Below are 144,179 nucleotides of genomic sequence, written 5' to 3' on the forward strand. Positions count from 1 at the left end.
AATTGAAGAAGTGTCATATTTTACATTCAAATGTAAATAATGTTATTTATTTACAAAATATGTAAACAATATTAACTATTGCTAAACTACTGGGAGCACGATTTCAGCAAACTATGACCCATGAGCTAATTCTGGTCAAGTATCTATTTTTGTCCAGATCTAAGAATGGATTTTACCTTTTTCAATGATTGAAATAAATAGAAAGAAGAATAATATTTTCTGGCATGTGAACATTATATGAATTCAAATTTCAATGATCATAACAAAATGTTATTAAAAAGCAGCCACACTTGCTCATTTACATATTTATGGGTGATTTTGTACTATAATAATAGAGCTGGGTGGTTGAGATAGAGACTGTATGGATCACAAAGCCTGAAATTTTTTACAAACACATTAAAAGTAAAGAAATTGAATTCAGAGGACATAGGTTAAGCGACTTGCCCACCAACCTCCTAGTCACAGAAGTGAGCCTAACCATATGTATAGTAATAGAGGTGAGCCTAACCACATGGATCCTTGACTCCTGGCTACTTTTATCCTCATGTTCCTGCTCCTGATGAAACCATTTTTAAAATAAGGGTTTTTCTCAATTGATATATTCTAAAACAATGGCAATCAGTGGTTAAAAAAACATTTCTTCAGTGTTCCAAAAACCTTTTCCATAGGTATTGCTCCATATCTATATTATGTGAAAAGTATAAATTCACAAAAATGTGTGATAGTGAATATCTCTGGAGCAGAAAGGAAGAATTTGTCCTGGGAAGAAACAAACAAAGAGAGGTGGATTGCAATATATCTGTAAAGGAATTTTTGTTGAATTTGAATGAATCATGTCAAAATGTTAACAGTTGTTCATCATGGGTGGCAAGTATATTACCCTATTCTGTTTATCTTTCTGTAATGTTTAATTAAAACAAAGGAAGATCTTGATACTGCTACATAGGTGGTCTTCTTCCTAGAGCACTCCCTGTGGGAGTGAGCACTGCTCTCCTTGCCCCATTTCTGTTCTGAAAGACAAAGGCTCTCTCACTTTTACTGGCCCAGAGCACTCCATCTTCTCTTGATGTTTTGCCAAATCTCTGCTTACACTTTTAATAATTAGTCCTTTCGTTAAATGCTCTCCTAAAATCACTCAATTTTGAGACAGAGGTACAGCAAGAATGTGTAATTTCACCACTATTGTTTATTACTTTTTCTGAATGTTCTAGTCAAAACAATTTCATAAGAGGAATAAATGATGTGAAAATATTGGAATGTAAGTGGCAAAATTATCATTATTTACAAATGATATGATTACATACTTATAGAGTTAAAGAGAAATCAGTTACAACAAAAAAAGAAATAAAACCCTTTACTAAGTGGGTTTATTAGAAAATTATATATAGGAGTGCCTGGGTAGCTCAGTTGATTAAACATGGAACTCTTGATTTTTTCTCAGGTCATGATTTCAGGGTTATGAGATTGAGCCCCATGTTGAGCTCTGCACTGAGCCTGGAGCCTCCTAAAGATTCTCTCTCTCCCTTTTCCTCTTTCCCTCTCTCCACCTCCTGCTCTCCCTTGCCATCTCTCTCTCAAAAAAATAAAAGAAAGAAGGAAGGAAGGAAGGAAGGAAGGAAGAAAGAAAGAAAGAAAGAAAGAAAGAAAGAAAGAAAGAAGAAAGAAAGAAGAAAGAAAGAAAAAAAGAAAGAAAGAAAGAAAGAGAAAGAAAGAAAGAAAGAAAGAAAGAAAGAAAGAAAGAAAGAAAAAGAAAGAAAGAAAGAAAGAAAGAAAAAAGAAAATTATATACAAAATTAATAATTATATACAAAGACTACCATTAAAAGTTAATAGAAAACAAGAAGGAGGAATGGACAGTCAGAGCACAAAAGATTTTTAGGTCATTGAAACTACTCTGGAAAAAAAAAAAACCTACTCTGTATGATACTAATGGTGGACACATGTCATTATATAATCGTGCAAACCCATAGAGTATACAACACTGAGAGTGAACACTAATATAAAGTATAGAGTCTGGATGATAATGATGTGTCAGTTTAGGTTTATCAATTGTAATGAATATACCACATGTTGAGGATGTTCATGGTGGAGGAAGCTATGTATATGGTGGGGAGGGAGTATATGGGAAATTTATACCTTTTTTTCAGTTTTCCTTTGAACCTAAAACTGCTCTAAAAAGTGAGGTCTGTTAAAACATTATTTTTATAAAAAATACTTGGTTGGGGGCAGGGCAAGATGGCAGAGGAGAAGGATCCACAAGTCACCTGTCCCCACCAACTTACCTAGATAACTTTCAAATCATCCTGAAAACCTATGAATTCGACCTGAGATTTAAAGAGAAAACAGGGCAGCCTGGGTGGCTCAACAGTTTAGCGCTGCCTTTGGCCCAGAGGGTGACCCTGGAGACGCAGAATCATGTCCCACATCGGGCTCCCTGCATGGAGCCTGCTTCTCCCTCTGCCTGTGTCTCTGCCTCTCTTACTCTCTGTATCTCCCATGAATAAATAAATAAAATCTTTTTAAAAATAAATAAATAAAATAAAGAGAAAACGGCTGGAAGGCTACAGAAAGAAGAGTTTGTGCTTATAACAAGGTAGGAAGGTAGAAAAAAATAAAAAAGAATCAAGTGGGGGAGGGGCCCCTGTGAGGAGCCAGACTAAGGCCTGGGCAAAAGTCTCCCAGGGACACGAAAGCCCAGCGCCAGAGAAGCAGGAACTTGAAAAATCCATACCAGATTCTTCCCAGAAAGGCGCTCAGCAGGGAACTCGGGGAGAACCGCAGGAGGGGCAGTGTAGCCTCCAGGTTCCTGGAGTCAGTAATAAGAGGCAGTGTGCCTGGGGGGGAGCGCCCCACACCCCGCGGAGCTCGAGAAAGGGCTGGAGCGAGCCCTGCGGGGCCTCAGGAGAAGCTCAGGTGGTGGCTCAGGCAGAGGGAGCTGCACCCTGCTGCCTTCAGAAGCCACAGCCTGGGAGCATGATTCCAGCAGCACAGGCCCCAGATCCCAGAGCGCCGGGGGACACAGCCCAAGCTCCTGCATTTCCCAGGGACAGGCAGAGGTGGGGAGAGTACTGGGTGCCCCCAAGCTGTGCAGATCAGCGCCCTCTACCCCCAGAGCATCCAGGCCAGTGTGGACTGGGACACTGTGGTAGTTACTGCGGGAGCTGACTCCAGAGCCTGAGACTTGGCCCCCGCCAGTGTTGTTGTTCCTCCTGGTGTCACTCTGTGCCTGGGATGGAGCGGGGCTGCCAAGGAACAGGGGCCTCATGGGGTAAACAGCTCCCACTGAGCCTGGCACCCAGTGGGGGGCCAGGCACCTCCCCCAGGTGCACACACCTGAGATCCAGACAGTAGGCCCCAAACCCCAGAAGACCAGCTCCAAGAACAGGGAAAAAGCAAGTTCTTCAACAAACAGCACTGGAAAGTTCCAGAGGAAGTTGAGAGATTTACAGTATATAGAACCAGTGGGTACCCCTTCTTTTTTTTTTTCTTCCTTTTTCCAATACAACTCGTTTTTATATCACATTGTAAATTTCCAATTTTTTTCTCTTTTCCCACCTTAACTACAATATTTTACCACGTCTTCATTTTTAAGATTCTTCCTTTTTGACTTTCATATTTCTACAATTACAGGTCCTAGATATATTTTCCACTACCAGACTCCCTTCAAAATACCTAACTTAATTTGGGGAGATATACAAGATATGTTTCCTTGGTTTTGGGTTTTTTTGTATTCTCTGCTTCATTTTGTTCTACAATGGCAGAAGTTAATACCTTGTAAAACATGAACAGCATGCACCCATAACCAACTGATATACTATGCTGGTTCATTCTGTGACATTCCTCATTCCTATTCTGCCACCCTCTTTTATCTCATTTATGCTTTGGTGGTCAATGTTGAGGCCCTCACAAGTATTATTGGTTTATATAAATTTGGACCTGAGCATCTTCTAATATACAGAACTTAATATACTCATAAAAAAGAAGATCATCCTCTAGAACCCTCAGGTAGACTACATTTTCCCTCCACTACAACTTCTTCACCATGACCATCTCCCAGTCCCCCCTGCCTTTTTATTCTCTTTTTTCTTTTTTTCCTCTTCTTCTTTAGGATTACTAGCCTTTTATTTTTTACTACTTTGTTTTAAAATTTGTTTTTCACTTCAGTGTTCCTTTTGTTTTATTTTGTTCTGATCTTTGTTTTCCATTTCTGGTCTCTGAACTCAGGAGAAATATCTAGGGTGAAATTTGCTTAAGTCCTGGTTGATATTCTTGATGCAGCCTGCTCATACAGCCACTCTGCAATGAGCAAAATAACGAGAAAGAAGAAGTCACCACAAAAGAAAGAATCAGAAACAGTCCTCTCTCCCACAGAGTTACAGAATTTGGATCATAATTCAATGTCAGAAAGCCAATTCAGAAGTACAATCATAAAGCTACTAGTGGCTCTGGAAAAAGGCATAAAGGATTCAAGAGACTTCATGATTGCAGAATTTAGATCTAATCAGGCTGAAATTAAAAATCAATTAAATGAGTTGCAATACAAACTGGAGGTCGCAAAGATGAGGGTTAATGAAGTAGAAGACAGAGGGAGTGACATAGAAAACAAGTAGATGGCTAGGAAGGGAGCTGAGGAAAAAAGAGAAAAACCATGAAAAGACCCTGAGGAAAGGTTAAGGGAAATAAATGACAGCCTCAGAAGGAAAAATCTCATATAATTGGGATTCTAGAGGGTGCCAAAAGGGACAGAGGATCAGAAAACACATTTGAACAAATCATAGCTCAGAACTTCTCTAATTTGGGGAGGGAAACAGGCATTCAGATCCAGGAGATAGAGAGGTCCCCTCCTAAAATCAATAAAAACCCTTCAACACCTTGACATTTAATAATGAAACTTGCAAATTCCAAAGATAAAGAGAAAATCCTTAAAGCAGCAAGAGACATGAGATCCCTAACTTATATGGGGAGAAATATTAGATTAAAAGCAGACCTCTCCGCAGAGACCTGGCAGACCAGAAAGGGCTGGCAGGATATATTCAGGGTCCTAAATGAGAAGAACATGCAGCCAAAAATGCTTTATCCAGCAAGGTTCTCATTCAGATTAGAAGGAGAGATAAAGAGCTTCCAAGATAGGCAGAAACTGAAAGAATATGTGACCACCAAACCAGCTCTGCAAGAAATATTAAAGGCGACTTTGTAAAAGAAAGAGGACGCCCAAAGAAATAATCCATAAAAACAGGGACTGAATGGGTATTATGATGACACTAAATTCATATCTTTCAGTAGTAACTCTGAACGTGAATGAGCTAAATGATTCCATCAAAAAACGCAGAGTTTTAGACTGGATAGAAAAGCAAGACCCATTTATTTGCCATCTATAAGAGACTCATTTTAGAGCTAAGGACAATTACAGGCTGGAACTGAAAGGTTGGAGAACCATTTACCATTCAAATGGTCATCAAAAGAAAACTGGTGTAGCAATCCTCATATCAAATAAATTAAAGTTTATCCCAAAGACTATAGTAAGAGATGAAGAGGAACACTATATCATACTTAAAGGACCTAACCAACAAGAGGACATAACAATCAACAATATTTATGTCCCTAATGTGGGAGCTGCCAATTATAATAATCAGTTAAAAGCCAAAGTAAAGACATACTTAACATAATAATACACTAATACTGAGAGACTTCAACACGGCACTTTCTGCAAATGACAGATCTTCTAAGCACAACATCTCCAAAGAAACAGGAGCTTTAAATGATACACTGGACCAGAGGGATTTCACAGATATTTACAGAACTTTACATCCAAATGCAACAGAATACACATTCTTCTTAAGTGCACATGGAACTTTCTCAGAATAGACAGCATACTGGGCCATAAATCAGGTTTTAACCAATACCAAAAGATTGGGATTGTCCCCTGCATATTCTCAGACCATAATTCTTTGAAACTTGAACTCAATCACAAGAGGAAATTTGGAAGAAATTCAAACACGTGGAGGTTAAAGAGCATCCTACTAAAAGATAAATGGGTCAACCAGGAAATTAGAGAAGAATTTAAAAGATTCATGGAAACTAATGGGAATGAAGATATAACCATTCAAAATCTTTGGGATACAGCAAAAGCAGACCTAAGAGGGAAATATATCACAATAGAAGCATCCCTCAAAAATTGGAAAAAACTCAAATACACAAGCTAACATTGCACCTAAAGGAACTGGAGAAAGAACAGCAAATAAAACCTACACCAAACAGAATAAGAGAGTTAATAAAGGTTCGAGCAGAACTCAATGAAATAGAGACCAGAAGAACTGTAGAACAGACCAACAAAACTGGGAGTTGGTTCTTTGAAAGAATTAATAAGATAGATAAACCATTAGTCTGCCTTATTAAACAGAAAAGAAAAAAGACTCAAATTAATAAATACACGAATGCAAAGGGAAGATCACAACCCATACCAAAGAAATACAAATGATTTTAAAAACATATTATGAGCATCTATACGCCAATAAATTAGGCAATCTAGAAGAAATAGACGCATTTCTGGAAAACAACAAACTACCAAAACTGGAACAGGAAGAAATAGAAAACCTTAACTGGCTAATAACTAGGGAGGAAATTGAAGCAGTCATCAAAAACCTCCTAAGACACAAGGTCCAGGGCCAGATGGCTTCCCAGGAGAATTCTGTCAAACATTGAGAGAAGAAACCATACCTATTCTACTAAAGGTGTTCGGAAAGATAGAAAGAGATGGAATACTTCCAAACTCGTTCTATGTGGCCAGCATTACCTTAATTCCAAAACCAGACAAAGACCCCACCAAAAAGGAGAATTATAGACCAACATCCCTGAAGAACACAGATGCAAAAATTCTCAACAAGATACCAGCCAATAGGATCCAACAGTATATTAAAAAGATTATTCACCATCACCAAGTGGGATTTATCTGCAGGATGCAAGGCTGGTTCAACACTTGTAAAGTAATCAACGTGATAGATCATATCTATAAGAGATAAAACAAGAATATACAATCTTCTCAACAGATGCAGAGAAAGCATTTGACAAAATACCGCATCCATTTCTGATCAAAACTCTTCAGAGTGTAGGGCTAGAGATAACATTCCTCAGCATCTTAAAAGCCATCTACCAAAAGCCCACAGCAAATACCATTCTTAATGGGGAAGCACTGGGAGCCTTTCCCCTAAGATCAGGAACGTGACAGGATGTTCATTCTCACCACTGCTATTCAACATAGTACTAGAAGTCCTAGCCTCAGCAATCAGGCAACAAAAAGAAATAAAAGGCATTCAAATTGGCAAAGAAGAAGTCAAACTCTCCCTCTTCATGGATGGCATGCTATTCCACATAGAAAACCCAAAACACTCCATCCCAAGATTGCTAGAACTCATGCAGCAATTCAACAGTGTGGCAGGATACAAATCAATGTCCAGAATCATTGGCATTTCCTTACCCTAACAATGAGACTGATGAAAGAGGAATTAAGGAGTTGATCGCATTTACAACTGCACCCAAAAGCATAAGATACCCAGGAATAAACCTAACCTAAGAGGTAAAGGATCTATACCCTAAAAACTATAGAACAAGAAATTGAGGAAGACACAAAGAGATGTGCTCATGGATTGGAAGAATTAATATTGTGAAAATGTCAATGTTACCCAGGGCAATTTACACATTTAATACAATCCCTATCAAAATACCATGGATTTTCTTCAGAGAGTTGGAACAAATCATTTTAAGATTTGTATGGAATCAGTAATGACCCTTAAAAGCTAGGGGAATAATGAAAACAAAAGCAGGGGCATCACAATGCCAGATTTCAAGTTATACTACAAAGCTGTGACCTTCAAGAGAGTGTGGTACTGGCACAAAAACAGACACATAGATCAAAGGAACAGAATAGAGAACCCAGAAATAGGCCCTCAACTCTATGGCCAGCTAATGTTTGACAAAACAGGAAAGAATACCCACTGGAAAAAGGACAGTCTCTTCAGTAAATGGTGCTGGGAAAATTGGACAGCCACATGCAGAAGAATGAAAATAGACCATTCTCTTACACCATACACAAAGATAAACTGAAAATGGATGAAAGATATAAATGTGAGACAAGATTCCATCAAAATCCTAGAGGAGAACACAGGCAACACCCTTTTTGAACTTGGTCACAGCAACTTTTTGCAAGATACATCTATGAAGGCAAGGGAAACAAAAGCAAAAAAGGAATTATTGGGACTTAATCAAGATTAAAAGCTTCTGCACAGCAAAAGAAACAATGAACAAATCTAAAAGACAACCTACAGGAAGGGAGAAGATATTTGCAAATGACGTATCAGATAAAGGACTAGTATCCAAGATCTATAAAGATCGTATTAAAATCAACAGCAAAGAACCAAACAATTCAATCATGAAATGGGCAAAAGACATGAAGAGAAATCTCACAGAGGAAGACATACACATGGCCAACAAGCACATGAGAAAATGCTCTGCATCACTGGCCATCAGGGAAATACAAATCAAAACCACAATGAGATACCACCTCACACCACTGAGAATGGGCAAAATTCACAAGACAGGAAACAACAAGTGTTGGAGAGGATGTGGAGAAAGGGAAGTGCTCTTGCACTGTTGGTGGGAATGTGAAATGGTGCAGCCACTCTGGAAAACAGTTGGAGGTTCCTCAATGAGTTAAATATAGAACTACCCTCCAACCCAGCAATTGCACTGCTGGGGATTTACCCCAAAGATATAGATACAGTGAAATGGCAGGACACCTGCCCCCCAATCTCCACAATAGCCAAACTGTGGAAGGAGCCTTGGTGTCCATCGAAAAATGAATGGATAAAGAAGATGTGGTCTTTATTACAATGGAATATTACTCAGCCATCAGAAGGCCCAATACCCACCATTTGCTTCGATGTGGATGGAACTGGAGGGTATTATGCTGAGTGAAATAAGTCAATCGGAGAATGACAAACAGTATATGTTCTTCTTCATTTGTGGAATATAAAAAATAGTGAAAGGGATTAAAGGAGAAAGGAGGAAAAATGAGCAGGAAATATCAGAGAGGGTGACAGCACATGAAAGACTCCTGACTCTGGGAAATGAAGTGGTAGTGGAACGGGAGGTGGGTGGGGAGATGGGGTCACTGGGTGATGAGGGGGGAACTTAATGGTCACTGAGGGGAGAACTTGATGGGATGAGCAGTGGTTGTTATGCTATATGTTGGCAAATGGAACTCCAATAAAAAATATACAATAAATAAATAAATAAATAAATCTTTAAAAATAATCAAACTCGCATACTTTCATTGTAAATTCTTACAGTAATTGGAGGAAAAGTTATATTTTTATATTACTGTTCTATAAATGAAGATATTTCATTATTTATGAAGGTATTTGATTTCAGAACATAAAAAAAAGTGAATGGATAAAAGCATATGAACAAGGATTTGTCTAACAACAATCACAGAGGACTTCACTTATAATTTATAAAGAAGAAATAAAATTATAATAAAAGAGTTTCCAGTTCCTACTGAAATGGAATGAGTTCTTTCTAGCTTCTCTCCCCCTATAATTACAACTAAATTTTCTGGACAAAATACAGTATATAACCCCCCGAGGACTCTGTCAATTGTGTAAAACAAAAACAGATGGAATGTGAAAAGGAGCTAAAACTTGAGTAGCAACCTGTAGGGGATGAGGTTCCATACCTCATATTTTGTTCTTGTGGCTTTTAAATAACTGTGGATCCCCATTGGAAGTCATACATCAGCTAATATAGCTAAAACTCTGATAAAAAATATCTTTTTATCTAGAGGAATCATTAAAAGTGTCCCTCGTGGTCTGAGGATGGTAGAAGTAGCCTGTGTGTGTGTGTATGTGTACTTTTTCTCTGTGTCTTTTCCTCAAGAGCAGGAGCCCACAATGGTACTGTTGCTGCAGCAATGGCAAGAGTACTTAAATTTTTTTCTGTCCAGAAGAACCAGATAAGGTATCCTTTCAAGTTAAAGTGGGGAATCCTACAGAAGAGACAGCTGAAGAAGAGGATCTCTTTTTTTTTTTTTTTTCTGCTTTTTTTTTTTTTTTTTTTTTATTGGTGTTCAATTTACTAACATACAGAATAACACCCAGTGCCCGTCACCCATTCACTCCCACCCCCCGCCCTCCTCCCCTTCTACCACCCCTAGTTCGTTTCCCAGAGTTAGCAGTCTTTATGTTCTGTCTCCCTTTCTGATATTTCCCACACATTTCTTCTCCAAGAAGAGGATCTCTTAATTCTCTGTATTGCTCACACATCCCTGAGCTTCAGATATGCAGGACAGCATATCAAAGGCTTGAGAACCAAACTAAGGTTTAAATCATCCCCTAAAACTTAAATTAACACATTAGTGACACATATGCAAAATAGAACCAAAGTGATGAAAGAAAATGCTTGAAACAAATCTATGAAGGGAACCAGAACTCACAGAAAATAGGAAAGAACCTAGGGCTAGACCCTATCTGGTTTGAATGAAAATGCCAAAATGAAAATATTAACATTTTCCAGGAATTTGAATCAGACTGAAACAGCAGAACATAATACTCAAAGATTTTTAAATAGCAAATATTATTATATCAACTGAATAAAGATATACAATTAAAATAAATGGAAAGCAGTTTTCAGCAAAGAAATAAAAACTAAAAAAAATGCAACTGATAATTTAAAAACTTAAAAGTACAATATTTGTAATAAAAAAATTCACTGGATAGGCTCAAAAGCAGAATAGAGATGATTGAGGAAAGAGCTAGCAAACTTGAAGCTAAGTCAATATAAATTATCAATCTGAAGAAAAGAGAAATAGAAAAAAAGCTGAAAAAACAAATAGAACTTTGAGGAAATGCTATTTACGTGGAAATATATTAATGATACATTTGTCTAACATTCACATCATTGGAGTCCCAGCAAAAGAAGAGAAACTGGTAAAGAAAAAAATCGTATTAATAATGTCCAAATACTTACCCCAACCGGTGAAATTCATAAGTGTGAATATTCAGGAAGCTCAAAGAACCTCAATAAGATAAACATTAAGAAAATCATGGTCAAAGATAATGATAATCAAGCTTCTTTATAGCAAAGATAAAGAAAAATCATGAACAATTAGAGAAAAAAGAAGATATACAAAAGAAAATTGATACAAATTACCACAGATTTCTCAATAGGAAACTTGCAGACCTTATTTACTATAGTTACACAAAGAAATACTTAAATTGTTGATGGAACAGATAAACAAAATATATATATATTCCATAATATATATGTATGTATTACAATGGAATAGTATGCAGCTATAAAAAGAAGGAAATCCTGCCATTTGTGACAACATAATGGACCTTGAGGCATTATGCTAAGTGAAATAAGTCAGAGAGAGAGAAATACATACCATATGATTTCACTTACATGTAGAATCCAAAAACAAACAAACAAACAAACACACACACCCAAATGCAGAGAAATAGAGAATATACTGGTATTTGGCAGGGGCAGAGCTATAGGGAAAATGGTCAAAGGGCACAAACTTCCAGTTATAAGATGAATAAGTTCTGTACATTAGAATGTACAGCATAGTGACTATAATTAATAATATCATATTATATACTTGAAAGTTACTAAGAGTCAATTTTAAAATTCTCACCACACACACACACAAAAGGTAACTATGTGAAGTGATGGATGTGCTCAGAAATTTTACTGTGGTAATCATTTCACAATGCATACATATATCTAGTTATGATGTTGTACACAAACTTAACACAATGCTATCATGTCAATTATATCTCAGTATAGCAGGGTAGAAAAAAAGAAAAGAAAACACAAACAAGAAAGAAAACAGTAAAACATAATTGTTGAAAGAGTTGAAGGAAAAAGACTCTAAACACAGAATTCTATACCCAGCAAAAATATCTGTCAGGGCTGAAGGAAAAGTAAATATATTCTCAGTTAAAAAAACAAAAAATTAGGACAATTTGTCACCAGCAGAATTTCCTTAAAGTAAAATTTAAAGGACATACTTCAGATTAAAGAGAAATTTGTATTTTAAGGAATGAAAGAAGAACTCCAGAAATTCTGTTTGGATAAATATAAAATACTATTTTTTGTTTTTAGATTCGAAATATAACTGAAATTATATGATATTTGTCAAACAAATGAACAAACAAAACTCAGACTCTTAAAACAGAGAACTGGCGATTATCAGAGGGGAGGTGGATGGAGGATTGTGTGAAATAGATAAAAGAGATTAAGAAGTACAAACTTTAGTTATAAAATAAGTAAGTCATGGAAATGAAAAGTTTAGCATAGGGAATATAGTAATAACATTACATGGTGACAAATGGTGACTCCTTATGTGGTAAGCATTGAATAATATATAAAATTGTTGAATCACTATGTCATACACCTGAAATCAATATAACACTGTATATCAGTTATACTTCATTAATAATAAAAGAAGATGGGATGCCTGGGTGGCTCAGTTGTTGAGCATCTGTCTTTGGCTCAGGATGTGATCCTGGTCCAGGGATCATGTCCCACATCAGGCTCCCTGTGAGGAGCCTACTTCTCCCTCTGTCTATGTCTCTGCCTCTCTCTGTGTCCCTCATGAATAAATAAATAAATAAAATCTTTTAAAAATAATAATAAAAAATTATTTTTCACTTTTAAAGTTCTTTAAAATATATAAAACTGTTGGAAGCAAAATGTGTAACATTGTATGGTGGCATTTCCTATGTATGCTGTTGATTTCTTAGATATAATACCAAAACCATAATCCATCAAAAATAAATTGATAAATTAGAGATCATCAAAATCTAAAAATTTCTGTTCTACAACTTAGACTCTTAAGAGAATAAAATATAAACAACAGACTAAAAGACAATATTTGTAAAACACATATGACAAAAATGTTATATCCTGAATATATTAAGAACTGCCAGAACAAAATAAGAAAACCAATGACCTATCAGAGAAAGGCCAATGAAAACTACAAGGAGATATTACGTCACAAGTCAGAACAGCTAAATCAAAAACATATATTCAAGTAAATATATATGGAATGGAATATATATGATATATATTGAAATTAATATTAGCTATATGTTAGCTAACTGGAATTCAAATAAAAACTTGAAACTAAAATAAAAATAAAGTAAAATAATAAAAAGAAAACAGATGACCTAATAACAAATGAGCAAAAGATCTGAACAGCATTTCACCAAAAAAGATAACACATATAGCATATAAGCATGTGAAAAGATGCCCAACATCACATTAGGGAAATACAAATTAAATCACATGAAATACCACTACATATGTAATAAAATGGCATAAATAGGCAGATGATAGATAGAAAGATAAAGAGATAAATAACAAGTTGTCTTGTTGCGGTAGGAGAATTTGTGCACTATTTTGGAAAAACAGTTTTGTGAAAGCTATGAAAAATTTAGTGAACACAGTCTTATACACAATAATTCTAATTCTGAGGATTAGTTTCCACACAACCAAGCAAAGATGTACAAGGATGTCCACTTAACATGTATGTATATATGTATGAATGTTTTATATCCATTAAAATATGAAACAAGGGATTGTTAACTGTAATGAGCTAAATAAGAAAGTAGAAATGGGAAAGGAAACATTTACTTTTAAATTTATACTTTTTTCTAATGTGTGATTTCTTTCAAATTTTTACCATATGTTTGTATTTCTTCTATAATTAAAAATCTAAACAACTGAGGTGGATGCAAATTAATATACAGTGAAATAGACAGGATGAGTTATCAGCTTTTGGCAAATTGAAGGATTCCAAGTTCCAAGTTGAAACACTTTTGGAAAACTGTAGTCCAGTAAATTGCAATGTACCATCTGTTTTTGGCTCCTTGTCAAATGCAATGTGGTGCCTAAGATAGTGTCTCTGTTTAATAAGTGTAATTTTATCACCTAAAGCTATGTTCTTTCTGTCATTGTGTCAGTATAAGATAGCCCCTCACCCATGTTCTGAAGTCTGGTTCTCCACAATGGGTATTATAATGTCATACTTTATTATCCACCCCTATTTCAATCTTTTATAACTTTTTGAAAAAGAAAAAAAAAACTGCTATGTATTCTCTGATCTCTGTTTATTTGGATACAATGCTTACCAAAGTCTGCTAAGGCAAGATAAAAATATGGTCTCTGTCCCCCATGTTGTGGGTCTCTACCTCAGTTTAGGGCCTCATGAACTGTTGCCTTGATTATAGCAATAGACTTAAAAACTGGTCTCTGAAGTTCCAGTCATCAGATACATCCCTCAAGCCTTCTGTCCACATAGTAACCCCGAAGGAGCTTTCTAAAGCACAATTACTGCCATGGTACTCCCTTATAAGGTCCATCAGTGCCTCCCTGTTCCTACCAGATGAGTCTTATTTCTTTCAGATGACTCCAGCCTCATTGCTCATCATTACATGCCTTTTATGCCCCAGTCACAGAGAACTTGCCAGCCACAACACACCCCAAGGCAAGGAGCATCCTTTTCTCTTTCCCCTCTACCACCTCCACTCCAGCTCCTGCTGTTCTTTACCAGATGCCTTTCTTAACTAAATTGTCTGAGTTAAGAATCCCTCCTAGTAGTTTATTTATCATCCTATGCTTCCAGCTAACCAAGGTACCTACACTATGTGCCTGAGCTCCCAATTACTGCATAAGTTCCAAGGGCAGGTAGGGTACCTGATTCATCTTCCTGTCTGCTCTGCAGAGCACATCTACAACAGAGTCAATATTCTAAAAAATACTTGCTTAACTGAATAAGGAGATAATTCTCAATAGTGGAGAAAACATCTTTACCTTGGCATTCAGTTGCCTAGAAGTGATTAAGATGATGATCATATGAATCATCATATTTCAGTCAATAAAAACAGGAAGCCACTAATCAACTGATTTCTTTCACATGCATTTCACTTTTTAGAGCAAGAAGCAATGTAAACAAGTTGGCCATTTGCTAACAGTTCCATGGATATGGATCAGTCGATGTATAATTCATCTGCTTTTGGAACAGTTGTCCTAAAATCTATCTTAGGATTTACTCACCTTTCAATTATGCCTCCTTGCTTTATTTTTTGTCCTTTATTGGTGCCTTTTTACTGAATTGAATTATACAACTTCTCAGATGAAACATGAGTTCATTGATAGTGAAATCTCAATCAGCTACTGCATGTATTAGACAAGCATGATGTGGATTATTGGTCACTTGCTGAATTGAGATGTGTGAGGCAAAAATAATCTAGGAAGTCTGTGTGCATATGGGAATGACAGGGATGATGGTTTGGTTTTGGTTTATTTGTTTGTTAAAGGAATAATAAAAGAAAAAATCCAAAAGTTCAGAGGGTTGAGGAAACTTCCAGACAGAGATTGTCCCCTCTGATGTCTGGCCAGCCAGATCAGTGATATAACCATTTCTCCATGTACCAGACAGAGGCTGAAACCATTGAGGTAGACACCTCCTGTGCACCGTTCTTTTGGTGTGCAAAGGAGTACATTGAAGTATATTGAACAAAGGGAGTTTAGGAGTTTGCACAAGAAACCCAGCTAACCAGTCTGAGAAGCAGCTCAAACTCAGCTCCCATGGCTCTAAGTCAACGTTCTGTGTCCCTCACTGTCCAGTCAGATGATATTATATGTGAGGATGAATGAAGAATTTTGGCACACTATAGATATCAAATGTGTGAACTAACTCCATGCTGTTCCCTTCTTTTTATTTTTAGACCAGGATTCAGCCACTTTTCAGAAAGGACTGCATTTCATTCTCCGGCTCAGGAAAGAGGGTGGACATGGTGTACAGTCCCCACAGCCAACCCACCCTCACATTTTCCCAGTGCAGCTATGGGTGACCTTTGTGAGCAAGTGGCACTACAGGATCTAGCCTGTGCTGGATCAGCATCAGGTCTGTTCTGTTGCAAATCTCACTGCACATTCTCCTTCTCATTTCTCTTAAAGGTCTATGGAAACTCATGTTCTAATAGGAACAAAAAGTGCTTCATTCACTTTTTCACACTTGGCCCGTCACAGGTGAAAAGCCAAGACTCTCTCCCAAGGACTCACCCAGGGCAGCATACACAACAGGTTCCAGCAACCACAGAGTGAATGAAATTGCTTCTGCCCAGAAGCAATTCTGTTGAAATGAAATTTCAACAATTTCCGTGTTGCTAAGACTGCCCATTTATTTATCTCATTTAACAGTGGAATGTTCTGTGGAGCTGAGAATCAATACGGAAGCAGATGTCAGAGGTCACTGTTTCCTTGATTTACTCAATGTTTGAAAACTCACACATTTTATTTATCATAAAGTACTCCTAGTCTGCTTAAAATAAGGAGGTGCCATTATTAAGACCCCCTCTATAACACTGGATTTTCTCCATAACAATTCACAAGACTTGTCTATAAAACACTCTGTGGTATGCCTTCTGTGCAGTATGGTTCAATTATCTGAATTTTAGAGCAATATCCCCAGGGGTTCCAAACTTTTGTGTATTCCAACTCATCTTCATTTATATGCAATGCAGCTGTTAGTAAGCAGCTGTTGGCCCCATCAGATTACCAGTGCTTGTTAACAGCAGTTCTGGCATCTCAAGGCCTCTTCTGTTTTACGTGCATAGTTTTTATTTAATGGTCACTAGAGCCCAGTAGAGTAGATATTAAGGTGTGTCTTTTAACAATGTGAGAAAGGAGGTTTCAAGTGTCTGGGAAACCAGGGCAAGGATACAGTTTATAAACAGACTGTGGAGATACTTGAACCTCCTGCTCTGTCATAGGCAGCACCTAGGGTCCTGATTTCGTTCTCTGGGCAGTCATGAAATGGTTGCAGATGCCACACTCCCAGGCAATGCCCACAGCTCCTTGTTGCTATGCTGAGATCTGCATGCTGTGTAGAGCCATCTAAGAATGCAGGGTGGAAACACGGCAAACTCTTAGGAAACACTTCCAGGTTTATGGAAACCCACATTCTTTTTTTTTTTAAGATTTTATTTATTTATTCATGAGAGACACAGAGAGGCAGAGATACAGGCAGAGGGAGAAGCAGGCTCCACGCAGGGAGCCTGATGTGGGACTCGATCCTGGGACCCCAGGATCACGCCCTGAAAAACCCACATTCTAACTGGTATCCCAGAAAGTCAGACTCAATGTGCATATAACTTTGTACACTTAAAATCTTGATGTGTTTACTTATGCAGAATGGACAAGAAAAGACTTCCAATGCATTATTAATCATTAAAGTTAAACATTGCATAACAACCAAGTTCACTACAGCTATGCTGATTCTAGCAGCCTGCTGAGCAGGAGACATAACTCCATCTTTTAACTATTGACCACATTGGCTCTCATTGTTTCCTGTCATTTTTTTTTCTTTATAAAATCTTGATTTTTATTGCTTTCTGAATGCTTTTCTTTTTATTTTATTTTTGTATAAATTTATTTTTTATTGGTGTTCAATTTGCCAACATATAGAATAACACCCAGTGCTCATTCCATCAAGTGCCCCCCTCAGTGTCCGTCACCCAGTCACCCCCACCCCCTGCCCACCTCCCTTTCTACCACCCATAGTTCGTTTCCCAGTGTTAGGAGTCTCTCATGTTCTGTCTCCCTTTCTGATATTTCTCACTCATTTTTTCTCCTTTCCCCTTTATTCCCTTTCACTATTTTTTTATTTTATTTTCTGTAATTATATATCTGAATACAGAGACTGCATAGATCATGTGCATCTTTCTGGAGGAATAACAGTGTGTACTGGCAGAGGGCCCTCTGACACTGGAATTCTCTGAGCTTTCTACTCATGCATACACACCAAGTAATGGTGTGATTCAGCCCCAACTCAGAGAGGGGTTGACTTTCCCTGAGTCAGGTTTCTCTTCTCCCATTCTGGTGCTGCAAAGTTAAATATACAGACCACAGCATGGCTTTTAAAGATAAAATATCATTAGTCTTCTTCTTCTTCTTCTTCTTCTTCTTCTTCTTCTTCTTCTTCTTCTTCTTCTTCTTCTTCTTCTTTTTCTTCTTCTTCTTCTTCTTCTTCTCTGCTTCTGCTTCTGCTTCTGTTTCTCCTTCTGCTTCTGCTTCTTATTCCCTGAGACTGAGTGAGGCATGAACACATCACAGGGCAACCAACACATGAAAGACCAGCACAGTCCATCCTGAGGATCCCAATAAGATAAGCCCATATTAACCTTCAATAACACAACCCTCCTCTTCCAAGACCACCCATCCCAAATAAAAGAAAGAGGAGTGAGAGTTCAAGAGGAAGTGAGGTAGTTAGGAGGTGCTGGGCTCCATATAAGAATCTCTCCTTGTCATCCCCTGGAAAAAAATATCATGAATTGCCTTAATGAGGACTCAGTGACCATGGGCTGGCTATCTTCTCTTCAGCTAGGCTGACAGAAGTATTTCCATGCTTCTCTTCCAAAGTGCTGCCCCTTACCTGAGAGGCAGTGTTGATTATTATAATGTTCTGATCATGTATCAAAAGATCCATAAGTTCTTGGAAGAGGATGAAGGAAACAATATTTCAAGGTGAATCCCACCCCCTCCAAAAAATAGTTTGGAGACTGTAGCTGTCAGAAAACTCAGTATGAGTCAAGTGTGAGATTGTATCATTTTCTCTCCATCCCTCACTCCTCTCAATAGCCTAGGAAACTTAGTTGGCAGCTTATTTAGAATGACTTTAATCTACACTGGCCACACAATAGCAAGAAAATGGCATCTTATGATGGAAAACATATACCAGGAAGGAGAAGGTCTTCCTGGAGCATACTGAAGGAAGTGACTAGGTTTGATGAGCTTGGAAGTAGAGTGGGGGAACTACCACTTTGTTTAGCCCATACAGAGTTTCAAATATGATTTAAACTTACATTTAAATTCAGACTATATCACATACAAATCTAGATCCTTGTTTTTTCATTATAAATAATCAGAAGAACTAATAAAAATGTTCCATTTTTCCCCAAGGAAATCATGGGCAAGAGAGAAGAGCTGCTGCTTTATATAGGGTATATGTTCCCAGCTGGACTCAACCCCTCTCTGGTATGTGTCTCTTCATCACTGAAGCTGACCGTTCATTATCAATTACCATCAGGCCTGTGGCATTCTTCTAGTAGAGATATATTTCTCTGTTCTCATGTTCATCAAAAGTAGCAAAAGTAAAGATTTCTAAATGTAAGTAAAGAATATTTCTATATATTTAATGCAAAAAACAGGCCCACTTCACTCCTCTATTTTACTTGCCTGGATTCTATAAACTAATTAAATGTTTAGCCCCTAAGGTGTTTTGCCTAGGAAATTGCTGAATGATGTGGGAATTATTAACCCAGAAGAGAGAAGACTTGGGTATTTCATGAGATTAGGTTCAATACATGTAGGGTGAGTCACAAGGGAGAAATATTGGATTGACCTGCAAGGTCTTGTGAAATCCATCAGGAGAAAGGTTTCTGCTCAGTGTGAAAAAAAAATCCATACTACAAGAATTTTTCAGTAATAAAATGTGTGTCTGGAAATTACAGTGATCCCCAGTGACTGGTGGTATTGAAACATAGAAGGGTACCCCTAGGTAGAAACCAGGATGCAGATTGAACAATTGAGTGTGCAGTTATACCTGACCAGAGATGCTCACCTGCGTCAGTGCAGTCTGAGCAACTTTATGGATGGCCTTAATGGGCCCATGAGTCATCTGGAATTGTCTGCAGATGTGGAAATAGGATTCTCAAAAGAAGAAAATATGTAAACTTGGATCCTTACAATTCACTAAGTAACTCAACCTCTCCACACTATCAAATCCTGGTATTTTCTATCACCTGATAAAGGCTTTCCATAGCATCTCATAAAGCATTCAAATAGCCACCTCTATGCAATTGCAGTAACTGACTGTGGCCACATAGCCTAGCCCAGAGCTTTGCACTAACTAGATAATGAGAGGAATGATAGGGTGTCTGTGTTTGTGTGAAGAGTTTGCCTGTTAGCTTCCCATAGGTCTTTAATATACCTGATGAGCAACAAGAGCTGTGTTTCCAGGTGACTGCTACCTATATAGATTTATTTGGGCCTGAGAATTAGAGCAGAACATTAATGTTTTCTATTGGGATGCAGTACCATTCAATTATTACACTATTATTTAAGTAGAACTTTGCTTTATCTATTCTCTTAAAACTCAGAGAATAGGATCCCTGGTGGCTCACTGGTTTAGTGCCTGCCTTCAGCCCAGGGCATGATCCTGGAGTCCCAGGATCGAGTCCCACATCGGGCTCCCTGCATGGAGCCTGCTTCTCCCTCTGCCTTTGTCTCTGCCTCTCTCTCTCTCTCTCTCTCTCTCTCTCATGAATAAATAAAATCTTTTTAAAAAGCTCAGAGAATAAATATGCTATTAGTGATGATGAAATGGGGAGGGAATAACTTCCAACAGTGGCAGACCACATAACAGCACTCTCTACCCTCTGTGAGCATCCAGAAAAATAGGATTAAATATATTATTTTAAATCTGTTTGGAGACATGGAGAGTAAGCAAGGCAATAGAAAAAAATAAAGGCAAGATCCCGTGAAAGAACACAACCTTGAGAAGCAAGCCCAGAATTTGGGCAGTCTCTTAATAGGGGCATCTGTCTATTCTGGACAACCTGGGAAAAGGCAGAGGTGGGTAATGGCACCCTGATAGCCTGGTGGGCCTAGGAGAGTCAATAGTAGAGTCCAGAGCCCACTGAAGTAGAATCTGATAAACCATTTACTGTTTAGTTTAGAGCACAAGAGAATAACACCTTAAGACTATTAAGAAAAAAACAACATCATAAGATTAGAATTATAATGTATATGGAGGTAAAGGGTATGACGGTAATAGCACAAAGGAGGAGATCAGGATAATAAAATGAAATTCAATCACTGTAAGTGAAGTGGGCTATAAATAAGTGAAGCATGATATTGACTGTACATAGACTTTTATAAGTTAATACAATATGGTATATTAGCCCAAGAATAACAACTAAGAAAAGCAGTAAAAACAACAAATAAGAGGGAAGTTCTAAGAAGAGTCTGACTCAATTTTTGATATTTGACTGTTCATATCTTTTAAGCATCGCTCATCCCTTTTCCTCTCCACCTCACAAATGGGCAAGCTGATAAGCAAGCTGAGGTACCACCCCCTTTAGTGTTGGGGCACTTCAAACTATGCAAACCTCCAGCTTACACAAGAGAAGGTTCTCCATGATTTCATCCCACAAATACCAAAAAGCTACCAATCCAGCTTACTTTTGCTGCCTAAATCCACTTTCAGACCAGCTTAGCAGTCTGTCCTTCTCTCCCCAGAAAGCCTTATTATGTGAGTAATAAATTTTGTCACAACTTCTTGGAGTGTGTGATGCCACCAGTCCTGATATCCATACCAAATTTGAGATAGGGACCCTACCCATCCTTGTAAAGAACCTCCAACATCAATGAAAAATAAAATTAAATTAAATACTAAAAATGAAGAAAAATAAATACTTGATACAAAATTAAAGAGTTTGTTATTAGCATCCTCTGTAAGAAAATACTAAAGAATATTCCTCAGACAAAAAAAAAAAAAAAGGCTACCAGAAAGATGATCAGATTGAAAGAGGAGTGAAAGTCAATAAATATTTGGGTAAATTGAATTGAATATTGAGCATATAAAAATAAAAATATTATTAGTTTTTAGAATTTAATATATATCTTATTTTATATATGAACATATAGATACATAGAATTTAAAGTTACATATACACTTTAGGATAGATAAATGGTATTAAAGGGTTTTAATATTTTTGCATTGTCTGAAGGAAGAAAAAATATTGATTTACATTAGAGACCCAGAAGTCAAAGGTTTGTGTTGTAATCTCTGGGCTAATACCAAAATAAAGAATGATAAAAGAACATTAAACTTCTAAAGAAATAAAGAAAATGAAATACTAAAAAAAATACTCTAAAAGGGGGCAAGAAGTATGAAAAATCAACTTATAGATAGAAAAATAGTAAACAAGTAATGAAATGGTGGATCTAAATGCAAATCTATTTTTAAAACTAAGTACTTTCATCAAACAAAGATTTTCAGACTTGAAAAATAAAAACTTGTGTACCAGTTGCAAGAGATTTTATCTAAGATATAAAAAGTCACTAAGATTGAAATTAAAGACAGAGCACCTGAAGAATAATTTTATATCAGGAAGATATATCAATTCTAAGTTTAAAGGCAAAGCATCTTTTAGTTTTAAAAAGAATAAAGGAAAGATTAATAGAATTACAAGAAAAGTCATCAAGTCTACCATAGCAGGACATTCTAACATGCCACTCTGTGAACAATCACATCAGAAATGAAATAAAACAAAACAAAACCAATGGTAAGGATATAAGAGATTTGAATAACAAAATATTAGTATGATGTAGCTGGCATATATAACACTGCATTCAATAACTACAGCATAATACACAAGATTTCCATGCACTGACAGAATATTTAACAAAATTGGCCAAGCACTATGCTATAAAGCAGAGATCTACTAAGTTCATATAATTAAAATTATACAGAATAAGTTTTCCGCCACAATGCAATTGAGTAAAAATCAATTACATATGTAACTAGAAAATCTACATATGGAAGTTAAAAATATTCTTCTAAAAATACATGAGTTAGAAAAGGAATCCCAAATGGAATCCAGAAAACAATTTGAGATGATTTTAAGAGTAAAACTATACATTAGAATAATGTGAGATATAGAGGAAAATTTATAGAAAGGGAGAAAGGCTAAGAATTGATCAGAACTGATGAACTGATCAGAAAACATTGAAACTGATCAGAAAACATTGAAAAAGAACAAAAAATTTAGCCCAAAAGGAACAAGAAGGATGGAAATAGTAAAAAATAAATGTGAAAGTCAATGAATTAGAAAACAAATGTACAATAGAAAAGATAAAACAACCTAAATTTTAATTCTTGGAAAGACTAAAGTTATAAATCTCTGGTGAGACTGACCAAGAAAGATACACATTCAGAAGGATTAAAAAAAGAGATCAGAAGGATCATTATGATTTTTTAAATGAGGGCATTATAAGGATATTACAAATATCATAGGAGGAAATTATTATAACACTAGGGCCAATATATTTGAAAATGTAGATAAAATGAGCAAAGATTAGAAAAATACAATTAACAATAGAAAATGTAGAATCCTATAATTATTAGAGAATTTGAAACTGTAATTACAAATCTTCACACAAAGAACTCCAGGCCCAGCTGGTTTTACCAGTTAATCCTGTCACAAATTTAAGGGATAAAATCACCCATCTTGCTTAATTGTTTCATAAACAAGAAAAAAATAGATTAATTTCTGCAACTTGTTTAATATAAAACCAGCATAATTTTGATTCTAGGGACACCTGGGTAGCTCAGCAGTTGAGCATCTGCCTTCAGCTTAGGGTGTGATCCTGGGGTCAGGGATAGAGTCCCACATCAGGCTCCTTGCAGGAAGCCTGCTTCTCCCTCTGCCTATGTCTCTGTCTCTTTTTCTATCTGTGTCTTTCATGAATAAATAAAATCTTTATATATTATATATATATAAAAATATGTATATTTTTATATATATAATAAAATTCTATATATATATAGAATTTTGATTCTGAAATCTGACAAAGGAAAAACTAGTAGAAAAAAATTATAGGTACAACTCCCTCATGAACTTACCAATAAAAATTATAAACAAAATAATAGCAGATAAAACCTCGCACTACATGAAAAGGATAATTCCTATCAACCAAGTTTATTTATTCCGGGAGTGCAAGATCCATTTAAAACAAGTGACTTATTTAAAAATCAATCATTCTAATTTACCATTTTGAAAGAAAAATTATACAGTTATTTCAATAGATGCAGGGGAAAAAGTAGGGTAAAATCTAACACCCATTATTTTTTTAATAATAAATTTATTTTTTATTGGTGTTCAATTTGCCAACATACAGAATAACACCCAGTGCTCATCCCGTCAAGTGCCCCCCTCAGTGTCTGTCACCCATTCACACCACCCCTTGCCCTCCTCCCCTTCCATCACCCCTAGTTTGTTTCCCAGAGTTAGGAGTCTTTATGTTCTGTCTCCCTTTCTGATATTTCCTACCCATTTCTTCTCCCTTCCCTTCTATTCCCTTTCACTATTATTTATATTCCCCAAGTGAATGAGAACATATAATGTTTGTCCTTCTCCGATTGACTTATTTCATTCAGCATAATACCCTCCAGTTCCATCCATGTTGAAGCAAAACACCCATTATTATAAGCTCTCTTAGCCAACTAGGAAAAGAAGAGAATCCCCTTAATCTGATGGAGAGCACTGTTCAATTTCCTTTCATTTGAGATTGGGAATGAGACAAGAAATGTCTCTTCTCTCCACTGCCATTCAACAATGTATTAGGAGTTCTGCTGGTTCAATAAGCCAAGAGAAAGAAATAAAAATTAAAATGGTTAGAAGACAGATAAAACATTATTTTGAGGTTATAATTATATTTATAGAAAATCCAAAGAAATTTATAGATAAACTATTAATTAATACATGAGTCCAACAAAATTGTTGATCTACCAAAAATAAATAAATATAATTCTATATACCATATATTATATATGATATAATTCATGATGATAAAAATGTTAAAACCTAGGAATAAGTCTAATGAAGATAGGGAAGATCTCTACATAGAAAGTATGCAATATTATTAAAATAAATAAGAAAAGGTCTGAATAATGGACATGCATGCCAAGTTAGTAGATCAGAAGACTCAATATTTTAAGTATGTAAATTCTCCCTAAATTGATCTATAAAGTCAATTCCATCCTCATCAAATACCAACAAGGTTTTTTTTGGGGGGGGAGGCGGAGTTGACAAAATTATTTTTTATATGGAAATTAAAAAGAATAAGATATTGTTAAAGAAGAACAATTGAACGATTTTGTCCCACAAATATTAAATATTAAAACAGTATTATTGACATAGGAATTATGAAGATTCACAGAAGAGAAAGTTGAGAAATAAGCTCACCTGTATATGCATACTTAATTTCTGATTAATCTGGTACCAAAATAATAAAGGAAAAACATTATTTTCAATAACTGTACTAGGTCAATTAGATATCAATATCCCAAATTATGGGTTAAATTATATCCCCTTAAATTCATATGTTGGAGTCCTAGCCCCGAGTACCTTGGAATATGACTCTAGTTAGAGATGGGGGTTTTAAGAGAGATAATTAAGTTAAAATGAGGACTGTAGGGTGGACTCAAATCCAATATGACTGGGGTCTTTGTAAAAAAAGGAAATATAGACACAAACACACACAGAAGATAAACCATGGGAAGACGAGGAAGGAATGGACAACTGGAGGCCAAGAAGAGAGGCTTCAGAAGAAACCAATCTTTCCAGGACCTTGATCTCAGACTTCCAGCTTCCAGAATTGTGAGAAAATATATTTCTACTGGTTAACTCACCCACAGTATGGCACTCTGTTATGGCTGCCCTTGCAAATTAATATACCCTAAATTTCATCATTCGCAGAAATTAATTCTGTGTGGATTATAGAGCTAAAATCAAAATAGTATTGCATCTAGAGATGTTATGGGTGATATCTTTACAATATTGAAGTATCAAATGCTGTTTTAGGTCACAAAAAGCACTAATCATAAAAGAAAACTTTGATAACTTGGACTTTATTAAAATAGGAGGTTCAATTTGAAAAAAGATATTATCAAGAATGTTTAAAAGTCAAGATAGGAAATGACGAATGATTTAGTAAAACATAAGCAAGCAAACACAAAAAGGCTTGTATCCAATATGTACAAAGAATGCTTTGTACGGATCATTAGGAAAAACACAGTCTAATAGAAAAATTAGCAAAAAACTTAGGCACTTTGTAAGAGGATGTGCAAGTACGTTAGCCTGTTCAGGCAGCTATACCAAAATAGCATAGACTAGGTGGCTTAAAATCAGATATTTATTTCTCACAGCTCTGATGCCTGGGAAGTCCAAACCAAGGTGCTGGCTAATACAGTTTCTGCTAAGAGCTCTCTTTCTCACTTTCAGACAGCTGCCTTTTCCTTGTGTCTTCACTTGACAGAGAGACAAAGAGAAAGAGAGAGAGAGACTAAGAGAACCCTAATCCTAGGGTACCCACTCTAATGACTTTATCCAAACTAATTACCTCCCAAAGGCCCCTCCTCCAAATATTATCATATTGGTTGTTGGGGTTTCAACAGATGAATGTTAAATAATAATAATTATTATTATTATTTTATGATAGTCACACAGAGAGAGAGGGAAAGAGAGAGAGGCAGAGACACAGGCAGAGGGAGAAGCAGGCTCCATGCACCGGGAGCCCGATGTGGGACTCGATCCCGTGTCTCCAGGATCGCGCCCTGGGCCAAAGGCAGACGGTAAACCACTGCGCCACTCAGGGATCCCCAACAGATGAATGTTAAATGAATGTAGACATGCAGGCCATAACATTGAGGATTGATAGCACGTGAAAGGACGTTTGCCCCTTTATTAGTAATCAGGAAATGCAAATTAAAACCACCATGTGATACCAAAACATGTCCAACAGAAGGCTAAAGTTTATGAGACTGACAGTAGCAAGTGTTGATTAGGAGGTGAAACAGTTGAGTTTTCATGTACTGCTGGGTAAGAATGTATCTTGTCCAACTACTTGGGAAAGCAGTTTATAACCTGCTTTAGTTGAAAATTTGCACATCCTATGACCAAGCAATGCTAGTTCTATGTATATGACCAACAGGAATATTCCTATGTGGAGGAGCAGTCAAGTACATGGGAACATCTACAGCAGCATACTCATGATAATCCCAAACCATAAACAACTCATAAGTCCTTCCTATGAGATTGGATCAATAAATGTGGAATAAACATACAGGAGAATATCATACAATAACAAAAATGAATGAAATGTAATGACATACAACATGGATGAATACTACAAATATAATATTATTGATTGAAAGAAGCAAGACACAAAATAATATATACTGTATATTTCCATTCTATGAAATTCAAAAACAGGAAAAACTTAATTTTAGTGTAAGAATTTAGGACAGAGAAGTCTTCCCTCAGCAAGTAAGAACCTGTCTTATTAGAGTTATTGGGACACTGACAGTGTTATGGACTAAACTTCACCCCCCTAAAAAAAAATTTCTATGTTGGAGTCTTAACCACCAATATGTCTTGTATTTAGAATTAGCTTCTTTAAGGAGATAATTAAAGTTAAATGAAGTAATAATAATAAGACTCTAAATGTGATCTTTTTTTCCAGTGTACACTGCTGCACTTCAATAATGAATCTAACCTTTTTCTTACCCCAACTACCTGAGCTTTGATATTTTAGAAGAGAATTATTTAAATAATTAATTATGCATAATAATATTTTGTAGGTCAGAGCACCTGGGTGACATAGTTGGTTAAATCTCAAACTTTTGGTTTGGCTCAGGTCATGATCGCATGATTTGTGGGATTAAGCCCCCAGTTGGTCTCCGTACTCAGCATGGAATTTGCTTAAGACTCTCTCTCTTCCTCTGCCCCTCCCTCCCACTCTAAAATAAACAAATAAATAAATCTTTAAAAAATAATAATACTAAAATAATAATAATAATAATAATAATAATAATAATTTTTGGAGGCCATATTGACATAGACCTAGACATATATATGTGGGTATATTTATACATCCACAGATATATATGAAAAACAAGGTTCAGTTTGTGAAAAGGCTAACTAATATTAAACATTTGGATGGTGATATTGAGGGACTAATTATTGTAAAAGTCATTTTTTCCCATTTTTCATCTAGTGGTAAGTTCATGGGAACATTGGCAGATGTAGATTATTCTTTTTCTGTCCAAGGGTTAACCTCCCTATACTTTAATGCTTTCATTTCATAAATAAATGTATGCAACCTGTCCCACTACATATCACTGTTGTAAAAAGAACATTGGATACTAGGTATAATAAGACTTCATTAAAAGCATTAAGCCCTATGGAAATGGAAATAATCACTAAAAGCCATGGCATGACATTTTATAAGGACCCACATATCTCTTATGTTCTTTACAAGAGCAATAATAGGCAAATTGGAAATTTGTAACAGTTTGAAAGATAAATAAGTTCTCAGAAAGAATAGGGAAATGAAATTGTCATTCTCCATTCCATCTTCCAACTGAGAAAATGCATTTGTGTATTCATCTAAAACTAAGTAAATCAAGTTTAAATATGTCATGTGGTTCTCACTGAGGAGAAAAGGATAATAATCTAAATAATCTATTTGTTTACCTCTGAGTTCAAGTTTCTAAGTAGAATTGGATTACCGAATACTATAGTTGAAATGGAGTCAACAAGTGCCTATGAAGTTTACACTGCATGTCAAGCAGCTTGTAGGCATTTGGGATCATTTGGTTCATTTCATTCTTCCAACAATGCAGAGGAAGATTTTGTTGACTTCGTTACAGAGAAGAGAAAATTGGGATTTGGAGATTAAGTAATTTGTCCAAGAGTAGGTGAATGACACATCCAGGATTTGAACTCAGATCTTTTGATCCTATTTCCAACTTATTTTCATAAGGAACTTTAAAAAAATCATTTATCATATGCAGAAATATATCCAGAGAAGGCAAACTACTTTTACAAGATTACTCAGTTAATTCATTCAAATCAATTAAAAGATGCTTCCAAGGTTTCACCTGTGCAAAGTCCTGTGCAGGATAATCATAAACCACAGATTAAAAATGTTTTAAATGAAAAGAAAATAATAATAACAGGGTGTTCTGGAATGTCTGTATCTCTCTCCAAAACCTAGACCCGCAGGGTTCTTCCTACTGATAATGTTTAACTTATGGAAATCTGAGAAACATTTGCTCAAGGATTCTTGCACATAACAAATATAATTAAATTCTAGGTCGGGTTTATCACCAAAATCAACTATAGAGGATTGCATGGGATTTGAAAATAAAATCAAAATCAGCAAAGTTAATTACTGCCCAAAGTCTCAGAAATATTTATTAAGTCACCAAACCTCTTAGACCAAATTTCTGTTCCCTAACACAGTGAAACTCCAGCTAGTCATTGACCCTTTGGAACATTCCACAGGTTTAATTCAGTGAACTCACATATTTCATATGTCCAAGCCAAGTTTCCACTTGAAAATTATTCTGTGAGTTAAGATCTTACTTAGCTCCAAAAAGTTTCCTAAAAATAGCTTCACACATTTATTATAGACTTCCTTTTCATGAAAATGTTAAAAACTCATTCTAGGAGAACCTCTATAAAAGTCACTTAACATTTTTTCCTGATCAATTAAAAAGAACCTTAGATGTAATTAACAAATACAATATACATAATACTTTATTTAGGAGAAATAAAATCATGATATTTCTGTATGTGAAGTAAACTATTTTTGCCCTCTAGTTAATAGTTATGGATTTCCTCAATAAAACTGTCTTTGCTTCATTCTCTTATTCAACATCAGATTTAACAATGGATGCACATTTAATTCATCAAGTACACTAGGGGTTACATCTCCATGTTAAACCAAGTCAATAATGTTTTTGCATTGATATTTATTAAGCGACAGTCGCTAAATATGACTTGCAGAATGCATGGATGTTTGAGTTGGAGTAATGGACATTGCAAAGCCTCATGTGTGGTTTGGACAAAATAATGGGTTTGGCTCCCCTAACAGCATTCATGTAAGAATGAGCATAGTAGATTCCAATTAAAATATGAGATGTGTTTGGTAAACCATGAGGCTATGGTCCTGTTGTTTCCTAACTATAAGATTCAGCTAATTGGTATCCCAAGGGCCAGCCATAAGCCCAGTTAACAATGTGAAATAAATTAATGCTTGGATTAAAGCTGATGAGGTCCCTAAGAAACTTGGGAAAGACCTGCCCTTCAGGGGAGAGAGAAAATGACTTCTTTTTAAATATCTGGAAGGAGATTTCATGAGCCTTCACTAGTTGACCTCGTGGGAATTTACGAGCATTTGTATACATGGGCGTACCTGCTCCTCTAGTTTATGCTGGAAAACTCTACCAGCTTTCCAGAAAACTTCCCCAGGGACACTTCTTTGGCTAAGATTGGTCCCCAACCACCTTTTCTTTCTCATTGCAGGGCACAAATTGACTTGGTTTTCTCTTCTATGTACCTGCCATTACCCACTCTATTCCTAGGGCTGGTTCCTTGCTCAAAGACAGCCCATTTGGGGTATAATCTCCCCACTTTTCTTTCCTTCTCTTCTAAAAACAAGCACATTTTATTTGAACCATGTCAACCTAAGTCTTAAAGTGAATCAAGGAAAAAAAAATAACAAAATAAACTTTTGAAGTAAAAAAGTATATCTTAATATGGTAACCTATAGAATTCTTACAGCCTCCATCCCCAAACTACAGCCTGACTCCCTTGTTACATGATAACTGGATTTCCTTACCTGATTTCCCTCTTTCTCCTCCAGTTCCCCTTCCCACCACATTCCAACAATGAGTTGGAGGGTTAGATTGAATGTAATTCAGTTAATGTCAATATAAACCTCATATATTTATCAGAGTCATCCTCAAAAAGCTTGATTGTCCTCCAAGCACAAAATTTTCAAAAATGAAAACGTTTTCATCAATAATTCTGATGCAAGCTCTGTTCAGCTGCTTAAATAGAAGAACTTGGGATGCCTGGGTGGCTCAGTGGTTCAGCATCTGCCTTCGGCGCAGGGTGTGATCCTGGAGTCCTGGGATCAAGTTCCACTTCGGGCTCCCTGCATGGAGCCTGCTTCTCCCTCTGCCTGTGTCTCTGCCTCTGTGTGTGTGTGTGTGTCCCTCATGAATAAATAAATAAAATCTTAAAAAATAAATAGAAGAACTCATGCACTGTGATGTGAGAATGATTCTCACAGAGCCTGTTTTCAAACTTGTGGAGCCTGCCTCTCACCTTCTTTCTTGAGCTCTTACAAGCTTTTCTGCACCTGAAATATAAATTCCCTTATAAGAACTTATGCTTTGAGCACCTGGGTGGCTCCTTTGGTTGAGTGTCCAGCCCCCTTGGTTTTAGCTCAGGTCATGGTTTCGAGCCTCAAGTTAGGCTCCAAGTGTAGCTGGGAGTCTGCTTGAGGATTCCCTCTCTCTTTTCTCTTTCTCTTCCCATGCCTCCCACCCCACTCACTCATACTCTCTCTAAAATAAAATAGATAAATATGTTTTTTTAAAAAGGAAGAGAAAAAGAAAAAAAAAGACTTTATGCCTTAAGTAGGTAGAGGGAAGTGGAAAAAGGGAAACTGAAAAGTGTTCTGTACACTTGTACCAAAATGTTCTTTCCTAAGTGAAAGGCATTTGATTTGTCTTCCACAGGATTTAATTAATTATCTCCAAATAGCAGGATGAGGCTTATCTCAATCATGATCCTTATCCCAAAGTTTCATTTAGTCAGTTTCAAACAAGTCCCAGAGACATCGTGCCTTTGAGATAACTAGGATGTAGTCTAAGGTCAGACTATTATCCAGTACAACCCATTCAAATAAGTTAGATTGACTTTTCCAGTCTTCAGTAATTACAGAAGAATTATATACGTCACAAAAATCCCTATTTCCATTGAAGCAACATTCTATTGCCCACAAACATATAAACCAAAGTGGTGCAGCCTCTTCCAGTTGGGAATGTGTTGCCACCACTACATTGATGTGCTTAAGTTACATGGGCTATATCACGGAGTAACTGCAGCCTGAGTCACCACACATGGCATACCTAAGGCCACCTGGACATCCAGAGAAGCATACGCATTTGCATCAGTCAGATCAAAGAGGGCTGTTGAGTCTGTGGGTCTGTATGCATCAGACAAAGAAGAATCAGGACCTGCCATGTCCACAGTTTTTGTTTTCATACGACGTGGACTAGACAACAAACCCAGCCTCCAGTCAGATTGTAAGCTGCAGCTGCTATCTGACTCAGTCATTACTGTTGGATCTAGGGACAATGAGAGCATTCATTGTCATTACCACCACCCTTGTACTTCCTAAGGTCTAAGGAATTCTTTCCCCATGGGCTAAGGTCCTTACTCTTCTTACACCACCCTAACATTGGTATGCTCCATCCCAGTTCCTATTTTATCTTTTCCAATCATATCCTGCTTGACTAGACCTTTTGTTCTGAAAGATCAGAACAGAATCTTCTCATTTCAAAATACCTAAATATAACCTCCTATAATGGGTAAGCTCTACATGTTGGTTCTGATCATTACCAAGGAAGCAACAGAAAGGAAACAATCCCTTTATGGGAACAGCTGCATCCAGTGACCAAACTGCCTTTAAAGAAAATGTGGAGACCTGGAGGAGGTAAGGGAGCTATAGTCAGGAATTGTTTGAGTCAATTTTCTAAGAAGCCATTTCAGGGTTCCTCAATACCAGATGAATGTAGATGGTAGGGAGCAGGAAATGTCTGTTAAGCACTTTGAACATTGGCCCACAGCTGGGTGGCCTTTGTGACAAAAGATATAATATTGTCATACTGGAAAAGGTCCAGAAGCTGAAAGCATGATACAGCTGTTTCAAGAGCCATGATAGGGTAGCTGGAGTTGGCTGATAAATGGGAACCACACTTAACTAATTTCTCAGTCTCATTACTACTGCCATTTTGGGACAGATAACAGTTCTCTGGGTGAGCACTGCCTGTGTGTTGTGGGATGTTTGTCATCATACTTGTGTCTACCCACTAGATGCCAGTTGTACATCTCCCCAAGCTATAAACAACCACGGCTCCAGGCAGTGTCAAATGTTCCCTGAAAGACAAAATTGCCCCCAGCTGAGAATCAGTACCATAATCTGAAAGCCTGTCAAAAGTGATGAGGCACACTGATAGCCTGGAGGAAGGGACACAAATGCAACAAAGTCACTCCACTCCCTGGCAGGAGTCCCAAGTGCAGAATACAGTAGCAGCTTCTACATAAAACTATTTGCTGCTTGGTGGCCAGCCTGTAACAGTGGCAACATGAGTGGAGGGGCTCTACCACAAATTTGAATTCCATCAGTCTTATCAGAAAAAGAGCCCATACCATCAACATGAGTGACCAGACAGTTCAATCAGCAGCCATGATTCATTTCCACGGTTCAAGTCCCCCACCCCCAGAGGTGTGTCTTTAACCTGCAACCTAGAGTTTCCCAAGTGGCAGACCAAACACTACAGGATTGACAACAGCCCTAGGGTCATTAAAAATACAAGCTTCATTAAGGGAGTGCTGGCCAGAGCCACAAGAACAGCCTTGAGTATTACCCACCAGACAGTGAGTAGGTCCACTTTTGGTTCTGCAGAGCTGGTGCTGGAGCCAAACAGCCACCACAGCCCAGTGGACATCAGCAGCTTTCAGCTCAGCTGAAGCATCAGTGAACTAGCCCAGGCACGTAGGGAAGTCAGTGCACTGAGGGCCCTGCTGAGCCAGCACCTTTACTTCAGGCAACCAAGGGAGGGATAGTTTCTCCAAGAGAGGTAGATGCCCCTCCTTCATGCAAAATGATGGGATGACATGGTTAGGCCGGCTGCTCTGGCACACACCATTTCCACTTGGCCAGGAGGCCCCTTTAGTGCTCAAATACTCTGTGTATACCAAAGAAGTCCAATAAGGCACTTGGGCCTACTATCTGGTAGGGGTTGCTGAAAGGAACATAGTTTCTCTTTGATTGTCAGAGGAATTGAACTTTGTGAATTTGCTCACATAGTCCCAAGAAACTGTACTTGGCTAAGAGACCCTCTGACTTTTGTTGGGGCTTATCAGCTACTCTTACTGATAGGTGTGATGAGACTGCAGTCAGGACCCGTGAGGCTTGTCAACTGACATTGGGATAAGGGCTTCTGAGGGCATTCATTAGAACATCATCTAGAGGGTGAACACTGCCCGTCATGCTAAATCCTCATGCTAAATCTTGATCCACACACTGGTGGCAAAGGGCAAGGGAATTTGTCCCACTGGCACTTCTTTACATACAGATCTGCCCTGAATGGAAGAGGGAGCCTCTTCATTGAGTAGAAATTTCACTTAACATTCATTCTCTTTAGGTTTATTATTTAGGAAATGTTCTCTGGACATAATTACCAAATTTCAGGACTTTTCATACCTAGTGAATTTCCACTGTCTCTATTACATCTTAAAACAAGGAAATTTTTTGTTCTATATTTTCTTACTAGATTTGACCATGATCTACTCCACCATCGTTCTCCCCTTCAAAATGCTTGATGGGATGAGCACTGGGTGTTATTCTGTATGTTGGCAAATTGAACACCAATAAAAAATTTATTATTAAACAAAACACCCAATGTGTCTCATGGCCTTGGGGCTGGTTATTAGCATCTCAGTCTTTTTAAATTAGTTTATCTTAATTAAATGTACAGGAGGTAAAGTTGGGTATCTTCAGCACACTTCTTAGGAATTGCTTTAATTCAGGGAATAGATAGGACAGAATGTTAAAGGGATATTGGGTCTTCTAAGTGCTTCTTATACTGTTCCCTCATTCAGTTATTCTGTTCCTTGAAGGAAATCTATTTCTTTTAAGCATAAATGTCCCAACCCCAACATCAATTATTGGCAGCTAACTACAGCTGCATAATTTTCTCTTCTGCTTTAAAATGCTTCCCTCACCCCTAGAATGAATCTAATAGATAAAGGTGAGAATCCTGGCCCAGGATTAACATCTTTCTGAGGAAGACATCACCTAAAGATAATTGAAATCAGTCATTCTTACCTAGGAGGAAAAATAAAATGTTGTTGGTACAAGCATTGATCTAATAATCCTTTGTAAAGGCCACTGTGTTTTAGTTAGGGTTAGCCAAAAAGCAGGACCAATAGGAAATATATAGAGAGGCTGAGATGTCCCAGAATCTGCCATTTGCAAGCTGGAGAATGAAGAAAGCCATTAGTATAATTTACATCAAATCCAATTCAGTGAACCCAAGACCTGAGAACTAAGGGAGACAGTGGTATAAATCCCAGTCCAAAGGTACAATAAGATGAGATGCACTAGCTCAAGCTGTGAAGCAGGGGAAAGGGGGGGGGGGAATGAATTCCTCGTTCTTCCACCTCTTGTTCTACTTTGTTCCATTTTTTTAAATCTATTCAGGCCCTCAACAGATTGGATATTGCCCACATTAGGAAGGGTCATCTTCTTTACTGAATCCACCTACACAAATGCTAATCTCATCTGGAAACATCCTCACAGACACACCCAGAAATGAAGTTTAACCTGGGCATCCATTTGATACATAAAATCAACCATTATAAGCATTCTGCTTTGAAACAAAACCTGAATAGGAGCACCTAGGTGGCTCAGTGGTTGAGCATCTGCCTTTGGCTCAGGTTGTGATCTCAGGATCCTGGGATAGAGTCCCACATCAGGTTCCCCACAGGGAGCCTGTTTCTCCCTCTGCCTACAATTCTGCCTCTCTCTGTGTGTATCTCATGAATAAATAAATAAAATATTAAAAAAAGAAACCTATATAAAGAAAAACAAAATTAACTTGTCTACATCTTTAACTAGCAACAATTTTATTTTCCAAGCATATTTTACCTGAATAGTTTCATGTTGGCTCAAGCATTATAAATTTACATGTGTTTTAAACTGGGTTTTTGGGGAGTGAAGTAAGATGGCAGAAAAGGGGGGTACTCAACTCACCTGGCCCCACAAACTTACCTAGGTAACTTTCAAAACGTCCTGAACACCTACAAATTCAACCTGAGATATAAAGAGAGAACAGCAGGAATGCTACAGAGAGAAAAGTTTTTGCTTCTAACAAGGTAGGAAGGTGAAAAAAATTGAAAAGTACTAAATTGGGGGTGGGGAACAACTAGCAGGTCTAATGGGGAGCAGTGAAATCCTCCAGGGCCTGAAAGCCCAGCCCTTGAGAAGAGGTAACTTTAAAAATCCGAGCCTGAGTTTTCCCTGATGTAAAAGGGCTTAGCAGGGAAATAGGGCAGAATCGCAGGTTGGGTAGTGAAGCATCAAGAGGCAGTGAAGCATCCCAGAGTCACTATAAGAGGAGGGGTGCTCGAGGGAAAGCTCACCCCAAACCTCGGTCTGATCTCAGTAAAGGGCTGGAGCGCTTCAGCCCTCTGGGGCATTTGAGAAAAGCCTGCTGGTTGCAAGGGCTGGCTCCAGAGATGCCTTTACCCTAGAGTCCAGCAACAGAGGAAGTGGCTGTCCTCCATCTCCTTCCAGAGGTGGTAACCAGGAGAATGGGTCCACTGGTGCAGAGTCTTGGATCTGAGGGTGCCGAAGTGGACAAAACTAGCTATCCTCCATTCCCCCTGGGACAGGCAGAATGGGAGGGAGTACTGCACACAGGAAAGCAAGAATTCTCCTGCCACTGGACACCCAGCAAGCTGTGCAGCTCAGTGCACCCGCACCTACCAACAGGAGCATCTAGGCTAGTGTGGACCTGGAGACTGTGGTTAGTTACTCTTGGGGAGCTCGACTCCAGAGCTAGAAATTGGCTGCAGCCTTTTTTTTTTTTTCATTTCTCTTGGTTTCACCTTGTGCCTGGGGGAGGCGGGACCTCTAAGGAACAAAGGTCTCACAGGCACACAGCCCATACTGAGACCAGCACCTGGCAAGGGTGGAGCATCTCCACCCAGGCACACAACACCTAAGAATCAGCACTGCAGACTCCTCCACCAGAGGACCAGCTGGAAGAACAAGGGAAGACAAAGTATATTGACCAAACAGAACTGGAAAGCTCCAGGACTGAGGGAAAATAGTATATAGAACAACATGGTCCCTCTTTATGTTTTGTTTTTTTTCTTTTTCTTTTTTCATTACAACTCATTTTTACATCAGGCCAAAAATTCCCCAATATTTTTTTCTCTTTTCCCATCTTAACTACAATATTTTACCAACTCTTCAATTTTAAGTTTTTTTTCCTTTTGACTTTCATATTTCTACAATTACATGCCTTAGATGTATTTTTCACTTCTGGATTCCCTTCAATGTATTCAATTTAATTTTGAGACATATACAAGATATGAATATTTGTTTTTTGTTTTGTCTGTCTTGTTTTGTTTTACAATGGTGGAAGTTAGTACCTTCAAACACAGCACCAACATACACCCAGAACCAAGTGGAACACCGTTTGGGTTCATTTTGTGAGATTATATTCTGCCTTCCTTCCCATTCTGCCTCTCTCTTTTAACTTGTTTAGGTTTTTGTGGTCAATGTTGGGTCTCTATATAAGTATTGCTAGTTTATGGCATTGAGCATCTTCAAACATACAGAACAAAACACACTAAAAACCAAGAAGATCATCTTCTAGGATCCCTGAGGGAGATTATATTTTCTCTCCACAACCACTTCCTCACCACCACCATCCACCACCACCCCCGTATTTTGTTTTCTTTTCTTTCTTTTTTCTTCTTCTTTGCTTTTTTTTTTAATTTTTACTACTTTGTTTTAAAATTTGTTTTTAACTTTAATGATCCATTTTTTTAAAAATTTTGTTATGGTCTTCCTTTTTTTAATTTTCTGGTCTCTGAAGATTTTGGAATCATCTAGGGTGTATTTTATGTAGATCATGGTTGATATTTTTGACTCAGCTCACTCAGCCACTCTGCACTGGACAAAATGAATAAAAGGAAGAATTCAACACACACACACACACACACACACATACACACACACATACAAAAGAACAGAAGCAATACTCTCTGCCACAGAGTTACAGAATTTGGATTTAAATACATTGTCAGAAATTAAATTCAGAGGTATGATTATAAAGTTACTGGTGGCTCTGGAAAAAGGCATAAGGGACTCTAGAGACTTTGTTACCATAAAATTGATAACTAATTGGCTGAAATTAAAAATAGATTAACTGAGGTGCAGTCTAAACTGGATGCTCTAACTGCAAGGGTTAATGAGGTGGAAGAGAGAGTGAGTGACATAGAAACAAGTTGATGGAAAGAAGGAAGCTGAGGAGAAAAGAGAAAAACAACTCATGAGGGAAGGCTTAGGGAAATAAATGATAGCTTGAAAAGGAAGAATATATGTCTAAGTGGGATTCCAGAAAAGACTGAGAGGTAGAGAGGACCACAAAGTATATTTGAACAAATCATAACTGAGAACTTCTAACCTAGGAAAGAAAACAGGCATTCAAATCTAAGAGATAGGGAGGATCTCCCCAAAATAAAAAAAAAAAAACAATTAGCACCTTGACATTTAATAGTGAAACTTGCAAATCTCAAAGATAAAGGGAAAATTCTTAAAGCAGCTAGAGACAAGAGATACTTAACTTATCTAGGGAGAAATATCAGTTTCACAGCAGACCTCTCCACAGAGACCTGGCAGACCAGAAAGGGATGGCATGATATATTCAGGGAACAAAGTGAGAAGAACATGCAGCCAAGAATACTTTATCCAGTAAGGCTCTCATTCAGAATAGAAGGAGAGATAAGGAGCTTCCAGCATAGGCAGAAACTGAGAGGATATGTGACCACCAAACCAGCTCTGCAAGAAGTATTAAGGGGGACCCTGTAAAAGAAAGAAGAAGCCCAAATAAATAATCCACAAAAACAGAGACTGAATGGGTATTATGATGACACTACATTCATATCTTTCTATAGTTACTCTGAACATGCATGGGCTAAATGATCCCATCAAAAGACATAGGGTATCAGACTGGATAGAAGAGCAATACCTATCTATATGCTATCTACAAGAGACTCATTTTAGACCTAAGGACACTTCCAGACTGAAATTGAAGGGGTGGAGAACCATATATCATTCAAATGATTCAAGATGGGGTAGCGAACCTCATGTCAAATATATTAGAGTTTATCCCAAAGACTGTAGTAAGAGATGAAGAGGAACACTCTATCATACTTAAAGGGTATATCCAACAAGAGGACATAGCAATCAACAATATTTGTGCCTGTAATATGGAAGCTGCCAAGTATATCAATCAATTAATAACCAAAGTAAAGAGATACTTAGATAATAATAAACTGATAGTAGGAGACCTCAACACGGTACTTTCTGCAAATAAGCACAACATCACAAAAGAAACAAGGGCCTTGAATGATACACTGGACCAAATAGATTTCACAGATATATACAGAGCTTTCCATCTGAACACAACTGAGTACACATTCTTATCAAGTGCACATGGAACTTTCTCCAGAATAGACCACATACTGGGTCACAAATCAGGTCTTAACTGATACCAAAAGATTGGGATTGTCCCCTGCATATTCTCAGACCACAATGCTTCGAAACTTACACTCAATCACAAGAAGAAATTTGGAAGAAACTCAAACACATGGAGGTTAAACAGCATCCTGCTAAAAGATAAATGGGTCAAGCAGGAAATTAAAGAATAATTTAAAAGATTCATGGAAACTAATGAAAATGAAGATACAACCGTTCAAAACCTTTGGGATAAAGCAAAGCAGGCCAAAGAGAGAAATACATCACAATACAAGCATCCCTCAAAAAATTGGAAAAAAACTCAAATACACAAGCTAACATTGCACCTAAAAGAACTGGAGAAAGAACAGCAAATAAAATCTAACCAATCAGAAGAAGAGAGTTAATAAGGATTCGAGCAGAACTCAATGAAATTGAGAACAGAAGAACTGTGGAACAGATCAACAAAACCAGGAGTTGGTTCTTTGAAAGAATTAATAAGATAGATAAACCATTAGCCAGCCTTATTAAACAAAAAGGAAAAAGGACTCAAATTAATAAAATCACTAATGCAAAAGGAGAGATCACAAACCATACCAAAGAAATACAAATGATTTTAAAAACATATTATGAGCAGCTATACGCCAATAGTTAGGCAATCTAGAAGAAATGGATGCATTTCTGGAAAACCACAAACTACCAAAACTGGAACAGGAAGAAATAGAAAACCTGAACAGGCCAATAACCAGGGAGGAAACGTAAGCAGTCATCAAAAACCTCCCAAGACACGAAAGTCCAGAGCCAGATGGCTTCCCAGGGGAATTCTATCAAACCTTCAAAGAAGAAAGAATACCTATTCTATTAAAGCTGTTCCAAAGGATAAAAGGGGATGGAATATTTCCAAACTCGTTTTATAAGGCGAGCATCACCTTAATTCCAAAGCCAGACAAAGACCCCACCAAAAAGGAGAATTATAGACAAATATCCCTGATGAACACAGATGCAAAAATTCTCAACAAGATACTAGCCAATAGGATCCAACAGTGTATTAAGAAGATTATTCACCATGACCAAGTGGGATTTATCCCCGGGATGCAAGGTTGGTTCAACACTTGTAAAGCAATCAACGTGATTGATTATATCAACAAGAGGAAAAACAATAACCATATGATCCTCTCAATAGATGCAGAGAAAGCATTTGACAAAATACAGCATCCATTCCTGATCAAAACTCTTCAGAGTGTAGAGATAGAGGGAACATTCCTCAGCATCTTAAAAGCCATGTACGAAAAGCCCAAGTAAATATCATTCTCAATGGGGAAGCACTGGGAGACTTTCCCCTAAGATCAGGAACAAGACAGGGATGTCCACTCTCACCACTGCTATTCAACATAGTACTAGAAGTCCTAGCCTCAGCAATCAGGCAACAAAAAGAAATAAAAGGCATTCAAATTGGCAAAGAAGAAGTCAAACTCTCCCTCTTCACAGATGACATGCTACTGTACATCGAAAATCCAAAAGACTCCACCTGAAGATTGCTAGAACTCATACAGCAATTTGGCAGTGTGGCAGGATACAAATTCAATGCCCAGAAGTCAGTGGTATTTCTCTACACTAACAATGAGACTGAAGAAAGCGAAATTAAGAAGTCAATCCCATTTACAATGGCACCCAAAAGCATTAGATACCTAGGAATAAACCTAACCAAAGAGATAAAGGATCTATATCCTAAAAACTACAGAACACTTCTGAAAGAAATTGAGGAAGACACCTTTGTGTCTTTGTGTCTTTAGACACATCTCTTTAGGTGGAAAAATATTTCATGCTCATGGATTGGCAGAATTAATATTGTGAAAATGTCAATGTTACCCAGGGCAATTGACACGTTTAATGCAATCCCTATCAAAATACCATGGACTTTCTTCAGAGAGTTAGAACAAATTATCTTAAGATTTGTGTGGAATCAGAAAAGACCCTGAATAGCCAGGAGAATATTAAGAAAGAAAACCATAGCTGGGGCATCACAATGCCAGATTTCAGGTTGTACTACAAAGCTGTGGTCATCAAGACAGTGTGGTACTGGCACAAAAACAGACACATAGATCAATGGAACAGAATTGAGAATCCAGGAGTGAACCCTCAACTTTATGGTCAACTAATATTCAACAAAGCAGGAAAGACTATCCACTGGAAAAAAGACAGTCCCTTCAATAAATGGTGCTGGGAAAATTGGACATCCACATGCAGAAGAATGAAACTAGACCATTCTCTTACACCATACACAAAGGTAAATTCAAAATGGATGAAAGGTCTAAATGTGAGACAAGAATCCATCTAAATCCTGGAAGAGAACACAGGCAACACCCTTTTTAAACTTGGCTACAGCAACTTCCTGCAAGATCCATCTATGAAGGCAAGGGAAACAAAAGCAGAAATGAATTATTGGGACTTCCTCAAGAGAAGAAGCTTCTGCACAGCAAAAGAAACAGTCAAAAGGACTAAAAGACAACCTACAAAATGGGAGAAGATATTTGCAAATAACATATCAGATAAAGGGCTAGTATCCAAGATCTATAAAGAACTTACTAAACTCAACAGCAAATAAACAATCCAATCATGAAATGAGCAAAAGACATGAACAGAAATTTCACCAAAGACATAGACATGGCCAACAAGCACATGAGAAAATGCTCCACAGCACTGGCCATCAGGGAAATATAAGTCAAAACCACAATGAGATACCAGTGAGAATGGGGAAAATTCACAAGACAGGAAACAACAAGTGTTGGAGAGGATGTGGAGAAAGGGGAACCCTCTTACACTGTTTGTGGGAATGTGAACTGGTACAGCCACTCTGGAAAACTGTGTGGAGGTTCCTCAAAGTGTTTAAAATAGATCTGCCCTCAGACCCAGTGATTGCACTGCTGGGGATTTACCGTAAAGATACAGATGCAGTTAAATGGCAGGACACCTGCACCCCAATTTCCACAATTGCCAAACTGTGGAAGATCTGGAGAGTATTATGCTGAGTGAAGTAAGTGAATCAGAGAAGGACAAACATTATATGGTCTCCTTCATTTGGGGAATATAAAAAATTGTGAAAGGGAGTAAAGTGGAAAGGAGAGAAAATGAGTGTGAAATATCAGTGAGGGTGACAGCAGATGAGAGACTCCTAACTTTGGGAAACGACCAAGATGTAGTAGAAAGGGAGGTGGGCAGGGGATTAGGTTACTGCGTGATGAGCACTGAGGGGAGCACTTGATGGAATGAGCACTGGGTGTTATGCTATATGTGGCAAATCGAACTCCAATAAAAACATATATAAAAATAAGTAAATTTTAAGAGTGTAAAAATACATAGATACATACATACATACATACATACAATTTAAATAAAATAAACGGGGCTTTTATTTCATTCACACCATCCCCAGTCAGTTGCCTCCAAAGGTTGTAGATGGAGTTTATATCTTTCATGTGAAAGAAACTTGGATTCAGTCAGAGACCCATCATCAACTCTTTCCCCTGCTAGCCGGATAATCTTGCACAAACCACAAGAATTTCAAAAAGCTCCAACTTGCCGTTTTGTAGGAAGAGATCACTAATAAATATCCTAGTTATTGAATGAGGGTGAGTCCTCCTGCTGTAAGGTTGTCTGTGATAGATGTCACTTCCCAGGTAAAGAGTAGAAGGGTGGCTGTGAGCTTTCTATGTGCTGTCCTTCCCTTTTGGTATAGAGCATGGAAGCCATATGACTACATTGGCAGGAGCCACCAGGATTGCTGAGGTACAGCATGGAGAGGGGCTGTGTTAGGGGAACTGTCCAACATGCTTCAGGATTTGTGTGGTGAAGAACTAAATCACTGTAGAAGGTCATTGAGATTTTGGATGTATAGGTCACCATAGCTAAACTTTGCCTAGCCTCTCCAATATACCATTCCATTTTTATTGCATGAGAAGCTATCCTTGAAAGTGAAACATGCACAGTTGATTTAACAAAGTCCAAAGACAATCATTATCTCTACCATCCTCCCAAACAATAAAAGTACCTCTGAATTCTTAATTACATTAGCTACTTTCCCTTGCAATCTTACATGTGATTGTCATCCGTTTTAGTTCCATCTTCACTTAAAACCTCAATATTGACCATTTTATTATGATTTTTTATTCTTTATACAAATATTTTTTCTTTAGATCTACCTACAGAGTTAGTAATTTTTGCTCACCGTTCCTTGCTGCATGACACTATTTCAGTTCAGGTTTCATGTCTTGTACTAAAGTAAATCCTTCAACAGCCATTGCTACACTAGACAGGAAGATAAATTTTCTAAATTTTTCCTTTTTTCTGAAACGTTTTTATTTTACCTTCCCTTTGGGAAAAAATAGTTAAATGGGTATAGAATTTTAGTTGTCAACAGTTTTGTCTCAGAATTTTAAATATAGATCACTGTCTCTTGTCCTCCATAGCAGGGGTCAGAAAACTTTTTCTGATAGACCATATGATTCCCATCAGAGCCACTCAACTGTATTGGTTGCATGAAAGCAGCCATAAAAATATGTAAATGAATGGGCATAACTGTGTTTCAGTAAAACCGTATTTGCAAAAACAAGTCTCTGAACCATTGATTGTTGTTTGCTGATCTCTGCTTTATAGTAAAATTGAGAAATCTGCTCTGAGTCTGATTGCTTTCTTTCTTTTAAAGTAATCTGCCTTAGGCTCTCTTCTTTGTCTTTGGTGATCAGTATCGTGGTGTAATTTATTTCATAAATGAGACTTCCTCTGAATTAATGCCTCCTGAATCTGAGGAGCAATATCTTCAATGATTTCTAAGAGAATTACAACTACTACCTCCTCAAACACCATCCCCCTCCCCTCCCCCCCCACCCCAGCCATTCTTTCAGCTTTTGCTTTCTGGAAGTTATAGTAAATATAAATAAAAATGGACTCCTGGGGCATCTGGGTGGCTCAGTCAGTTAAGCATCCAACTCTTGATCTCAACTCAGGCCTTGATCTCAGGGCCATGAGTTCAAGCCTTGCATTGGGTTCCACACGGGGCATGGAGTCTACTTAAAAAAAAAATAAAAAATGAACTCCTAACCAATGTATCATTCATATTCTGGTTCATATTTTTTATCTTGTTTTTCTCTGTGCTGTATACTCCTTAGATGTTTAATTCATTCAGCAAGTCTCTCTTAACCTATGTCTAACATGCTGTTTCACACACTGAAGTTCTCTTACTTCCTTTAAAAATATCTCTCTTTTTAGAGGTGCCTGGGTGGCTCAGTTGACTAAGAGTCTGACTCTTGGCTTCAGCTCAGATTGTGATCTCATGGGTCAATAGACTGAACTCCAGGTCAGGCTCCACACTCATCCAGGAATCTGCTTGAGGAATGTCTCCCTCTGCCCCTACCCCTTCTTGTGCATGCACACACATGCTATCTCTCTCTCTCTCTCTCTCAAATAAAATAAATAAGTCTTTTAAAAAAACTTTCTTTTTTAAAGTATCTTGTTATTTGTCATGGCTTTTCAATTCTATCTTACATACTTTTAACCATTTAAAAAATATTTTTATGGTGTTTATTTGATAGTTTTATCACCTGACATTTTTTTCAGGGTTTAATCTTATAGTTTCTTGCTTCTATTGACTTTCATTCATGGCAAATTATTTCCTCCTGTCCTTTATGATTGTAGATTATGAGTTCATCATCATCAGGGCTTTATCTATGGGAATCATGTGAGAATTATCCCCACAAATAAGGCTTGCACTTTCTTTTGCCAGAAATCCCATGAAAATGTGCCTTCAACCATTTCATATATTAATTCCATGGCTGGGGAATTATTGTACTACTCTAGCAATATAAATATGAACTTCAAATTCATGTAAGTTGCAGGCAGAATATTGTAAATTCTAAGATTGGCATTTTCTCCATTCAGAGCTTAGACTAAGACTGGGTTTCACTGAGAGTGTAGGTCTTTATGTTTCTGTCTTGGTGTGTGAATCTCAGTTTCTAATATACACCTGGGGCTCAGAGGCATACCTTATCTCCTTACCTGGTATCAACATTAAAGTTCAAGCTCTTCAATTACAAACAGCAGGAGTAAGTTTCCTCAAAGCTAAGCAGCTGTAATCATAGCTTACACTTCTTGTTATTTCTTTCTTCTTTGTAGTCTCCTATAAAATTATCTCACACTTTTCCTTTGTTTTTGTTTCCTGAAAGAAAAACACACACACTTAAAGGATATTTGCCGGGCTTTATCCAACACCCTATGTGATGGGGAAAGAGAGGATTTTCACGTTGTGCTTCTCAAATATTTATTAGGTCACACTTATTTTGAAAGGATAGTGTAATGTGTTATCTATAGATATGACAGGCCTGGATTTAAATCCAATAAGTCAAAATAATAAATCTCATCCTTATCGGTCAGATCAGTTTCAGGAAAAAAAAAATACTTTAACCAATTAATGAAGCAAGGGATTCCATACTGAGAATTAGATGCTTAAACCTGTTCACAGAGCCAGAGTGGTTGGCTCTAGACTTCCTGATAGAATTGATGCCCAGAACTAGGGAACTGGGCTCTCAAAAGAGCTATTGCCTTTTGGAAGCACAGTGTTCACTGTGATGCAGAAATGGGAAACTACTGTACTGTGACACAGCCATGCTGCACCTGCTAACCCACAAAAGCAAAACACAATGCAGATGGACATTCTCAACCCTATCTCTTGATAACCCACTAATGACCAAAGCCAGCAAGTCAGCCAGAAGTGTACCGCCCACACCATCTCTGGCTTCCTAATCTAAGACTTTCTATTTGAAACAACAAATCAGTCAGAACTCACATCTGCAGTATGATGTGGCAAAGGTAAGATCTAGCTTTCCATCTTCTGTAGGATAGATGCTAAAAGAGCCAGTTCATGGTATCAACAAGGAGGCTGAGCAAGGAATAAATGAAGCCATGTATATTAAGTGTTTGGCACTGAGCCTGGCATATAGCAAATGCCCTTTCAGTTCCCAGTGCCCTGAGTAATTTAAAACCATTCCTAGTGAGGCAGAACTTGTGCCATCTCAGAGGTCCCTTAGACATGAACACATGGGGCTTGCTCACTCATGAAGGCATTAATTTCACTAAAACTTGATTTCTTTTATGAAAAGAGAACAATAGTGGTGATTTAGAAATTAAATCCATGGTTATCCTCCATGGGGTTTCATTACTTGGCCAGTCAGACAGGGATTAATGCACCAACTATAGCAGTCACAACATCAACTCTGAGGGCTAGCACTGTGTCCAAAATATGGAAAGCATTCCTGTTCCAGATGGTAGCCCATACACAGCAGTGCAGAGAGTGGCAGTGTGGTGACTCCATTACTGAAGACAAACCCCAACAACTCCTATGGCCATTCACATACAGGGCCAGCAAGGACAAGTTCAGACCCCGCAGCTGAAAGCATCTCTCCTCCTGATGGTATGAAATGCTGCCCCAAATACCTCATCCTGCCCATGAGGTATTCTTCATTGTATGTAATGTGGAATTCTGCACAAAGAGGGAAAAGGGCATAAATACTGTAGCTGAAGGTATTTGACACAAAAGAAATAAACTAAAATAATATAAAATTCAAAAAATAGTAAAATAAAACTTCCACAAATACCTTTCTCCTGACACTGTGAAGTATATATTAGCAAATTACTACTAAGTAGGCCAGTCAATTATGCATATGCATAAATATGAAATTATACTGTGAAGTGTTTCAATATAGGAGTTTTTTAAGTGGACATAAAGGAAAAAAGCAGAATCGACTTTTATACTGCGTGACTCAGCATGGTATTTGCCATCACATCTGACCCACAGCAAGGCTGTCCAAATCAGAGTTGTCACAGTGAGTTCTCTGGTTCAACATTTCTACATTCATCTCATTTAATTCTCATAGTGACTCCTGAGGCAGACACAGGCTACTCACCACACAATTCAATTTGTTCCTGGAGAGAGCTGCAAGTCTGGACATTTTAAGGTAGATCTTATCTTATATGGGTAAAATTGTATACATTAGAGGTCTTGTGCCAGAAATCAATTTCGTCCTCACAAAAATATCAGAATTGATTACCAAAAATGAATGAAAAACAAATAAGGCAAAAACTTATGTTTTGCAAAGACATGTAAAGACTTTATGGCCAAATAGTCAATGTATATAACATGACCATTTGGAGGAAGGACAGGGGTTCCATCTGCACTACACTGGCTGGCACTTATAACCTTGTGAAACTGGACTCCAAATAATGTCTCCTTTTTCTGATAAATCTCCTGTATTAAACATCTATTCAAAATCAGGGTCATTGTCGCAAATCTTCTCTTTGCCAGTTGGATACTCTCCCATGCCTCTAAAATCAGGAAACACATGGCAAATGCTAGGCCAGAGATATTTTCATTCAGTTCCTTTTAAAATATTTGACTCTGAACACATTCACATCTTTGCTGGGAATCTTTTTTGTTTCTTCACTTCCTTTTATATGTTGTTTTTCTGATTATTGAATTATAGAAATTTTGTATATACTTTGGATACAAGGATATAAGTTCTTTATCAGATATATGTATTACAAATATTTATTTTATTTTATTTTATTTATTTTATTTTATCTTATTTTCATCATGATAAGTGTACTTTTTAATCCCCACCCCCTATTTCACCAATCCCATCACCTACCACTCCTCTGGTAACCATCAATTTGTTCCCTGGCTAACAATCTGTTTCCTGGTTTTTCTCTCTCTCTCTCCCTCTTTTTTTCCTTTGCCTGTTTATTTTGCTTCCTAAATTTACTGGGTATCCATTTAGTATGTACACTGGCATTAATCCTGAAGACCATACTTATTAGCATTACAAAGCTTCTAATAGTGGCCAGAGCATGTAAAACCCTTCCAAATCAAGGACCACCTGCTTCAGAATCCCCATTGAACAGGTGATGTGCCAAGAGGAATTTTTTAACTTGCCTGAAGTCCTGAGCATAAGTGTCACTCTGTACTTGATTTCAATTCTAACTAAAACTTCAAGTTGTTTTTTCCTCAGTGGAGGACCTTTCTAATGACAATATATATTTGTTCAACATAAGAAGTACCAGGCGTGAATAGACATTTCTCTACAGAAGATATACAAGTGGCCAAATAACAATGAAAAAATATTCAACATTATTAACATTTTTTCATCGTTTTTTGGCCACTTGTATATGAGATAATACCACACATCCATTAGGATGACTATAATAAAACATCAGAAAATTACTGTTGTGAGTGGGCAAAAATTGAAATCCTCATGCTCTGTTGATGGAAATGTAAAATGGTGTAGCCACTACGGAAAACTGTACAGTTGTTCCTCAAAAAATTAAACATAGCATTTCTATATGATCTGGTAATTCCAAAAGAAGTGAAAGTAGGAACTTGGACAACTATCTGTATGTTTATTTCAATGCATTATTATTCACAATAGCCAAAAGGTAGAAACAACATGTCCATCAATGGATGAATAGATTTTAAAAATGTGATATACCCATACAATGGAATATAATCCAGTCTTTTTAAAATGAGGCAATTTTGACACATGGTATAACATGGATGAACCTTGAATACATTATTCTAAGTAAAACAAAAAGACAAATATTGTATGATTTCACTTATATGAGGCACCTAGAGTCACCAAATTGATAGAGATAGAAAGTAGAATGGTAGTTGCCAGGGGTTGGGAGGGTGAGGGAACGGAGAGTTAATATTTAATGAGTGCAAAGTTTAGGAAGATGAAAAGTTCTGGAGATGGATGATGGTGATGGTTGCACCACAACGTGAATGTACCTGAGCCACTGAACTGTACACCCATAAATGATTAAGATAGTAATTTTATGTTATGTAAATTTTACCACAAGTTAAAAAAAAGTACCAGCCATTCGACTTAGTAATACCCATCACTTTTCTTGGAATTGTGCCACCAGACCCTCCTGACAGTTATCTTCAGCCTGATGTGGCAGATAAGGAGATGTGTCATGCAGACCAATAGTCTCAGCACCCACAGCAGGTAACCAGACTCCAGGACATCTGTTCATTCAATCACAAAGAAAAGCCAGCCAGCAGCAGTGCTGCAACACCACTGCAGAGTCCACAGAGCAATGCAAGCTCTTAGCTGGTGGCAGCTACATGCTCCTTGAGAAATAGGCCCCAAGCACCTGTGTCTCCAGCCCAGTGACCTGAACAGCTCTCTAAACTGGGTCAGAAAGGGGAACAAGGAATCCATTCATCATTTAGAAACTGCACATTGAAGTTACTGAAGTTTTACAGCATTTCAGTTCTGCCAATATAAATGGAAGAAGTGGGTGGATGAGCCTTCAGGGTAAATGCTTGCAGAAGAAACCTAGCTTTTAGGTATATAGCTTTTACTCAATTAAAATGATATCCAGTTGATATCTTTGACATTTTCCCTCTTGAATATTTTCCTTTAAAGTCCTAACACACTAATCAAGTGATATGGTTTTATTCACTCAAGAGAAACTATTAACAAAACAAAGCAAAAAAAGAAAAGAAAAACAAAAGCCCCAAATGGAGTCATTTGCCCTCCATGACAGAAAACCAAGACCTAATTACAAGTTTCAACCTATCCTAGGAATGTGATCTTCTAAGCATTAATCTGAAATTTCCTGATCACCACTAGTGAGGTCACCTGTGAGATAAAAATCCTGCTGTTCTCTTCCTCCTCCAAAAGAAGGTGACTAGGCCTGAAACTGTCCTTTCCTTTCTTTTCCTAACAATGTTTTGCCTCCCCTCTCTTTCCTATAAAAGCCTCCCACTTTATACGACTCCTAGAAGCATCTCTCTACTTGCTAGAGGAGATACTGTCCAATTCATGAATCCATTGGTAAAGCCATTTAGATCTTCAAGTTTACGCAGTTGAACTTTGTTTTTTAACATAACTGATTAACTACTGTGTGCAAGAGAACCTTAAAAGGCAAACTTTTATGTCTTATTCTCAAGGAATCTACATCCCCTTAGAATTGAATTCTCATCTTTTCTCCTGAATCTCCTAAATGGGTCCGAGGAAATAGATATACACAAAGGTGGTCTCTAAAAGCCAAACCAGAAAACCAGGTTATGCAGAGTCAACAATCCACTGCCTGATACTTAGAATTTAAAATCTGAAATTTTATTTTCGGTTTGAAATTATTTCCAGCCATTATAAAGATTGTTAATGAAATGTGTTTCTCTTCTAAATTCAATAAAAACAGTGGTAATCTACCTGACAATTCTCAGCCATGGAGGAGTAGTTCATGTCAACACATTCAAACAATTTCCCAGTGGTCCTGTCAAAACTAATGAATTTAGACCCGGTAAGAACCCAGAATGTTGAAAGGATTAGAGCAAGTGCCACACTCACAATGCAGGGATCTCAATGCTGTGAGGAAGCTTCTCTAGAAAGTTTTTGCCTTCTGCAGGTAGAATTAGTGGGAGTACAATGTGAAATTGGTGAAGTAGGAAATTTGAAACCTTTTGGGAGTTTTTAATTACAGGCCAGATTCTGAGTAATGATAGCCTGTTGCCCTACCATTCCTTGGATATTTTTCATCATGAATTTATTTCTACCACTTTTGTTTTAGCCATTTCAATGGGAGCAAGTCATCTTTTGCATCCTCTTGTGATTTTCCGTGATATGTTTTGAAGAAAATAGCTTAAATATATTTCACACCTATAATTTTGTTGCTTGGAAAGGACTCCAGGCCCTGGCAGGCATGGTGATGAAATCCTTTAGTGATGAGCCTGTGGTCTCCAGGGAGCCTAACTCAGCAGCCCTGATGAGGTGGAAACCTCACGGCATACACATTTCTTCTCCCCCATACAGATACCTGAATTTTTACCTATTGCAGATTCATGGAAACTTCTCAGGGGGTTGACATTACAGAGAATCCACCTGCAGATCTGGAGACCCTCACCCACTTTCTTCCTGCTATATCATACTCTCCATTCTTATGCCCATTCCATGACCTGCTCCTTTTATCAAAAATGCATTAGACTCCTCTTTTCTAAAATGCTATTACTTTCAACTCAAGTTACTATTTCCACTACCTCTATCATGATTGTAGATTGATTCATGATGTCAATCTTAAAAATAAAACAGCCAGTTCTTTTACTTGCAGAATGAGTTTATTAGGGAATAGCAGAAAATTGCAATTCAAGACAAACAAACTATGATGAACCATCGGCAAGTCCAAGCAGACAAAGGGAAGGTCAGCTTTTACTAGGTTCTAGGAGGAAATTGACGAGGGTTGTTTTAAATAAAAATTAAGTGGAGAAGAATATGAGTTTGAGGTGTAGTAGTTTCCCATTGGCTATTAGCTGTGGTTAGTGCATTGTTGCTGAGGCAGAGACATCTTCCTTCTTTTTCTTAAAGGCAGGAGATAAAATTCTTCTGTGAAAAATGCCCTCCTTTGTCAAGATAATTCTAATCTTCTTTCTTTCTGTTGGTTTTACAGGCTGTAAGGAATGATACATGAAAGCTCCCTTTTCAGGGCTTCCTGACTCCATTTAATATGAGGTTTCCTTTTCTTTCACGGTGTATTTCCAGTTTCACTAATATGCCTGTAGTACAGTTGGAAGTGTTTGGTCTTTGTCACTAGGGCTAGGCACAGAGTCCTAAATCCTTGGAATTTCCTAAGTGACAAGAATATCTTGTCATTCATGAGAAGCTTTTTGAGCCCACCTGAGATTATGCTAATGAAGTGACCTAGGGTGGTGGAGACCCTACATCGCCTCAGAATGGGGCTTGTCACTAGAAAGACCAAATAATAAGAAGATTGGAACTTTCACCACCACTACCACCTCCCTACCCCCACTGACCTCTGGAAAGAAAAGCAGAGGTGTTACAGATTAAGGTCCATAAAAACTCCTGAAAGGTGAAGGCTTATGAGTTTCCACATGCTGGGAGGGTGGTAAACCCCAGTTCCATAGGAACAGAAATGCCTTTGCTCAGACCCTGACCTCATCCTCTGTACCTCCTCATCAGGCTGTTCATCTGTATCCTTTATAATACCCTTTATAATAAACTGGTATGGGTAAGTAAATGCTTCCCTGAGTTTGGGCACCACTCTAGCAAATTAGTCAAACCTGAGGAGAGGCAAGGACCTCCTATTTGTGTAGCTAGTGTGTGAGAAGTCCAGATGACAGCCTGGATTTGTAATTAGTGTCTGAAGTGGGGGAAGTCATGTGGAACTGAACCCCTAACCTGTGAAATCTGATGCCATGTCCAAGGAGGCTGTGTCAGGATTGAGTTAAATCTGTGGGACACGTGGGCAGTGTTTGCTAAGAACTGGATAGTGACTTGGTGATGTTGGAAAAGATAAACATTGGAATAGCATTATCTCATTGGGCCCTAGATGGCATCAACTGTCTCTTTTTTATTAATAAGGATGCATTTATGAATACTTCTGTCCTTTATTTGATTTATAATTTCAAACTAGCAATAATTATTGAGTACCTACCAGCTTCTATCATTATAAAGAGCACTGAGATTTAAAAATGGAAAATAATCCTGAGCATCTGACTTCAAGGAACTCAGATTCTACCATTTCACTCAGTTCCATTTCATCCAGTGAAAAAAAAAGGCAACTCTGCAAGTAAAGGATGTGCAGGATCTCCCTGCTCCCATACAGGATGGCATTGCAAATAATTATCGCTGAGATGGGCAACTGCTTAAGTGGAAGGGATGTGAAGGTGGCATAGCCTTCTGAGATCATTGCAAACTTCATTTCCCATGGCCATCATCTGTACCACATCCAGGAACCACTTCACTTCACAGGCACCCTGAACATTATCAAGACCTGAACTATCCTACCTTTAATAGTCATTACCATCTCAAATGACTGCAGCCTTCCATTTCAACAACAGGGTTGCTATAACCCTCAATTCTCTAGCTTTTGGTCTTCCTGTCTTACCAGCAGACAAACCCCTACCCTGAGAAGACTATGTATCTCTTTTCTCGGAACTCACATGACCTAGCAGTTCTGAAGAAAACCACATAATAGAACCGGTTGTTTTCACATAAACTCAGAATGACTAACAAGACTTCACCACAGCTCACAAACCCTATTCATTTTCTGTAAATGCTACTCAAAGCAATGGTGTTTCAAATCTCCTGCCTCTCCTCATACCCCCACCCACCTGACTTCTTCTTGCTGCTATCACATCTCCTACTTGGTATAGAAAATAAAAACTACTAGAAGTGAAATTCTTCCATTTTCTCTCACCAAACTGTCAGACCTGCCTGTCTACATTGTTTTCCAGCTTCCTATCATGGTAAGAGAGGCTCTCTTTCTCTTGGACAAACGCTAATCCTTCACTAGGGGTAGGTTTGATCTCTTTCCACAGCATAACTTATCTTTTCTCTTTGGGATAATCTACTTTTCATTCTAAATAGCTTTACCCCATCTGCAAGCATGCTTGAGCTCATGTACCCCACACCTCTATCACCTGGCTGCAATGACTCCTCCACACATGGTCAGACTCAAGTATTTAAAGCCAATCCCAAATCAAGTCAGTGCATCCATAAGGCTTCAGTACATATCCCTTAAAGAAAGGATTTCTAAAAAACATAACTAAAATACCTTATCTCACCTAAAGGACTTAACAAAAATTTACTAGTGTCAAATTTCTAGTCAGTGTTCAGATTTCCCAATTGTCTCATAATTCTCCTCCCATAGTTGGTTTGTCTGAACCAGATTCAATATTTGACTAACATGCCTGTGGTAGGCTGAGTAACAGCAACTAAGGTGTCTACATCCTAACCCCTTGTGAACTTGTGAATGTTAGTTTATGTGGCAAAAAGGGCTTTGCAGATATAAATAAATTAAGGCTTTTGGGATGGAGAATATTATTCTGGATTATCCAGGTATACCTAAAATAAACATAAGGGTCCTTAAAAGAGAAAAGCAAGAGTTTCAGTCAGAGGAGATATGACAGCAGAAACAGAGGCTGGAGTAATAAGGGACCAAGAGATAAGGAATGCTGGCAGCCTCTGGAAGCTGGAAAGACAAGGAAACAGACTCTCCTGGAAACTCCAAAAGGAAGAAGGTCTGCTTGTTCTTATAATACTGTGTACCTCCAGAACTATGTAAGAGGATAAATTTGTGTTACTTTAAGCCAATAAATTTGTGGTGGTTTGTTACAGCAGAAAAAAGAAATTAATGCAATACCTCTTCAGTTAAAAGTTAATCTATGGCATTGTCCTGTTTCTTTTGTTTCCTTTTTGTATTTTATTTGTTGAAGAATAGTGTTACTGTCCTGTAAAGTTTCCCATATTTTGGATTTGGCTGACCACATCCCTGCAGTTGTATTTAACTTGTTCTAATATTTTTTTTTAATTTCTTGTAAACTATTAGTTTGACCTTGAGGCCTGGTCAGTTACAAGCTTAAGTTTCTGGAAAGGAGACTTCATAGATGGGGCAGTAATTCCTTATTGCATAATCTCAGGAGGCACATCATGTCTGATTCTCTCTTTGCGAGTAAGATTAATCACTTGATTCAGGTTTGATCATTCTTTTATGATGTTTTCATCAGCCTTTCAAATAATGGTTTTAGTGACATTGTCATTAAGGAAGGCAAATGGTCATATCCTCACATCATTTCTTCTGCAGTTATGGGTTTGATTTATTTCATTCAAAAAACCTTTCCTAATCAAATATTCATATATCTTGAGCTACAGTTTGAAAAGGAAAAGTAAAGTGTTTTTCTTTATCAATTTTCAGAAAAAAGATTATATTTTGTATCCACCAAAGGTGATCAATGAGTTGGGTTCTTTTTTCTTTTTTATGATAATCACACAGACTCTAACATATTTTATTTATTTCTATCCATTGCAATTATTCTTTTTGCTCTTAAGTACATCCTCTGGCCAGTGAATGGCCCTGTGTGTGGATGTTGACAAGTGCAGTTCATTCTTTCAAATACCCTCTCACAACCCAGCACTTGTCTGGATTCCAGGGCACTAGCCCAGTTGGTGGTTCTCTTTTCCACTAAAAATTAATTTTTTAAATAAATTATTGAAGTATAGTTGGCATACAATGTTATATTATTACTTTCAAATATACAACATATTAATGCAACAATTCTATGTATTAATGCTCACCACAATAAGTGTACTCACCATGCAATGTTATTACAAAATTATTGATTATTTCTATTGACTATTGACTATACTCCCTATGCTGTACTTTTCATCTCTAAGACTTATTTATTTTATAACTGGAATTTATATTTCCTAATCCTCTTTATCTATTTTGCCCTCCTTCCCACCCTCCACTCTGGCAACCACCAGTTTGTTTATTCTCTGTATTTATGAGTCTGTTTCTATTTGTTTATTTGTTTGCTCATTTACTTTGTTTTTTAGATTCCACATATAAGTGAAATCATATGCATTTGTCTTTCTCTGTCTGACTTTATTTCACTTAACGCAATGCCCTCTAGATCTGTCCATGAGATTGTCATTTTTATATTGAGGTTTATGTTAAAATCCCACTCTCTGGGTGGGTCAAAGTCACAGGCAGTGTTGGCATATATGTGTGAGGAGCCTGGGTTCAAGTCCTTGGGGTGAGTCATTATCCAGTTTGCACAGACTCACAGGAAGTGATTATGCTCTTCCAAACTCTGTGTTCAGTGATGTTACATTGGTAGTTTGAAATTAGCCTTGGTAGAAGTAATTACCTCATGGAAATTGGTAAACATAACCAATTAAAGCTTTTATCTCCTGGAGATCAGATATTAAACATTTATCCACACTGCTGTAAATCCCCAGAAGCCACCCAGCATTAGTCTCAGTTCTTCATCTGGCTGATTTTTATTTCTATTTTTGGTTACTGGGAATTTCATTTAGTTTACTTACATTAAGTGCTGTATCTGATTCAAAATGCATTTGTGTTTCTGGCAGGAAAGAAGGCCTTTCCAGGGTACCATGTTGTTAGAAACATATATAAGTAACTATGATACAATTTGAGGATTCATTGAATATGGGATAGAGAGGGGGTAACACAGGGGATAGAGAATGCCAAAGAACCAGAACCTGTCCACCATCCCTTACCACCCAGGTCCCATGATGCGTAAGCTCCAGAACCGTTAGCCCACATTCAAATATTTTTAGAGCTTTATAAGGTGATAGCAACTCAGAACAGCAAAAGGGAAATATGCTAAGACCAGGGAATGCAGATTCAAACTCAGGATACAGAAGAAACTCTCACAAGGTAAAGGTAACCTTTCAAATCAGTGAGGAAAACATAGGCTAGGACTCAAAATCTTTTTTTTTTTTTTTTTTATGATAGTCACAGAGAGAGAGAGAGAGGCAGAGACACAGGCAGAGGGAGAAGCAGGCTCCATGCACCGGGAGCCTGACATGGGATTTGATCCTGGGTCTCCAGGATAGCGCCCTGGGCCAAAGGCAGGCGCCAAACCGCTGCGCCACCCAGGGATCCCTAGGACTCAAATTCTAATTAAGTATGTTAGGATGTGGGACACCTGGGTGGCTCAGTGATTGAGCATCTGCCTCTGGCTCAGGGCATGATCGGGGATTGAGTCCCACATCAGGCTCCTTGCATGGAGCCTGCTTCTCCCTCTGCCCAGGTCTCTGCCTCTCTCTCTCTCTCTCTTTCTCTCTCTCTCTCTCTCTTTCTGTGTCTCTCATGAATAAATAAATAAATAAAATCTTGTTTAAAAAGTATGTTAAAATAATTATAAAAACAGAATCCTTAACTCACCCCTTGTAGCAAATAAGCTTCAGATAAAAAACATTTCAATTTTTCAAAGGAAATTATAAAAATAAATTAATACAAGAAGATTCAGGTGAATATTTTTAAAATATTGTTTTTGTGACCAAGGATTCAAAATTAATGTTATCAAAGCTAGAAACTAGTAAGAAAAATATTGATAATGTTTATCCATATAGTATAAAATGTCTTTTTTTCATGAACAAATAAGACAATAACTGATCTTAAAATATCTGCAATATTAATGGATTTTTTGAGCTTGACAAAATTATTCTAAAGTTCACTAGACAATAATTAGAAAAAAATTTGAAAGAGAAAAATGATGCAGAACATTAAACTTTATTATAAAGCTACAACTATAAGAATATCATCCCAGCACAGAAATAGGCTTGTGTATGTTAACCAATTCTATTTTATATAAGAATTTATAAGTAATCATTTTAATTAGTGGAGAAAGAAAGGTTGTTCAATAGATAATACTAAACCATTTGCTTTATTATAAGGAGAAAAAAATAAGCCAGATTTCACCATTACAGGACACATGAATATATATATGAATATATTCTATATATATATATTCTATATATGAATATATATATTCTATATATTCTATATATATCTATATATATTCTATATATTCTATATAGCTCTTAGAGGTAGTGCTTTGTCAACTATTTTTTAGTCAATTTAAAAGTATAATAAAAATCAGTTAAACAACTAAAATCAACATAGGATTTTTCTGGAAAATCTTTCCACTACAAATCTGATAACACGAGAGTTGGAAAAAACACTGAAATACTGGAATTTGCACATCTGACTGGTGGGAGTGTTCATCATCCTGGAGACTTCAGACTGTTCACACTCAGGTTGAAGACAGTAGCCATCTGTCTCATAGCTCCATTGCTAAGACATCTCTCCTTAGGAACAAGAGCATGTGTACAGCCCCCAAAATGTGCAAAGATGTTCATGGCATCGTTGTTTCAAATAACAAAAAATGGAACCAACCTAAACACGTTTCAACAAGAGAGCAGATAGTCTATACCTTGGTGTAAATGAATGCGTGAGATCTATATCTACTAACTGAGATATCCCCACAAATATTAAGTGAGCAAAATGAAATTAGGTAAGAATCATAATTCTTATTTTTCAGTATTATTGAAATATTGACATACAACACTGAAAAAGTTTAAAGTGTACATCATTATGACTTGAGTTACATATATTATGAAATGATTACTATAATAAGTTAACATCCATCATCTCATATAGATACAAAGAAAAAGGAAAAAAAATATTTTTCTTTGTAATGAGAACTCTTAAGATTTACTCTCTTAGCAACTTTCCTCTGTGTCTTAAGTGTTAACTATAGTCATCATGTTGTGCATTACATCCCCAGTACTTATTTATCTTATAACCAAAAGTTTGTATCTTTTGACCATCTTTTTCCAATCCCCACATGCCACCACAACCTCTGATAAGGTTTTTCTATGAGTTTTTTGGTCTGAGTTTTGGTTTAGATTCCACATATACGTGAGATCATACAATATTTGTCTTTTCTCTCTGTCTGCTCATCTCAGTTAACATAATGCTCTCAATATTCATCCATGTTGTCACAAATTTCTTCTTTTTTATGTTTGAATAATAAAGAATTGTAATTCTTATACAAATATCTCAACATATAAATGAACAGTATCTATATATTATGAACAAATACAAATTGAATGTTTTTGCTCTTTTGTACAAAGTACAAAATAAGGTGTGCATGCTAAAGAAGACTCACCAAATTTAATAGTAACTTCTGTGACCAAAGCCAGGGAGAGTGATGGGACTAAACTGTATTTGTAATGTTTCATTTAAAAAGATTAATATTCTAGAGTAAATGACATGAGTTATCTGTTGATGGCAATTGGCATGTACACAAATGCTTTACATTTTATCCCTCAACTTTTCTGAACTATTTTATAATTAAAAATTTAGAAATGATTAAAGAAAATATTGACTAATGTTTAGTCTCTCAGATGAGAAATACCTTTCTAGATCAAACAGGATAAAAAGAAACTAAAAGCTAGAATACCCCAGAAAAAGCCATCAGAAAAATTAAAAGGCAATTTAAAAGCTGGAGAAAAGTATTTACGAATCTACAAAGAGGCATAAAAAACAAATTTTTAAAAAGGCAGGAAGGGGGGGGGAGGAGCAAGATGGCGGAAGAGTAGGGTCTCCAAATCACCTGTCTCCACCAAACTACCTAGAAAACCTTCAAATTATCCTGAAAATCTATGAATTCGGCCTGAGATTTAAAGAGAGACCAGCTGGAATGCTACAGTGAGAAGAGTTCGCGCATCTATCAAGGTAGGAAGACGGGGAAAAAGAAATAAAGGAACAAAGGCCTCCAAGGGGGAGGGGCCCCGCGAGGAGCCGGGCTGAGGCCGGGGCGAGTGTCCCCAGGACAGGAGAGCCCCGTCCCGTCCCGGAGGAGCAGGAGCTGCACCGACCTTCCCAGGCGGAAAGGGGCTCGCAGGGAGTTGGAGCAGGACCCAGGAGGGCGGGGATGCCCTCGGGCTCCCGGGGACACTAACAGCAACTGCGCGCCCAGGAGAGTGCGCCGAGCTCCCTAAGGGCTGCAGCGCGCACGGCGGGACCCGGAGCAGCTCGGAGGGGCTCGGGCGGCGGCTCCGCAGAGGGGGCTGCGCGGCCCCGGGAGCAGCTCGGAGGGGCTCGGGCAGAGGAAGAGGCTCCGTACGGAGGGGGCTGCGCGGTTCCAGGAGCAGCTCGGAGGGGCTCGGGCGGCGGCTCCGCGGAGGGGGCTGCGCGGCCCCGGGAGCAGCTCGGAGGGGCTCGGGCAGAGGAAGAGGCTCCGTACGGAGGGGGCTGCGCGGTTCCAGGAGCAGCTCGGAGGGGCTCGGGCGGCGGCTCCACGGAGGGGGCTGCGCTGCCCGGGAGCGCGAATCCAACAGCGCAGGCTCCGGAGCACAGGGCGCCGGGACACAGCCCAGGATCCCGCCTCCCCCGGGACAGGCAGAGGCCGGGAGGGCCCAGGACAGCGAGGACGCTCCTGCCCCAGCTGAGCAGATCAGCGGCCCCGCCCCGGAGCCTCCAGGCCCTGCAGACGGAGTTCCTGCCGGAGCTGAATCCAGGTTTCCAGAGCTGCCCCGCCACTGGGGCTGTTCCTCCTGCGGCCTCACGGGGTAAACAACCCCCACCGAGCCCTGCACCAGGCAGGGGGCAGAGCAGCTCCCCCAACTGCTAACACCTGAAAATCAGCACAACAGGCCCCTCCCCCAGAACACCAGCTAGACTGACAACTTCCAGGAGAAGCCAAGGGACTTAAAGTACACAGAATCAGAAGATACTCCCCGGTGGTTCTTTTTTTGTTTGTTTGTTTTTGTTCTTGTTTTTGTTTTGTTTTGCTTTTTGATTTGTTTCCTTCCCCCACCCCCTTTTTTTTTCTCCTTTCTTTTTCTTTCTCTTTTTCTTCTTCTTTTTTTTTTTTTTTTCGTTTTTTTTTTTTTCTTTCTTTTTCTTCCCTTTTTTTTTTTCTCTTTCTCTTTTCTTTCCTTCTTTCTCTCCTCTCTTTTTCTCTTTTTCCCAATACAACTTGCTTTTGGCCACTCTGCACTGAGCAAAATGACTAGAAGGAAAACCTCACCTCAAAAGAAAGAATCAGAAACAGTCCTCTCTCCCACAGAGTTACAAAATCTGGATTACAATTCAATGTCAGAAAGCCAATTCAGAAGCACTATTATACAGCTACTGGTGGCTCTAGAAAAAAGTATAAAGGACTCAAGAGACTTCATGACTGCAGAATTTAGAGCTAATCAGGCAGAAATTAAAAATCAATTGAATGAGATGCAATCCAAACTAGAAGTCCTAACGACGAGGGTTAACGAGGTGGAAGAACGAGTGAGTGACCTAGAAGACAAGTTGATAGCAAAGAGGGAAACTGAGGAAAAAAGAGACAAACAATTAAAAGACCATGAAGATAGATTAAGGGAAATAAACGACAGCCTGAGGAAGAAAAACCTACGTTTAATTGGGGTTCCCGAGGGCGCCGAAAGGGACAGAGGGCCAGAATATGTATTTGAACAAATTCTAGCTGAAAACTTTCCTAATCTGGGAAGGGAAACAGGCATTCAGATCCAGGAAATAGAGAGATCCCCCCCTAAAATCAATAAAAACCGTTCAACACCTCGACATTTAATTGTGAAGCTTGCAAATTCCAAAGATAAGGAGAAGATCCTTAAAGCAGCAAGAGACAAGAAATCCCTGACTTTTATGGGGAGGAGTATTAGGGTAACAGCAGACCTCTCCACAGAGACCTGGCAGGCCAGAAAGGGCTGGCAGGATATATTCAGGGTCCTAAATGAGAAGAACGTGCAACCAAGAATACTTTATCCAGCAAGGCTCTCATTCAAAATGGAAGGAGAGATAAAGAGCTTCCAAGACAGGCAGCAACTAAAAGAATATGTGACCTCCAAACCAGCTCTGCAAGAAATTTTAAGGGGGCCTCTTAAAATTCCCCTTTAAGAAGAAGTTCAGTGGAACAGTCCACAAAAACAAAGACTGAATAGATATCATGATGACACTAAACTCATATCTCTCAATAGTAACTCTGAATGTGAACGGGCTTAATGACCCCATCAAAAGGCTCAGGGTTTCAGACTGGATAAAAAAGCAGGACCCATCTATTTGCTGTCTACAAGAGACTCATTTTAGACAGAAGGACACCTACAGCCTGAAAATAAAAGGTTGGAGAACCATTTACCATTCGAATGGTCCTCAAAAGAAAGCAGGGGTAGCATCCTTATATCAGATAAACTAAAATTTACCCCAAAGACTGTAGCGAGAGATGAAGAGGGACACTATATCATACTTAAAGGATCTATTCAACAAGAGGACTTAACAATCCTCAATATATATGCCCCAAATGTGGGAGCTGCCAAATATATAAATCAATTATTAACCAAAGTGAAGAAATACTTAGATAATAATACACTTATACTTGGTGACTTCAATCTAGCTCTTTCTATACTCGATAGGTCTTCTAAGCAAAACATCTCCAAAGAAACGAGAGCTTTAAATGATACACTGGACCAGATGGATTTCACAGATATCTACAGAACTTTACATCCAAACTCAACTGAATACACATTCTTCTCAAGCGCACATGGAACTTTCTCCAGAATAGACCACATATTGGGTCACAAAGCGGGTCTGAACCGATACCAAAAGATTGGGATTGTCCCCTGCATATTCTCGGACCATAATGCCTTGAAATTAGAACTAAATCACAACAAGAAGTTTGGAAGGACCTCAAACACATGGAGGTTAAGGACCATCCTGCTAAAAGATAAAAGGGTCAACCAGGAAATTAAGGAAGAATTAAAAAGATTCATGGAAACTAATGAGAATGAAGATACAACCGTTCAAAATCTTTGGGATGCAGCAAAAGCAGTCCTGAGGGGGAAATACATCGCAATACAAGCATCCATTCAAAAACTGGAAAGAACTCAAATACAAAAGCTAACCTTACACATAAAGGAGCTAGAGAAAAAACAGCAAATAGATCCTACACCCAAGAGAAGAAGGGAGTTAATAAAGATTCGAGCAGAACTCAACGAAATCGAGACCAGAAGAACTGTGGAACAGATCAACAGAACCAGGAGTTGGTTCTTTGAAAGAATTAATAAGATAGATAAACCATTAGCCAGCCTTATTAAAAAGAAGAGAGAGAAGACTCAAATTAATAAAATCATGAATGAGAAAGGAGAGATCACTACCAACACCAAGGAAATACAAACGATTTTAAAAACATATTATGAACAGCTATACGCCAATAAATTAGGCAATCTAGAAGAAATGGACGCATTCCTGGAAAGCCACAAACTACCAAAACTGGAACAGGAAGAAATAGAAAACCTGAACAGGCCAATAACCAGGGAGGAAATTGAAGCAGTCATCAAAAACCTCCCAAGACACAAGAGTCCAGGGCCAGATGGTTTCCCAGGAGAATTTTATCAAACGTTTAAAGAAGAAATCATACCTATTCTCCTAAAGCTGTTTGGAAAGATAGAAAGAGATGGAGTACTTCCAAATTCGTTCTATGAAGCCAGCATCACCTTAATTCCAAAGCCAGACAAAGACCCCGCCAAAAAGGAGAATTACAGACCAATATCCCTGATGAACATGGATGCAAAAATTCTCAACAAGATACTGGCCAATAGGATCCAACAGTACATTAAGAAAATTATTCACCATGACCAAGTAGGATTTATCCCTGGGACACAAGGCTGGTTCAACACCCGTAAAACAATCAATGTGATTCATCATATCAGCAAGAGAAAAACCAAGAACCATATGATCCTCTCATTGGATGCAGAGAAAGCATTTGACAAAATACAGCATCCATTCCTGATTAAAACTCTTCAGAGTGTAGGGATAGAGGGAACATTCCTCGACATCTTAAAAGCCATCTATGAAAAGCCCACAGCAAATATCATTCTCAATGGGGAAGCACTGGGAGCCTTTCCCCTAAGATCAGGAACAAGACAGGGATGTCCACTCTCACCACTGCTATTCAACATAGTACTGGAAGTCCTAGCCTGAGCAATCAGACAACAAAAAGACATTAAAGGCATTCAAATTGGCAAAGAAGAAGTCAAACTCTCCCTCTTCGCTGATGACATGATACTCTACATAGAAAACCCAAAAGTCTCCACCCCAAGATTGCTAGAACTCATACAGCAATTCGGTAGCGTGGCAGGATACAAAATCAATGCCCAGAAGTCAGTGGCATTTCTATACACTAACAATAAGACTGAAGAAAGAGAAATTAAGGAGTCAATCCCATTTACAATTGCACCCAAAAGCATAAGATACCTAGGAATAAACCTCACCAAAGATGTAAAGGATCTATACCCTCAAAACTATAGAACACTTCTGAAAGAAATTGAGGAAGACACAAAGAGATGGAAAAATATTCCATGCTCATGGATTGGCAGAATTAATATTGTGAAAATGTCAATGTTACCCAGGGCAATATACACATTTAATGCAATCCCTATCAAAATACCATGGACTTTCTTCAGAGAGTTAGAACAAATTATTTTAAGATTTGTGTGGAATCAGAAAAGACCCCGAATAGCCAGGGGAATTTTAAAAAAGAAAACCATATCTGGGGGCATCACAATGCCAGATTTCAGGTTGTACTACAAAGCTGTGGTCATCAAGACAGTGTGGTACTGGCACAAAAACAGACACATAGATCAGTGGAACAGAATAGAGAATCCAGAAGTGGACCCTGAACTTTATGGGCAACTAATATTCGATAAAGGAGGAAAGACTATCCATTGGAAGAAAGACAGTCTCTTCAATAAATGGTGCTGGGAAAATTGGACATCCACATGCAGAAGAATGAAACTAGACCACTCTCTTTCACCATACACAAAGATAAACTCAAAATGGATGAAAGACCTAAATGTGAGACAAGAGTCCATCAAAATCCTAGAGAAGAACACAGGCAACACCCTTTTTGAACTCGGCCATAGTAACTTCTTGCAAGATACATCCACAAAGGCAAAAGAAACAAAAGCAAAAATGAACTATTGGGACTTCATCAAGATAAGAAGCTTTTGCACAGCAAAGGATACAGTCAACAAAACTCAAAGACAACCTACAGAATGGGAGAAGATATTTGCAAATGACATATCAGATAAAGGGCTAGTTTCCAAGATCTATAAAGAACTTATTAAACTCAACACCAAAGAAACAAACAATCCAATCATGAAATGGGCAAAAGACATGAACAGAAATTTCACAGAGGAAGACATAGACATGGCCAACATGCATATGAGAAAATGCTCTGCATCACTTGCCATCAGGGAAATACAAATCAAAACTACAATGAGATACCACCTCACACCAGTGAGAATGGGGAAAATTAACAAGGCAGGAAACAACAAATGTTGGAGAGGATGCGGAGAAAAGGGAACCCTCTTACACTGTTGGTGGGAATGTGAACTGGTGCAGCCACTCTGGAAAACTGTGTGGAGGTTCCTCAAACAGTTAAAAATATACCTGCCCTACGACCTAGCAATTGCACTGTTGGGGATTTACCCCAAAGATACAAATGCAATGAAACGCCGGGACACCTGCACCCCGATGTTTCTAGCAGCAATGGCCACTATAGCCAAACTGTGGAAGGAGCCTCGGTGTCCAACGAAAGATGAATGGATAAAGAAGATGTGGTTTATGTATACAATGGAATATTACTCAGCTATTAGAAATGACAAATACCCACCATTTGCTTCAACGTGGATGGAACTGGAGGGTATTATGCTGAGTGAAGTAAGTCAGTCGGAGAAGGACAAACATTATATGTTCTCATTCATTTGGGGAATATAAATAATAGTGAAAGGGAAAATAAGGGAAGGGAGAAGAAATGTGTGGGAAATATCAGAAAGGGAGACAGAACGTAAAGACTCCTAAGTCTGGGAAACGAACTAGGGGTGGTAGAAGGGGAGGAGGGCGGGGGGTGGGAGTGAATGGGTGACGGGCACTGGGTATTATTCTGTATGTTAGTAAATTGAACACCAATAAAAAAAATAAATAAAAAAAAAAAATGAAAAAAAAAAAAAAAAAAAAGGCAGGAAGGGGGGTGCCCAGGTGGATCAGTTGGTTAAACCTCCAACTTTTGGTTTTGGCTCAAGTCATGATCTCTGGGTCATAGGATCCAGCCCCGAGTTGGGCTCCACACTCAACATGGAGTCTGCTTTCTGCTTGTCTCTCTTCCCCTGTTCCTCTCCTTCTGTTCCTCCCCCTGCTTGTGCTCTCTCTCTTTCTCAAATAAATAAATAAATCTTTTAATTTTTTTTTAAAAGAAGAAATGTCACTTTAGGAAAATGGGCAAAGACAATAACCAAGAACAAACAAATATAGAAAAACAAAAGAAATTTAGACACTCATTGTCATCTTAGGAAAAGGATATGTTTTTGGAAAAGCAGAAACAACCTAAAAGGACACTGTTCAGAAGCAAATAACCACAAAGGAATATCAATAAAGCAGCGAGTTGGAGCATTTAGTTTCTTTTTTTTAAGATTTATTTATTTATTTATGATAGACATAGAGAGAGAGAGGCAGAGACACAGGAGGAGGGAGAAGCAAGCTCCATGCAGGAGCCTGAGGTGGGACTCGATCCCAGATCTCCAGGATCACACCCTGGGCTGCAGGTGGCACTAAGCCACTGCGCCACCAGGGCGGCCCAAGCATTTAACTTCAAGCAGAAGACTGTCTATACTAGGCTATTGCCTTATTTAGATGTGGAGTAGGAATGACAGATTTGGTGGATGAGGAGGGGTGCATGGGGTAGGAGGAAGAGCATCAGGGAGTGCAAAGGGTGATGAACTCTGCATTCTTTGCATATAATTGAAGTACCTAGGTTCTTAATTTTAAGAAATGGGGAAAAATCTGCTCTTCAGTGATGCCCTTTTCCATCAAGATAAGGCTTGTATAAAAGCAGCTAAATCACAACCAGGGCAATCCTCACAAGGCAAAACAGTCTAGATGCTGAAAATATAGCAGAGGACAAAATGAAGCAGGTCACTTTCCTTCCGTGGAAATAAATACAATCCCAGAGAGACAGTGGGAGGTCAGTTGGTGGTCCCAGCAGCAGGAGCAGAGGAGATGAAGATGTGTGGTGTGGATAGAGCAATGCCATTTTCTCCTGCCTGAGAAGGCCTTTCTAGGGAGGGTGCCCTTGGAGTACTGAGTCAGACAGGTGTCTGGGCCAAAGGGAGTCAGGGAGAGAGAAAGCAAGCATGAAAGCCTGAAGAAGGGTATGCCAGTGTATTCAGGAACTAGCAAAGAAGACAGTGCCATGGGGGCAATTATTTTACAACATGATATTAAGTAGTTAAGGAAATGGTCATAAGATATTATTGAGCATAAAAATAAGGCCAAAGCATAGGAAGATTATAGTTCTGAATTTTTTTGTTTAAAACTGTATACGAAAGGAAAAAAACCATAGAAAGTCATATGACAAAAGTTTTAAGCACAAATTTTTGTTTAAGAACTTGTACATGTAGGGGTCGGGGGGAGCCTAGAAGAGTATACCATGATACCATGGATACCAGGATTCCTTTTTGGTGCTGGGTTAATTTTTATTTTAATTTCTTCTTTTTATTTCTCTGTTTTCTAAAATTTCTTGAATATATTTATTTAAGTTTTTAAAATTAAGCAAATATCAAGAATTGGTAACTTCCTTTTGTGATGGTATGGTGAATTTAACACCCTGAAAACTCCTCCTGCCAGTTAAAAATGGTGGAAAAGTTTTAAGATATTTTTGAAATGAGTGGGTAAGATAATAAGACTCAGAAGCCTGGAATGAAATGAAAGCAGAGACCAGGTTAACAGGGAGCTGGCTTTGTAGCCCACTTCCCTAAGGGGCACATATAGCATCTGTGGCTGATTTGGGGGGTGGAGATGGGGGTGGTGGGATCAGGACCAGAAGGACACAGAGACTCCAAGGGCCTGGAGATACTAGGGCCACAGAAGCTGAACAAGAAGGAGAGAGAGGAAATGTGGCTGCCTCTAATCTCAGTGAACACAATAACCGTAGACTGGTCCCACGTGGCTGGTACACCCAACTCATAATTGTCATTGACTCCTAATCCCTAATCTAAGATTGGGAATTTGTCCTAATGAGATCCCAGATTAATAGTGAATACTGGCCTGATCAATGTGACTTAATCTCAGAAATATAATGATGAAGAAAATAAGTAAATCACATAAGAGTAAGTATCAGATGAGGGTAGTCAAAGGTAGAAACTTTCCGTTACAAGGTGTGTAAGTACTGGGGATGTAACGTACAACATGATGACTATAGTTAACACTGCTGTGTGGTATATATGAAAATTCCCAAGAAAGTGGATCTTAAAAGTTGTTATCACAAAGTAAAACACGTGTGTGTGTGTGTGTGTGTGTGTGTGTGTGTGTGTCTATGAGATGATGGAAGTTAACTAAACTTACTGTGGTAATCATTTCAAGATATATGTAAGTGAGGTCATTATGCTGTACAACTTAAACTCACACAATGCTGTATGTCAATTATATTTCAATAAAACAGAAAGGAAAAATACGTAAAATGTGCTTTCATTTCAATGCTTTCCAAAAATATAAAATGTTTAACCATCTATTGTTCAGGAATGTGTGTGATACAATTTTAAAGAAAAGTTCTATAGCTTCAAAATACACAACTCAATTTCTACATAGGGGTAGATGTATTCATCTCTTTCAGGAAGGGACAGGTCAAATTGATGAAATAACAAAGATAGGGAGACTCTGAATTTACAATTACCAAGGTTACATTCATTCATGAAAGAAAAGGCTCTTTTCAAACACATATATAATTTTCAAAGTAAATTAACCTGTTCTGAGAAATTTGCTATAAATTTTAAGAAACTGTATCATTCAGGGACACCTGGGTGGCTCAGCAGTTAAGCGTCTGCCTTTGTCTCAGGGTGTGATCCCACAGTTCCGGGATCGAGCCCCACATCGGGCCCCCCTACATGGAGCCTGCTTCTCCCTCTGCCTATGTCTCTGCCTCTCTCTGTGTGTCTCTCATGAATAAATAAATAAAATATGTAACCAAAAAAAGATACTGTCTCTTCAAACCACATTTATTTTTATAAAATAAGAAAACAATTTTTTTAAGAGTCAAACATTTATATATCTTTAAATTAATAATCAAATAAAAGTAGAAACTGTAGGGGTGCCTGGGTGGCTCAGTCAGTTAAGTGTCTGTCTTTGGCTCAGGCCATGGTCCCAGAGTTTGGGCTCCGCACTCAGGGGGGAGGCTGCTTCTCCTTCCCCCTCTCCCTCTGCCTGCCAGTCACTCTGCTGTGCTCACTCTCTCTCTCAGTCAAATAAATAAGTAAAAATCTTATTTAAAAAGTAGAAATTATAAACCATTTGTAACTGAATAACAAGAGCACCATATTTCTAATCTCATGGAAGGAGGGAGGCAAAAGGGACATTTAGAAAACCATATTCTTAAATGAATTGAGTATATTCAAAGGCAGATTAAAATAAAATAAATTAAGCTTTCCACTCAATCATCTAAATAAAAAAGAATACAATCTAAGAAATTAGAAGGAAACAATTAATAGAGATAAGCAATTTAATTCAATAAAATAGACCCACACACATGTTCAGATGATCAGCAGCAGCAATATATATATATATATATATATATATATATATATATATATATAATATGAAATCACCAACAAACTTTTAGCAAATAAAATCAACAATAAAACAGGGAAGACACAAGTAATATAGGGAACAACTGGCACACAAGAGTGCCAATACAGAGAGGATTAATATGTTATAAAAGATGTATGTGCAACTTTCATTCAATAAAAATAAAGGTTGGTTTGAGAACCATGGCATATATTGGCAACTCCTGTGCATCCTATTTTATTTCTAAAATAGGGTTTCCTAGTATATGACCATGAAATGTGAATCTCCTGTCTGTTTCTTAATAACCTACACTGAAAAGCAGACATTTTAAATGAAGAGTAGTACTGGAATTTTGAGCCCTTAGGAAGAGGGCAAGGGAAAGTAGGTAAACCACGGTGCTTGTGCCAAGGAGAAAAAAGTAGTATGGATCAAATCACTTTTCATCATTTACATGCAGCTTAAACAAATGGTAGGTGCATTTTTGCCAATAAGAACATGAAGGCTGGGATCCCTGGGTGGCTCAGCAGTTTGGCGCCTGCCTTTGGCCCAGGGTGCGATCCTGGAGACCAGGGATCGAATCCCACATCAGGCTCCCGGGGCATGGAGCCTGCTTCTCCCTCTGCCTGTGTCTCTGCCTCTCTCTCTCTCTCTCTCTGTGACTATCATAAATAAATAAAAATTAAAAAAAAAAAAAAAAAAAAAGAACATGAAGGGTAGGGGCGGGCAAAATGGTGGAAGAGTAGGGTCCCCAAGTCACCTGTCCCCACCAACTTACCTAGATAAATTTCAAATCATCCTGAAAACCTACGATTTTGGTCTGAGATTTAAAGAGAACAGCTGGAATGCTACAGTGAGAAGAATCTGCACTTCGATCAAGGTAGGAAGATGGAAAAAAAATAATAAAGAAATAAAAAAGCATCCAAGGGGGAGGGGCCCGCGAGGAGTCGGGCTAAGGTCCCACAGCGAGTGTCCCCAGGACAGGAAAGCCCCGTCCGGAGAAGCAGGAGCTGCACCAACCTTCCCGGGGGAAAGGGGCTCCCAGGGAGTTGGAGCAGGACCCAGAAGGGCGGGGATGTCCTCAGGCTCCCGGGGACACTAACAGACACCTGAGCCCCGGGGGAGAGCGCCCCACACCCCGCGGCCAAGCTCCCTAAAGCTGCTGCAGCTTCTGCTCCGGCCCAGGAGGAACTCCCGAGCGGCTCCCGCAGCGGCTCTGCGCGGAGGGGGCTACGCGGCCCCGGGAGCGCGATTCCAGCAGCGCAGGCCACAGAGCCCAGGGCGCTGGGGGACACAGCCAAAGATCCGGTGCTCCCCCCGGGACAGGCAGAGGCCGGGAGGGCCCAAGACAGCAAGGATGCTCCTGCTGCCGGGCCCGAGCTGTGGTTTAGTGCCTGCCTTCAGCCAGGGATGTGATCCTGGAGTTCCGGGATTGAGTCCCGTGTCAGGCTCCCTGCATAGAGCCTGCATCTCCCTCTGCCTGTAACTAACTCTGCCTCTCTCTCTCTGTGTGTCTCTCATGCATAAATAAATAAAATCTTTTTTTTAAAGAAAGGCGCAGGGTTTCAGACTGAATAAAAAAGCAAGACCCATCTATTTGATGTCTACAAGAGACTCATTTATACTTAAGGACACCTACAACCTGAAAAAAGGTTGGAGAACGATTTATCATTCAAATGGTCCTCAAAAGAAAACATGGGTAGCCATCCTTATCTCAGAGAAATTAAAGTTTATCCCAAAGACTGTAGTAAGAGATGAAGAAGGACACTATATCATACTTAAAGGATCTATCCAACAAGAGGACCTAACAATCATGAGTATTTATGCCCCGAATGTGGAAGCTGCCAAGTATAGCCATCAATTAATAACCGAAGTTAAGACATACTTAGATAATAATACACTTATACTTGGTGACTTGAATGTAGCGCTTTCTACAATCAATAGATATTCTAAGCACAACATCTCCAAAAAAACAAGAGCTTTAAATGATACACTGGACCAGAGGGATTTCACAGATATCTACAGAACTTTACATTCAAACGCAACTGAATACACATTCTTCTCAAGTGCCCATGGAACTTTCTCCAGAATAGACCACATATCGGGTCACAAATCAGGTCTGAAGTGATACCAAAAGATTGGGATCGTCCCCTGCTATTTTCAAACCATAATGCTGTGAAATTAGAATTAAATCACAAGAAGAAGTTTGGAAGGATTTCAAACACATGGAGGTTAAGGACCATCCTGCTAAAAGATGAAAGGGTCAACCAGGAAATTAGAGAAGAATTAATAAGATTCATGGAAACTAATGATACATGATAATGAAGATACAACCATTTAAAATCTTTGGGATACAGCAAAAGCAGTCCTGAGGGGGAAATACATCGCAATACAAACATCCATTCAAAAACTGGAAAGAACTCAAATACACAAGCTAAACTTGCACCTAAAGAACCTGGAGAAAAAACAGCAAATAGATCCTACACCCAATAGAAGAAGAGACTCGATAAAGATTCAAGCAGAACTCAATGAAATGGAGACCAGAAGAACTGTGGAACAAATTAACAAAACCAAGAGTTGGTTCTTTGAAAGAATGAATAAGATAGATAAACCATTAGCCAACCTTATTAAAAAGAAGAGAGAAAAGACTCAAATTAACAAAATCATGAATGAGAAAGGACAGATCACCACCAATACCAAGGAAATACAAATGATCTTAAAAACTTATATGAGCAGCTTTACACCAATAAATTAGGCAATGTAGAAGAAATGGATGCATTTCTGGAAAACCACAAACTACCAAAAGTGGAACAGGAAGAAATAGAAAACCTGCACAGGCCGATAACCTGGGAGGAAATTGAAGCAGTCATCAAAAACCTCTTAAGACACTAAAGTCCAGGGCCAGATGGCTTCCCAGGGGAATTCTGTCAGACATTGAGAGAAGAAACCATACCTATTCTACTAAAGCTGTTTGGAAAGATAGAAAAAGATGGAATACTTCCAAACGCGTTCTATGTGGCCAGCATTACCTTAATACCAAAACCAGACAAAGACCCCACCAAAAAGGAGAATTATAGACCAATATCCCTGATGAACACAGATGCAAACATTCTCAACAAGATACTAGCCAATAGGATCCAACAATACACTAAGAAGATTATTTACCATGACCAAGTGGGATTTATCCCCGGGATGCAAGGCTGGTTCAACACTCTTAAAGCAATCAATGTGATTGATCATATCAGCAAGAGAAAAAACAAGAACCATAGGATCCTCTCATTAGATGCAGAGAAAGCATTTGACAAAATACAGCATCCATTCCTGATCAAAACTCTTCAGAGTGTAGAGATAGAGGGAACATTCCTCAGCATCTTAAAAGCCATGTACCAAAAGCCCAAGTAAATATCATTCTCAGTGGGGAAGCACTGGGAGCCTTTCCCCTAAGATCAGGAACAACACAGGATGTCCACTCTCACCACTGCTATTCAACATAGTACTAGAAGTCCTAGCCCCAGCAATCAGGCAACAAAAAGAGATAAAAGGCATTCAAATTGGCCAAGAAGAAGTCAAACTCTCCCTCTTCACAGATGACATGCTACTGTACATAGAAAACCCAAAAGACTCCACCTCAAGATTGCTAGAACTCATACAACAATTTGGCAATGTGGCAGGATACAAAATCAATGCCCAAAAGTCAGTGGCATTTCTATACACTAACAATGAGACTGAAGAAAGAGAAATTAAGGAGTCAATCCCATTTACAATTGCACCCAAAAGCATAAGATACCTGGGAATAAACCTAACCAAAGAGGTCAAGAATCTATACCCTCAAAACTACAGAACACTTCTGAAAGAAATTGAGGAAGACACAAAGGGATGGAAAAATATTCCATGGTCATGGATTGGAAGAATTAATATTGTGAAAATGTCAATGTTACCCAGGGCAATTGACACGTTTAATGCAATCCCTATCAAAATACCATGGACTTTCTTCAGAGAGTTGGCACAAATCATCTTAAGATTTGTGTTGAATCAGAAAAGACCCTGAATAGCCAGGGGAATATTAAAAAAGAAAGCCATAGCTGGGGGCGTCACAATGCCAGATTTCAGGTTGTACTACAAAGCTGTGGTCATCAGGACAGTGTGGTACTGGCACAAAAACAGACACATAGGTCAATGGAACAGAATAGAGAATCCAGAAGTGGACCCTCAACTTTACGATCAACTAATATTTGACAAAGCAGGAAAGACTACCCACTGGAAAAAAAGTCTCTTCAATAAATGATGCTGGGGAAATTGGACATCCACATGCAGAAGAATGAAACTAGACCATTCTCTGACCCCATACACAAAGATAAACTCAAAATGGATGAAAGATCTAAATGTGAGTTAAGATTCCATCAAAATCCTAGAGGAGAACACAGGCAACACCCTTTTTGAACTTGGCCTCAGCAACTTCTTGCAAGATACATCCATGAAGGCAATAGAAACAAAAGCAAAAATGAATTATTGGGACTTCATGAAGATAAGAAGTTTCTGCACAGCAAAAGAACAGTCAACAAAACTAAAAGACAACGTAGAGAATAGGAGAAGATATATGCCAATGACCTATCAGATACAGTGCTAGTATCCAAGATCTATAAAGAACTTATTAAACTCAACACCAAAGAAACAAACAATCCAATCATGAAATGGGCAAAAGACATGAACAGAAATCTCACAGAGGAAGACATAGACATGGCCAACAAGCACATGAGAAAATGCTCTGCATCACTGGCCATCAGGGCAATACAAATCAAAACCACTGTGAGATACCACCTCACACCAGTGAGAATGGGGAAAATTAACAAGGCAGGAAACCACAAATGTTGGAGAGGATGTGGAAAAAGGGGAACCCTCCTGCACTGTTGGTGGGAATGTGAACAGGTGCAGCCACTCTGGAAAACTGTGTGGAGGTTCCTCAAAGAGTTAAAAATAGATCTGCCCTACGACCCAGCAATTGCACTGCTGGGGATTTACCCCAAAGATGCAGATGCAGTGAACTTCCGGGACACCTGCACCCCAATGTTTATAGCAGACATGTCTACAATAGCCAAACTGTGGAAGGAGCCTCGGTGTCCATGGAAAAAATGAATGAATGGAAAAATGAATGGATAAAGAAGATGTGATATACGTATAAAATGGAATATTACTCAGCCATTAGAAATGACAAATACCCACCATTTGCTTCTACATGGATGGAACTGGAGGGTATTATGCTGAGTGAAATAAGTCAATCAGAGATTGACAAACATTATATGGTCTCATTAATTTGGGGAATATAAGAAATAGGGAAAGGGAATAAAGGGGAAAGGTAGAAAATGAGAGGGAAATATCAGAGAAGGAGACAGAACATGAAAGACTCCTAAGTCTGGGAAACGAACAAGGGGTGGTGGAAAGGGAGATGGGTGGTAGGTTGGGGTGACTGGGTGACAGGCACTGAGGGTGGCACTTGATGGGATGAGCATTGGGTGTTATGCTATATTGGGTGATTTTGAGATCTGCCCTTTCTCTTCCTGCCACCCACCTACATGTCACTCACACAGCAAGGAGGGGAGGCTCCTGTACCATGTCATGTCTAGCACTCAGCACACTGATTTATTGCCCTATGACGTGTCTTGGGAGGAAACTCAGCACCCCCATTACACTTCTAGGTGCAATTTTCCAAACAAGGGAAAAATAAAATCCCAGAGAATGATTATTTCCATCTCACTGATTAAAGAGGAAGATAATTTCACCCAGTTCTCAAAAGCCAAACATAGCTAATCTTGGCAAGGTGAAGTGTATTCTGCACTGTGTCTCTGGGGTGGGGCAACTCAGAATGTCTGTGGTTGGTTGTGGTTCAGTGGACATTCACCTTTACAGCCTCAGAAAGTCCACTTCCCTGACACACACCACACTCTGCATCCTCACATCCCTGCCAACTTCCTTGGCTTCCTTCTGTAGCACCTGTTGGTAACACGGGAGAGCTTGGTTATTGTGTCACAGAGTTGAAGAATGAATCTTGCAGGCACAGAAGAGTGAGTAAAGCAATAGAAGTTTATTAAGCAAAGATACAGAGAAAGCTTGCAGAAGTGAGAGGGGTCCTGACAGGGTATCCACTGACTGGCCTTTTATTGGGAACTTAACTAGGGAACCCAAGGCCTTGAGATGTCTTTGTGCTATCTCAAGTGATTGACATATGGCTCTTTGGGGGTCTGGTGAATCTCTGGGATAGTCTGGTAACCAAAGGGAGATACTCTCTAACACCTCAGACCTAGGGAGTCTAATTTATTTTCTTCTCTGTTTTTACTGTCTTATCTCTGTTTTCTTGGGATGGGTAGGTGACTCAGGACTAGTTGGTGTCCTTGGGATTTGTGGGAGTCCACAGATTTATGGGATCCCAACTCTGGGCCTTTCCTTTTTCCTTCCCTGCCTAGCCCCCATCTGTCCCTAACTCATTCCTACATCACTGGGGCTCTGCATATGACTTTGCTCCAGCAATGACTATCTGCTAGGCTCAGGCTGAATTTGAGCTTCCTGAGCTTTCAATACAAACTAAACTCCTAAAGAAAGATTAACAAGCTGTTCCCCTTCCTCCTTCTCAGCTGTTGAACAAACCCTGCAACCTCCATTGCTAGAACAGGGTTCCCTGTTCAGACTGGGAGCCCTCTAGGAAGCAGGCCAGGAGCACTCCCCCAGAGGAGCAGCATTTGGCCCTCCAGCTTGCTCTGCCCATTTTCAGAGGGAGCAAAATCTCCCCCTCCCACAAAGTAAGGCACTCCTGCACTCCTGTAATATTGAACAGTAATGAGTATAAACCCCTAAAGACCTAAGGTGGAGAGAAGGAAAGACTATATTTTCTAGTCAAAAACAACTCTCGATCAACCTGGCATATATTTTAGAGTTGTTTTGCCAGGAAGAGATTTCTTCTTTTTTTGAATAACCGTTTGAGAGATTTGACCTGCTGTGTTTTCCCTCCAAGAGTGGGCTGCCTGATGAACTGGGGAGGTCCCAGACGTTCTGGGTGCCCCACATCTGTCTATCTACCACCTGGTTATCCTACCAGGACAGGCCTCAGGAATCCCCATGGCCAGAACAGATGGCAAATCTTTCCTGTGCCACTTGACAGGGCTCAGGACATGTTACCCAAATAGATTTCTGCATACTGAATTCTTAAGCTGAAGGAACTTGAGAAAATGGCAGAAGCAAGTTGACTCTGACTCCTTGCCTCCACCTGAAACAGGTCATAAATCTTTCATATGAGTGCCCTCCAAATGCCAGGAAGGATTTTTATCACCAGAGACAGGGTGCTGGGGACCACGAAATCTGTTCAAACAGACCTTAGAGAACTGTTACCTTCCTAGTTACTCTTTCACCATTACTCCCTCTAACACAATCCCCTTTGTTTTGTCAATTGTTTACAAATATATTATTTCTTTGTCTAAAAGATAGAAAAGCTTCCTGCTCTGGCCACTTCTTAAGTATTCATTTCCTTGTGAAGACTCCAGTACACATGTGGCAATTCAATAAATAACATGTGTAGGCTCTTTGCCTGCTAATCTGTCTTTGTTGGCGATGTATTTTTCACTCAGACAGGGACCCTAAGGAGGATAAGGAAAACTTTTTCGCCCCTCCGTCATAATACTTGGAGCACTTGGCTCTCTTAAATCTTGCAGTCTCTGTGTTCACAAGTTCAGGGCAGTGGTCATATATGACCTTTTAGCTGAGCAGTATAACCAGATTTAATCTTTTAAAAAAGATATTATTTATTTATTTATTTATTTATTTATTTATTTATTTGAGAGAGACAGAGAGAGCACATGAGTGAGCATGAGCAGGGGAAGAGGCAGAAGGAGAGGGAGAAATAGACTATCCACTGAGTGCAGAGTCGGGTATGGGCCGACCCCAGGTCCCTGAGTTCATGATCTGAGCTGAAGTCAGAGATTTAACTGACTGAGCCACCCAGGGGCCCTGACCAGATTTAATTTTAGTATGCAAGATTAGGAAGTCACTTCCATGTTTCTACTTTTCAAATAACTTGTTTCTGATAAAAACAGTGTCAGTATTATTATCATTTTAGAAGTTCAATGGGGAGTTTATTCTAAATTATAAGGATATGTCTCTTAAAATTTTAGTGATGTAGGAATGAGCTAGGGATAGATGGGGCTAGGCAGGGACAGATAAAGGAAAGGCCCAGAGTTGGGATCCCATAAATCTGTGGACTCCCACAAATCCCAAGGACACCAAATGGTCCAGAGTCAGGCTTCTACCCATCCCAAGGTAACAGAGATAAGACAGTATAAACAGAGAAGAAAATAAATTAGACTCCCTAGCTCTGAGGTGTTAGGGAGTATCACCCTTTGATGGTTACCAGACAATCCCAGAGATTCACCAGACCCCCAAAGAGCCATATGTCAATCACTTGAGATAGCACAAAGACATCTCAAGGCCTTGGGTTCCTTAGTTAAGTTCCCAATAAAAGGCCAGTCAGTGGATACCTTGTTGGGACCCCTCTCACTTCTGCAAGCTTTCTCTGTATCTTTGCTTAATAAACTTCTATTGCTTTACTCACTCTCCTGTGCCTGCAAGATTCATTCTTCAACTCTGTGACACAATAACCAAGCTCTCCTGTATCATGAGGATTCAAATGTATTCATTTAAAAATATAACCTTTCATAAAATGTCTCTCCCAAAAATTACAGTATAAATAGTGTGTTGTGTTTAGTAAACCATTACGGAGACATACAGAGAACATAGGCTTGAACTCTCCATCCCCCGTCACATTTTTACCTCTAGTCCTTCCACCAGGTAGCCACTTTTAACTGGGTGGACACCACTTTACAAGTCTGTTCGTTATACCTTATGAAAATATAAATGCATTTATATATGTAAACAAATGGTATCATATATTCACATGTGTAAATGGGAACTTTTGTTGTTGATAGTTTTTAACCATCTAACTTATAGGATAAGTGATAAATTTATACATAGTGCTAATTTCAGAAGATTCAAAAGATATCCACAAGTGCATAGAGTTGAACAGTGTTCCTTAAAAATGTGTTCCACTCAGAGCCACAGAATGCCTCCTTATTAGGAAATAGGATCATTGAAGATCTTTTTAGGATTTCATGATAAAATCATCCTGAATTAAGGGTGGTCCCAAATCCATTGATTGGTGTCCTTCTAGGAAGCAAGGACATCAGAGTCAGAGGGAAGAAGGCCAGTGAAGACAGAGTAGAGACTGGATTATGTTGTCATAAGCTGAGGAACCTGGGGCCACCAGAAACTAAAAGAGGCAAGGAGATCCTCCCTAGAGCCTTCAGAGACTGCTCAGCCTGGCCAATATTTTGATTTCAAGCTTGCTGATTTCAGATTCTAGCCTCTAGAACTATGAAAATAAATTTCCATTGTTTTAAGCTAAAAAAGTCTTTGCTAATTTATTATGGTGCCACAGAAAACTAATATAAAGGGGAATATATAATGCACCCATTCTTTTCTCATGTTCCCAATTTCCTTTTTGGTTACTCTTACTAATTATATATATTATATATAATATATGTATATAGAAGGAGTTGATGCTTAACAAGCACATGCACCTCTATATGCCTTTTCAGTGAATGGCAGGATGCAGCACACTGTTTCGTACCTCACTTTGCTCATTTAATGATAAATCTTGGAGTTCAGTTTATATTAGTTCATATACCAGAGTCTCATTCTTTTAGCGCTGGATTATGTTCATTTAATTATTTTTCCCAATCTTTTGCTGCAAACAATGCTGCAACGAAGGCTCCCATACATTTTTCATTTGCACATGTGTGAGTATATCTATAGGCTGTATTTCTATCAGTGCAATTGTTGAGCAAGGGGTGTATGTCTTTTAAACTTCAACATGTTAAGAAACAAAATCCACCTGAGTAAATTTGTAAAAAGATTTTTTCAAGATTTTACTTATTTATTCATGAGAGACACAGAGAGAGGCAGAGACATAAACAGAGGAAGAAGCAGGCTCCATGCAGGAAGCCCCATCTGGGACTTGATCCCAAGACTCCAGGATCATGTCCTGGGCTGAAGGCAGACACTCAACCACTGAGCCACCCAGGGATCCCTAAATTTGAAGATCTAATTGGCTTCATTATACAACTCATGATCAGGCAACATCCCATCTAGCAAGTAGAAGGGAGCTCTGAGGAATCTTGCAAAATGGGAAGTTTCTATAGGAAGGAAGGTAGGGCAAGAAAGATATAAACAAAAGGAAAGAAAGGATTCTTCCAGACAAGGTCACCTTCCCTTAGGGAGTAGGGCAAGTGTTACCTCATCTTCCCCTGTGGGATCCAGAGGGCCCATGTGACAGATTAATTTATTGGTGTTGATCAGAAAATTCCTAATTGACAAGTTAAGACTACATTTGGGAAGAGAGGTGGTAAAATTGCCATTAGGTTAGGTATTCATCTTAGTTTACTGACTTGGGGCCTCACTTAAGTGACGCCATATTTTGGGCCTGTGGTTTTGTTTTGAATAGTAGTTGATGGGGAACAGAGGGCTAGCTGAGCACAACTGATATCCCACAAAGGACACCCCCCTTGGGTGGGGTATGTGTGACATTCCTCAGGAAGTTCCCTACTGTCTTAATGTTAATGCATTGCTAGAGGGAAAAACCACCTTAACTTGACAATGGGAAGGCCTCCAGTATCTTGTAGGTCCTCTTTAGCATATGAAAGCCTTTTGAAATTTACCTTTTCCTTACCCCTCTCAACTCCAGGGTTTATAATCAGTGGCTACACACAACCCTGGCTCCTCCTACCCACAGGTCCTCTCCCTATGCTTTAAAAAAAATACCGTTTTGCACCAAAGACATCTCAAGAATTCTTTCTTGGTCATTGTCTCCGGACCTCACCCCAGCAAAACTCATCTATATTCCAAAACTTCATCAGTAGTTATGGCCAAACTGTGTGATCCCCGTCATATGCCAGTGCCTCGGTTTCTGCACTCATGTGGACAAAGTATGTTATCAACCATTTTAATCTTTGACAGTCTAAGGGAAAATAGCATTATGATTTCAATTGATTGTCTATTCACATATATAGGAGTAATTTTATTTCCTGCAAAAAAAATAAAATCTTTGTCTTTCTATTTCTCTGTTGCTTCGTTGAGGATTCTGTTGATTAAAGGTGCTCATTATAAATTAATAAAATTTGTATTTTCCTGTGATACAAATTGAGTAAAACTTTCCTGGGGGCCCCTGACTGGCCAAGTCACTTGAGCACTCAACTCTTGGTTTTGGTTCAGGTCATGATGTCAGGGTCATAGGATTGAGCTCAGTGCTTAGTGGGGAGTCTGCTTGAAATTCTCTCTTTCTCTTTCACTCACTCTCTCTCTCTCTCCCCTTCTGCCCCTCCCACTTCTTCTCTCTCTCTCTCTCTCAAATAAATTAATTAAAAAAACAACAACAAACCTTTCCCAGATTATATGTCTTCTGATTTTATTTATGGTAATGAGTGGTTGCTATTGATTTTTTAAAGTTACTTTTGTTTTATGTTGCTATAATTTTTTATGGTAAAATATACACAACATAAAATTTAACATTTTAACCATTTTTAATTATAATCTCTATAGCATTAAGTACATTGACTTTGTTGTACAACCATCACCACCATCCATCTCCAGAACTTCTTCGTCTTCCTGATGCAGGCAGGCCAGGTCTAAGGACTAGCCAAGAGAGTCGTTGGCTTTACACAGTATGAAAACCAAACATGAGCCAGTAGGAGGTGAAAGCAGAGATAATTGAAGATATAGAGAAAGCAGATGCAGACAAACTGCGTATCCAGGAATCTCAGAAAGGAAAGGAGGGAGTATCCCCCTTGTCTGGGGTCTGGAGTTTTTATGGGCAATTGTGGTCTGGTGTATGTGTCCTTTCAGGTATCCAGGAATTGGTCAGAACAAGGATAGGGTCCAGATATCCTTCATAACTCATTCATCTGAAACCAGGGATCTTATCATTGATATTGAGTGCCAGTGATCTAGAGTAGGCACATGATGTCTCTGTCTGGTCATTCCTTAGATAACATCCACTGTGCTGAAAGACTCAAAAGACACCATTATGCCTTTGTCCCTTATAGGGAGGATAGAGCTTTTTGCACTGCAGGGTGTGTGTAGAGTGGGGTGGGGGTGCAGGTCCTAACAAGAATAGCCAGAAAGAAGCAAAGATGAAAAAAAAAAAACAAAACCCAGCTCTTTCTTTCACAGTATTCTTTCTCATTCCCAAACAGACCCTCTGCACCTAATGAATATTCACTCTTCATGCCTTCCTCCCCCAGCTCCAACAACCACCATTCTTATGGTGCTGTATCTTTGTATCATACCAACAAAGGCATTGCCTATTCCCTATCAACATTCTCTTACATTTTATTGAGTTATTTTTTGTTTAGATTTTTTGATTTAAGTATTTAATGTATTTTTAATTTATTTTGGTAAAAATGTAAAGAAGGCATATAAATTTACTTGGATATGCAGTTTTCATAATCCATTTGTGAATCTATTCCCTACCAATTTTTATTCTAACTTGGTCACATGAATTGAGTGTATTTGGATACTTGCAATTTTTCCATTTATTTTTCTCTTCAAGAGCAGGCATCATTCTTTTAATTATGAAATCTTAAAATATGTTTTAAATTCTGGTAAAGCTTACTTATAATTTTCTTGGCATCTATTTGTTTATTTCTTAATACAAACTGTAATCAGTTTGTTGGGCTTCCAAAAACATATTCTGTTGGTATTTTATTGTAATTATGTTAATGTGTAAATTACTAAAGTGCCACTCAATATCATTATGATACTAATTCTTCTTATCCAAGAAAAGGGACTATCTTTCTAAGACAGAGCAGAGACTGTACTCAGATCCCACAAGCCTAACCATAAAATCCAGGATTTCTTGATTTCTTGATGCCCCTTGAGTAACATATTTTGCAGAAATGTGGAAGCAAGGATGCTTACCTAAAGGAGGTACTGGAGTATGATGAATGAAGATTAGCAAAGACAGAGCCAAAGGGCCAAGGTAGACCCCAGTGCTGACCTTTCATGACTTCTTCCTCATTATAATACTAAAAATCATACCCAAGGAGGGAGATCTAACATGCTATTTAAACACACAATAAAAGGAATGATATTTAAGCACACAGGCACCAAGAAATCCCCATCTCTACTCATTTAAACATCAGTCCTTTCTTGCCTCAGTCCTTTTAAAAACTTTCCCCTGCCTTTGAGAAATCAGCCTGAAGGACCATTTTCTTTGTGCTGTCACCCTTGTGCTCAAACATAAGCTCCAATAGGGGTATCTGGGTGGTTGAGCCCCCAGCTCTTGATTTCCACTCAGATCATGATCTCAGGGTCACAAGATCAGCACCACAGTAGGTTCCAGCTCTTCAGGGAGTCTGCTTAAGATTCTCTCCCTCTACCTGTCTCTGCTCCCCATTCTTGCTGTCTCTTTCTCTCTCTCTCTCTCTCTTTCTCTCTCTCTCTCTCCAAAGAAAAAAGAGAAAAACAAAAATAAAAAGTATAAGACCCAATAAAAGCCTTGCCTAGAATATCCATTTGGATCCAGTCACTTTCTGGGTGCCCAATGTCCTGAGTTGGTAACATTTCCATTTGTTGATGCTTCTTTTTGTATCACTCAGAAGCATTTTAAGTATTTCTTCATATCAATATTACATGTTTCTTATTAAGTTTATTCTTAAATGTTTACTTATTCTTATTGGTAAAAAATTATTCTGCCATTAAATTGTTTACCTAGTTGTAGCTTGTATATATGATGTCAATTAATTTCTGTGTATTAATTTTGTATTTAATCTATTGATTGCATCCTTCATTTGCTTTAATATTTTCTTCCTCAAATTTTCTTATATATTTCAAATATATAAATTTATGGACTATAATTGATGACAATTTTATTTCATCTCATGTCTTTGGCTTCTCACATTAGCTAGTAATTCTGGAACAATGTTAAATACTAGGGTAATGTTTCACATCCTTGTCTTTTACTTCTTTTTAATGGAAGAGATTCTTGTGTTTTCTTATCAAACATGATATTGGCCTTTATGTAAGGTTATGCACACACATACATTAAATTTAATTATATTAAAACTTTTAAAACCTTTCCCCTGCCTTTGAGAAGCAAGCCTGAAGGACCCTTTTCTTTGTGCTGCCACCCTTGTGCTAAACATAAGCCCCAATAGGGGTATCTGTTCTTTTTATTCCTTATTTTTTTGATACATTAGAATAGAGTACTTTTAATCTGTTCTTATATTTTAAAAGTGTTCCATCAGAAACAAATGTCGAAATTTTAAAAACTGTCTTTTCAGCATCTACAGAAATAATCCCTTTTTTATACATAAATGTATCAATTATATTAACAAAATTGTAGTTTATTCAAAAAACTGTATTATGATATTTCTCAGTAATTAATTACACTTGTATTTAAAAAATAAGCCAGAAATTAATAAAATATTTTAATATTGTTTGATGGAATACTAAATATTTAGTTTAGAATGCTTCATCAATATCTATGTTTCATCAGTCAGTAGTTTTATTTTGTTCTTTTATTATTGTTCTATGTTTCATAAATTTTATTTAAATAATTTGAGAGATTTTTTTGCTTTTTGTCTGTTTTCTAACAGTTTACATAGACTTAGAGTTACCTACCCTTTACAGTTGGAGTAAAATTCCTGTCAGTAAATTTTATTGCAAATTCTTTTGAGCTTATAACTTTCATTTACAGTGTTTGCTTTGTTTGGTTTTATGTTTGTGTATCTTTAACCAACCTGGAAGATTTTATTTAACTTTTGTTCCAGCAATGAACTTTATACTTCTAACACCACTAAAAACACAATCCTCTGTTTTTAAAGCATCCGTTATTTGCTCACTGTAATAATGACCCTGGTGTATTCCCAGCACTAAATACCTTCCCTAGTCTCTCTTCCACCACTGTATTTTAGTTGATCATTATTTAGTATTTACCTTTGAAATTTAAAAACACTTATCCCTCTATTTTCTTATTTGTTCATTTTGAAATTATTATCTCGCTGCTGGCTTTAAAAGACAAGGCACCAGAAAATTCAAATCACTCTTTACCCTTCTTCTTTGGAGTTATGGCTAATTGGGTATTTCTCGACAGCATTAGGACCTACAACACTCACAACACATTCCCACATTGGCTTTCATTTTACTTCAATCAATAGATTTAATCTCAAATGTCTTCTTTTCTCCACCTAGTATGTTCATTAATCTGTTGATTATCTGAAATTTGTCTTCAGCACTTTTTTCAAGACCAACTGAAAGGATCTATGCAATTTTTTAAATGTTTGTTCTACAGCATTTATAATTAAAAGGCTCTTTGCCTTGGAATAGAATTTTGGCCATACTTCCATTTCATGAGATCTTAGAAAATACTGTTCTATTTTCTTTTAATACTGAATGTTTATATAAAAATGTCTAAGGGACATTTTCCTCCTTAAGTGGAAAGGTCACACTTCCTGCATGAAGAAGTGTGTGAGCCAGTGTTTCCCTTTCTCATTAAATGTGACTTAATCATCTAAATGGATGCAAAGAGATTTCTCTATTCAGGAAGTTCAGCAATTATATATTTTATATTTTATAAAAATACATGTAATATGTAATGTTCTGTGTTAGTGTTTTCTGGACAGTTTGTGGATTGAAATTGATTTCTTTATGGGATGTTTTCTTTAAATATATCTTTAAAAATTTCCATAGGATTGCCCTTAAATCATACCTTTTATTTTTCAGCAATCATTAACACATAGTACTAGCTCTCTGTCAAACTATATATATTAAAATATATATATATATAAAAGTCTAATATATATATATATATATATTAGACTTTTATATATTGCATGATTCAGGGATTGGCAATGTTTCCATCTATCTTGAGATTTCTTTTGCAATTGAAGTACTATTGCCTTCAGAAACTTTTACAAGTGTTTTATTCACCTATAAATTGGCAGGTAATATATTCTAAATCAATGCATATCCAAAAATATCATCTTTAATACTGACAAGTTAATGGCATTTTAGTTGGAAACATGTTCTTGGGCAAAAATTCTTTCTTATTAGTATTCTCTAGACATTATTTCACTGTCTCTGAGTGCCAGAGAAGAAAGGTCTGATGCTAATTTCAGTTGTGTCTGTTTATTCACTTTGGAAATTGAAACAATTTTCTCTTTATACTTGAAATGTCAGAATTTCAAGAAGACATGTGTAGGCATCTCTTTATTTTTTAAAGGAATCTTTTCTCCACCTAGTGAATATTTTTCAATCTTCAGACTCAAGTTATTTATTTTATTGTCGAAGGAACACAACATGAAATTTCTCTTATAAAGAATTTAAGAAAAAAAAAAGAATTTAAGTATACAATACATTATTGTTGTCTTTACGTTCAATGTTGTACAGCAGATATCTAGAGCTTACTGATATTGCTTGGCTGAGACTTTGTCTTGTTGACTAGCAATTCTCCATTCCCCTCCCCCAGCCCTTGGCAACTACCATTTCACTCTTTGATTCCATAAATGTGACTATTTTCGATATTTAAGTGGAATGGTGTAGTATTTATCTATGATTGCTTTATTTCACTTAGCATAATATCCTCAGGTTCTCCATTCATATATTGCAGAAATCTCTTCTTTTTTAAAGGTTGAATAATATTCCATTATATGTTTATGACCAAATTTTCTTTATTCATCTTCCCATGGAGACTTTAGTTGTTTCCATATTTTAGCTATTGTGACTAATGCTTCAATGAACATGGGAGTACAGATATCTCTGAGATTCTTATTTCAATTTTTCTTTTTTTAGATTATCTATCTATATCTATCTATCTATCTATCTATCTATCTATCTATCTATCTATTTATGAGAGACACAGATAGAGAGGCAGAGACATAGGCAGAGGGAGAAGCAGACACCCTGTGGGAAGCCAGATGTGGGACTCCATCCCAGGACCACAACCCAAGCCAAATGCAGATACTCAACCACTGAGCCACCCAGGTACCCCTCTTATTTCAATTATTTTGTATAAATACCTAGTAGTGAGATTGCTGAATCATATGGCAGCTCTATTTTTAAGTTTTGGGGGGAGCTTTCATACTGTTTTCTATAATGGCTGCACCATTTTGCATTCCCAACAATATGCAAGGGTTCTGCATCTTCACTAATACTTGCTTTTTGTATTTTTGATAATAGCCATCCTGATAGGTGTAGAATAATATCTCACTGTGGTTTTGACTTCCATTCCCTAATGTTTAGTGATGTTTCATGTACCAGTTGGCCATGTATAACTTCTTTGGAGAAATGCCTGTTCGGGTCCTTTGTCCATTTTTAAATCGGGTTATTAGAGTTTTTACAAATAAGTTATAGGAGCTCCTTATATATTTTGGATATTAATCCCTTATCAAATGTATGGTTTGCAAACATTTTCTCCTATTCTGTAAGCTGTCTTTTCACTCTGATTGTTTCCTTTGCTGTCCAGAAACTTTTTAGTTGGGTATAATTCCACTTGTTTGTGTTTGTTTTTGTTGCCTGAACTTCTCATGACATATCCACGATATCATTGCCAAGAACCAATGTCATAAAGATTTGCTTCTATGTTTCTTCTAGAAGTTTTATATTTTCAGGTCTTATGTTTAAATGCTTAATCCATTTTTGAGTGGATTTTTGTATATGGTACAAGATAGAAGGTCTAATTTCATTCTTTCATCTGTGGATATTCAGTTTTTGATGACAAGGCTTTATCACAGAGAAATTTTCTTTTTTTTTTTTTTGAGAAATTTTCTTTGTTTAGTTATTATCTCTCTTTGAACTATTTATTTTTATCTCTTTGGACTGCTGAATTATTTTATTGTTATATTCCCTAAAACTACTCTCAGTTTCTAACATTTTTTCCTTTCATTATTTCTATTCCTTTGGTACATTTGTTCTAATTGTTAAATGTTTTTCCAGTTTGTCCATAAAATTTAAATTTCAGGAAGTAATTTCTGTGCTCTAATTGAATCTCCTCTAAAGGATAATTTTTTTTGTTAAAATTGTCAACTTTTTTTTTTGCCAGTCTGCTTCATTCATGTTGACTTGCAGCATAATTTCCCTTAGATGTGTTATTACTCTTTGTTTATGATTCTGTACATGCCCTCAGCTGCCTGGTCACTAGAGTCTGTTGAGAAGTGGTAAACCACTGTAGGTAAATCTATTCTCTTCATGCTAACTGGCAGTAAATAAGTTAATAACAAACTATTAAGCCTTTCTTGAGAGAGGATGAAGCATTTTATATATATATATAACCTGTAAACTGCAGTTCCTCAAACGTGGTCCTTCAACAAAGAAACAAAAAATTATATACCCAGATATAGCCCAATGCCTAAACCCTATACCAAGATTTCTTTTGTGCACTCTTCAGTAAGGTCAGCCTCATCTCTTGTATGTAACATTCCTTTTCTAAATAGTAAATTCCCTGTTCACAGCAATGAATAAATTTACACAACAGCTAAATCCCCAAGCAATACCAGGCAAAGAGCTAAAAAGATGAAGGCCTGACACATGTATTATTTCATTTCATCTCTATGAAAGCCCTGTGAAGCATAGGTGATGATCCTACTCCACAAATGAGGAAACAGAGGCTCAAAGACTTAGCCATTATCTCATTTCAAAACCATAGTACATGGAGAGGCTGTGGTGCTGAGCTCTGTCTGAGCTTAAAACTGGCTCTGTGCTCCATATGCTCCCTTGGACTTGATCCCTGAGGAAGGACACACATCCAAGACAGCAAAAGAAGCAATTTGTGTCTGTGACTCAGACTGAATGAATTGTCACTGAGACCACAAATTAGTACTTTACAAAAACTATTATAGGAAACTAATTTCACATATAATAAAAAAATTAAAAACTAGTAAATTAAATACATCTAAATTAACATAAGATACCATGTTGGGCTGACAGCCTGACAAAAATGAAAACCACTGACCTTAGTGCTGGTGGGAGTGTAATGGTAAGCATTCTCAGTATCTGCCAGTGAAAATAAAATGTTAGCAATTCTGTGAAAAAAAAAAAAAAAAAAAAACACTTGGATGTGTATATCAAAGAACTTTAAAGGACTATTAGAATTTTATATGATAATTCTAATTCTGGGGTTTAATCTAAAATGAGGTCAAAGATTTATGAAGCATGTGGTTTGTTTCAGCATGATTTAAGATTAGAAAAAGTTGAAAACCAATTAAATGTCCAATATAAAGAAAAAATATGTAAAGGGAAAGATAATCCCACAGGAGAAAACAGTCCAGAAGAAGTTGTAACAAATTGGTTAAGGTAGCTATTCCTGGATAAAGGTGTGGATAAGTATATATTTTTATAATTACACATATATTCAAAATTTTCTAGCCGCATCATTTGATTGTCATATCAAATGTAGCAGGCCCTGCCTTGGCCTGCTGGATGGCATAACAGAGTTTAAAATGATACATAGAATCACGTATGTTCAATAAAGCAAAAACATCCTTCTGCTATAGGAGTGAGATACTGATGGGGCAAAAGGTCAGAATATAACCAAAGAATCTACACAAATTATAAATAATCATGTAAGAAGGTATTCATCACCATTTTCCATTAGGAAAACGTCAACTAAAACAACAAGATACCACAACACATTTATTAGAATGACTAAATTCCCGAAAGCTGACAAAATCATTTGCTGGCAAGGATAAAGAGAAAAAAGAACTCTTGTTCATTCCTGGTGGAAATGCAAAATGGCACAGCCACTTTGGAAGACAGTTTGTCAATTTTCTACAAAGCCAAACATCCTTTTACCATGTGATCTGCCAATTGCACTCCTGGGTATTTATCCAACTGAATTGAAAACTTATGCCCACACAAAAAACACCTATAAATGTTTATAGCTACTTTATTCATAATTGACAAAACTGGAAACAACCATGATATCCTTTAGTAAGTGAATAAATAAACAAACTTTCGATGGAGTACAATGAAACATTATTCAGTGATAAATAGAAATAAGCTATCAAGCCACATAAAAACTGTAAATCTTCAATACATATTGTTAAGTAAAAGAAGTCAGTCTGAAAAGACCACATATTGTGTGATTCCATTTATATTATATTCTGGAAAAAGCAAAACTGTAGAGACAACAAATAGCAGTTGCCAATAATTTGGAGAGGTAAGACGGTTGGATTAGAAGGGATCTTTTAAGGTAGTGAAACTACTTTTCTCTGGTACCATAATAGTGAGTACATGAAACTATGCCACCATCAAAAAGCATAGAACTTTACAACACAGAGAGGAACCTTATACAAAAATCATTTAGGAAGTCAGGAGCCCCCAAAATGTAATGCAGGCTGTGACAAAAGAATCTAACTGTATTACAAATGTATGACACATCCTTTCAGAAGAGAGCAGGGAGAAAAAGTGTGGACCTAAGTAATTTTAGAAATGAGTATATGATACTAAAGACAAAAGGATCTGCACACATGTATGGTACTCTAGGTGGATATTTTTTTTCAGAATATGGGTTAACACATCTGAAACTACACAAATATGGAATTGAAAAGAAAGTAGATGGTGAATGGTGAGTGTAAGGTTTCTCAGTATTGAATCAGAATGTTACATATAAGCATGGCTAGAATAATCTATAGGTAAAGGATTAGAGCTGGAGACATCAGTATGAACTCATGTTTAGCTTCATTTAGATGAGCACATATAGAAATATTAATATCTATATACATAACATATAGATACGTTAGTATCTGTAAGTATAGATACATATATAGTATGCATACACACATAAATTTCCTTGCTCTTTCTGCCAAGAAGACCTAGAAGCAATGATACCCCAGTAGCAATGAGCACACTCAGCACACAGATTTTGGTTTCTAGTATCATTTTCCAAGAACTCCTTGGAGAAATGGTTTACTCTTGAGGCAGGGAATATGCAGGATGAATCTGGAGCATCTTATTGTGCTAAAAAACAAGGAAGTACTAAAATACAGATACACACACACAATAATTAAATAAATAAATGTGAAATGATAGGCTAATTTCCTTTGCAGAAGAATTCCAAATAATTTATGCAGATACTCCACATTAAAGAAGGTAGAGTATAACTGTCCCTTCATTAAGCAAAGGCTGGGTATCATGACTTCTTTCCAAAGTGTGCTTAGTCAGTTCTTCGATAGGTCTAGTAATCAAATTAATACAAAACAAATTTAATTACACACATACAAGTGTCCCTTAAGAATATGAGACCCAAAGACAAGCCAGGATTTGAAGCTTGTATGCCACTTTGTGCTAAGAAATGAGATAGGGACCTGGGGTTTCAAAGGGAAGAGGGTGAGTCACAGGACAATAAGAACAGATGTTTGGTGATTAGGTATTTGTAATGCTATTCAGATAGGAAATTCAGATAAAAATTTTATCTCTTGGTAATAGCTCTCTTTCTTGGTCAGGACCCCTATCTAAATTCTTCCAGGCAGTTTAAGGGAGAGGTAAATTTTTTTCTTGAGAGTGCTGGGCCTTGATTGCCTTCAGCTCAAAATTCTCCACATGCCAAAGTGGCACAGTTTGGGAAGACTTTCTGAATCCTTTCAGTACAATATACAAAGGGAGAGAAGAATAACTTCTTTCTAAAGAAACCTGGCAAAACTTCTCAACCAGCTGATTAAGGTTAATATCAACAATGATGAGAATGGCACTTTACTTATGTAGTCTTCCTTTTAGAAACCCGTATGCCCAATCTAATCATGAGAAAAATACCAGTTGAATCTCAACTGAGGGGCATTGTGCAAACCATCTAATGAATACTCCTCTAAACTGTCAAGGTCATCAAAAACAAGGAATTTTAAGAACCTAAGGAGATACAATGATTCAGTGTAATGGTGGTGTTCCAGATGAGATCCTGAAACAGAAAAAAGACATCAGTCAAAAACCAGGGCAATCTGAATAAAAATATGGACATTAGTTGATAATAATTTAATAATATTGGCTCATTAATTGTGATAAACATACCATACTAATGTAAGATGTTAATAATAGGGAACACTGGCCATGGGGTATAGGAGAATGTTATATGCTATCTTCACAACTTTTCTGTACACCTAATACTATTCTAAAATTAAAACGTACTATTAAAAAAGATAACAGGGCAGCCCAGCGGTTTAGCACCACCTTCAGCCAGGGCCTGATCCTGGAGACCCGCGATCAAGTTCCATGTCAGGCTCCCTGCATGGAGCCTGCTTCTCCCTCGGTCTGTGTCTCTGCCTCTCTCTCTCTCTCTCCCCCCCCGCCCGTGTCTCTCATGAATGAATAAATAAATAAAAATCTTAAAAAAAAAAGATAACAGGGGATCCCTGGGTGGCGCAGCGGTTTAGTGCCTGCCTTTGGCTCAGGGCGCGATCCTGGAGACCCGGAATCGAATCCCACGTCGGGCTCCCGGTGCATGGAGCCTGCTTCTGCTTCTGCCTATGTCTCTGCCTCTCTCTCTCTCTCTCTCTCTGTGTGACTATCATAAATAAATACAAATTAAAAAAAAAAGATAACAATATTATCATTGTATTTAATTAAGTGCAAGTTTATACATAAATTTTTTAATCAAAAAATTATGGGAATATTGGAATCTTAACTTATAAAACCAATGTAAAAGTTTGATTCACAAGAAATTTAACCTTGGTCTTGAGCAATCCAAAATGTCATACTGACATTTTTTATAGTGAACTAATTGTTAAAGATGCTGAATCACCTCAAGGTTTTCTTCTATTTTGAAAATGAAGCCTTTTCTTGTTGTCTCCTATCTAGAGTCACAAAGACTATTATGTAAATATAATTTTCAGTATCCACAAAGAGAAACATAGTTTGCTAACTTTTTCTTTCTTAGACAATTTTGACTTTTGATCTGAATTAAATATTCCTGGAATACACATATAATGATTGGATGACCTTTTTTATCTCTTAATCTGTAAAGTTTCTCCAGAAAGGATAAAAGAATGGGACAAAAAGATGTGAGGAAGCAATCTTCAAACAAATCGCTAACTAGCTCCTTCTGTAAGGAAAGGGAAGCAAGTTAAGATGTATTTTTTAAAAAAGAGTTCAACATATACACACAAACGAGAGTATTATGCAGCTGGTTTTTGACACAATGTAAGTCCTTGAGAATTTTATCAAGTCATCTGATCAAAAAGCCCACACTTAGTAATTTCTATGGATGAAAATAAAGGAGGAGATTCTTCCACTTAAACAAAATGATGTCTCTTCTAGACAAATAAAGCAATTCCCTCATGAGGGCTATTAAAATTTTCTGAAGTCTGTGGAAAATGCTCAAATATTGAAGTTCATGCAAGAGGTGATTTGCCAGATATTTCTTTATTAACAATCATTTTCTGACTTTAAGCCATCAAGAATAAAGGTGGGAAAGTCTTTGGAAATGTAGTAGCTAATCTTGAACACCATTTAAAAATGTGGCTTAGGAAAACAATGCTGCTTAGAGAGATACTTTCTCACATTTTTCATTAGCCTTAGCTAAAGAATATTTTATGGAGGCAAATTTGGGCCTAAATTGCATCCAGAAGTCTCCTTATACCAATTAAAGGAAGCAGATCATGGGGCAGTTGGAATTTTGCTTCCTTTCTGTTCTAAAGTGCTGTTCAAATAAACTATCTTGCCCATATTAAAAATTCTCTAAGGTGGTGTCTGTGATTTCAAATGTCTTGGTAAAGGGGCACCTGGGTGACTCAGATGGTTAAGCATCTGCCTTCAGCTCAGGTCATGATCTCAGGGTCCTGGGATGTAGCTCCACATCAGACTCCCTGCTCAATGGGGAATCTGCTTCTCCCTCTCCCCCTACCCCTCCCCTGCTCATGTCCTCTCTCTCGGTATCTCTCTGTCTCAAAGGATTAAATAAAATCTTTTAAAAAAATGTCTTGGTAAAATTGTGCCAGTTAGAAAGACATGTAAAATAATTAGAGTTATAGTGATAAAACATAAGGACAGGAAAGGGTCAGCCTGGAGAAGTGTAGTTTATATTGAAAAGACCAAGTGAAAATTACAAAAATGTCTATAAGGATGGCTTTTGTAGAATTCTGTGTTTCTGGAGCCTGGTAAAGACAATCATCACCTACTGGGGCCAGACAAAACCTGGTTTCAAGTAGACAAAATTAAATAAAAGCAGTTTTTGAGAGAAACAAAAACAAGACTGAGGAAGTTCTTCTTACCAGGTTTTGAGGTGGTGACTTGGGACAAGGTTGCTCAAAGAACACTGGGCTTTTTTTTTTTTTTTTTTTAAGATTTTATTTATTTATTCATGAGAGACACACAGAGAAAGAGAGAGACGTAGAGACACAGGCAGAGGGAGGTGCAGGCTCCATGCAGGGAGCCTGATGTGGGACTTGATCCTGGGACTTCAGGATGACACCCTGAGCCGAAGGCAGGTGCTAAACCAGGGATCCCCAAGAACACTGGTCTTAAAAGAAATATCAATTTCTCAGCCTCTGAGATGGCTTGATGATAGATTTCTCAGGTCTAGATCTATAGACTTCCTCCCACAAAAGACAAACCACTTTTAAGACACCAGACAAGCAGACAGGGCATTAGACAAGCAGGAGTTAGGTGCTAATAAACAATTTTGTGAACGAACAATACAAATCTAGTCTCATAAGTAAAAATCCCAAAAGACCTAATTCCTAAGAAAACAAAATAAATCCAATGTTGAAAAGGCTTTTAAAAAATAGGGGAGTTTATCTTCCTGCCAAGGCAGATGGCAATTGGTGCGATTTTAGAGGCAGAAATCCCAAATGTGTGTGCCATCACTTGGTAGAGCATGCCAGGCCAAGGCATGAAGCTCTCAGTGCACCTGAGTGAAGCCTCTATTTCTGTCAATACCCTTCAGCCAAAGACCACCAGGGCACACCAGTAGCTGAACAAATTGGTTTTATTACTTTTTTCAGTTAGAGAGAATATGTGCCACAAGGAACCATGGCATATCCACAAGAAGCTGTTCCAAAGAACCTATTATATAATTAGGGTTCTAGTTAGCTGAACTGAGAAAGAGCCAGAAGAGTTTGTTATATTTGGGATGCTCTCAGAAAATGTAGGCAATTCGATAACTGGGTATCCCAATTCATCTTATCTAGGGGGAGAGCCCACCAGATGAGATTAAAAAAACAAAGTTGCAATTGATCAAGAAATTGCAGTCACTCATTTTAGCCAAGAGAAAGGGGGTGTTTGGTACTTTGTGGGTGGCATGGGGACCTTGTTTTTCATCTGTACTTAGACAATACTATGAAATAACCTTTCTTTGTCTCACTTTATCTTGGCCTCAGAGGGATCTTGTCTGAGGTTTGTGTTCTGTAAGATTGCTTTTTTCCAATAGAAAAATAATATGATCTAGCTATGAGCACCAGGCCAGTTCCCTAGATATCTGGGGCTATATATTTTTTTTCCTTTCTCAAAATTAAAATTTTGGGAAATAGACACAAGCAAACAATTAGAATTAACTAATCATAATACAGGGTAAGAAGTGAGTTAAAAGGACGTGTACAAGGTAGAGTGGTGGCATGATGTAGAGAATCATCCATTTGGGGTATGGTTGGAGGCCACCATTGAGCAGAGTTTGGTTCCAAAAAGATGTCCACAATGAGGTGATATTTAAGCTAAGTCTTGAGAGATAAGGAGACATTTCTTAGGTAAAGTGGATGAGGGACATACACAAATAGGAGGAAGAATGCATTTTAGCAGAAATAAATTGGTGCAGGGGATCCCTGGGTGGCTCAGCGGTTCGGCGCCTGCCTTTGGCCCAGGGCGTGGCCCTGGAGTCCTGGGATCGAGTCCCGCATCGGGCTCCGGGCATGGAGCCTGCTTCTCCCTCTGCCTGTGTCTCTGCCTCTCTCTCTCTCTCTCTCTCTCTCATGAATAAATAAATAACATTTAAAAAAAAAAAAAAAAGAAATAAATTGGTGCAAAGGAAAGGAATTTTTAGGATGACACATTAGGAGAAACTACAAAGAATCCAAAGCATAGAGAAATAAGACTGTATGCAAAGGTCTGAGTCGGATGTTAATGACCTTTCTGAATTGCTAAAGAATTTGACCTTTTATGATAAATAACCATTGGAAGGTTTTAAGCAGTAGACTAATGTAACCATATTAGATAGGCAGCAGCAAATCCAGGTGCAGGGAGACCAGCAGGGAAGCATTTTCAGTCATTCAGGAGTGATCCAAGGAAGGTCTCAACTAGGGCCTTGTTGATGGGCCTCTTAGAGCCATAGGTGAATTTTCCCTGAAACTTTCAGCTTCAGGAAGTCTTACTTTGCACTGGCATTTTTCAAGTCCCTGGGAGTACCCACAAACTGTCTTAGGTAGTCATATATTTTTGTAAAGTTTATAAAACAAGATATTTTAACTACTATCAGGTTAATGCCTCTTTCCCCCTTGGAATTCCGCTCCTTCAGAGCTCCCCTCAGGTTGGGTAGAACTGGATGGCTCTGAGAATTCGGGGTCTGGCTGAAGAAAGTAATACAGGGGGCATTAGAATTTAATAAGTAAAAATACTCTTTTCTAGATTTTTTATTATCTATGTTTTTCATTTTCTAAATGTGTAATTAGTTGTGATTTCTTCTTACTGTAGACGAATATTCACTTTCATACAGAATTTTATATTCATGAGTTTATATTCTTTTTCTTTAAATGGTTCTCAACATTTGTACAAGTGCTAAGCCCCACAGATTTGAGCCTCACTAGGCCAATCACCCAGTAGTGTGACACAAACAGCTAGAGGTGTTATCTTGATAAGAACATTTCCTATGGCTCTGGCATTGGAACATGTCTGCAGTTTGATACTTACAGAGCCAGAAGCTAGCCTGTGGAAGATTTTTCCAATTACAAGACATGCCAAATTTTAAGTAGAGGATGACATTATCATTGGTCTCCTCTTAGGAATATACTTGATAACATTCAAACACTCCCAGATACATTTTGGATAGGAATCATTTGGAATATAATTTATAAGAAGTCCTATGATTGCAAGACACAAATTCACAGCCATCCTACAAACTGTAAAGTTGTGTTTTGCACATTCCAACACAATGGATCACATCATGGGGTTTCCAAAAATCTTTGACAGATCACTGAAAGTCACATAGGGGATCCCTGGGTGGCTCAGCGATTTGGCGCCTGCCTTTGGCTCAGGATGTGATCCTGGAGTCTCGGGATCGAGTCCCACATCAGGCTCCCTGCATGGAGCCTGCTTCTCCTTCTGCCTGTGTCTCTGCCCCCGCCTTTCTCTCTGTGTGTAGTCTCTCATGAATAAATAAATAAAATCTTAAAAAAAAAAAAAGAAAGTCACATAAATCTTACCAAAGTAATAATTCATTAACAGGAAGATATAAATTTCAAAAAGAAGCCCAATTCAGATTGGGTGCCTGGGTGGCTCAGTTTGTTAAGCATCTGCCTTCAGCTGAAGTCATGATCCTGAGTTCTGGGATCAAGCTCCACTTCAGGGTCCCTTGCTCAGTCCCTGTGTCTGCTTCTTCCTTTCCCTCTGCCTCTCCCACACCCCCTGGCTCATGCTCACTACTGCTTTCTCTCTCAAATAAATAAACTCTTTAAAAATAAATAAAAATGAATTCTTGGATTCTTTGATAATCCAGTTAATAAAAAGGAGCAAATCATATTAATTCACTGGCAAGATATTTAAATTTCCTACTGATTTAGGACACAAAGTATTGATTTCAACAAAGATTGCAACAACCACAAAACCTTATAAGATGCCAGTGCAATGAGACACACAGAGCAAACTGATAAGTAGGTATCATCAATACAGGGAATATTGGAAATATCCTGGAGTGTTATGATTCATATATGAAAGAACCTTAACAGAGGTTGCCATAACTTAATAGCAGTGTTAAAAATATATAAGATATTAATAATAATATCAATAATATATCAATAATAATAATCAATAATGAGTTGAGAAAATTTTCTCAATTATTAACAAAAGAACAAATTTCAAAAATCATGCTAAAGACCACATTATCTTTCTATTCCTTATAGAAAATATTACATTCTCTGTCATATGAGGAAAGACCAAAGAGTGTGCAGCCAAAAAAACAAACATAGGGGGCATTAGAAGTTAATAAATAAACATTTTTCTCTAGACTTTTAAAATATATGTGGTATTTTTCATTTGTTAAATGTGTGATTTGTTGTGATTTCCTCTTACTCTAAATAAATGTTAACTTACATACATAATTTTGTATTCATGATTTTGTGTTTCTTTTTTTTAAAATAGATTCCAACATTTGTCTAAGCTCAAAGCCTCACTTGAATAGGTTCTGCTCAACCAGTAAAAATCTGAGTCTGCGTACACTCAGTTATCTCCCTGATGACTTCATTTCTACTGAAAACCAGGTACAGCTTCACTATTAATGTCACAATCTTTTTAATGGTTGCTTCAATCTCTCTAAACACTTGCTAATTCTCTCAAGCAATGACTGGTTTTTTAACATACTTGGAAATGCAACTTATTTTAAAGGAATCCACATTTTAGAGATGAATTCATAATGCTTTTTTATACATTGAAAAAATTCTTTTCTGCCCCTAAGAATTCAGGAGTTTTCAGTGATTTAAAAAAGGTTGAAGTTATGAATCATATTTCAACTCTGCTCTTATACACCCAGAAGAAATTTGTTAAACAAATACTCTATGACTGCTCTCTTCCCACCCCTCAGCCCTTCTAAAATAAATATTACCCACTCGGCTTTCATCTTTGCATGGTAATTTTAAAAAGCAAAGTATCTATATCCTGGAAGAAAGTATAGTTTTTTATTACTGCTGTTGAAGTGGATGTTGGAAAGACTCAGATTTTAATTAAATAGTATGCTTTCTCTAAGTCTTTACTATTATTAGATAAATCTGGATACGTTACAGTTAAGGGAATAATTGTCTTTTTTTTTTTTTTAAGATTTTATTTATTTATTCATGAGAGACACACAGAGAGAGAGAGGCAGAGACACAGGCAAAGAGAGAAGCAGGCTCCATGCAGGGAGCCCAATGTGGGACTTGATCCAGGGACTCCAGGATCATGCCCTGGGCTGAAGGCAGGTGCTAAACCACTGAGCCACCCAGATGTCCTGGGAAGAATTGTCTTGGAACATGGAATTTCCATTGTAGTAAATCAAAACCAGTGGAGTTATTGGCAGTTCTATGCAGCTAGCCTGATATAACAAACAATTACTTTTTAAATAAAAGTTTGGTTTGGCTTGGAGAATAATCAGAGATGCTCTATGGGAGCACTGCCAGTTTTTTTGCTTCCTTTGAGTGTGTTCATTAGAGCAAAGAATAAAGGTGGTTACCATCTTGCTTCCCCACTGGACACATTTTTGGAAACATAAGGAATTAAGGAATGTGGACTTACCAAAATATTACTTCCATAATCATACTACTATTGTAAAGAAAATAAACCAATAAACAATGGTTACATATTTATCTTGTACTAGGCCCCATGCTTGGTATGGACAGGGTAGAGAAACAGTTCAGACATGTTCTTACCCCAAGGTGCTCACATTCTATTTGAGGTTTTTTAAAACACGGATACAGAAAGATGATAAAAACTGCAAAATCTTAAACAATTGTTAAATATCTGATAGAGAGTAAAAGCATTGATTGCCAAGATTCCAGCAAAAGAATGAAAGCAGGAGAGAAACAGCATGCACTCAAATGCAGAGAGAACACATGAAATCTCTCCAAGTAATGTGGTCAAATACTGGCTGTGTATGCTTAAGCATGTCACCTTAGCTTTCTTCAGAGGTCTGGGCAGCCTGAGTGTGTACTGGTGAAACGACAACACTGACCAAGTAGCACTTTCATTTCAGGCAGGATGCTTAGAACTTGCCTTCGCAATGACTCACTCACTGAGCTATACATGGATGTGGGTGGGGACATGGTGGGGAGGACACCCATTTTCCAAGATTTCAAAGATTTAATTCAAAACTTAACAGCTAGTCAACTCTTGGATTTAGGATTTATGCCAGGTATATCTGACTTCGAAAGTGTGTGTACATATACACACAGGCATTATTCATATTATTCTATTTTAACCTTCATGTTATGCAAGTTAATAAAAAAAAATGTATTACCAGTAATCTTATTCCTGCCAAATTACAATTCACAGAAAGACATTAGAATTTAATACTTTTTATTCATAATGTATATTGTCCTTGGAATTTTCTATTCCTTTGTGGGGGAACTGCTTTCTAGTTTTTATTCATTTCAGCATATTCCAATATTATTCTTATCATGGAATCAATACAAGAGGATCTCCTAAACGGATTTTACTAAATCTATTAGATGGATGATTTAAATTCCTGCTTATTTTTGAAGTTCTGGCCTTGAAAATCCCCAACGTTATCTTTTTAGATTATAAATCTAAACTCTAAATTACTAAAATATATCAAATATGTAATAAAAGAAATGTCAAATATTAACTCCAAATTTTTTTAATTACTTGAGTTAATACTACCAAATGGAAGGATTCCAAAGCACTGTTTTGTAAAACAAAGCAAAATATTTGAGCCTTTGTACGCTACTCCAGTTTTTACCAAAAACAACACCATAACCATTGCCTGAGGCACTTACTTACTAGAAAATTCTTTTCTATGTGTTTTGCCCTTATCAATTTTGGAACTTAAGCATTATTTGGGATACCAAATACCCGGGGCACTGAGGAGGGCCTCGCAGCCCGCGGTGCTGGCCACGCCCGTGGCGCTGCAGAAACAGGAGGAGGAGGGGGGCAGGAGAGGGGAGGTGCTGCCCGAAGGCCGCGAGGGCTCCCGGGTCTAGAGCTCCCCAGCTGCAGCAGAGGGGCAGGCGCCGTGCTTTCCCGCCAACAAGGGGAATCAGGCGGTCCACGTGGGCCTGATAAGACGGGGAATTTCCCCTGTAACAAAGGGAGCTTCAGCATCTGCTTGGCAATATTCCTTAAAGTCTCCGTCCCCAGGCAGACCACACACAGGTGGCTCCAAATATAGCCTTGCACCGGGGAGGAGAGGGAGAAAGACGCATGTGGCCTCGAGCTTGCGTAGCATATCCCAGCCGAAGAGCGAAGAGCGGAGCTGGGCAGGAAGGAACGTGAGAAGGGGAACCCATCCAGGCCGCGAGGGAGGAGTGCGGTGGCCCGGGGAGTAGGGGGGTGCCGTCAGTTCCCACCACCACCACCCGAAAGGGGAAACCGGCCCCCGAGTGGGAAGGCGGAAGAGTAAGTCCCCCCGCCCCCGCCCCGCCCCCGCCCCCGCGTCCCACAGGATAAGGGATGCTGCACTCCCCTCCTCGCTGCAGCCGGGCGGACTCGGCCGGGTCGGGGCGGGGGGCTCCGAGGCCGGGCGCCGTCCGCCGCTCCGCTCTCAGTAGCTGGAGGCTGGACTCAGCGGCTCAGGGGTTCCCCCGCGTGGAGGCGCCCAGGACCCTCCGAGCCCCGGGCAGGCGGATTTCCAGGGGCCCGTGGTTCGGCATCGAGGGCCTGGCCGCGTTGGCTCCTTGGGATTGGACCGAGGGAGGCGCATCCCTCGGCTCCGCGTCTGAAGCAAGCCCGGGCGGGGTGCGGTTGGTCCCCCCTTTCTGCCGGCCCCGACGCCCGCCAGCCGCCCGGCCGCTACCAAGGCTTGGGCTGGGAATTGGACTTTCTGCAACAAAACTTAATTTCTAAATGTAACAATAAAATGTACCTGTTAGTTGGCAAGCTGTTTCCACCCCAGAGTTTCTCTCATTCCATCTTGTGGCTCTGCTCCCTCCTGCCTCAGGGGAAAGGGGCTGGGCAAGATACTGTGCCCAGCAGGGCAGGGAGACCCAGCCAGCCAGCCACTCTTCATTTTTCAGAATGGTAACGAATGATCCTGAAGCCTGTGCTGTGCTTCTTGATCTCCCATGCCAGGGATCTGCAGGGAGTACGAAGAGGCCCCAAGACTCTCCTGAGACCTCTGCTTCCCATAGAATCTTCCCTAACACCCTACTATCATAGGGTGACTGGCTATAGGCAACACAGAATTAAAAGTACTGGATTAAATACACACCTTTCACATTTCAGTAGATAATTGCCAAGTTGTCCTCCCTATCCCCACAGCCCATTTCTGTCCTCATTGAACCAATTCCTCAATGACACTGGCTATTGTTTTTTGTTTTTTTTTTCCCCCTGGAATTTGTTAACTAATCAGAACTCCTTGCCTCTCTGTCCACTATTCATATCTTTGACCCTTGCTCCTGTGGATTCCCCCAGATGTTAAACTCATTGTATAGTAATAATAGTCACCTTTTCCTGTCCAACGTGTTTCAGACATTTTCTCCCAATCTGTAGCTAGAATGTTGACATTATTTATGGTTCCTTTCATGCCAAAAAAAATGTTTTTAATTCTTAAGAATTTTTATTTTTCAACAGACAATTGAAATTCTTTGAGATTCAGAATACTTTAATCCCTCCACCCTTCCTTGATTTTTGAGTAGAGTGATCCTGGCCCTCCTTTGTGGTAATGTCATTGTGCCCCTAAGTGTGTTACTTGCACAGCACTGTGTTTTGGTGTTCGCTGCCTGAGAAGCAGTTCAAGAACAATGCTGGTTTTATAAAAATTAAAAAATAAAAATGGTTGGTCATAAACACCAACCATTTAGGAAATCCTGACACTGTGCCTCCTTGATCAAGTTTGATAAGTTTGATGAGTTTCTAAGCACTTCCTTTCTTCCATATCTTTGCCAACACTTGACATTTTGACACTTATGTTTTGTCCAAATGCTAGCTGGAGCCAGGGAGGTCGAGATGTTTTTCAGATGGTTTTGTCCGAGGGGTTCCTCTCCAGCTCATGGCCTATTCACAATAAATTCTCACTTTTACATGGCAGTGTTTGCCTAATTTTAAATCATGTGTAGTTTATATGAAAGCAACCCTTTGTATGTTCATCTCTCAATCTGTTGGGGGTTTTTTGTTTTGTTTTTTCACTTTTTCCCCCCAAAGTATGAGTTGTTCACCTGGTGCAATGTGTGGATTTTTCCTTTATGGTCTGGGTGTTTTGTTCTGATTTTGGCCTTCCTAAACAAGAGTGTAAACACAGTAGTCTCCCAACGTTCTCCACAGGTTATTCAGGGTACGCAGACTTGTGAACGCACGATTCCAAGGGCTTAAATCCTCATGACGGCAAAGACCCGGGCTAAGGAAAGGTTTTGAGCCACAAGGTCAAACTGGGGAACTGGGACCTGGGAAGCCAATGTCATAACGTGCTTCTCGAGCCACTCCAAGCACTCTTTTCCAAATCCCACGGCCGGAGCTCGTTCCCGGAGCTCGTTCGCAGCACTTTCTGGGGAATGCACCAGGCCGGCGAGGGCGAGGGCGAGGGCGAGGGGCGGGGGAGGGCCGCCCGGGGTCGGCGGGCGCAGCACCGGCGCAGAGCCGCCCTCCGCCCTCCGCCCTCCCCCAGCCCGGAGGAACGCCCGGAGCCGTCCACAACCAGCAACGCCGAAAGCCACGCAGGCGCAGAAGGCGGGCGCGCAGGGGGCGGGGCCGCGCGCGGAAGGCGGAATCTGCAGGAGGCTTTTCAATCCACTTGCACTGGAGGCCGCTTCTGTCGCCTCCCATATGGTCTAGCGGTTAGGATTCCTGGTTTTCACCCAGGCGGCCGGGGTTCGACTCCCGGTGTGGGAATGCTGGAGTTTTTATAAAAAAAATTGCTACCCAGCGCATTTGTATCCTTCTTAGCAAGAAAGCGTTGAATACAGTTGTTGACAGCTGAAATTCTGAAGGGGAAATGTTGAGGCATAAGGACCCGAATCTTGTTGGTGTGTTTCTCCAGCTTGGAAAACTTGCTTGTGTAATTAGTATTGTTACTTCTGCCCATCACACAACTCATTTAAAATGTCATAATAAATCATCATAATTAACATTTAATTGTCAAACTGTATTAAACGAACGGATTCATTTTTGCTACTGTTACTCAGATAGTTTACATATAACATTGTGTAAGTTTAAAGGTGTACAATATGATTTCATATGTATATGTATATACACACATATATTTGCCACAGTAGGGTGAGTTCATACCTCCATCACCTCATGTAATTGCCATTTCTTTCTTTTTTTTTTTTTTTTAAGATTTATTTATTTATTCATGATAGACATAGAGAGAGAGAGAGAGGCAGAGACACAGGCAGAGGGAGAAGCAGGCTCCATGCACCGGGAGCCCAACGTGGGACTCGATCCTGGGTCTCCAGGATCGCGCCCTGGGCCAAAGGCAGGCGCCAAACCGCTGAGCCACCCAGGGATCCCTGCCATTTCTTTTATATTTCTTACAATTTCTTATGTTTTGGCCAATTTACTGCTTTTATGCCCCCACTAAGTATTTCTGGCCCAAGAATAAAGAGATGGAGAACAAAACAAAGAGAGGAAATGGGGTCTTAGAAGCTAAACCCAAAAGGAGCTGATATTTTAGGGCTTTTTGGGGAAAGCAAAATGCTTTTTTTTTTTTTTTAAGATCTTATTTATTTATCATGAGAGAGAGAGAGAGAGTCAGAGACACAGGCAGAAGGAGAAGCAGGCTCCATGCAGGGAGCCCAATATGGGACTCCCAATTTTGGAGGTCAAGGATCACACCCTGGGCAAAAGGCAGATGCTCAATGGCTGAGCCACCCAGGCGCCCCACAAAGTGCTTCCTGAAGCAAGAGTCTCTATGGCTGGGATGTAAAGAAATGAGAGGTCTCCAAGTAGAAGTATAGCTTTAACAGAGGTTTAACAAGGGTAGGGAGTAAAAAGAAAATCAAATCCAAATAGCTAACTTTCACAGAACATGTTGTGGGAAAACTGACAAGCATGAAATCAGCTTCTGGATAGTGTGGTTAGGTTGAGGTCAGTACTCAACAAACTCAAATTTTGAGAAGGAGGAGGGCCTTGAAACTTTCTCAGCTTCTAAACCATTTCCCAGATAGGAATAAAGTATTTTTCTATGAATAGGCCTGCATGTTTTTTAATTATACTGTAAGTCTACTGGGATCGAGTCCCATGTTGGGCTCCCTGCGTGGAGCCTGCTTCTCCCTCTGCCTGTGTCTCTGGCTCTCTCTCTCTGTGCCTGTCATGAATAAATAAATAAAATCTTAAAAAAAAATTATACTGTAAGTCTAGATGAGCAGCTGTCAAAGCACACGATGCTATCTCCTTTGAAAGTTCTATTGTTTGAACCAATCCTATGCCATTCACTAAGATCGATCAAGTCATGTGGGCAAACTCCAGGTACACCAGTTGTGGATATCTTGCCCTTGATCTGGACAATAAAACGGCGAAAATATCCAGCAAACTTGGACTTACAGCCACTCCCAAATACTTAGACTAACTCCTGGAATACATATCAACAACTTTAGCCCAATCCATTATCTTCTGCCTACTTGATGTAATAATCTTAGTATCCATTTTTATATCTATTCCTCAAATGTTTTCAAATATAAATTGGCATAATCTTATAATTAATTCAATGTCTAAACAATATTATGCTGGGTCAGACTATATGTATACCTGACCTCCTGGCAGGCTTGGGACTGAGTTCCAGTTTTGTGTCTGAAAACTTTGGAGAGTGATGGTTTGGAATGGGCATCACCATGCAAGGTAACCACCATGGTTAAAATCCATATTGAGTTCCTTGGTGTGCAAAGTGTGGTCTGTGAACCAGCAGCAACAGCATCATCTAGGCACTTTCTAGAAATACAGAAACTCAAGCACCTCCCTTGGCCTACTGAGTCAAAATGTGCATTTTAACCAGATACTCAGGTGATTCTCATGCACACTAACATCTGAAAAGCACTGATTAAGTCCTCAAGCAAGTAAGACTAGCTTCCTTAGACAGAGGGAGAGAAGCTGCTTCCATGACAAGAAAAAGCTCAAGGAAATTGGGGGCTTCATAATTCTCGGATTCATCTGAACCAACTTAAATCATCCCATTCCTTGTTTTAGGGTTCCATTCTTTCTTAACCATTACAGTGGCTTTCACTTAAGTAATATGAAGAAGCTATGAGTCAAACTTACATTGTAATTCTATTTGTGGAATCAAATTGGCTTGATTTTCAGCTGTACTTATTATGACTTATTTCTATACAGGATATGGAATTATCCAAGGGCCATCATACAGGATCTCCAGTTCTCTGACCATATATTGAGTTGAGAGTTTAAAACCCTGAATGACTCTCTCTATATATATCTATCATAAATAATTTTTTAAAAAATCTTAAAAATAAATAAAACCCTGAGTGATTCATTTTCTTTGGATAATTCTCCAGTACAGTCAGAAATAACCAGCCCACCATCACAGTAGTTGACTGTAGCAGTCTCTTGATCTCCCAACACCTTACCTTCAATAGATTTTATTTCAGGTTATGCCAGGTTATAGCTTAAGTAAGTATCTTGTCACTATGTATATGAACTACCAGTATCTTATTTTCCATTAATAGTGAAGTCATTACTTTGTCCATGTCCAAGGAAAGACAATCAGTCTCAAATTTTCATCTTTGAGTGTTTATTTCAAGAAAGCACTACAAAAACAGTATAAATGGATGTCTACAAAAACAGTATAAATGGATGTCTAGCTAGACAATCAGAAAACACTTCAGATACCTCTTATAGATGAAGGGATAGAAGAAGAAAGAGGAGGGAGGCGGCTCTAACAAAACTTAGGAGCATCTCACTGCTGACATTGTTAAAGCCTGAGAATAATACAGCTGGAACCATCCAGACTGCTCGTGGTGGCTACTGCAGGAGCGTGCCAGTTACTTACACACACTGCCTCAGCTGCTTGAACTACTGATGCTCATGACCTCTGTTGGAAGTGACAAAAACACTGCAGCCAGAAGTCAGTCACTGCCTTTAAAAAAGAGAAGAGGGGGATCCCCGGGTGGCTCAGTGGTTTAGTACCTGCCTTCGCCCCAGGGCATGATCCTGGAGACCTGGGATCAAGTCCTGTGTCAGGCTCCCTGCATGGAGCCTGCTTCTCTCTCTCTTTCTCTCTCTCTGTGTGTGTCTCATGAATAAATAAATAAAAAATCTTAAAAAAAAAAAAAGAGAGAGAGAGAGAAGAAAAAGAAACATCCCTGCTGTCAGTGTCTTCAGTTGACTGAGCCAGGTGAACTGGAAATATATGTAAGAATGCCCCTGTGCAATACAGAGAAGCATATGCTTGCCCAGACAGGGGAACGATGGCAGCGATGGAGAGGAGACAGCTATGACATCCATAAAGATGTTTACTTTGTTTCAAATATGTTCCAAGGCTAACTCACAGTTTCTCAGTGTTGGCCACCCTCCTTGTCCTCTCTCTAGGTCCCAGTTTCCTTTTCCTACTTTGTCTCTGAGTGCCTCTTGCAGATATATATACAATAGTTTTATTTGTAGCCTCAGTAAAGGATGTTTCATTTTTGTTGATAAAGCAAAATGCTTATAAACAAAACAAAACAAAAAAGCAATTGATCTTTTACTGAAGCCTGCTTTATTAAAAGGCATGCATTCTTAATGCTTCCTGAGAGAGAAGCAAAACAACTGAAACCTGTGGCATATAACCTAAAGTGTGATGGTATTGGCTGTAGTCATTTTCCTAATATTTGTAGAAATTGCAAAAACCCTATTTTCTCACCAGATAGTTCATTTTCAGTTTGTCTATCACACTTTCTCTTATAGTGTGAGATTTATTTTATTTTGGTTTGTTTGTTAATAAAAATATAAATAATTTGTGTCAGTATATTAATAAATCCTATTAATTATTTTAAAAACATTTTAAAACAAAACAAGAGACCCCAAATAGAGTTAGACTAAACCCCACATCACTAAACCAAGACTTAATTACAACTTCAGCTCTCTCAGAAATGGAATCTTAAAACCAGTCAATCAGGAAACCATCTGATCAGCACTACTTAGGTAATCTGCCTAATTGACCCCTTCCATAGGAAAGTGCCCTTACAGTAACCAGTCTGATTTTTTGCCTTGTATAATTCCCTCGTCCCGACTCCTGCCTATAAAAGTCTTCCATTTTATATAGCTCTTCAGAGCCCCTTTCTATCTGTTAGATTGGATGCTGTCCCATTCAGAAGTCACAGAATAAAGCCAATAAGATCCTTAAAATTTACCCAGTGAAATTTTTTTAACAAAAAGTTAATATTATAACTACCTTAGGATATAAATAAGAATACAGAAAATAGGCTAATAATGGGAGGATGCAAGGGCACTGGGTGACTTATTCAGTTAAGCAGCTGATTCTTGATTTTGGCTCAGGTCATGATCTCTGGGTTGTGAGATCAAGCTCCAAGTTGGGTTCTGCTACTGGGCAAGGAACCAGTCTAAGATTCTCTCTCTCCTTCTCTCTCTCTATGCTCCTCCCTCCCCATCTCCCTCTCCCCCACTTTCCTGAGTGTTCTCTCTTTCTTTTTTTATCTTTCTTTCTTTTTTTTTTTTTTTTTTGAGAGAGAGAGAGAGAGAGAGGATGCGAAAGCATAAATGTTTACTGAGGGTTCAAGTCATGCCTTGAACTTTGACTATAGAGGAACATAGTCCTGAGAGCACACATTCTCTTTTAGACAGGATCAGGCAGGTGGTAAGAATCCTGGTGAACAGGCTTTGAGCTTGTTAATATGTCCCAGAGACAGTTATCAAGGTGGTTGAGCTAAGTATCTACATCAATACCTATTGTAGTGTAAGAACAAAAGCTCATCTAAGAAGCATGCAATGACTATTCTAAGCATAGAATGGTCAGCATAGCCAGCTTTTGTAGACAGCCCAGAAAGATGACCTAATTATTACTCTCTAGGATGTTCTTGTAAGGAGTGGTTGTTAGAGGGGGAAAAAGTAAAAATATTGGTAATGTGCCCATTGATTCTCCATTCACCCATACAGGAAAACCTGAGGGCTTTTGTTACTTCTTTTCATTCATAATCAGCGTCTAGTCTATAATGATGTTTTCTTTAGTTGATCTAAAGAGCTCCTCAGAAATCTCAGAAATCTCCTCCTCTCCCTCCTCTCTGCCATAATTTAGTACTGAGCCCAAAACATCCCACCTAAAAGATCATGAGCCTCCGATTTGTTTTCTTAAACATTCAGTAGAGAGATTTTGGTATTGGAGTGGTGTCACATGGCTGCCTGATATGTACACTGAAGACTCCTTAAAATGGCATATCATGGCCAGAAACTATGACTTTTTACAATCTTAGCTTCACTTTTACCTCCTACAACCAAAGAGACCAAGCAACATACAAGCATGATCAGAAGGTCCCCAGTTGGAGCATCTGGGTAGCTTAGTCAATTGAGCATCCAACTCTTGGTTTCAGTTCAGGTCATGATCTCAAGTTTGTGAGATTCGAGCCCCACCCAGCCTTGGGAATCTGTGATCAACAGGGAGTCTGCTTGAGATTCTCTTTTTCTCTCTCCCTTCACCCCTCCCCCCAGACCATGTACTCTCTCTCTTTCTCTCTCTCTCTCTCTCTCTCTCAAATACGTATAAGTAAATAAGTAAGATTTATGAGTAAATAAATCTTTTTTTAAATAAAGGTCCATGGTTGGACCACTGGAGATGGAGTTGGCTTACCTCCTGAAGGTAATGGGATGCCAATCACAAGACAGTTGGGCCCCTGTTGCTCCACCTTCACTTCCTCACTCATCCCACTCCCCTCAGTCACTGCTTCCACATAAGTTAAAGATACAGGACTGGACAACAGGGGAGGCATCACTCAGTGAAATTAATTCCCCAGAGGAGGACTGCTTACTGAGAGGGAGGCTTTGTCCACTGCAGGAGGCATGATCAAAGTGACTAGTGGTATTTTGGGGTAATATTATCCTGCATATTCCTACTGCCCTACTGCCATCACCAATAGTAGCATCTTGCCTGCCTGTGATGTATTGGGAGGAAAAAAATTTACAATGTTCAGTATTATGGGAGGAGCTTTTTAAGTTAGACATAGAACTGTTTCCTACCACCTCCCTCTTCATTTCTCTCTTTCCATTTCTAGACTGCAGATCCAGAAAGCAAGCCAGATCTGCTGAGCTCTTGACAGATTGCTGCAGTGAACAGGGAAGTCAATTAAGCACAATACCATTCTGGAATTGCAAAAAGCCTGAAGAATCTGCAGGTCATTATAGAGAAATGCTAGTGGATCATTTGCAAGAATCTGAGGGTCTCACAGAGCATGTTGCCAATGGGCTTTGGGAAATGCTAGCAGATTCTATAGGGAATCCTTATAGGCTACTAGTAAATTGTTAGTGCAAGATTTTCAGTTCCAAGAGGGACCACTGATCTTTTAGCTCCTGACTGCTTGGCTGACCTTCACCAGTGCATCAGATCAGAGATGCAAAAGAGGGAATCAAAGAAAGCTGAGGAAACAGTTCTCAAGCCACCACTACAGTAATTGTTAATGGGACCAAAAGATGATGGTGGGTGGAGGGAGTTTTTGTGAGCCTAATGACTCTAAGAAGGTCCCTGGTGCTGGTAAACACCCTTGGTACAGCAAGCTGTTGGAATTTAGAGCCCTCTGGATTTGCTAGATCAGTGGCCCTAAAAATCCTTAGAGACATAGACCTCCTCAAGAGATAATCTTGCTAAGGCTAGTAAGGGAAGTGACACAGTGTGAACCTCTTTCAGAGGGCTGTGACAATAGTCCTGCCAGGATAACTGGATTCAAGCTACAGGCACAGACTCCTGGACACTAAGCCATCTCTTGCAGGAAGCTGGCTCAGCTCAAACCTGTGCCTACAGCCAGGAAATAGCTGTCTACTTGGTCCACTGCACTGCCCAGCTCTCCTTCCTTCTTCCTCCCCAGGTAACTTGTGGCCAAATCCTCAAGGATGCCCCTGTGACTGACACAGGTGCTGTGCCCTCCACAACTATATTTTTTGTGTACATGCCCTGCCTGCCAAGACACTGCCCCAGTCCTAGAACGTGTTTAGGTCTTCATGTCAGCTTCAACCTACTAGTCACTGCTGTGTCATGCCTGAACTGATGTCTTGGACCTGGTTAAAGAGATTCCTACAAAAACTTAAGGAAGAAGCCATTCTAAAGGCTGACTTTCTAAAGTATATACTAAAAGGCCATGAGGCATCTTTCCTTGACTTGGCAACTGTTGGGACTCATGCCTACATTCAATCCTCCAGGCAGGCCTGGTCAATTGGCCTGGAATAGCATTGATCTTGGCCTTGCCTCAGACTATTCAACCAATTCTTGTCACAGCCCAACAGAATCTAACCTATTTGGATTCATGGTGGGAAGTCTATGCTTCTCAGTTGGGTCTCGAAAAAAAATCGAAGCCAAAAACATATAGGTGATTTTTTTGGGCCTAACCACAGGCAATTACAAGGCTCTGCCAGGCAGGCCTTGGGGGTAGCTGCCCTGCCCACACCAGGCTTGGTGATAGCCAAGAAATGGCAGTCTCTCAAGGACTCATGCACTCCCCTGCCCTGCCCTCTAGCAACCCATACACTTATGTACATCTGCATTCCTAGCCAGGCATCCTCATTCACAGGTATCTTTCAGGGCCACTATGCTTGGTTTCTTTGGTTGAAGGAGATAAAAGTGCATACTGACTTTGTAAAAAGTCATTGTTTCTGACCATGATGTATCCATTTCAGGCATCTTCATAGATAAAGTAATAGAAAAATTAGAAAATTAATAGAAAAAAAGATGTCTTGGCAGCTGCCACCTGACACCATACCATTCCAAAAGTTGCCCTACTGAATGTTTAAGAAAGCCAATGGGAGGCTGATGATCTTTTACGTGGGATGTTTTGTGCTCAGAACTAAGTCCATGGTACTGAGAAGAGGGTGGAGGGAATCTCTGGGAGCTTTCTAGAAGATCAGCTCGATGGAACAGTATGATTGATTAAATGTAGATTATGAGTGAAAAAGTGCCCCTATTGTTCGTATATAGGAAATTATAAGGATATAGGAATTGTGTGTCAGAACATGGCACAGTGCCTCTGCTAGATTCTTTTGTGGGAGAGGGGGCAGAGGAGAGACTTGAAATACTTTTCTCCAATTAGAAATTTTCCTCGCCCTTGCTTCTTTCCCTCCCCCATAATCCCTTCTGGGTCCTTAAAATAGCAATAGTTGTTTTTTTAAGGATTCCCCCAGCAGTGAGATGATCAGCACCTGCCATACCATGTCTGTGCTGACCCATCTGACCCTTAGCCAGAATGCTGATCCATGAAGGAAAATGAAAGATGAGGAAGCCAGCCCTTTCTTTGGCTTAGCCTCCTGCTTGTGCAGTCATGGTAAATGATTAAAGTCTTGACCATTACTTTCCTTACCATTTGTCTTAACCAGCTATTCAGACATCTGGCAGTTCAACTGTCTCCAGTTCAGCTGAGCCACTAAAAAGGAAAAGGTACTAGTGCAGGCCAATGAAGCTGCACCCAAAAAACCCTGTCACCCTTAGAAACTGAGCCAGGAGTTCCACATGCTAGGCTGTGGTCCAGCTGGAGAACTAATAGGGCAAAAGCACACTGTGCCTATTAGTTGACATTATTGAGAATGCTTGAAGACAAAATTATCAATATGTGGCCTATAGCAAAACACTATGAAATGGGAATAATAATATCATGGAGGCTTCAAAAGCAGCAGACCCTTGAAAATTATTTTTAGAAATGACAAACTCATCTAGACAACCACTTGCTGCTTTAACCTATTTGTAAAATGTATGATGTTTATGAAACAACAGTAATGCAGGAAGAGAAGAGAGGCTGATGAAAAGCATATGAAAAAAGAAGGTGTTGAAAAGGAAACAATGCCAAATGCAGAATGGAATGCTTCTTAGAATGAGAAAAGAAAAAAGAAAAGAAAAAAACAGCAGAATCAATGCCTCAGAAAACTGAATCTATCATAAAAAAGGCAAATTGAAGGCTGTTCCAGAAACATGCAATGTGTAGACAGGAAAACACTAAAGGCAGTGCTGTTTGTTACAGAGGACAGAAAAGAGTCTTTGGAGCAAAGAATTAACAAGTTTTTCACGAGGCAGAAACTACAGAAAGTGGAAAAGAAGCAAAAATCATAGAAATAATTAAAGACAAATAAGGAGACAAGGAGCACCCAGCTGGACAGGGCTCACTGAATTCTAGGCAAAGAGGATAAAAAGACACTTCCACATTCTGCCAAAGCTTATTGTCATGTCATATGGCTTAAACATTCATAAACTTTGTTAAATATGATTTTAAAAGATAATTTAGGTGATACAAACTCTATTGAAAACTCCATGAAGCAGGCAGTCTCTGTTCTCAGTGGTCCACAGAACTGCCAAATGGGGCAGAGGGCAAGACGTTCTTCTATGATAAAGAGTAAGGAACAGGGGCTGCCCCGGTGGCGCAGTGGTTTGGCGCCGCCTGCAGCCTGGGGTGTGATCCTGGGGACCTGGGATCGAGTCCCACATCGTGCTCCCTGCGTGGAGCCTGCTTCTGCCTTTGCCTGTGTCTCTGTCTCTCTCTCTCTGTGTCTATGAATGAATAAATAAAATCTTAAAAAAAAAAAAAGAGTAAGGAACAAAGAGAAAAATAGAAAATATTTGGTTGCTCCTGGGGCCACATAGTCAAACTTCTTTGGGGTGAGAGGAGCAATAAAATATAGAGCCCAGAGTTGGCTTGGCAAATGGGGACTGGCTACCAGTACTCTGCATTTCTGATTAAGTGAAGCATTTATACAGACATGAAAGCTAAATTTTGACTCACTGACATGCACCTGGGTAGGGCAGTTCCATAATGGTCATAGAAAGTTATTTTAACAACCTCTACTTGGAAAAATTACATTATCTAATGTATCAATCTACTTTTGGTTTATAAAACAGAGCCACTGCAAAAGACCAAAAGAATGAAAAGATTTAACACAGGAATTTGGGCTTGTGTAAATGTTGGCAAGTTGAAGGCCTGAGAAGCTGCCACCAGGAAATGGGCAAAACCATCACCAACAACTTTGGCATCAGCTTCTGGGTGAGCTGAGAAGCTAGACCTCCCAGAGAAGTCACCACACCATAGTGAGCTGTCATGACCAAACAAGAAATTCTTATTCTTCCTTTCTTCCTCTCTCTTTCCTATGCCTTCCAGATCTCACCTTTCCTTATGCTAGAAAACCCTAACCCAGAACCGTTCAGCAAAAGGGAATCTGCAAGTGCAATTCCTGATGTCAAGTGACAAAAATATTGCAATTTAGTAATGAATTTTGTGTCCTTTTTTTAAGGGAAAACAATCCATGGCCTGAGGGAGTACAGTGCCTCATAAGAAATGGAACACCTCTCCCAAGGAATTTTGGGCAAGATTAGATTTTATAGAGCATTCGGAGAGACAAGGTGGACACGAGGTGTGATTAGCCAGGTCAGAGATTTCCTTACAAGGCTAGCAGATCCTATTGTCTAAGATAATGTAAACTAGTTAAATCTGAGTTGGAGGATTCTGACTGGTGTATGTTAGGTTTCCTTGGTTTCCATGGCTTCCGGTGCATAGCTCCTAAAAACCCTTGTAATTCCCTATATAAGATCCATAAAGCATATTTTGTTATAATATTTAGTTTTGCTCCCACTTTCTAAAACAGTTGCAGTGATCATGGTGAACTGGGTGTCTTTTGTTATTCATACCAAATCCCTTTCAACCATATCTGAGTTAAGGAGATGATTTTTGGAAAGCATCTAGATAACTACAGGATAGGGTTGGTTGCCATGAGAACAAACCATGTAATTAGAGGGATGGAAGTTTCAGTCCCACACCCTTTAACCTCCAGGGAGGGTAGAGGGGCTGGAAGCTGAATCAATCACCAACCACCAATGATTTAATCAAACTTTCCTACCTAATGAAGCTCCATAAAAATCCAAAAGAATTTGGAAATTTCCAAGTTGGTAAACAAGAACAAATTCACATTCTGGGAGGGTGGGAAACCTAAATTCCACAGGGGTAGACACCTCTGTACTCAAAACCCTATGTATCTCTTCATCTGCCTGTTTATCTGTATTCTTTAATATCCTTTGTAATAAACTGGTAATCAAGTGAGTAAACTGATTTCCTAAATCCTGCAAGCTGTGGTGGCAAATTAATTGAACACAAGGATGGGGAACCTCCAATTTATAGTTAGTTGGTCAGAAGCACAGGTGATAACCCAGACTTGCCATTGGGTCTCAAGGTGGGTGAGAGCCTTGAGGCTCCTGTGTGAATGAGCCTCAATCTGTGGGCTTTGATACTATCTCCAGGTATCAGTTAATTCAGTTAAATTATAAGATACCCAACAGTTATCACAGAATTTCTCAGCATGAGGGAATACCCCCCACCCCCAAATTGGTGTCAGAAGTGCTAGAGTGGAGCAGAGTATTGAGACTAGAGAAATGTTTTTCTTTCAGAGCAACATTATGGTTAGCCTTGGTCCTGAATCACTTTTCTCCATTTATTGCTTCCATATTTTAGCTTTATTCAGTACAAGAAAATATGCTTCTCAAGTCTTATCCTTTCTCTACAGTTCAGATGTGATTTCTCATCATGTTTCATAACAAATTAAAGTTATTAGTATTGTTCTGTTTCAGCACTTGCTTTCATTATATCAACTACTATCTTGAGCAAGTTTGAATTTTTCCGTTTTTTTTTAAATTATGTTATCAACTATTTTTAAATGTTCTTAGGGAGGAGATAAAATGAAAATCAAAAATGTTAATGGAAATCTCTGAACAGTAGAATTGTGGATGACTTTCAATTTTTTCTCTAAACTTCTCTGTATATTCTAAATGCCATTCAATGAGCAAGTATTATTGTTTAAGTCAGAAAAAAGTATACTAATGAGTCAGTGGGAGTTCTTCCTGTCTTCCTTCCTTTCCCTTCCTATGGAGTCTGAGAGCCTGAGTAGGATGAGAATGACATCTACACAGAATGGTCTATCACAGGGTTTTGGAATGCAAGCATGGTGAGGTTTCCTCCTGGATGAATGGCTCAGCATGGGGTGTCAGAGAGCAAGCAGAGTCAGGAAGGCAACTCTGCCTAGAAGGGAGAGCCTGGTGGCAGAGATGGGAGATTAATTAATACAGGGGGTTGCTCACATAAGTAAATATATCAAGGAAAAAGGGAGAAGTTTTCTTACTATTGGGGAGAAGACTTACTAATATGGAAAAGAGAGAAAATTTCATGAACCTTGTGCTGTTATATTGATATTGAATGTATTAGTGTAAACTCATGTCTTTCAATATCATCAGAAAGATGATAGATCAGGTAGATAGGTAGATAGTTAGGTACACAGATAGATAGAGAAGTTAGTAAAGATACAACTCTGTGTGTGTGTACATACATTTGTCCCTAGCTCTGTTCTCTGAGAAAGCCTAAGAGCATTAGCACTGCAGTAACAATAAACACACCTAGTGCCCCTATGTAGTGAAGAATTTTATCTTGTCCAAAGAAAAGTCTGGGCTTTGCACTTCAGCTTCTAGTAGGTCATCTATAGATTCTTGGAATAATATGCCTAATATGATTGTTTTTGTTTGCTGGAGAGTCTTGGATCATACTGGATAGTCTAACAATGTGAGTTAAGGGAGGAGCTGACTACATCCGGGTAGCCTTAGTGTGGGTGCTGGCCATGCCAGAAAGACCAACAATATGACTTAGGGTGAGGACTTTGGGTCACATGGTATCAGTGTATCTGAAGTCTGAGATTAACCATGTGGACAATCAATTGATACATCATGACTATGGAATGAAGCCTCAGTAAAAACTCTGGATACCAAAGCTTGGATGGTCTTACCTAATTGGGAACTCTTGTGTACTGTCATACATAGAATGCTGGGATGATAACTCAGTCTCCACGGAGGAAGGATAATGGAAACTCTGTATCTGGTATCTCTTTTAGACTATTCTTTCCTAGGTTGATTTTAATCTGTACCCTTTCCCTATAATATGCTATAACCATAAATGTAATAGCTTTCGGTGATTTGGGTGAGTCCTTCTAGTGAATCATCAAATCCAAGACCATTTAGGATACCCCTGAACTTGTAGCTGGTATCAGAGTTTAGGACGGTTTTGGAGGACCATGCCTTCTAACTTTGCAGTTGGCCATCTCAAGGCCCCCAAGGTAGCTCCTAAATCCCATGCTCCACTGAATGGAACCAGAGCTCCTTAGAGGAAGGGCTGAATCAAGGGCAGGGGCAAGAAAAGTACAAAATGAGCTAACTTATCCTTTTTGTGCCAGAAAACAAGTGCTCAGAAGGATAAGAAAGCATAAAAAAGATACAGGAATCAACTTGAAATTCTCCCACTGGCCAAATCAGGGGATTTGATCGGTGCATCAAAAGGAAAAAACAATAATAGTGGATTATAACCTTTTGTAAAAATAGGAAGATATATACCCATACAGATATTAATGGATATTTAAATTTAAATTTGATGAGGAAGAGATATTTACATAGTTTCAAAGTTCTCAAGAACTCTGAAGTTTTACCATTGCAATTTTACAGGCTAGCTGCTGATGGATTCATGAGGCTGGAAGAAGACAAAGGACTTTTATTCACTGAGCAGCAGGCAGCATGAACTTCATGTTTCTTTTCGTTCCATTTGTTCCCTAAGTTCCATAGAACAACAGGAAGTGGCCAGGTAGATGCTGCATGCACAGCAGGTTCCTCACAACTGAGAAGCCCTGAGCTTAGACAATCCCAAACTTTATAACAACCTCCAAGCAACCTGCCCAACACTTGCCTCTGAGTGAAACATTATCTTTATTACTCTGGATTGCAAACAAACTACCCTGTGCTCCAGAAGGAGACATCACATCTGTCTAACAAGGCTCTTTGCCATAAAAACATCCTTAAAAAGACAGACCAGAACAAAAGGTAACCAGTGCCTCTCAGAGGTGCAGAAATGCAAGAGAATTGTCTTCCAACAGGAGCATTTCCACAGAAAATACTTGTCAATTATAGGACTAAAGGAGTCACTCTCAGTGGAGAATTCTAGTTGACAACTTAATCAAACAATTAGTATGAACATCATCAGTAGTGGTGCAAACCAAAGTCAAGCATCCACCTGATAGAATAGGAAGAATACACATCTCTTCTGTCATTCCTGCCGAACATCCATAATCAGATTCTAATCATAAGGAAACCTTATGCAAAAGCAAATGCAGGGACATCCTATACCAGAATTTCCCTAAAACTTTTGAAAGTGTCAAAATCATCAAAGTCCTCGAAGATAAAAGTACTGTTAAAGACTATAAGACATGTAACAGACACAACAGCCAAATGCAACAGGGGATTCTGAGCTTACCCTCTTTCTCAAAATGACATTGGGGAACACCTGGAAGAAGGTTAAGTCTGAGGATCTGAGGATTATGCATTATGTTAATTTCATGATTTTTTGTTGTTTTTGGATTATGTTAAAATGAGATCAGGTAGCAGAATGTCCCTGTTGTTAGGTATTTGAGTGGAAAATGAGAGCGGATGCACCCAGTGGACAACTTACAAATGATTAAGGGTAATAAATTCTTTGTACTGTACTTCCAACTTTTTCTTAAGTGGTGATTATTTTTAAATTAAAAAAATTAGATTTTACAATTTTTATATGTAAAAATGTCTACATATACCTATATGGTTATGAAAAAAAATATTGAAGTGAGTTAACAATGGGTGTTTCTGGTAATGAGACAATTGGTACTTTCTCCTACCTCTACTAATCATACTTTCCAGTTTTCATAATGAGCTGATAGTAATTGCATAATATGAAATATACATATAAGAAGCCCAGAGGTCACTCATTAGGTAGAGACCAGGCCCTCCTTGACTCATCAAGTCATGATGAATGGGGTCTTCCACAAACTGTATACTCGCAGCCTCAGCACTCATCCTCTCTCACTCCACATACTCTTCCATTTGAGCCATACTTCTTCATTTCTAACAGTTTCCACAAATATCCTGTGCTGGTTTGTGTCTTTTTGATTTAAAACAATCTTTTCTTTTTTTCTGTCTAGCTAACTTCTCCTTAGGCTTCTCATTAAATTTCATTTTCTCATGAAATTTTTTTCTAAAGCTCCTGATTCCAAGAATCCTCTATCCCACTGTATTCAAGTGTCCATATACTTCTATTGTACTATTTACCTTGCTGCCTTATTTATCACTTTGATTGTTTGTGCTGCCCTCTAGATGCCAAGACAGAAGCAGGTACTATATCTCACTGTCTTTGCCACACCCACCTAACCACTGAAATAAGGTCTGTCCCTAAAAGGGTTTGGTGGATGAATAAACTAACATGATTATAATGGTGAAACTCTGCTGAAGTCACCTAAATCTGCAAGTTTTGTTACATTTGTTCATTGCTTCCTTTAAAAAATACATTGAACTCCTTTTATGGGCCAACAAATAAGCAAGGAGGCTTTACTTTGCCTCAAGGAGCTCACAGTCCAAAAGGTTAAGATGAACCATTAACAATTACCAGAGAATGTGGCGAGTGTATGGATTGTATAGAGACACAGCAACATGGGGCTGTCATGGAGGTGGGAGTTAGAAGCAAACAAAACAAGTGACTGGGATTTGAACCAGCTCAATACTCTGTAGCTTAAAGTACTAATAAGAAAGGAGTGTACCACCCATGCTATTTGAATTTTGTTTTTTGTTTTCCTTTGTGTCTATGTCCTTATGGAGCTGCATAGAGGCTCTAATAAATAAATAGGTACATCAATCATTCCCTTGACCCAGGTCAAGGAGCCCAACTGTAACCAGGTCTGGAACAAGTAGTGTGAATATGGGTTGTTGGGGGTGTGAAGATTTGGGTTTTCGTCTCAGCATCATGTCATGTGGACATGTTATCTCATCTCTATTTTCCTTATTGTTTACAACTACAGGAAGAATCTGTATAACTTCTTTTCCATGTGTGTCATAAAAATGTCTTGTCTAGACATTGCCTGTACATTTTTTAATATCTGTAAATACCTTATCTGTAAATAGTGAATCAGCCTCCTGATGTGGGGTGCACTATTATTTAAGAATTCACAGGATGTCTCATTCTGCTGCAAGAAATAGGTTTTATACACCCCTTGTATAGCTATGAATACATTTATATCCATCCTTACCTACATACATATCCATCCAAACCTACATACGTATATGTTTTCAATTTATGTATCAAACATTAAAACACTAAAAAGCACCAACAATATAAACATATTAAAAAAATTTTGAGCTGGTGATTTTTGATGTTACACAACTGCTCTCCTTTGTGATGACTGTTGTATTTTTAGCTTCACTTTGATTACTGCTGCTGGAAACAGCTGTTCCCACAATCTACAAAAGTGTATAGTGCATACATTCATCATGTGATCCTGGATAACCACCATCAGGCATCTTCTCTCACAGCAGAGTTTCACTCTCCAGTTGTTTCCTGCATTCTCTTATTAGTTATCCCAGTGCTGGAAAAACAAATCTTCCAGCCAGGTTCCTGATTTCCACATTAATCTCTTATTCAATAATACCATTCCTTACAGAGCTGCATTAATTAAAAGCAAGCACCACAAGAAACCTGTCACTTCAAGTGTCATTTGTCACAACAACCTGATGTTCTTTTCTTTCTGTCATTTTTAGAACTTCGGTTACTATGGCAACCTGTGGCCCCTTTTATATATAGCATCACTTATATTCAGTTGGTTTATTTTTTTTCCTTTTTTCTTTTTTTACCATGAGGAAGACAAGATGTTTTTTTCTTCTTTTAACAAAGCTCATAATGTGGTAGAATAATCAGGCATAATGATAGGTTGCTCCACAAAGGAATATTACATGTTAAATGAAAAATTATTATTTCTCTGTATTAAAATGCTCTGTTTAAAAAATAAAATCTCCACAAAGAAGCAAGTCCAGGTTTAATCTCCCAGGTGCTGGCTCATTAGAAGTCTGTAGCCCTAGGATATAATTAGCATCCTGTAAAATAGTAGATAAACAAAACAACTGTGGGTTTAAGGGAAATTCAGGTGTGCATAACAAGCAATATTTAGCCTTAAGCTGGCCCCATCCATTCAGGAGTTGTGGGGCTCACTGACCCAGTCCAGGTCACTCCTGGGATTCTCAGTGCTTCAAACCAACCACTTCCTTAGAACCAACTCCAACATTCATTGAGGACAAAGCCTTTATGTGATGGGAAGTTGGGAAAAAGCAGCCTTCTGCAAGGTACAGATGACATTCCTGGATTCCTAACTACCTGCTATCAGGGACAGATGGGGAAGACACACCACAGGAGGGAAGTGTGTCTGGTCACAGTATCAAGCCAGCCAACTTCCACAACCAGCCCACCATACATCCACAGGCAGTTCTCCATTCTCCCTAAACACCCTGTACCTTCTAATCTGCCCAGTCTCATTATTCCCAAGATAATACAGGTCTCTGCTCATTTGACTTCACTTTCTCATTGTAAACCCACTTACTTTTTTTTTCCCCTCCCATCTAAACCCTGTTTTCTTGCTGACTCCTCTTAGCATCTTAGTTCTTGGCAACCTCTTAACTTGCTTTTAATCTCTATTATTCTTATGGTCTCCATACTACTTGGAATTAAATATATGGCCTCCTTTTATTTAGTTCTATGTGTACTCATTGAGCACTTACTATGTGCTAAGTCTTAAGAGGTATTGTGGAAAAAAAGATGAATAAATTTAGATTTCAGACTACATGCTTTCAGTCTAGTTTGTGTGTGGGGGGGGAACCAACACAAAAACAGGTTAATTTTAGTATAAGTCAGTAAAATAGAGATATTCACAGTCCAGGCAGAGGTACAAACTATACTTAAGAATATCTGGGGTTTCTTGGAGAAAAATGCTGGAAATGAATCTTGAAAAATGAGGAATATTTAACAATGGAAAGAAAGAATAAGGGCACTCTAGGAAAAGGAAGAGTATGGACAAAGACCCAGAGGCATGGAAACTTGGAGGCTATGAGGAAAGACACAACAAGTATTGCTAGAAAATAAAAAGGAGAGGTGGGGAGTTGGAGATGTGAGTAGCAATCATGTATTAAAGATCTTTGCTTGCCTTGAAAAGGCACGTGGTATTTATTTGGAAAAAAGGAAAGAGTAAAGGGTTGTGGCTTAGGAATGACATGTTTGAATTTGTTTTTAGTTTAAGATGTTTTACATTCCTAAGTCTATCAATGTTTCCTGGTATATATAATTTTTATTGCTTTGATTAGGTGGTATTTGAAAATAGAATTTGCTTTTTAATTTCTTTTATATGTACTACAATCTAGAATACATAAAGAACTCTAGAAATAAATGAACCTTCTAAAAACAACTGTTCCTGATTTTCTGTGACTTATTGAGATAGCCACAAGAGTCGTGTACAGAGAAGCCCTAGATACAAAGATATTATGAACTTAAATAGCCTATCATCAAAAACATCTGATGTGAATTGACTAAAATTTTTGGGATACCGTGAAGACAGTGCTCATAGGGAAATATATTGTTGTAAATGTCTGCATTAAAAAAGATGATCTCAAATTAATGACTTAAATTTTACATCTTAAGGAAATAGGAATAAAAAAGAACTAAACCTAAAGCCAACAGAAGGAAGGAAATAATAAGAAAAACAATAGCTAAAATCAGCATAACCTAAAGAAGATTCTCTGAAAAAAATCAACAAAATTGGCAAGCTTTTAGGTACATAAATAAAGGAGAGAGAGAACTCAAATTATTAAAACAGACATTACTACTGGCCTTACAGGAGTAAAAAAGGAATATAAGAGAACACTATAAGCTATTTTACACCAACAGTTTAGATAACCTAGATGAAATGGATAAATTCCTAGGAATGCACAAACTACCATAAGTGACTCAAGAAAAAATAGAAAATCTGAGGAGACTTATAGGAAGTAAAAAGATTGAATGAAGAATCAAAAACCTCCCAACAAAGAAAAACCCAGGACCAGATAACTTCACCTGTGAATTCTATCAAACATTTAAAGAAGAATTAACAGCAATCTTTCTCAAACTCTTTCAAAAATAGAAAGGAAGGAATGCTATTTATTTGATACTAAATACTAACTTATTTGATAAGACTAGCATCAGCCCTGATACCAAAGCCATACAAAAACAGCACAAGAAAACTACACTCAAAAGTACCCTATGAATATTGATGCAAAAAATATCAACAAAATACTAGAAAACTGAATCCAACATTATATTGAAGGGACTTATACCATTACCAAGTGGCATCAATCCCAGAAATGCAAGAGTGGCTCACCATATGAAAATAAGTCAAAGTAATGCATCATATGAATAGAATGAAGGAGAAGAGCTATATGATAATCTCAAAAGATGCAGAAGCAGCATTTGACAAAATCCAGCATCCTTTCATGATATAATCATTTACCAATCTAGGTAGATAGAAACTTCCTCAACCTGATAAAGGGCATTTATAAAAAACCCACAAGTAACATCATACTCAATGGTGAAAGCCTGAAAACTTTCTCCCTAAGGTCAGGAACCAGAAAAGGGTTCATGCTTTTGATATTCATATTCAGTATTGTACTGAAAATTCTAGTCAAAGCAATTAGACAAGAAAAAGAAATAAAGGATATTCAAACAGAAAAGGCAGAAGTAAACTATTCTATTCATAGATGACAAAATCACATGTATAGAAAACCCTAAAGAATTCAACAAAAACTATTAGAGCTAATAAAAATTCAGCACTGTTGTAAGATTTAAGAGTTGTATAATAGTAAGAAGAGAGCCAAAAAGGAAATTAAGTCAATCCCATTCACAAAAGAATCAGAAAGAATATGGCATCTAGGAATAGATTAAACCAAGCAACACTCTAGTCACACTGAAAATTACAAAACATTGCTGGAATTGAAGAAGACTTTAATAAATGGAAAGATATACTCTATTTATGGGTTAGAAGATTCAGTATTGTTAAGATAACAATACCACCCAAAGCAATCCACAGACATAAAACAATCCCTATCAAAACTCCAGTGGCCGGATCCCTGGGTGGCGCAGCGGTTTAGCGACTGCCTTTGGCCCAGGGCACAATCCTGGGGACCCGGGATCGAATCCCACATTGGGCTCCCGGTGCATGGAGCCTGCTTTTCCCTCTGCCTATGTCTCTGCCTCTCTCTCTGTGACTATCATAAAAAAATTTTAAAAAAAAGAGATTTTTAAAACTCCAGTGGCCTTGTTTACAAAATAGAAAAGACAGTACTTGCATTTACATAGAATTATAAGAAACACCTAATAGTCAAAACAATATTGAAAAAATATCCCACCAAAGTTGTAAGACTCACATTTCCTGATTTCAAAATTTACTATAAGTCTACAGTAATCAAAATGTTATGGCAGTGTCATAAAGATAGACATATAGATCAATGAAATGGAGGTGAAAGTCCAGAAATAAAGCCATATGTCTATGGCCAATTGATTTTTAATGAGTTTGCCAAGACCATTCAAAGGGGAAAAAAATAGTCTTTTCAACAAATGGTGCTGGAGAAATTGGATAACCACATGCAAAATAATGTTAGACCCTTAATTCACATCATATTAAAAATAATTCAAAATGGACTAAAGAGCTCAATGAATGCAAGAGATATATTTGTAAAAATTTCCAAAGAAATCATAGGGCCAAATCTTCATAATCTTAGATTTGGCAATGGATTCTTAGATGTGAACCAAAATTATAAGCAATTTAAAAAAGGCAAATTGAATTTTATCCAAGTGAAAAACTATTTAGGCATCATAGGACATTATCAAGAAAGTAAAAAGACAACTTACAGAATGGAGCAGAATATTAGCAAATTATTCATCTGATAAGTACCCAGAATACATAAGTCTAGTACCCAGAATACATAAAGATCTATCACAATTCAAAACCTAAACGTTTTTTTTAATGGATAAGAGGTTTAAATAGACATTTTTCCAAAGATTTACAAATGGCTAACTAGCACATGAAAAGATATTCAAAACCATTGGTCATCAGGAAAATGAAAACCACAGTGAGGTACCACTTCAAACTCACTAGGATGGCTGGCATATATATAAATATAAAGTAGCTTTTGATTCTAAAATTTACAATTCTTTTTTAGATTAGATGTTTCTTATACATTTTTCTTTTTCATATATAGATATATATGTATGTATTTTTAAAGGAAAATAACAAGTCTGGCAAGCATGTGGAGAAATTTTAATTCTCATACATTGCTGGTGGTAATGTAAAATTTTCAGCTACTGTGGAACACAGTTTGGTGGTTGCCAAAAAGTTAAATGTAGAATTACCACATGACTCAGCATTCTTAGATGTACACCTAGAAGAATTGAAAAATGTCCTTAAACAAATCTGTGTACACACATGTTCATAGCAGTTCCATGCACTAGAAGGTGGTAATAGCGCAAATCTCAATCAATGGAGAAAGAAATTGTAGTATATACACAAAATAGAAAATTATTAAACCACAAAAACGAATACCACCATATGAATAAATCTTTAAAAACATTATGCTAAAAGAAAGAGCCAGACTCAAAAGGTCACATAATGTATAATTCTATTTATATGCCATACTCAGAATAAATTCATAGAAATAGAACACAGATTAGGGTTTACCAGACACAGAGGAAGGGGAGGAATAAAGAGTGACTGCTAATGGGCATGGTATGTTTTCTTTTGGGATAGTGAATATATTTTGAAACTTGACAAAGGTGATGGTTGTACAAATGCCATTGTGCTAAAATCCCATTGATTTTAGACTTTAAAATGGTTAATTTTAATGCTATGTGAATTTCACCTCAATGAAAAAAGAAATTAAAAATTTATAAGAAACATCTAATCTGAAAAAGGAATTGTAAATTTTAGAATCCAAAGCAACTTTAAAAAATAAATGTAAAAAAAAGTTAAAAAAAAAAAAAAAAGGAGCAACTTTAGAAGCCTCTGATCCAAGACCCTTGCAGAAATTGTCTTGGTAGTTGTTTAGCTATTTTCACACTTTTTTGGGGATTTACTTCCTACTTCCCTTCTTTCTATCCAATTCTCATTTCCATGATTCCAATGGGAACATTTGGGCTTACACAACTGGATACCAACACAACTGATCCTCACTCATCAAAAGTAAACAATCTTGGAATGATCACCTGATCCAGACAAGTCAACCAGAGACCATGTTCATATAAAAATTTGGAATCTGAGGGAGGACATTTCAGTTTCTTTCTGGCTGACTTCAATGGAAGAAACACAGACCCAGGCTGCAGATGGTATATTCCAATATATTTTATCAGGAATCCAGAGTAGAGAAGGCTTATGTTGTAAGAAATACAAAGCAGGTTTAAGAGAGGAGGAGAAAGAAAAGAGAGTGAGAAATTACTGACTATAGATCATTCCTTGGAGTAGTTCTTCCCTAAAATCTGGTTATTCCGTGGAAATTGGGTTCCATCAGAGGCCCTATAACTCTCTTTAATTCTCATTTTTTCACATAAGTAACTTGAATGGATTTTTATACCTTGTAGCCTATACACTTTTCTTATGCAGATGAGAAACCAAGGATCATGCATGATTTGACTAAAAAAATTAGTTATTTAATCATAATTTGTTAAGCATTCATAAGAAGCATTAATTATAAGCAGCTTAATCAGGGAAGTGATATCAAAAAATGATTATGTTGGTGTTATTATATTTTGTTGATTACTATTGCCAGAAAAATAAAATGTGCTTAAAAAACAAAAGCAACAATTCTTTGTCCCTGCCTACAAGCCCCTAATACTCTAGGTAGAATGCAGAATTTTGCTACAAGATATCCTATGGTTGACTCATGGGGAAAAATGAGAGACACACAGAGAGAGAGGCAGAGACATAGGCAGAGGAAGAATCAGGCTCCAAGCAGTGAGCCCAATGTGGGACTCGATCCCTGGACTCCAGGGTCATGCCCTGGGCCAAAGGCAGATGCTCAACCAGTGAGCCACCCAGGTGTCCCCAAAATGACAAAGTCTTCACACAATGGAGAATAATTGTACTTCAAGAAAGAATTATGTAAAGAAGTCTTCAGATTGTAAAATCTGTTTTAATGTATCCAATTCATTAAGTATACATTTGTCTGCATTTATAGATATTCAAACATTTGTTGAGTTTTTGTTTAAGTTACATTTTTTCATTTTGCTTTATCAGTGAAATATATATTTTATTATTTTCCATATTCATTTGCAAATGCTAACAGTGTAGTTACATAGAACTAAAAAGATGTATTCCAAAAAAATCTCTGGCATTGGATTTGTCTTTGTAGCATTCAAAAAATTCAGGACACAGTTTGTTTTTTGGAGTATGTATTTCTCTGTATAGCAAAGAAAGCTACTCTATTTATTTTCTCTCCAAGGCTTTGACAAATGTGTAGTCAAAGGAATGCTGTTTTGGTACAGGACTTCCTTGTAAATCATATATGCAAAATTTTCAGTTTCATTTTTTTAAGGTTAAGAAGATGAAAAAACTAAAGTTTACATTAATACATTTATCAATAGACTGATATTATAGGCATGGAAAGGAAGTACCAAAATGTAAACCAGAAAGTGAATAAGTGGAATTAATTAACTGACACCTGATTTTGTTACTCACACTTAAGCCCATTTTTTTCCCATTGAAAATTAAGTAAAATCTGAAGATATAGTTGAAGTTAAGTTTGTATAGAGGGTGTTTCTTAGTCATGGAAGTGATGCTACTATGTATACTCCTAAATCTGTTAAAGACAAAGGTATATATTTATAATAGATGTTCCCTCACTGACCATTATGTTCTAAGACAACACAACAAAATCTGTAACAGTCTCAACTTTTGCACTACCCTTTGTTATTGAGGAATATAGAGGCAGAAGTCAAAAAACAAAGTCACATAATTTATTTCTGTCTCTGTGTGTGTGTGTGTGTGTTCATGGAAGTATGCATGGAAGGATGATAGAAATAGAAATAGAGGATCACAGAACATCATGATTTATAAGAGATTGAATTTGGAAGACCCTAAAGAGTTTTCCTTGAAGGTCTAGAATGCTAATGCTACCTGTTTAGGTGCCTTGTGTAGTAAGGAATTTGTTTTACTCCATTCACGTGTTCTTTTAGTAATGTGTCCAGTGTCCAAAGACACAAAGCAGAAATTCTAGCCCTGAAAAATTTATTTGTAAGTGCACAAGTCTAGTACCATGCCAGCTAATCTTCTGGTTGTAGGTAGGGCTCTGTGAGATGTAATACTTAAGAGGGATTCCACTTCCACAAACTAAGTAAGTAACACTGTTTTCACCTACTGGATACTGTTGAATTGTGGGAAATTGAGTGGGTCACCAAAGTAAAGTAACTTCATGAATTTGAATAAATTCATTGGGAATAGATAATAGATAATAAAGTCAATAGACAAAGTCAATTCTTTGCTTTGTAAACCCAAGTTTGTTACCCTATCTTATTTCATTCTTGCGACTAGAGTTCTAGGTATAGGGTAACACATTTCTTTTCTAGACAAAGAAATGTGTTATCCTCATGCACAGTGTAAAGTGACAACATAAAGCTCACTCCTTACAACATTTCAGCAATGTATTAATTATGTAGCTTCTTATGCAGTAGGATGGATAGATATATAAGACAGGAGGAGGTTGAATAAGGCAGCTTTTGTTCTCTTTCTGTCATATCCTTGAAATTCATGACTTATTTATTCCTCTGTGAGTTAGAATTGGTGTTTGTTAAACCATTCCAGGAAAGCTGACAAGTCTCAAAAGTAAATGAGATTATTTTTTCTATCCACAAAATAAACAGAAAGGTTTCATAAATATTTTTTCTCTAGGAATGCTCATAGCCCATTTTCTATTTGAAAAAAAAAAAAAATTCAAGTCCCAATCACCTGAAAACCTGAACCTTCTCCAGCTGGAAAGATGTGTGCAGTTATGCAGATTCCCTGTGGCAAAGCCTCTTTTTGAAGAATTTCACTTTGTTTTTCGTACTCAAACCAGGAAGCAAATTTCAATATAGTTCCTAACACTCCAGGGCTTTCATGGCAAGTCTTAAAGTTGGTGTCTCTAGTTCTGTTTAAAAAATTTCTCAGACTCATTTAGAAGCCATTCTGGTCTCTTATCAGATGTCGTTCAAAACCAAATCATAATCTGTAGTTTAATATTTCTTTTATATGCTATTTTGAGTTCTCTTGTTTGAAACAAGTATTTATTTTGTTTTAATGCCTCTCTAGCTCTTGCTAGAGGTCTTTCTTGAAATAGATAAAGTCAGTCCTATTCTCTGTAAGCCCAAGCAAATTTTGCTATTTGCATGGTCATATCCCAGGGTAACATTGGGGAAATGAAATGGTTGTCAGAAAATTGTGCAAATGAGTCTTTCATCTGTGATAGATTTAGAAGAAATAGTGACAGGGAAAGCCTTAAACAAGAAAATGACAGACAGCATATATTGATACAAACATTAATAGTAAATTAAGAATAAATAAGATATAAAGGAGACAGACAATAGATGAAGAGAGCTATGTCAGAATAATCTTTGCAAAGTTTTAAAGGAAAAATCTGAAAATTATTAAAATAAGTGTGAGATATGAAGGCAGATGCATGTTTTAAGAAATTACACTCTAGCAGCATTTTTCAAGTGCTTCTAGATGGTCCTTTGTTTATCATTAAAAGTTGAAGGAATCAGAGGTACTTGTTGAACTGGTTGCCAGGACTTACAGAGCCCCCACTGCCTGACCTGGCAGATACTTCCACTGGGGTCAGCTTCTGGTTAACTATTTGTTTAACAGTCACATAAGGCAAGGTTTTAAAAAGAGTACTGAAATATACTTTGAAAAAATATCAGATTTAAACACATAAGTAATAAATATGCTTTTATCTACAGCTCTTGTCTATAGACCAAGATTTTTTTCTTTGAGTATGGTTGTAGCTCTTTGCTTCTTCCATTAATCACACTTATAGCAATTCTGTTTATCAGCCAGTGAAGTGAACAACTTAAAGAGAATTGCAGAGATGCCTGGGTGGCTCAGTGGTTTGGCACCTGCCTTCGGTCCAGGGCATGATCCCAGAGACTTGGGATCAAGTCCCACATGGGGCTCCCTGCATGGAGCCTATTTCTCCCTCTGCCTATGTCTCTGCCTCTCTCTGTGTCTCTCATAAATAAATAAATAAATAAATAAATAAATAAATACAATTGCAAAGCAATTTGTATGTAGAATCTTCCCAAATTTTTATGTTTTCCTTGAATTTGACCCTTGCCTATTCAATAGCAACATTATTGTCTTTCAAAAAACATTCAATTAATTTTCTGTAAAACTCTCTTTTAAGATTGTTTTTCTGGGATTGTGTAATTTTTTAATACATCGTACAATTATAATAACATATATGCTAGTTATAATTGTGCAATGTAAGGAAATAGTACGTACAAGACTCAAAGGTTGAACACAACCTAGTGGCTTTGAGTATTTTGTGACTGTTAAGTCCATTGACTTTAGAAAGTAATGAAAATCTGTTACTCTCAGACTCCAGTACATGGTGGTTAGGTTAGGATACATCCACTGTACCATGCGAGTAGAGCTAGGGCACCTACTCTCATCTGCTCTGGTGCAGAAATGAGAAATATTCAAGGACAGTGTGGTATACAAGAGAAATGAGGAAAAGACAACAGAGGGCACACAGAAACATAAAAACAAAAGTCACAAAGCATATAAAAATATGGAGGAATTCTATTGGAATTTTTAAATTTTTGATTATTATAATTTTAGAAATTATTTAATTTGTGGGCAAGGAGAATTACATTTTTGTATTTTGAATTAACACAACATTCAGTAGATTAAAAGCACAGTCGCCTCTAAATTAACTCTCTGAATTTTCATGTTTGTTTCTCATTAAAGAACCTCGTTGTTGAGTAAACACCATTTATAGCATACTCATTGAGTACCATAACAGAACTGAAGGCAGTGGAAAATGTGGGTGATAGCTCAATTCCACTCCCCTTTAGCTCTAAGACCATACAAAGGATCACATGAAGTGAAGGGTGTAAAAACATTGTTATCCCATACCACAAGTAATCTTTGTGTTAGAGTTAGCATACCATAATCTGTAGCTAATACAGTAAGTAGATCATATGTTTCTAAATTTCAATATAGTTCCTAACACTCCAGGGCTTTCATGGCAAGTCTTAAAGTTGGTGTCTCTAGTTCTGTTTAAAAAATTTCTCAGACTCATTTAGAAGCCATTCTGGTCTCTTATCAGATGTCGTTCAAGACCAAATCATAATCTGTAGTTTAATATTTCTTTTATATGCTATTTTGAGTTCTCTTGTTTGAAACAAGTATTTATTTTATTTTAATGCCTCTCTAGCTCTTGCTAGAGGTCTTTCTTGAAATAGATAAAGTCAGTCCTATTCTCTGTAAGTCCATCCCTTCTCTGTAAGGCTATCCCTTACTCATTTGGGGTATTACCAAGTCTACCTAGTATATGTCTTTTCCATCAGGGAAACTCAACAAATGTTTATCAAATTAAATTTTCTGATGGTAATACTATGCCTCATATATCCTGATATTTGCCTCACACACGTATGCTTCTAATGCTTTTCAATTATTGTGTGGTGATGGATGATATAAAATAAGGAATTGTTAGGAATCAATGTCAGTTTAATAATCTTATATTTAACTCATTTCTCACAAAAGATCTGAAGAGCCTAGAAGCATAAAGTTGGAAGAAAAAACTTTCTTTGACATTACATAAGTCTCTGTAAGTCTCATCCTATACAAAATATACACTGATTAAAATAATACTGAGATTTTTAAAGTTTTATTCATATTGAAAGAAAATTTGGATGACAAATAAATATTGAGGATTTTAGTCTCATTAGAAGTAAATGTATATGAAACATTCCACTTTCAGATTGTTTTAAACAACCATATAAAACAATGCCTATAACTAGGAGCTCAGAAAACTTTTTGATGAACACCAAGATTGTTGTGTTATCATTTATCATTTCCTAACCTCTCGGGAAAATTCAGACAAACCAAGCAAAGTGTTTCTTTTCCTCTATTTTACTTTACTTTAGACTTTATCTTTAAAAATGATGTACAAGGTATAGCTATTAATTAAAATTCCATTTATATGGGAAAGTTTGTTGAGCTCTTGAGAAGGTAAAGAAATTATAACAATTAAAAGGATAATGAAATTCATTGTAATGATAGATTCTGGATATATAATTACCAGAATACATTCTAAATAATGGTTTCTTCCTTATACATAATATTTTCCTGATAGTTCCAATAAATCTCTGTCTCCTTTCTTCTTCAAAAATGGATGATGGATAATGATTCTTACACCAAATTCTGGATTCAGAAGGCCTATTTACAGGCTAGAGCAGTGAAGTTTTAATATTTCTGTAGACTATCATCAAATAGTTTCATTTAGTTCATCACTGTTGGTTGGTTGGTTGGTTGGTACTGATTATTTAACTCATAAATTCTTAATAAACCCAATCTATTCTCTTTCTTCGTGGGACTCATTTATTCATTAGCATACCAAGCAGAAGAAACAGAAGGAACAAACTAAAATAACATGCAAGCTCATCCATTTTCTTCTTGCTCAATGTAGATAAAATTTTCTAAACTTAAATCATCTCAAAACCATGTCTAAATGCCACCCATTCTCAAGGTTCCCACTATTTCCTGTGTTTTAGTAATTCCAAGTAGGCATATTCATTTTGCATCTCCCTCCTGCATTCTGAACAAGTCATCATGGTGTCTTATTGCAATTAAAAAATTCTTTGCTTCAAAAGCCATGCTCATATTTCTCTTCCACAAATCTGTACTTCTTTTTTGGTACCTGCCTTGGTTAATAACATCACTATTCACCCAGTAGCCTAAGTTGACAACTAGAGAGGAATCTCTGGGGATTGCTGATGGATGGAGAGGCAGAAGGAGAGAGTTGAATGGAATGATGTAGAGACAAAACTCAGCCAACCCCTGGATGGCTCAGCAGTTAAGCATCTGTCTTCGGCCCAGGGCGTAGTCCTGGAGACCCGAGATTGTGTCCCACATCGGACTCCTTGCATGGAGCCTGCTTATCTCTCTGCCTATGTCTCTGCCTCTCTCTGTGTGTGTCTCTCAGGAATAAATAAATAAAATCTTAAAAAAAAAAAAAAAGACCAAGACCTCATTGCCCTTTCTTTGGTTGCTTGTGACATCTTCATGGTTATGTTCTCAACCTACAAGCTCTCTCCTATTACTTATTCTATATACTGTAGCCAAATTTATGATCCCGAAACCCAAAACACAGATCTAATGGAGTGATTGTTCTAAGAGCCTTAAGATAACCCCTCCAAGATGAAGACCATAGTCTGACCCTTTCCTTCTCTCCTACCACTATCTTCCTCTCTTACTTCCACCTCTTCTTATACTATCTCTCTGTGTGCCATCCTCCTACTTACCTCCCTTGAGCCACTTGGAATCATTCATTCCTCTCTCCAAGTAGTGTCACCCTTTGACCTTTGCTCCTTTCTATCATACTTCTTTCTATATCTTGGAATGCCTCCCAGTTCTCTCTCCCTCTGCTAAACCTTCACTGCCCAGCTCCAATGTCATCTATACCATCTTTTCTTTGACAAATTTATGGACTCACCAAGGAAAAAAATAATTGCTTTCTTTTCTGGGCTTCTGTAGCATTCTGTCCCTAGTGGCAGCAGAATCTTTATCACATGGAATGGGTAGTGTCTCCTGTTACTCTCACAGGGAGTGTGGCAATGGCCAGTAAATGCTTATTAATGAATGGATGGAATTAATGAAAAAAACAAACTAATGAATGAATGCATAGTATTATCTGTAGACAAAAATTATTGTAAAGGAAAAATCAATTTGGAGCTATTTTTAAGTTTAACTAAATCTAGCCTCTCTTCCTAGTGCTTTCTATATTCCCAGTGGCATGTCATTACTCTGAAGGAACCATGGACCCCACTCTGAAGCATCTCACACAACATAGCTGAGTAAATGACATCTAATACATAAAAAGTTAACATAAATTAGATTGAGAGTAATTGTCAAATAAGTCCCCACATACTGCACATCAAAATCTTCTGGGTTCATAAAAAAGTGTGATTCCCAGCTCTCACAATAGACCCACAAATCCTGTATTGTTAACAAGCTCTCAGGTATACTTATATACCAGTTTGGGCTGTTCCACAGACTAATATTTGGGAGGAAATGGGTTACTGCTCATAAATATTTCAGATGACTGATAGATGGAGCAATGAGAAAAGTACTCATGGAAGAAGGAAGAAGTAAAGTGGTTTCAGGAGGATGGCTGGGATTTGGAGGTGGAGAAAGTATTCAGGTAAGATGAACTATTTTGTGAATTCATAATGGTAGGAATAAACACTAAGTATGTAGGGGCTGGAGAGAGTTCACCAATTGGCTAAGATGGAGGTAACTGATAAAGATACGGTTGGAATTATGAGTGAAAGCCATATTTCCCAGAGCCTTCAATGACAAGAAAGGTAATTAATGGTATTTTAAAAAGAGGGATGTGTAATTAAGCTGTTATTCTAGGGAGTTTTAAGTGTGAATCAGATAACAAGGTGTGTAGCCAGGGCTAAAAGCAGAGATACTAACACAAAGTTTATTGAAAGGAAAAGCAAAAGCCACAAGAGTAGAACAGGAAAGATAAGAAATCAGTGGGATGCATGATCATAGGGGCAAACAGGCTAAAGAAATAAAATAAGCTCATAGAAAAAGAATGACTAAACCATCATAAACATAATTCTGGAGAAGAAGCCAGGCTGAAGTGGAAAGGGGAAGTTTGGTTTGTAGTTCTTTTGAGTCTAATGCAAAAACACAACAGAAAGGAAAACTAGGGCTTGTGCTTTAAACAGAAAACATGCTGGAATAGCAATTTTCAAATCATGTTCATAGAAATAATAGCTTTAAGCTGTGATACTTTCTGAGGGAAGGCACAGACACACAGAGGACTGACCAGAAAAAGAGAGTCATTAGGAGTTAAGATGTAAGAGAGGTAAGATGATGCAAGAATAAGCAGATCTCTGTGATTCAGTCATTGTGAGCAGGCCTGTAAATCTCCTCCTTGCTTTGTGACATGTGACAGTAGGATGTGGGCAGTTCTTTTATCTTTTAGGGTATCTGTGTGGTGATAACAACTCCTGCCCAGCTCTCAATCCCTGGCTTCTTCATTATTTTTGCCAGATGTTGCTACTGTCATGTGCTAATCAGGAAGAGATATTCCTGTGGGGAGGTTTCATCAGTTCTCTGAAGGCTTTGCCCCATGACTTGCACATGTCACTTCATCAGCCCCTTCCACTGTATCCAGAGGAGGGGTTTATAAGGATAAAGACACAAAATGAGTTGTGGGTATTAACCTTAAAAATAAAGCTATCAGTTATTATACCAGTAAAAATGGACTTATTCAGGAACAACAGAGAATTATAACCCAGGACAAGCAAGCTACAGCAAAACCGTAAGCAAGTTCACAGAACAAAGGAGAAGAATGCTCTTTTATAGAGGAAGGAGGTATTAGGAAGGAGTGTTATAAACAAAAGGCTACTGGAGTCAACGAGGAGTTCAAAGTGTTGTGCCTTTTCATTGGCTGAGTTGTGACAGATTGTCATTGGCTGGGCTATAGCCACCCGGAGAAAAATCCTTCTTCCCTCTGCTGGGATAGTAAAGTATAGGCTGTTCCTGGTGGGAATGCAGGTTACCTCTCTTCCTGTTTGGTCTGCTTTTGACTGGGAAGGGAGAGCATGAAACTCCCCTTTCTGGCCTCCTGACTCCTTTTGGAATAAAGCTTCTTTTTATTAATTTTTACACAAAGAATCACAACTTTGATGATATTTTATGTACTCATCAACCTAGCTCAAGCTCTTTAATGTAAACAATATTTTACCACAGTAAGTACACATGTCCCAAATTCCTCTGGGAAAGGGATATGGCCACAAAGCACTGAAGGAAGAAGGGAGAGAGGGACCACCTGCATCCAGTGCATTTACCCTTTACCATGACTTAGGGCACCTCAGCAAATCGCTCAATCTCTCTGCAGTTCAGTTTCCTAATTGATTAAGGTATAAAACTTACACAGGGTTATTATGGGACTAAATAAATCACTACACATGAAGTCTTCAGAACAGGGAGGCACTCCAAAGGATTTATGTAAGTGCAGTATTCCACAGCAATAGTTATGTAGCTAGAAACTCTACATTTAGTGCTACAAAATCCCTGCAAAGGAGGTATATTCTGCACATGTCAGGAAGAATTCTACTGAGTGGTCATGTGTCTGTACCCACCCAAAACTATAAACTCCAAGACCAGGGACCATGATACTTTTATAAATTGTTGTATTCCTAAAACCTAGTCCATAGAACATCACAATAAAAAGATATTTGTTGAATGTATGCTAGTGGGTGGATATATGGATGGATGGATGGATGGATGGATGGATGGATGAAGAAATGGATGGAGGGACAGAGTAAGTAAAGGAGAGGCAGAGAGAGAATTATGCAAAGAAATGGATGGAAAGAAGGAGCAGAGGGAGAAAGAGAGAGGGGGAGGAAAGAACAGAAGGACAATGTTGTAAGTTTATCCCTTAAAACATGTGGCAGATGTCACTGGGGTTGATTACCTTTTATTGTAAAATGTGTTTTGCAGAAGGGTTTTATGATTAGATTTGTCCCGTAATCTGCCCTAATTTTCAGTTGAAATATAACTGCTTTTTGCTTTAGTAGCCTGTACATTCTCTCCCCTTCAGCCAGTTTAAATTCAGCACTCAATGCAACTTGAGCCTTCAGGCATTTCTCCTCCCTGTTCCCTTCAGACAGAACACCTCCATATTGCCTACATTTCCTTACTGATAAGCTATTTGATTGGCTGACTCTGCATTCCAATTTGATTTTCATTGGCATTTCAGCTGGCCATTTCCAGGGAACACTCAACAGCATAGGATTAGGGGACAGTTTGCCTTTCATCTTCTTGTAAATTCTTGTTTAATGGCTTCCAATAACATTTTGCTTCATAATTATTGTTACACTTTCCTGAATGTAGTTTTCCACAATTGAGTTCAAATGGTTTGCTTTTTCAATTGACAAATTATAGCAGATAAGAGCCACCAATTACTGCATGAACATTTAAGAAGCTAGAAGGATTTACCCAACTGCCTTCTTGTTGTGCTTGATTTGGAATTTTATTGACTCCGTTTGTATACTGCCATAACAGAACCACCTTTACTGCATGTTTCAGAAGTCAAAATTTACCTGCCTCTGGTCACTTTCTCTATTAACATCGGTAAAAGCTGGGATTCCCTGGGTGGCTCAGCGGTTTAGCGCCTTCCTTGGGCCCAAGGCGTGATCCTGGAGTCCCGGGATCGAGTTCCACATGGGGCTCCCTGCATGGAGCCTGCTTCTCCCTCTGCCTGTGTCTCTTCCTCTCCCCTTCTGTGTGTCTCTCATGAATAAATAATAAAATCTTTAAAAAGAGAAACATTGGTAAAAGCTGAGGCCACTCATGTCTCGAGATTCTACAGAAAAATGGCAAGGATTAGTTGAGCAGTGAAGCCTCTCAGCCAGAAGACAGAATGGCTAGACCTGACCTTGGCAAGTTTTCCAACCTTCAATTCTCCACTTCCCCATGTGAAAAATGTGCAAAATGTGCATAGGTATTCCCAGCCACCTGGATATATGAGAACTGAATGGAATGGTACATCTGGGGACAGCACCCATGAGGCAGGGGAAGTTGAACCTGAATCTGAGCCACTCTTTCTCGGAAGCCCTATTTACTTCAGCCTTTCTGAATCTGAGCCCTATTTACTCTGGAATTGTCCACAAAAAGCTTCACTTTGTTTAGGTAACCATCAAAAAAGGAAAGTGTAAAGCAGGCATTCATGAATTAAATCATTGATTTGTCAACCACTGCCCAGTCTTACAGTGATTATTTTTAAAAACAAAAAAATTCAGAAAAGCCAGCAGTTGCATCAAAGAACTGAAAGGAGGTATAAGAATTTAAACCTTGAGCTCCAGGGCAAACTCCAAGTGTGAATGTGTGAGTGTGCCTGGTGCTTGGCACCAGTGCCATGAGCTGTCATAGCTGAAACTGAGTCATTATATCAATCAAATATACTGCTCAGTGCAGTTGCTGTGTATGCCCCATAGGAATTACTAATTTAAAATATTTGAAATCCAATGAAAGCACTTAGTAAAACCACATGGAAACAATTGCTTTTATTTGAAAAGCATTTCAGCATCTTCAGTGCCTCCTCTGCTCATTACAGAGCCTCAGCTTTGTCACCATGAAAATCAATCACCTCTGTACTAAAGATGCTGTCATTATGGTCATCAATAAACATACATAAGGTATCGACTGGGTTCTTTATGCTTCTGATAACAATTATTATATGTTGATGGGAGAAGGGGATTTTTTAAAGTCCTGATAATTGAATACCAAATAACATAGCATTTACTGCAAATGACTTTGGAATATCTGATGATGTCATATGTGATTCCTGAAATATTTTAATCATATATTCATCACAGTGGTACAATTAACTTACAAACAACCAAGATATTCCAAGCACTCCAGGAGTGGAGCGGGGTGGAGTAGAAGCTATGCCAGGATACAATGTATAGTTTACTTGTTCCCCCATCAAACACACTGGACATTTATTGCAGACCTACTCAGTGCCAAGCACAAAGGATTCACTCATGAGCAAAGACAGGTGTGGTCCTTGTCCTCAAAGAGGCTTCAGACTAGTGAAGGAGCAGCAGCCAGCTAATGTGACATTATCACACTAGTTAGTTAGCTGTCATCCAAACAACCACTGGGGACTTGGGAGAATGAGTGATGGAGGGATCTGACTTGGCCTGATTGATCACAACTGAGTTAAGATACAATTGATAAGACTTAACTACCTGGAAGGGGAGTTTTGGTCCAGAAGGAACAGCAGGGTGAGGAGGGAACACAGTTCATCAGTACATGGAAGGAGGCCAGTGTGGCTGGAGTTCAGAAAGAGAAAGAGTGGTAAGTGAGAGGCCAAGCAGGTGTGCCCAAGGTACAATGGCAGGAAAGGGGACATGATCAGATCTGCTTTTCTGGTCTTCTGTCAGTCCTTGAAGAAAATAGACTGAGGAGAGAAAGAGTGGGTGCTAGACCACTCCACAGACTCTATCAACACAAAGACAAGACTTAAACCAAGGTCACAGAGCCCATGAAAATGGTAGCTGGCTGGAGAGTGTGCAAGCTTTCATAAAGTAAGCCAACAGACAAAAGAATATATGACAAAAAGGAGCAATGGCAACATAACACCTTGAAGCCCAACTTAAGAGGTGGGTTGTACATGCCAGCAAGAAAGGCCACAGAATCCTCTCCCCAAGAAGCAGGGAAATGTATTCTTCCCTCCTGACCTCCAAGGGCTGGATAACCTGACACGCATTCATTGAGTCCAATTCTGCAGCAATGCTACCCCTCATTGTGTAAGGTGCAAGCTCATGACTAGAGGCCGAGGATGATGGATAAGAAGAATTGCAGCTCAGCACTAGTTTCTCAGCCGTATTTTCGAGATGATAGAGACACCAAGTTAAAAAGTGCCAAAGACCAGGCATCTCTGGTCTTTAGTTCTTCCTTCAAATGACAGCCCACATACCTGAATACCCATTGAAGTACCATGAGACATTGAACAGAAAGTGACCTCATTTCTGAAGATAGTTGTAGAATCAAATCAGTGCCATTTCTGTAAACCAAAAATTATTTTATTGTGTCTAGGCTGATAACAAGTTCTGCTTGACTTGAGCTATCAATGTGGTACCAGAGATCATCCAGAGAACTTCTACTGCTTTTAAAGCTCAAGATCTATAAGAGTCAAAACCAAAGAAACATCAAGGAAACAACTGCACACAGATACCAGGCCAACCTCAAACCAAATGTCTCATGCAGCCATCACCATTCCAAGGAAGTATAAAATGCTCAGAGAACTAAAAGGTTCCTTAGAATGAGATCCAGGAGCAAAGCTGTTCAAGTCAATCTCTTGCTAATGTGAAAAACTGGGTGAATCTTCTTTTATTACAAACCCGAGTTTATTTTGATTAAGGCAGAAACATTCCAATAATCTTTTTTTTTTTTTTTTTGGCATGAGTCAACTCACTATACAACCCACCATGATTTTCTGAAACTGCTCTTCAAAATTTGATCATCATAAAATGGCTTACTGAAAATCTAATGGGAGAAATACATTTACATGCGACAGTGACCTAGTTTTGAAATAGTACAATGTCATCAATAACTTCAGTTATTTACAGAGCACTCATTTATGAAGATGAATGAGTCACCTGATTTCATGCCCCTGAATCGTGCCTTACAATGATTTACTGGCATACCCCCACCCCATTGCTTCATTCATTGCCTTAGTTGGCAGTAGTCTGAAGCTTTTCCCATGGCCCAGGCTGCTGGACATGAGGTGGTCATGCCCCTGGGAGAACCAACTTAGCCAGCTCAAGACATAAGGATGTTAAATTTTTAGCTTTTAAGCTTTAGAAATAATAAGAAACCCCAGGGGCATACGAATATAGAAAGGTTTTAGGTTGTTTTTTTTTTAATTATTTTATTTTTTTCATTTTTATTTTATTTATGATAGTCACAGAGAGAGAGAGAGAGGCAGAGACACAGGCAGAGGGAGAAGTAGGCTCCATGCACCGGGAGCCCGATGTGGGATTCGATCCCGGGTCTCCGGGATCGCGCCCTGGGCCAAAGGCAGGCGCCAAACCGCTGCGCCACCCAGGGATCCCAGGTTTTAGGTTTTGTATATTTACTGAATATACAAAGGATCTTATAAACTGGAAAGAGAGAAAGAAAGGGTTTGTGAAGAAATAAGAGAGTTGAGTAAGGGTTAGCTGTGGAGGGGTTCTTCTACACCAAGACACCCACAGCTCTCCTACCTACACCAGTATCACAATATAAAGCTGTGGAGTTTCTCAGCTCTCTGCAGGGGTGTGGGAAAATGGCAAAAAATTTCCTGCATCACCTGGAGGAACTCAAGTGTGGGGATGACAGCAAAGGTTCTGGAAGGTCCTCCCGTTAAGACCAGGGCACATTGCCTGGAGAGTGTCCTTGACCATGCCCTACAGAAGATGCATTTTATGAATATTCAGGAGGAGTTGGAGGAGTTCTCATGGTGAAAGCATTCATGATGCAGACACAGTGTGCAAGAGAGGCTCACCCCTGCCCCTCAAGCCATAGGAATCTACTACCAATTCTCCATAGAAGAAAGGGAGAAAACTTGAAAACCCAAATTTGATGTATTCTTCTTTTTGAAGGGGGACTCATAAAACAGGAATTTGAAATAGGAATTAAACTGAGCCATGAGAAAATAACCCACATTTTCCTTTTCACACTGAAGTTTGTAATATGAAATCTTATGCCCACCACAGGGGACTCTATGGCAAATAAGCAAGCTCTGCAGATGGCTTGAGAATAGCAAAGACTTACTGTGCAGTCATTATTGGTTGTGAGATTTCTATATTAACACAACCAAAGATGAAAGAGATAACAAGTAAGAGGGGTTGGGGAGATATGGCACAATTCTTGATATACTACAGCTGTATTCCAAACCTTATTTTCAGTCAAAAATATGTATGCCATTGTTTATTGCAGTAAAACGGGATGAAAATTACTATATTCAACTTTCACTAAACAAGTAACATGTATATTGTGGGTTTCCCCATTGTTTCTTTTTAAGCAATTTACAGAGCATGATTAAGGTTAATAGGAGTTCAGGCCAGTGTGCCACAACTTTGTCGTCCATAGCTGTGTCCAGCTAGCTAGGAGGACCTGATGTGCTTTGCAAATTACTGAACACATTAAGTGCAGGATGGTTGGTGGGATGAAAAGGCTTAGTATCTTCTAAATCCTCTTTTAAAAAAATATTTTATTTATTTATTCATGAGAGACACAGAGAGAGAGAGAGAGAGAGAGGCAGAGACACAGGCAGAGGGAGAAGCAGGCTCCATGCAGGGAGCCCGACGTGGGACTCGATCCCAGGTCTCCAGGATCAGGCCTGGGCTAAAGGTGGTGCTAAACCGCTGAGCCACCTGGGCTGCCCCGATCTTCTAAATCCTCTTTTTAAAACATTTATTTATTTAAGTAAGCTCTGTGCCCAATGTGGGGCTTAAACTCATGACCCCAAGGCCAAGAGTCACATGCTCTACCAACTAAGTCAGCCAGCCATTGTCTTCTAATTTTGGACACCTGTGACCCATGAATGAAGTAGAAGACAGCCCTTCTGAAGCCAGAATAATCTGGTCCTAGTTACTAATAACCCTAGTAACCCCACAAGTGAATGGTGCTACCACTTTTACAGCCAATGCTGAGATCAAATACATACATTTTAAAGACACAGATAATTAAACATGATAAAAATTGTTACATTCTATTTGCATTTCGTATGGGTTTATCTACACTGTCCAACATTATGGTCATTTATCATAGTAAACTTCTTTTTTCAAAAAAAAAATAAGATGTTATTTTTATTTATTCATGAGAGACACACAGAGAGGCAGAGACATAGGCAGAGGAAGAAGCAGGCTTCCTGTGGTGAACCTGATGCAGGACTCAATCCTAGGACCCCGGGATCATGACCTACTACAGTATAGTTCTTGAATGTGACTATTTGAAATTGAGATGTGCTATATAAGTGTAAAATGCACACCTGAGTGAGTACAAAAAAAGCTTAAAATATCTCATTAATAGTGTTTTATATTTATTACATGCTGAAATAGTATTTTGGATATATAGAGTTAAATTAAATATATTAATTAATGTTACCTATTTCTTTTGCTAATGGAGTACTTGAAAATTTCATATTGCATACATGGATTTCATTATCTTTCTTGGATATTGCTGCTCTGTATCATCCATATCCTTAGAAAAATACAAAAGGAACATTATTCCATATATATTATGAATATTTCTGGATGCCATCATATCAGGAAAAGAAATGTGAATATAACTAAATTTAAAATATTTGGCAATTGTTCATAAATGAAATGTACATTTTTTTAGTGTCTACTGTGTGCCAGATACTGCTGGGTGTTTTACATATATAATCTCAAGCTTCATATATCAGACAAGAGACACTATTTAATCAGAGAAGTGAAACCACTAGGAAATAGACATGTATAAAAATAAAATAAGGATCAATGCTAGAAATTGATCTGATGCAACTATGAGAATTGGTTAGATAGTCTCTGAAAGGCTTGTGTCTCTCACCTAAATCTTCAACTTGAAGTTTTCAGAGCAGGCAGATGCTTGCAAAGAGAAGAAAATTAAGGACGAACTGGAACTCACAGGCATGTGTTGAAACTGATAAAAATGAGCCGGACCCATGCCAGCAGTGGGTTAGAGCCTAGAGACTTCTCGTTCCAACTCACAAGAGTCTATTGTGCATATCTCTTCCCAGGTTCACATTCAGTAGCTTGAAATTATCCAAAAAGGATCTATTGGCACCATGCATACTGGCAAACACAGCAAATCAGAGCTTTTTGTTTGTTTGTTTTGTTTTTCAGGAGAGTTGATTTTAAAACACTTCTTTTTTTTTTTTTTTTTTTTAAGATTTTATTTATTTATTCAGAGAGTGAGAGAGGCAGGGACACAGGCAGAGGGCGAAGCAGGCTCCATGTAGGAAGCCTGACATGGGACTCGATCCCGCGTTTCTCCAGGATCATGCCCTGGACTGAAGGTGGCGCTAAACCGCTGAGCCATCTGGGCTGCCTTAAAACCCTTCTTAATACACCTCTGTGTATCAGTCTCTCACTGCCTCTAATTTTCATGACATAAGTGATGTAGGAGAAGCTGACACCCTTCACTGTTAGCTCCTGACCCAGGAATTGGAGAAGCTAGTGGAAAACCAGCTGCAGGGTTGACTGCTGGTGCACATCAACAAGGAAACAAGCAGTTAAGTGACGTCATGTGTGCCCTTGCTCCAACCTTCCAAGCATAATAGCTTGGAAGTGAATAGCTTGCACATATACACACAACTGTTTCACTTCTGCCCTCCAAATCCATGCAACATGTTTCTTGAGGCCCATTCCAACTGGAAACATACAAAGAGAATTCTGAGGAACATAGTTTGAGCTTAGCTACATTGACACATTACAAATTCACTAAAGTCTAAAACCATCTGAGAGATAAGGAGATACCCATTTTAAAGATAAAGATGTCAGGGAACCTGAGTGGCTCAGTGGTTGAGTATCTGCCTTTGGCTCAGGTTGTGATCCCAGGGCCCTGGAGTCAAGCCCCACATCAGGCTCCTCTCAGGGAGCCTGCTTCTCCCTCTGCCTATGTCTCCGCCTCTTTCTCTGTGTCTTTCATAAATAAATGAATAAAATATATATTTTTTGAAGGTAAAGATGTCAAGATCCCAAAAGCTTAAACTACATTTCTCTAGTTGCAGAGCTGGAAAGGCAGAATTTGGACAGGACCATGTGATTCTAATTCTCATGTTTTTCTCACTACCACACACTGGGCACCAAAACAAGGACTTCCTTTAGAATAGGTATATCCTCTCCACAGGGAGTTTCCATTTGAAGGAGGGGAAACTCACCTCATTGAATAGTTATTCCATGCCTGTCCTCGTGCCAAATATTTCACAGTCAAGATCAACTCACTGAATTCTCATAAACCCCAGGAGATGAGAAGATGTTACTTACAGGAGAAGAAGATGAGGTGCTGGTTGGTTATCAAAACTTCAGAAATCTTATAAGAAGGTAGTGGAATACAGAAGGGCCAGAATGCAGACAAAGCCAGAGCACTTTCTGGCCTCAGCCAAATGACCAAGGGGAAAAATAATTGAAGTGTGATACAGTATTTGAAAATGCTTTAAATCTGTCACAAAAATTAGACACCTATAAAGATATATTTCTTCTAATACAGTATGAAATGGCACA

General features: G+C 38.3%; 1 long non-coding RNA gene and 1 other non-coding gene across 2 annotated transcripts; one reads left to right on the top strand and one right to left on the bottom strand.

The window, feature by feature from the left end:
• Positions 1-18,052: 18,052 nt before the first annotated feature.
• On the bottom strand, positions 18,053-101,328 carry LOC125754852 (uncharacterized). The gene is made up of 3 exons (XR_007409780.1): positions 101,045-101,328; positions 45,301-45,460; positions 18,053-18,215 (listed from the first exon to the last, which is right to left on the bottom strand). It is a non-coding gene; the product is annotated as an uncharacterized LOC125754852 (long non-coding RNA).
• A 1,605-nt stretch (positions 101,329-102,933) lies between these two features.
• Positions 102,934-103,005, top strand: TRNAE-UUC (transfer RNA glutamic acid (anticodon UUC)). The gene has a single exon. It is a non-coding gene; the product is annotated as a tRNA-Glu (tRNA).
• The last annotated feature ends 41,174 nt before the right edge of the window (positions 103,006-144,179 follow it).

This window comes from Canis lupus, chromosome 3, assembly GCF_003254725.2.
Source record: "Canis lupus dingo isolate Sandy chromosome 3, ASM325472v2, whole genome shotgun sequence".
NCBI classification, from domain to species: domain Eukaryota; kingdom Metazoa; phylum Chordata; class Mammalia; order Carnivora; family Canidae; genus Canis; species Canis lupus.